The sequence below is a fragment of the Salmo salar genome, chromosome ssa09, assembly GCF_905237065.1.
Source record: "Salmo salar chromosome ssa09, Ssal_v3.1, whole genome shotgun sequence".
NCBI classification, from domain to species: Eukaryota; Metazoa; Chordata; class Actinopteri; order Salmoniformes; family Salmonidae; genus Salmo; species Salmo salar.
Genome location: NC_059450.1, coordinates 14,057,151 through 14,201,329, shown reverse-complemented (window position 1 = coordinate 14,201,329; position 144,179 = coordinate 14,057,151). Strand labels below are relative to the sequence as shown.

At 42.5% G+C, this 144,179-nt stretch overlaps 5 protein-coding genes and 2 long non-coding RNA genes across 14 annotated transcripts in view; 4 read left to right on the top strand and 3 right to left on the bottom strand.

Moving 5' to 3' along the window:
* Positions 1 to 2,745, top strand: part of LOC106610765 (peroxidasin) — an 82,957-nt gene extending 80,212 nt beyond the window's left edge. For all 3 annotated transcript variants that reach the window (XM_014210306.2, XM_014210305.2, XM_045723408.1), the window contains one exon: positions 1 to 2,745. This exon is cut by the window's left edge and continues 175 nt beyond it. The gene's annotated coding sequence lies outside the window, so the exon portion shown is untranslated.
* Positions 2,746 to 27,604: 24,859 nt separating this feature from the next.
* On the bottom strand, positions 27,605 to 30,668 carry LOC106610764 (uncharacterized). Of its 2 annotated transcripts, none has more exons than XR_001329968.2 (5): positions 30,517 to 30,668; positions 29,189 to 29,346; positions 28,445 to 28,996; positions 28,177 to 28,345; positions 27,605 to 28,046 (listed from the first exon to the last, which is right to left on the bottom strand). It is a non-coding gene; the product is annotated as an uncharacterized lncRNA (long non-coding RNA). The 2 variants fall into 2 exon arrangements; XR_001329969.2 differs by having other exon boundaries at positions 28,844 to 28,996.
* Positions 30,669 to 44,269: 13,601 nt separating this feature from the next.
* LOC106610741 (C-C chemokine receptor type 6-like) lies at positions 44,270 to 52,002 on the bottom strand. Its single transcript, XM_014210269.2, has 4 exons — positions 51,630 to 52,002; positions 47,663 to 48,019; positions 47,114 to 47,524; positions 44,270 to 46,996 (listed from the first exon to the last, which is right to left on the bottom strand). Exons 2-4 carry the CDS (start codon positions 48,008 to 48,010, stop codon positions 46,622 to 46,624), a joined length of 1,134 nt encoding a protein of 377 aa, XP_014065744.2. The 5' UTR covers positions 48,011 to 48,019; positions 51,630 to 52,002; the 3' UTR covers positions 44,270 to 46,621.
* Positions 52,003 to 55,157: 3,155 nt separating this feature from the next.
* crybg1a (crystallin beta-gamma domain containing 1a) lies at positions 55,158 to 114,667 on the top strand. Of its 5 annotated transcripts, none has more exons than XM_014210299.2 (22): positions 55,158 to 55,692; positions 78,420 to 78,558; positions 81,507 to 82,894; positions 85,120 to 86,270; positions 86,535 to 89,230; positions 92,071 to 92,109; positions 93,237 to 93,355; positions 93,591 to 93,905; positions 99,387 to 99,513; positions 99,627 to 99,662; positions 100,483 to 100,661; positions 100,841 to 100,967; positions 101,170 to 101,315; positions 109,456 to 109,582; positions 109,785 to 109,814; positions 111,393 to 111,505; positions 111,712 to 111,844; positions 112,016 to 112,155; positions 112,580 to 112,703; positions 112,988 to 113,146; positions 113,399 to 113,564; positions 113,985 to 114,667. In XM_014210299.2, exons 1-22 carry the CDS (start codon positions 55,358 to 55,360, stop codon positions 114,071 to 114,073), a joined length of 7,878 nt encoding a protein of 2,625 aa, XP_014065774.2. In that variant the 5' UTR covers positions 55,158 to 55,357; the 3' UTR covers positions 114,074 to 114,667. The 5 variants fall into 5 exon arrangements, with proteins under 5 accessions (XP_014065774.2, XP_014065775.2, XP_045579362.1 ...); XM_014210300.2 differs by lacking the exon at positions 55,158 to 55,692 and adding an exon at positions 77,253 to 77,269; XM_045723406.1 differs by lacking the exon at positions 55,158 to 55,692 and adding an exon at positions 77,455 to 77,486.
* A 281-nt stretch (positions 114,668 to 114,948) lies between these two features.
* On the bottom strand, positions 114,949 to 139,732 carry rtn4ip1 (reticulon 4 interacting protein 1). The gene is made up of 9 exons (XM_014210304.2): positions 139,207 to 139,732; positions 138,285 to 138,442; positions 135,617 to 135,685; positions 133,022 to 133,146; positions 131,911 to 131,959; positions 131,283 to 131,419; positions 130,821 to 131,004; positions 126,757 to 126,849; positions 114,949 to 115,209 (listed from the first exon to the last, which is right to left on the bottom strand). The coding sequence occupies exons 1-9, from the start codon at positions 139,484 to 139,486 to the stop codon at positions 115,081 to 115,083; spliced, it is 1,224 nt and encodes a 407-aa protein (XP_014065779.1). The 5' UTR covers positions 139,487 to 139,732; the 3' UTR covers positions 114,949 to 115,080.
* On the top strand, positions 117,949 to 124,319 carry LOC123744594 (uncharacterized). Its single transcript, XR_006770929.1, has 3 exons — positions 117,949 to 118,099; positions 118,308 to 118,437; positions 124,111 to 124,319. It is a non-coding gene; the product is annotated as an uncharacterized lncRNA (long non-coding RNA).
* Positions 139,733 to 139,775: 43 nt separating the features above from the next.
* On the top strand, positions 139,776 to 143,720 carry qrsl1 (glutaminyl-tRNA amidotransferase subunit QRSL1). The gene is made up of 10 exons (XM_014210303.2): positions 139,776 to 139,910; positions 140,279 to 140,438; positions 140,547 to 140,645; positions 140,738 to 140,834; positions 140,958 to 141,119; positions 141,229 to 141,520; positions 141,631 to 141,823; positions 142,417 to 142,534; positions 142,720 to 142,925; positions 143,205 to 143,720. Exons 1-10 carry the CDS (start codon positions 139,887 to 139,889, stop codon positions 143,420 to 143,422), a joined length of 1,569 nt encoding a protein of 522 aa, XP_014065778.2. The 5' UTR covers positions 139,776 to 139,886; the 3' UTR covers positions 143,423 to 143,720.
* The last annotated feature ends 459 nt before the right edge of the window (positions 143,721 to 144,179 follow it).

Genomic DNA, 144,179 nt, shown 5'->3' with positions numbered 1-144,179 from the left:
TCAGGGGCCACAGTGTATACACACAGAGGGAGAGACCCTGACGGTGTGCTTACTTTACAGCCACCTGCACCCAATTGCCTCGTTTTTATTTTTTTGAATTTTTTTACAAAAATCATTATTATTTTTTTTTCATTGATTTTGATTGTCATGTCTCCATGGCCAACTAACTGCTGGAGGCTTGGTTTCAAATCCACTGGCAACGGGAGAGCAGTCACTATTAATCTGCTTCCTTCTGGAACGATGAATGGCTGGATGAATAAATGGATGGATGGACAGATGGACAACCCCCCTTCCTGGCCCGGGGCCTCCCAAACAGGGCCTCTCTGATCTGAAGTGTTACCCCACCACTGCATTTGAAGGCCCCACAAAACGCCTGAAAAAAATGTGTGGTGTGAAGAGGAGGGAATGGCACTGCAGCCGCGCAGGAAGGGGAAGTAGGTTGGCCATGTTGTCTCACAAAGCTTTCTCAGGTTAGAGATGCCGGAAAAAAACTGGTGCTATTTGTCCCCTTTATCTTAATGATTTAGTCACTAAAAACTTCAAAGTATTGTTTTTTTTTTTTTTTTTTTAACAATATACAAAGCAACATATACACTCATTATGTGCCTTCTCATCTTTAAAAAAAAATCGCATTTGAGATAACCTTTTTTTATTTGCTCGAAATACATTTTATGTACAAAATTACTTCCGCTTTTACAAAATGTTTATGGTGCTCTATAACATATTCTAAATACCGGTATGTATTTCTCCCTTTTGTATCACCTACTCACATATGAAGATAATGTGAAGCCCTACAAAAACTTGTGTAATGCAAAGATGTCTACTGATTATTACCTTGTTATCGCATCTGTCTCCAATGGCAACTGTTGGTGAACTAAATAACATCTGGTATTTAGATATGTTATCTCCTCAAGGCCATGTCAACACTTTTATCAACTTGAGGGATGTTGGTTGGAACTGGGGCTTGGGGTTGGGTTTGAGGCGGGATGTTCTCTTTTGGCCTAACCACTTCTTACTGGAAGGCATAATGCATTTTTATCTCTCAAGATCTAATGCTTTTTTCACGCTACCATGTTGTAAAAGCAGCGAAAAGCCATTTGTTACCACTGTAGAGATGTAGTCGTTTTTGTCCCGACGTTTTCAGTTCGCCTACTCCCTCAGTGCCTACTGCAAACCTACCACAGCAGTATTCTCAGTCTTACCCCTAGTTATCCCCTCTACCCCTCTGTCCAGCATTAACCCATACTCAAACGTAGACATTGTAGAACTGCAGCCATACCACTTTACTTTAACTATCTGGTGCTCTCATAACCGAACCCACAGCTTTTCAGCTCCAGTTTACAGAAGGACGCTCACTTACATGCATTCCTTTCCCATTCCCAAGCACTCAGTCAATATGATGTTGTAACCATTCTCCTCTGTGTGCTGGAGAGTGTGTGTGTGTGTGTGTGTGTGTGTGTGTGTGTGTGTGTGTGTGTGTGTGTGTGTGTGTGTGTGTGTGTGTGTGTGTGTGTGTGTGTGTGTGTGTGTGTGACCAATCATCCGTTTTTTCTGACGGCTCCTCGGAGCGTCTCTTTAGCGTTAACGCACGCTGGTGATAAACCTCGCCTGGCTCTCATCTCTGAGGATCCTGGGAGACGATGGAGATGGAGGTGACGTCATTTGGCCGGGTGTGCGAGGCGCAGACTTTGACCTCTCTGACCCCCACTCCTATCTAATGGAAGCCAGATGGGAGGGGAGGGGGAAGGATGAGGATGCCAATCAAATATCTGGCACTGCTTTATTTCTGGAGGCTGTCTATTGTTAGTAATCAGCCAACAGAGTGTGTCCCGTTGACAGACACACACACACACACACACACACACACACACACACACACACACACACACACACACACACACACACACACACACACACACACACACACAGGCCCAAATACCAGTCACTCAGCCCCTTGTGCTGATCCACTCTGCTCAAACAGTGATTCATAGTTATCTTCTGCATTATCTTTGTGTTGTCATGGTGATGTGCTCAGAATGTTCCAGAAATCAGATACAGTATGTACAGTATGCTGGAGGTGTTTGGGGTTTCTCCAAGAATGTCAAAGCAATCGTGATGGTGGTGGAGCCGCATAGCAATGTTGGCACATTGGTATCAAACCACATGGATATTTCCTGCTTTTGTGTTGTCGACCTATACAGTTTCATCTTCTTCAGTGTTTAACCTTTTCTTTTCTCTTCCCTGTCATCTCCTTTGCGGTACCTTTGTTTTTACTCCTGCTCCAGTGTGTGTGTGTGTGTGTGTGTGTGTGTGTGTGTGTGTGTGTGTGTGTGTGTGTGTGTGTGTGTGTGTGTGTGTCTGTACTGTGTGTGTGTGTGTGTGTGTGTGTGTGTGTGTGTGTGTGTGTGTGTGTGTGTGTGTGTGTGTGTGTGTGTGTGTGTGTGTGTGTGTGAATGTGTATGCATGAACTCACCGGGTTTGGCTCCCCCTTTTTATTTTCATTCTAACTCCTCATCTTAGTGGTCTCTCTTTTGTTCCCCAAACCCACCACTGTCAACGGAATGCACTGCTCTCAAGACTGAACATGCTTTACCTACACTGTCCCAAACGTCAGTGGTCAAAGTGGATACCTATCTGACAATTGTATTGTAAGTTTGCCAAAGAATTGTTTGCACTGTAATGTATGCCTCTCTACAACAATAATAAATAAAAAAAATAGGCCACATTTGAAATACACAACCACAATGTTTGTTTCTGGCCTGTTATTTCCCGAGTGGATGCTGCTTCTCCCTTTAGATATGTTTCCAAACCGTCTCCGTATGGGTAAACATGTACAATACCTCATGTAAAGAAGATTGATAATCGAGTCGTATGTCTTAAAACAGATGTGACCTAACTCAGTTTTTCCACAATGCTAGCAATTCTGTACTGTTCAACTGTATACAGCCATTCCTCATGGTCTGTTGTGATATGGATTTTAGACTTGAATGGAGAACAAAAGTAAGTCATGTTTAATGAATACTTGTTGTCGTGGAAACCCTATCCCCTGTGTGACTAAGGGAAATCTGTCTGTGGGTATCTGTGTTGTGGAGTTAAACAGACCCAGATGTACTGTGGGTTTACTAGTTGGAGAATGGCTGTGCTTCATTTCATTTCTCTCTAGATTTGGTCTGTAGAATGATAGAATTGTTCTGTTTTGGTACCTACCAATGTCTTTGGTTACCTCATCTATAGGGACAGTTATTTTCCCTGACCATCTTTACTCTTGTGTGGGAACGAACAATGCCTTTTGATACCTGATGTAATTATAGATTTAGTCACATCCTCATTGTAAATTGTTCCCCCTCCCTTTGTGTGGTGCACAGATGTGGTGTTTTCAGGATGGGAAATGAGTGTTGTTAACAGACCAACATGCATCAGAAAGCTTTGTTAACCAAACAGGAGACAGCTGGTGTTTACTGAATGATGTCTCTTCCGTTGATCATCAAACATTAGTACTGTTATGCATCATCATCATGCCATGGGTGCTTTTTGAATGTTTTTGTGAGGAAAAGTCTGTCTCAGATGTACCTCGGGTAAAAAAAAGAACGGAATCTTTTCAACCAAAGTGTTCACTTGAAAGGACTTTTATTTTCAAGTAGGATGTCTGATGCAATGATTTATTGTAGCTCTTGCAAAGATATCCCAAACATTGTCTCTGGATTATGTCTTCAGCAGTCTGTCCCTGATTACCTTCAACATTTAACCTAATTTGGTTCTGAAACCCTGGAACAAATAGCCCTACACTACTGTTCAAAAGTTTGGGGTCAGTTAGAAATGTCCTTGTTTTCCATGAAAACATACATGAAATTAGTTGCAAAATGAATAGGAAATATAGTCAAGACGTTGACAAGGTTATAAATAATGATTTTCAATTGAAATAATAATTGTGTCCTTCAAACTTTGCTTTCGTCAAAGAATCCTCCATTTGCAACAATTACAGCCTTGCAGACCTTTGGCATTCTAGTTGTCAATTTGTTGAAGTAATCTGAAGAGATTTCACCCCATGCTTCCTGAAGTATCTCCCACAAGTTGGATTGGCTTGATGGGCACTTCTTACGTACTATACGGTCAAGCTCAATAGGGTTGAGATCCGGTGACTGTGCTGGCCACTCCATTATAGACAGAATACCAGCTTCTTCCCTAAATAGTTCTTGCATAGTTTAGTGTTGTGCTTTGGGTCATTGTCCTGTTGTAGGAGGAAATTGGCACGAATTAAGCGCCGTCCACAGGCTATGGCATGGAGTTGCAAAATGGAGTGATTGCCTTCCTTCTTCAAGATCCTTTTTACCCTGTATAAATCTCCCACTTTACCACCACCAAAGCACCCCCAGACCATCACATTGTCTCCACCATGCTTCACAGATGGCGTCAAGCACTCCTCCAGCATATTTGATTTTTTTTCTGCGTCTCACGAATGTTCTTCTTTGTGATCCGAACACCTCAAACTTAGATTTGTCTGTCCATAACACTTTTTACCAATCTTCCTCTGTCCAGTGTCTGTGTTCTTTTGCCCATCTTAATCTTTTCTTTTTATTGGCCAGTCTGCGATCTGGCTTTTTCTCTGCAACTCTGCCTAGAAGGCCAGCATCCCGGAGTCGCCTCTTCACTGTTGAAGTTGAGACTGGTGTTTAGAGGGTACTATTTAATGAAGCTGCCAGTTGAGGACTTGTTTTTCAAACTAGACACTCTAATGTACTTGTCCTCTTGCTCAGTTGTGCACAGGGGCCTCACAATCCTCTTTCTATTCTGGTTAGAGCCAGTTTGGTCTGTTCTGTGAAGGGAGTAGTACACAGCGTTGTACGAGATCTTCAGTTTCTTGGCAATTTCTCGCATAGAATAGCCTTCATTTCTCAGAACAAGAATAGACTGATGAGTTTCAGAAGAAAGTTATTTGTTTCTGGCCATTTTGAGCCTGTAATCGAACCCAAAAATGCTGATGCTCCAGACTAGTCTAAAGAAGGCCAGATTTATTGCTTCTTTAATCAGAACAGCAGTTTTCAGCTATGCTAACATAATTGCAAAAGGGTTTTCTAATGATCAATTAGCCTTTTAAAATGATAAACTTGGATAAGCTAACACAACGTGCCATTGGAACACAGGAGTGATGGTTGCTGATAATGGGCCTCTGTATGTCTATGTAGATATTCCATAAAAAATCTTCCGTTTCCAGCTACAATAGTAATTTACAACATTAACAATGTCTACACCGTACATTATTTCTGATCAATTTGATGTTATTTTAAAGGACATTTCTAAGTGACCCCAAACTTTTGAACAGTAGTGTACATTGGGATTACAATTTATTCATAATGAGAAAGTAATAAGTGAATGAAAAGTTCTCCATGATGCTGAACCATGACCAAACAAGCTCCTGTCTTGACATGCAGCAGTCTGCTTGGTGTCCACTTCTGGCTTTTAACTGAGGCTTGTCTGAACCGGGTGACCCCTCTTTCTCTCTCTCACTCCCTGTCTTTCTCTCTCTCCTTCTCCAATTGTCCATCTCTTTTTTTTCTCTTTCCCTTCCTCCTTCTTTCTCTCTATTCCTGGCCGCTTGTCAGAGGGTCTCATCCTTGTCCTACCTCTGGTGGAAGCTCCTCTCGCAGCCAGGGAGACTGGAGGGAGGAATGTAAGGAAGGAAATTGGAGGTGGAAATGAGGTTTCAAGTGGCGGGCCGGATAAAAGGCCTCCTCTTCCCAGTCAGGAAAAGCTATTATCACCATAACAACATGGAATCACCACTCCACGGCCGGCCTGGGGTGACGTCCTCAGAAGTAGTCATCAGATAGGGAGAACCCTAGAGGGCATGTTGGAGGGAGGATGGGGGGTGTAGTCTTTCTCTCCCATTTCCCTTCATAGTCTATTCTTTCAGGTATCTCCCCTACTCCTTGCTTGCACTGAAGCCTCTCTCCTGGCCACTCAGCGTTGAGCGAATGCCCAGTGTTGACTTTGGAGGGAAGCAAGAGGGTGGACGGGGTGTGATTATGTAAGTGAGGAAGTGCTGTAGGTGTTCCAGGTCCTGCTCCAGTCCAGACATAGGCAGACGGTGTGAAGCAGACAGACAGACCTACAGACCCTCCCCAGCATGCAGCTGCACAGACCTGGGTCTCCACTGTCTCTACTCTACTTTCTTAGTCAAGACCTGGAATTTAATTTGGAAGACTCTGTTTCTGTTTTGCATTCTCTCTGGCCAAGGTGGGGAGTTTCCCCCCTCCCTCACTCTCCCCTGGAACGTCAATTAAATTTTCTGACAAGATGAAAGGGAGAACTCTGGATCCTGCTGTAAGCTTCAAAGAAGTGGGTTATATGATTGGTTGTCATCCAGTGGAACCCCTTTTCAAAATGGCACGCAACCCTTCTGAAGTATGTACATGTATGTACAGTGTAGGCAGTGGTGGAAAAAGTACCCAATTGTTATACTTGAGAAAAAGTAAAGATACCTTAATAGAAAATGACAACAGTAAAAGTGAAAGTCACCCAGTAAATACTACTTCAGTAAAAGTCTAAAAGTACTTTTGGTTTTAAATATACAGTACATTCGAAAAGTATTCAGGCCCCTTGACTTGTTCCACATTTTGTTACTTTACAGCCTTATTCTAAAATGGATGAAATTGTTTTTCCCCTCATCAATCTACACACAATACCCCATAATGACAAAGCAAAAACAGTTTTTTTGTTTTATTTTTGCAAATGTAGTAAAAATAAAAAACGGAAATATCACATTTAAATAAGTATTCACACCCTTTACTCAGTACTTTGTTGAAGCACCTTTGGCAGCAATTACAGCCTCGAGTCTTCGTGGGTATGATGTCACAAGCTTGGCACATCTGTATTTGGGGAGTTTCTCCCATTCTCTCTGCAGATCCTCTCAAGCTCTGTCAGGTTGGATGGAGAGCGTCGCTGCACAGCTATTATACTTTCCAAATGCACTGTACTTAAATATCAAAGGTACATGTAATTGCTAAAATATACTTTAAAAAAGCTAAAGTATGAATCACATCAAATTCCTTATATTAACCTACCAGACGGCACAATTTTATTTATAGATAGCCAGGGGCACACTCCCAACACTCAGACATCACGAGGCATTTGTGTTTAGTGAGTCGACCAGATAACCAGGCATGTTCTCATGTGTGTTTGAACAATAAACCTTAAGTGTTTGACGGTAGATTTAGGTTGTCTGTTGTTTTTAGTTCTCACTGTTCCTTTTCACTGTTATGATTTGCATGAGATATGTTACGGGTCTCGTTTCCATCCCCCCTAGACTGCAGGGCAAAAGGGATTCGTAACACTGACACACAATAAACCCATAATATCAAAGTGGATTTTTTTTTTAAATGTGTAGAAATGTATAAAAAATGAAAAGCTGAAATGTCTTGAGTCCAGTGACAATTTTAGCATGTAAATCTTGGTGGGGAAAACCCCCAATTTGTTTTTAGATGCATGCCACAAAGCCACTACACACCACTAAACAATACATTAATTGCACTATAACGGTGAAAAATGGTGCCCACAAACTGTTAGGGCCTACATAAAGCTGTCCCAACAGCAGAGCTTTCTTTTCATTACCATGGAGTGAATCCTTACCACCGGTACGCCTGGCTATCAGCGGAGCCTTGTCTGGCAGCGAAACAGTTCATTCAGCCTCATTTACTGCCTTTTTAAAAACATAGCTGATATGGCTGACTTGCTTAAACAAATGTGGTTTCTACTGACAATTGAGATGTACAAACTATGGCATAAGGGAACGATGAGCGGATAAGAGGCAATCCGTAATTTCGAATAAGACATTTATTGAGCTAGCTAAGATGGATGTAGTCAATATAACTATTAGTTCAGCACTTTTGAAAAGTACAGTGACAGAATTCATAATATGGGCCATTCTTACAGTGTTCTCCCTGACACCAAGTCAGAACTGTAGGATAAATAAAGTGGACGTATAAGCAGACAATGAAACTTCTTACAATATTCGATGATGACATTTCTCTAAAACAGGCTATAGGCTACATGTGCACCACCAAGTCAGAACAGTAGGCTAAGTTATGAGGGGAAAGGGACCAAATTATTTGGGTGAGGCACGAGCTACTAATAGCTTACTACACCACATACACGTTGCATTACTTTCTTAGCTACAGTATACATATCTCCTTGGCATATTACATCATTTTTGGACTGTTGTGCTGTGCTCACTTGAACAGGACGGTGTTGCAGTTGTCAGGTTGGTGGGTGCAGCTGGTGTATAAATTCAGGCGCAGGAGAGCAGAGATGAGTGAAACAACGCACTTTACTCGACAGGACAAAGTAAACAATTTACAAAGTGCAAAAAGAACGGTTGCCACAAAGCATGGGTGATAAACAGCACCCGGTACAAACCAGCCGGAACATACTGACCTGAACAACTAACAATCACACACAAAGACATGGGGGAAACAGAGGGTTAAATGCATGACCAGTAATTGGGAAATGAAAACCAGGTGTGTGGGAAAACAAGACAAAACAAATGGAAAATGACAAATGGATCAGCAATGGCTAGAAGACCGGTGACGTCGACCGCCGAACACCACCCGAACAAGGAGGGGCATCAACTTCGGCCGAAGTCGTGACAGCGGTGGCCATTCTTGTGGTCAAATTTTGTCATCAAACTTTGTCATCAAATTCTGGCATTCTATGGATTTATAATGCTAGCTAAGATTTTGAAAGTATGATGTTGACATGATCAAGCCAATCAAAGCTACGGTAGATATAATGTGATTTGACATAATTTTATCTGTGGCCCTTGACCTTGAGCATTTTTGTATGGGCACTTCTAATGTAAGTCTATGGCAGCACCCAAGGGGCTTGAATTTTCGAGCTCTACCTGTAGATTTTGTGGCGACATAGTTTCTCCATAAGTGACAGAACACAGAGCCAATCATGGCGCAACTAGAGAACATTACCAACCCCTACGCTCCATATTTTCTGCTTGCTGCCCCACAACCACAGAAAGTACTGAGCTAGGCTGAAACAACTGCATTTTGGAACTGCCTTACTCAAGAAAGCAAAAAAAGAGACCATGTTTGTATGCAGCTTTATTATTAACTAAATTATATATTTTTTTAATTGTTTGCAAACTGATATGGGATGCATATCACTGCCAAAAAAACATGCAAAACAGGCAACAAAAAAATATATACAGTACCAGTCAAAAGTTTGGACACATCTACTCATTCAATGGCTTTTCTTTATTGTTACTATTTTCTACGTTGTAGAATAATAGTGAAGACATCAAAACTATGAAATCACACATATGGAATCATGTAGTAATCAAAAAAGTTAAATCAAAATATATTTTATATTTGAGATTCTTCAACATAGCCAACCTATGCCTTGATGACAGCTTTGCACACTCTTGGCATTCTCTCAACCAGCTTCACAAGGAATGCTTTTCCAACAGTCTTGAAGGAGTTCCCACATATGCTGAGCACTTGTTGGCTGCTTTTCCTTCACTCTGTGGTCCAACTCATCCCAAACCATCTCAATTGGATTAAGGTCAGGTGATTGTGGAGGCCAGGTCATCTGATGCAGCACTCCATCACTCTCCTTCTTGGTCAAATAGCCCTTACACAGCCTGGAGGTGTGTTGGGTCATTGTCCTGTTGAAAAACAAATGAATGTCCCACTAAGCCCAAACCAGATGGGATGGCATATCACTGCAGAATGCTGTGGTAGCCATGCTGGTGAAGTGTGCCTTGAATTCTAAAGAAATCACTGACAGTGTCAAGGGCAAACCACCCCCACACCATCACAGCTCCTCCTCCATGCTTCACGGTGAGAACCACACATACTGACATCATCCGTTCACCTACTCTGCTTCTAACAAAGACACAGCGGTTGGAACCAAAATCTCAAATTTGGACTCATCAGACCAAAGGACAAATTTCCACTGGTCTAATGTCCAAAGCAAACAAACAAAGCACCATTGGTATGGTGAAGTTATTAATTACACTTTTAATGGTGTATCAATACACTCGGTCACTGCAAAGAAACAGGTGTCCTTCCTTACTCAGTTGACATAGAGGAAGGAAACCACTAAGGGATTTCATCATGAGGCCAATCGTGACTTTAAAACAGTTACAGAGTTTAATGGCTGTGACAGGAGAACACTGAGGATGGATCAACTACATTGTAGTTACTAAACAATACTAACCTAATTGACAGAGTGAAAAGAAGGAAGCCTGTACAGAATAAAAATACTTGAAAACATATACATCCTGTTTGCAACAAGGCACTAAAGTAATACTGCAAGAAATGTGGCAAAGCAATTAACTTTTTGTCCTGAATACAACATGTTATGTTTGGGACAAATCTAATACAACACATTACTGTCGTGGTGGCTGCATCGTGTTAGGGTTATGCTTGTAATCGTTAAAGACTGGGGAGTTTTTCAGGATAAAAAAATTAACGGAATGGAGCTAATCACAGGCAAAATCCTAGAGGAAAACCTGGTTCAGTTTGCTTTCCACTAGACACTGGGAGATTAATTCACCGTTCAGCAGGACAATAACCTAAAACACAAGGCCAAATCTACACTGGAGTTGCTTACCAAGAAGACAGTGAATGTTCCTGGGTTGCCGATTTACAGTTTTGACTTAAATCTACTTGAAAATCTATGGCAAGACCTGAAAATGGTTGTCTAGTAATGACCAACAACCAATTTGACAGAGCTTGAAGAATTGGAAAAACATTTTTGGGCGAATGTAGCACAATCCAGGTGTTGAAAGCTCTTAGATACTTACCCCAAAACATCATAGCTGTAATCGCTGGCAAAGGTGCTTCTACAAAGTATTGATTTAGGGGTGTGAATACTTATGTAAATGAGATATTTCGATAATGCATTATCACAAATTTTGGCCAAATTTCTAATAACATGTTTTCACTTTGTCATTATTGGGTATTGTGTGTAGATAGGTGAGAAAAAACATATATTTAATAATTTTTTTAATTCAGGCTGTAACACAAAATGCAGAGTAAGGGGTATGAATACTTTCTGAAGGCACTGTATTAACCATTTTCCTTTCCTGCTAAGCATTCAAAATGTACTGAGTACTTTTGGGTGTCAGGGAAAATGTATATGTCACAATTGTGTGTAGAAACGGACCAAGGCGCAGCGTGAGTATCGTTCCACATCTTTATTATATTGTGAAACTTAGCCAAACGAACAATAAACTATAAACAAACCACAAACCATGACAACAGCAGTGCAACATGCACTAACTCAAACTAATCTCCCACAAACACAGGTGGGAAAAACAACTACTTAAATATGATACCCAATTAGAGACAACGATGACCAGCTGCCTCTAATTGGGAATCATACAAAAACCCCAACATAGAAAAAAGAAACTAGACCACACATAGAAAAAATAAACTAGACAAAAAAAACAGTCAAGCCCTGACCTACTCTACCATAGAAAATAAGACATTTTACATTTTAGTCATTTAGCAGACGCTCTTATCCAGAGCGACTTACAGTAGTGAATGCATATATTTCAAACATTTCATAAATTTTTTCTCCCTGTGGGATCGAACCCACAACCCTGGCGTTGCAAACACCATGCTCTACCAACTGAGCCACACGGGACCTTTCCTGTGTGCACTCTATGGTCAGGATGTGAGTAAAAAGTACATTATTTTCTTTAGGAATGTAGTGAAGTAAAAGTTTTCAAAAATATAAAAAGTAAAGTACAGATACCCCCAAAAACATATTTTTACACCACTGAGTATAGGTATACAGTAACTATGTCGGTTTATGTCAGTGGGTCTGCTTTTGCACAGAAAGTGGACTAGACGAGACTTGGGGGAGAGGAGCACTTGTTAGCATTATATGGCAATCTACATTACTTTTTTTCCACTTCAGGCCTTGATTACATTTCCAGCTTTGTCACTCCTAATGTTAAAGTTACAGTAATTAGATTTACGTCTGAAACTGGAACCCAGAGAGAGTGCTACATCTGATTCCTTCCCCCTGCCTCCCCCAGGATTTTCAGCCATATGAAAATGCCAACTATCTTTCCCTCGTCTATTAGCCCTAATTGCCCAAACAGAATATATCCTGTAAACCGAACTGCAAAAATGGGTCCGTTTTCAAGGAGGGGGAGTGTTCCGACATTAGATAAGATCATTCACTGAGCGATAGAGGTGATGGAGAGGAGGGAAAGATGTAGCGGTGGTGGGAGGTAGGAGGGGGGAGGGCACATAATCCCCTGAAGTAATTGTCGCCGTTAAAAACGAACCTAAATCTTGTCTGAGGCGTGACTGTGACTGACTTGCCCTGCATTCCTCTGCAGACTCCAACAGGGCTCGGTCTGCACCAGTAATAATCTCCTGCCTTCCAGGTAGAGCTCCTAATAAGCTCTCCTTTCCTAGGCCTGAAATGGCCTAATAGGCTCAGCCAGGGGAAGAAGGAGAGATTCCATAAAACAGACAGAGAACCTCTGCCTTCTGCAGCCCCAAAGGGGACAGGTCCGTCTACAGTACAGTACATACCCTCTCATCTCCAATCTGAAGAAATGTGAGATACTGAATGTATAAAGGAGATGTGGCCCTTTGTGGGAAATCTTTTGAGGTGTGAGAATTGAAGAAAGGATGAGATTGCCAAAATGGCTTGGAAGTGTCTCAGTTATTCAAACTAGTGTGAAGCTTTTATAAAGGGAATTCAGTTGATGTGCAAACACACGTCCCCTGTCCAAGCGTGATCCCCTGCCAGGAGGCTTGTGTTGTCAGATGATCAGTTATCAGACACAGAGTGTATTATTTAGGTTAGAGCGTGCCAGTAGACTAATACTGAAACTGGATTCTGTATCACCAACCCCTGGCTGCCAAACTCTGCAATATCACTAGAGTCAAGAAACATTGGATCCAGTCTTCTCCCACATGTTTTTCTATTGCAGCTCTCCTGTTGCCTTTTCCAGTTTGCTCTGATACTGATAACAGCAGGTGAAGATCAGTTCAGGAGATTAGCATGTGTGTGTGAGGGAGAGGTTTGTGTGTGACTGTGTGTGGGTGTGTGTGTGTGATGGATAGGTGTGTGTGTGTGTGTGTGTGTGTGTGTGTGTGTGTGTGTGTGTGTGTGTGTGTGTGTGTGTGTGTGTGTGTGTGTGTGTGTGTGTGTGTGTGCGTGTGTGTGCCTCGTTTTAAATGGCTCCAAGGGATGGATTCTGCAGACTGGAAAAAACACTCCTTCAGGAGATGACATCACTCCGAGGGTCAGGCAGGCTGATTTATGGTTGGCTGATGGTGCCTGGAATAGGTAGCACACACACACACACAAACACACACCCTCGTCCATTTAAACACTGATCCAGGTTTCTCAGGTCATTGGTCTTCACCCTCATTCCCAATTAAAGAGTTAAGTGCTCAAGCTCACCTCTTGGACCACACTAGTTCAGAGCTAGTGTTAGTGAGCAAGGCTGCATGGCTGCTTTTCCACATTTGCAACACGGATAATTATTTTTATATACCAACTGGATGCATTTGTGTATTATGACAGAAAGCCCCCCCCCCAACACATTCACACACACCTCCCCCAACATCTGGTGGTCCTTACCGTGGTCCTGGAACATCAGTGTGTTAACTGAAGCTGAATGTCTCGTCGACATTCCAGGGGAGCAGAGATTTATTTCATGCCGGAGAGTGAGAAGGCTCAGAAGGACTCTATTTTTGCAAGCCTGGTGGCGTCTGTTTGTACAGCCCATCTTTCTGTGGAAACATCTGCCTGCCTGCCAGTCTGCTAGCCAGACAGACACACACACACACACACACACACCTCTATCTCCCATCTACACGGAAACATAGGAAAAGACAAGCCCTCAGGCGTCCCATAGCTTATGGAGAAATGAAGGAGCACCGTGTCATGTCTGGCGCATTTCACCCATACACCACATCCAAACAAACACACACTACTGCCAAACAAACACCTGGACAGGATGGGAACCCGGGAAGTGTGCATTTCCTCGGCTCTGCACTATCCCCTTTCCACAGAGAAGGCAGGTAGCATAGAGGTTAGAGCATTAAGCCAGTACCCAAAAGGTTGCTGGTTCACATACCAGTGCTGATAAGAAAAAAAAGTATCTGTTGCTGTGCCCTTGAGCAAGGTCCTTAACTTTTCTAGGATAGGGGGTGGTATTTTGACGTCCGGATGAAAGGTGTGCCCAAATTAAACTGCCTGCTTCTCGGGCCCAGAAGGTAGGATATGCATATTATTAGTAGATTTGGATAGAAAACACTCTGACGTTTCTAAAACTGTTTGAATGATGTCTGTGAGTATAACAGAACTCATATGGCAGGCAAAAACCTGAGAAAAAATCCAACCAGGAAGTGACTTGTAGTTTTTCTATCTAATCCCTATCGAAACTACAGTGTCTGTGGGGTCATTTTGCACTTCCTAAAGCTTCCATTGGCTGTCAACAGCCTTTAGAAACTTGTTTCATGCGTCCACTGTTACTGGGCAGAGAATAGGAGCTCAGTCAATCAGTGGACTGCCTGGGACCAGTGAGTTGTTTACTGTGCGGGCATGTTGGCGCCCTGCTCCTTCTTTTTCCTCTGTAATGAATACGCTATTGTCCGGTTGGAATATTATCGAAGTTTTTTGTTAAAAAGACCCTAAGGATTGATTGTAAACATCGTTTGACATGTTTCTATGGATGGTAATGGAACTATTTGACTTTTCGTCTCTGGTTTTACGCTCGCGCATTATGTCTTTGGATTAGTGATCTGAACGCGTGAACAAAACGGAGGTATTTGGACATAAATATGGAGTATTTCATTTGTGGAAGTGGGAGTCCTGGGAGTGCATTCCGACGAAGATCAGCAAAGGTAAGGGAAGATTTATAATACTAATTCTGAGTTTAGTTGACTCCAGAACTTGGCGGGTAACTGTATAGCTTGCTTTGATGGCTGAGCTTTGTACTCAGAATATTGAAAAATGTGCTTTCGCCGTAAAGCTATTTTAAAATCTGACACAGCGGTTGCATTAAGGAGTAGTATATCTATAACTCTTTCAATAACTGTTGTAAAGTTTATCAACGTTTATGATGAGTATTTTTGTAAATTGACGTGCTCATTCACCGGCGGTTTTGGTGGGAATACATTTTCTGAACATCCTGCGCCAATGTAAAATGGGGTTTATGGATATAAATATGAACTTTATCAAGCAAAACATACATGTATTTTGTAACATTGAGTCCTGGGAGTGTCATCTGATGAAGATCATCAAAGGTTAGTGATTCATTTTAGCTGTATTTCTGTTTTTTGTGACGCCTCTCCTTGCTTGGAAAATGGCTGTGGTTTTTCTTGTCTCGGCGCTGTCCTAACATAATCTAATTGTATGCTTTCGCCGTAAAGCCTTTTTGAAATCGGACACTGTGGTTAGATTAAGGAGAATCTTTTCTTTAAAATGGTGTGTAATACTTGTATGTTTGAGAAATTAGAATTATGAGATTTTTGTTGTTTTGAATTTGCCGCCCTGCTATTTCACTGGCTGTTGATAGTGTGTCCCGCGGGTGGGACGCTAGCGTCCCAGATGTCCCAGAGGTTTAACTCTAATTGCACCATGGTGACCCTGCCTGTTACCCCACTCCCTGCAGTTGTCTCAGGAGGTAGTTGGGATATGCAAAAAAACTGCATTTTCATTACACAAGTGAGTGTGACAGGACAAATATAAGCACCTCCCAAATTATTACGATATAAACAAGCGGGCAAAGTGTGCAAATGTCATGTTGGCTTGGAATGAGAACACATTCTCCTCTTCAGCCAAGTCTAACAATTAGGCCATGCAGTTCCTGACCATCTGGTCTGGTGGGCTGGTTGTGTGTCTGAGGAAAACCCCCCTAACCTTCCTCCGTCGGTCAAACACATGCTTCACAAACTCACAAACACACATCCGTATAGCACATACAGTAGATAAACACATACACACTTTGCACATACATGATACACACCCTCTCTCTCTTTCTCACATGCACTGGTTGGCCCCTCCTCATACTTATGCCTTAGCAGTCACACCAAAGGGGGTTTGAGAGCAGCGGTGAACACTGGGGGTTGCTGTAGCAGTAAAAACCCACAGGCCCACCAGTGCAGTCTGTCAGTGAGGCATCCTGGGGAATATAGATGAGTGACTGTACAGGCCTGAATCTGGGGCGCTGGTGCTGTGGAGTCAGAGGAATGGTTATGTCATGAAATGACAGATGTGTGTCTTAATGTAGAGAGTGGTAAAGAGAGGAGTAGCCCCCTCATAAGGCAGTGACTAACTGTATACAGTGTTCTACATGTCCGTTTTCCCCACTTTCCAGCCCACGTTTTGTTATGGCACATCCTAGAAATGTGAGAAAAGTCATACGTCTGCTTTTCTGTTTATCTAGATCGCTGGTCACCTTCAGTCATCCTTTGAACAGCTATTGGCTTGACAGTTTTATAAAAAAAGTCTGGTCTTGTTACAGGATCAGTGTTGAGTACTTTGCTACAGAAGAGGCTGTAGCCACAGTGGCACCTAGCATGGCAGCTAATACTGCACAATTTTAGCCAGCCCATACCATATGAGTGAGAGTCCTGTGAGGAATCTAGCTGGAGGGGAGAGGGTCCCTGAATCATCCAGGAGAATAGCCTCTTACAGTGTGTCATTTAGGTGAATATAAGTGCTGGGTCATATATCACACTTCAGACCTAAAGCCAGGAAGCCAGGTGGAAAGTGACAGCAGGAACACACACACACACACACACACACACACACGCACACACACACACGCACACACACACACACACACACACACACACACACACACACACACACACACATATCTCCTTTGTTTTGTTGACATTGAGTGTGAGGTTATTTTCCTAACGCCACACTCCGAGGGCCCTCACCTCCTCCCTGTAGGCCGTCTCGTCATTGTTGGTAATCAAGCCTACCACTGTAGTGTCGTCTGCAAACTTGATGATTGAGTTGGAGGCATGCATGGCCACGCAGTCGTGGGTGAACAGGGAGTACAGGAGAGGGCTGAGAACGCACCCTTGTGGGGACCCAGTGTTGAGGATCAGCGGGGTGGAGATGTTGTTACCTTCCCTCACCACCTGGGGGGCGGCCCGTCAGGAAGTCCAGGACCCAGTTGCACAGGGCAGTGTCGAGACCCAGGGTCTCGAGCTTAATGACGAGTTTGGAGGGTACTATGGTGTTAAATGCTGAGCTGTAATCGATGAACAGCATTCTTACATAGGTATTCCTCTTGTCCAGATGGGTTAGGGCAGTGTGCAGTGTGATGGCGATTGCATTGTCTGTGGACCTATTGGGGCGGTAAGCAAATTGGAGTGGGTCTAGGGTGTCAGGTAGGGTGGAGGTGATATGGTCCTTGACTAGTCTCTCAAAGCACTTCATGATGACGGAAGTGAGTGCTACAGGGCGGTAGTCATTTAGCTCAGTTACCTTAGCTTTCTTGGGAACAGGAACAATGGTGGCCCTCTTGAAGCATGTGGGAACAGCAGACTGGGATAAGGGTTGATTGAATAGGTCTGTAAACACACCAGCCAGCTGGTCTGCGCATGCTCTGAGGAAGCGGCCGGGGATGCTGTTTGGGCCTGCAGCCTTGCGAGGGTTAACACGTTTAAATGTTTTACTCACGTTGGCTACAGTGAAGGAGAGCCCGCAGGTTTTGGTAGCGGGCCCTGTCAGTGGCACTGTATTGTCCTCAAAGCGAGCAAAAAAGTTATTTAGTCTGTCTGGGAGCAAGGCATCATGGTCCGCGATGGGCTGTTTTTTCTTTTGTAGTCCGTGATTGACTGTAGACTCTCCCACATACCTCTCGTGTCTGTGCCGTTGAATTGCGACTCCACTTTGTCTCTATACTGACGCTTAGCTTGTTTGATTGCCTTGCGGAGGGAATAGCTACACTGTTTGTATTCGGTCATGTTTCCAGTCACCTTGCCCTGATTAAAAGCAGTGGTTCGCGCTTTCAGTTTTGCGCGAATGCTGCCATCAATCCACGGTTTCTGGTTGGGGAATGTTTTAATAGACACTGTGGATACAACATCACCGATGTACTTGCTAATAAAGTCGCTCACCGAATCAGCATATTCGTCAATGTTGTTGTTCGACATTATGCGGAACATATCCCAGTCCACGTGATCGAAGCAATCTTGAAGCATGGAATCCGATTGGTCAGACCAGCGTTGAACAGACCTGAGCGCGGGTGCTTCCTCTTTTAGTTTCTGTCTATAGGCTGGAAGCAACAAAATGGAGTCGTGGTCAGCTTTTCCAAAGGGATGGCAGGTGAGGGCCTTATATGCGTCGCGGAAATTACAATAACAGTGGTCTAGGGTTTTGCCAGCCCTGGTAGCACGATCGATATGCTGATAGAATTTGGGGAGCCTTGTTTTCAGATTAGCCTTGTTAAAATCCCCAGCTACGATAAATGCAGTCTCAGGATATGTGGTTTCCAGTTAAACATAGAGTCAAATGAAGTTCTTTCAGGGCCGTCAATGTGTCTGCTTGGGAGGGAATATACACGACTGTGATTATGATCGAAGAGAATTCTCTTGGTAGATAATGCAGTCGGCATTTAATTGTGAGGAATTCTAAGTCAGGTGAACAAAAGGACTTGAGTTCCCGTATGTTGTTATGATCACACCACGTCTCGTTAATCATAAGGCATACACCCCCGCCCTTCTTCTTACCAGAGAGATGCTTGTTTCTGTCGGCGCGATGCGTGACAGTGAGCCATGTTTCCATGAAACAAAGAATGTTACAGTCTCTGATGTCTTTCTGGAAGGCAACTCTTGCTCGGATTTTGTCTACCTTGTTGTCAAGAGACTGGACATTGGCGAGTTGAGTGCTCGGGAGCGGTGCGCGATGTGCCCGTCTACGGAGCCTGACCAGAAGACCGCTCCGTCTGCCCCTTCTACGGCGTTGTTTTGGGTCGCCGGCTGGGATCCGATCCATTGTTCTGGGTGGTGGACCAAACAGAGGATGCGCTTCGGGAAAGTCGCATTCCTGGTTGTAATGTTGGTGAGTTGACTTTGCTCTTATATCCAATAGTTCCTCCCGACTGTATGCAATAAAACCTAAGATTTTGTAGGGTAACATTGTAAGAAATAACACATAAAAAAACAAAATACTGCATAGTTTCCTAGGAATGCGAAGCGAGGCGGCCATCTCTGTCGGCGCCGGAAGTTTTGTAGAGTTTGTCCACAATGATAAAGGCACGCCTACCATCCTTCCTTTGTTGTCTTTGTACCTGATACAGTCTCTTACGATGTTCGTTGATCTCCCTTGGAAGTTGAGACCGAATTTGGTCCCTTTAAGCTCCCTTCCTCTGCTTTTGATCAGCTCCTTTTGTTGGTAGTGTTCAAATTTTGCGATGATCGGTCGGGGACCCTTGGAATTGTCGCTCCGAGCTCCAAGTCTGTGTACTCGGTGGAAAGCCACCTTGTTTACAGTCTCTATAGGAAGTTTCAAGGCGGATTGCATGAATTCTCTGATTGCGCCCTCTGGATTATTCGATGCGTCCTCAGGAATCCCAGAAAAAAATTCATTTTCACGCATGCTTTGTATATCTAGTAGCGACTCCTTCATCACCCTATTTTCCCTGAGTAGACAATCCATGTTGGAATCGTGGATTTTTACCTTGGCTATGAGTGTCTTGTTTTCTCTTTGGAGCGTGAGAATTTCACTCTGGCTGAACTCCAAACTCCCCCTCAGCCCTGCTACCTCCTCACACAATTTTTCCAGTGTTGCATGGATTCCAGCCAGAGCACTAGCCTCTACCTCAATCTTAAGTAAATCGTCCGTGTCTGTAGATGAATCTGTTTTTCTTTTTTTTTGTCGGGTTAAAGTTATTTTGTGAGGTGGTCGGATCTTTCCATGAAGGAGTATGTTGTTCCTCCATAGCGTAAAGCTATTGTACTCATCGATTTCCCTCAGGATCTCCTTAGTATCCAGATTGGCTCTTTACTGCAACCAGTTGTTTTACGAAAAGATAACAATGAGTTTTTCCCATGACGATGACAGGTGTCTGTAGTACAGCCAGCTAGCACTCGCAAATCCACGCAAAAAAGGAACACAAACTTGCAGTCCCAGCCATAAAGGCTAACCGCGTCCTGGAATCCTTAGCAACAAAACTTTAATTCGGATTAAAATCGATTTAATTAAAATGTTTGAATGAAAACAACAAACCGAGTGTAGACAGTACAATGTCCTGTTGCGCGCTCTGATGACGTCTGTATTGCCTGTTAGTCTGAGTCTTCACGACATGGCTAATTGAGTGACTATCAGTGACAGACATAACAAGAGAAAAACGAATTATGCACACATTTTGAAATTGCACTTGGTGTATTCTTACTCTCAATAGTAAGTTGAGACCCCACTGAGTTCCTATTTTTTTTTATGTTTTGGGTTGGGGCGCCCTAGTGGCCGGGGGCCCTAAGCGACCGTTTATGTCGCTTATGACTGGAACTGGCCCTGTTCACAAGTGCATAGAGGAAAAGAGAATGTGTGGGGTCGATGTGAAATATGGCATATTTATTTATTTCTGTTTTGTTTCTTTGGCATGCGGCCCTGGTATTCGTAGGCACTGGTGATATCATTGGCGTCACAGAAACATTGCCAAGAAGTCGATCAGTTGGTGAGTAACTTTAGCCATGTAAGCATTACAAATGTAACAATGTGAGGATTCCCTGGACATGCGGTGCTAATGTCACGGCTGTTCAAATGATCGGACCAAAGCACAGCGTGTTCATAGTTCCACATCTTTATTAACCATGAAACTAAATGCAAAAATAACAAAACAACAAACCGTGACGCAGAGAGGAAAACACACTACTCAAAATATAACAACCCACAAAACCAAAAGGAAAAACCCCCTACATAAATATGATCTCCAATTAGAGACAACGAGAACCGGCTGCCTCTAATTGGAGATCATCCCAATAACCCCAACATAGAAATAGAAATCTAGAAAACTCACATTGAAACAGAAAACAAGAAAACCACCCAAAACACCCCTGTCACGCTCTGCCCACTCTACTATAGAAAATTACCTCTTACAAGGGTCAGGATGTGACAGTACCCCCCCCCCAAAGGTGCAGACCCCGACTGCACACAAACCAAACCCAACAAAACAACCACAAAACACAAAGGGAGGGTAGGGAGGGTGACAAAAGTCTATGGCGGCTCTAGTGCTACACCCAGAACCTTCCTCTCCCTCCGATCCTCCAGCAACGGAGGTGGCTCTGGCTCAGGGCGTAACCCCTGTTCCGCCTCAGATCCCTCCGCTTCTGTAACACCGGCCTGTGGATCATTATCAGAGGAATCGGACTGTAGATCATTACTGGATGCTCAGTGCTGCAGACCACCGCTGGAGGTTCTGGCCTAGAGGCCGCCGCTGGAGGATCTGGGCTGCAGGCTGCCGCTGAAGGTTCTGGGCTGCAGGCTGCTGCAGAAGGTTCTGGGCTGCAGACTGCCGCCGAGGGCTCTGAGCTGCAGACCGCCGTCGAGGGCTCAGGGCTGCAGACCGCCGCCGAAGGCTCCGGGTTGCAGACCGCCGCCGAAGGCTCTGGACTGGGAGGCGTCGCTGGAGGCTCCGGACTGAGGAGCGTCGCTGGAGGCTCCGGACTAGGGAGCGTCGCTGGAGGCTCCAGACTGGGGGGCGTCGCTGGAGGTTCCGGGCTGAGGTCCGTCTAAATAGGTTCCGGACTGTAGCTCGTCTCAGTAGGTTCCGGACTGTAGGCCGTCTCAGTAGGTTCCGGACTGTAGGCCGTCTCAGTAGGTTCCGGACTGTAGGCCGTCTCAGTAGGTTCTGGACTGTAGGCCGTCTCAGTAGGTTCCGGACTGAAAAACGTCGCCGGAAGCTCTGGACGGGGAACTGCACGGCTCTCTCCGGTAAGCACGGGAAGTTAGATCAGGTCTCCCCCCTGACATCGCCAAACTCCCCCCTGACCTCTTACAAGGGTCAGGACGTGACAGCTAATAATAATAATAAATAATGACCTTGTATTTACAGTGAGGGAAAAAAGTATTTGATGCCCTGCTGATTTTGTACGTTTGCCCACTGACAAAGAAATGATCAGTCTATAATTTTAATGGTAGGTTTATTTGAACAGTGAGAGACAGAATAACAACAAAGAAATCCAGAAAAACGCATTTCAAAAATGTTAGAAAATGATTTGCATTTTAATGAGGGAAATAAGTATTTGACGCCTTCTCAATCAGAAAGATTTCTGGCTCCCAGGTGTCTTTTATAAGGTAACGAGCTGAGATTAGGAGCACACTCTTAAAGGGAGTGCTCCTAATCTCAGCTTGTTACCTGTATAAAAGACACCTGTCCACAGAAGCAATCAATCAACTCTCCACCATGGCCAAGACCAAAGAGCTCTCCAAGGATGTCAGGGACAAGATTGTAGACCTACACAAGGCTGGAATGGGCTACAAGACCATTGCCAAGCAGCTTGGTGAGAAGGTGACAACGGTTGGTGCGATTATTCGCAAATGGAAGAAACACAAAATAACTGTCAATCTCCCTCGGCCTGGGGCTCCATGCAAGATCTCACCTCGTGGAGTTGCAATGATCATGAAAATGGTGAGGAATCAGCCCAGAACTACACGGGAGGATCTTGTCAATGATCTCAAGGCAGCTGGGACCATAGTTACCAAGAAAACAATTGGTAACACACTACGCCGTGAAGGACTGAAATCCTGCAGCGCCCGCAAGGTCACCCTGCTCAAGAAAGCACATATACATGCCCGTCTGAAGTTTGCCAATGAACATCTGAATGATTCAGAGGACAACTGGGTGAAAGTGTTGTGGTCAGATGAGACCAAAATGGAGCTCTTTGGCATCAACTCAACTTGCCGTGTTTGGAGGAGGAATGCTGCCTATGACCCCAAGAACACCATCCCCACCGTCAAACATGGAGGTGGAAACATTATGCTTTGGGGGTGTTTTTCTGCTAAGGGGACAGGACAACTTCACCGCATCAAAGGGACGATGGACGGGGCCATGTACCGTCAAATCTTGGGTGAGAACCTCCTTCCCTCAGCCAGGGCATTGAAAATGGGTCGTGGATGGGTATTCCAGCATGACAATGGCCCAAAACACACGGCCAAGGCAACAAAGGAGTGACTCAAGAAGAAGAACATTAAGGTCCTGGAGTGGCCTAGCCAGTCTCCAGACCTTAATCCCATAGAAAATCTGTGGAGGGAGCTGAATGTTCGAGTTGCCAAATGTCAGCCTCGAAACCTTAATGACTTGGCGAAGATCTGCAAAGAGGAGTGGGACAAAATCCCTCCTGAGATGTGTGCAAACCTGGTGGCCAACTACAAGAAAAGTCTGACCTCTGTGATTGCCAACAAGGGTTCTGCCACCAAGTACTAAGTCATGTTTTCAAATTCAAAAACAACAAAATGTCATAATTCAACTTTCTCAAACATACAACTATTTTACACCATTTTAAAGATACACTTCTCCTTGATGTAACCACATTGTCCGATTTCAAAAAGGCTTTACAGCGAAAGCAAAACATTAGATTATGTTAGGAGAGTACATAGACAAATATAATCACACAGCCATTTTCCAAGCAAGGACATGTGTCAATAAAACCCAAAACACAGCTAAATGAAGCACTAACCTTTGACGATCTTCATCAGATGACACTCCTAGGACATTATGTTACACAATACATGTATGTTTTGTTCGATTAAGTTCATATTTATATCCAAAAACAGCATTTTACATTGGTGCGTGATGTTCAGAAAATGTATTCCCACCAAAACTGCCGGTGAAGGAGCACATCAATTTACAAAAATACCCATCATAAACGTTGACAAAATATATAACAATTATTTAAAGAATTATAGATGGACTACTCCTGGATGCAACCGCTGTGTCAGATTTTAACCTGTTTGGGATAGGGGGCAGTATTTTCACGGCCGGACAAAAAACCTACCCGATTTAATCTGGTTACTTCTCCTGCCCAGAAAGTAGAATATGCATATAATTAGTAGATTTGGATAGAAAACACTCGAAAGTGTCTAAAACTGTTTGAATGGTGTCTGTGAGTATAACAGAACTCATATGGCAGGCCAAAACCTGAGAAGATTCTATACAGGAAGTGCCCTGACTGACGATTTGTTCTCCTTCTAGGGCATCTCTGTCAAAAATACAGCATCTCTACTGTAACGTGAAATTTTCTAAGGCTTTCATTGGCTCTCAGAAGGCGCCAGAAAGTGGAATGAGAGCTCTCCAGTCTCTGGGTGAAAAACAGCAGGAGTTTTTGTGAGTGGTCCTGCTGAGAACAATGACACTGGAGCGTGCGTGCACGAGACAACTTTTTTTTTCTCCATAGTATTAGAATATTTCTAATACTAATTCTGAGGTTAGGTTGCCCCGAACTTGGCGGGTGTCTGAATAGCTCGCCGTGATGGCTGAGCTATGTACTCAGAATATTGAAAAATGTGCTTTCTCCGTAAAGCTATTTTAAATTGTGTACGTTTTTCATCCGGCCATGAAAATACTGCCCCCTAGCCCAGACAGGTTAATTATGTTCCGCCCATGGCTGCACATTGCAAATTAATTTGTTAATTAATGCCAGACTCAGTAAGTCCAAAATAAAACTGGTTTCATATCTCGAAATGTATGAATTTGATGAAAGGTGAATTTGCCATTTGAATCACTTCAAAGTGATACAAATGAAGGTTTTACGAATTATAAGTACAGCAGCTTTGTTTACAAATTTTAGGTCACATTTATCCAGGTAATTATTACGCATAGGCCTACTGATAATTTCTCTCGTCCCTCTCCATCCAGGACCATAGCAACATATTAACAATACATATCTAGCTATATCCCTCTCAACATAAACGAGACTCGTGAAATTAGAATTAAGTGATACAGAATAAACGTGTAATTAAGCTGACAAATGGATGTCGTAATTGTTAATAATATTGGCTCCTCGCTGTTTGTGCGAAAGCTGACGATACGCAGGAGCGCAGATTTGAAACACTGGTGGGTCTGTCGTTACAAAATTGCTTTGATGTTGCTACCTTGAGTTTTTTTATAAAAAATTGAATTTGGGGTGATTTTTATTAAGCACGGGGTTCACTTGCTAATTGGCCCATATTTCAGACTTCTAAGCATGACCAGTGCCAGCAGCATCACTATGGATAATAATCACGAAAGCCAGCTCTGTCTATTGGTAAGTGAGGGAAGCTAGCTAGCAAATTTAGCTTGCTAACAAACAGATATATCCACACACGATTGCTTGCAAATGTGTATATTCTACCAGCGGTTGATTAGTCTACAGCCAAATAAACATTCAGGCACTTGCAAACTTTGCTGGAGTTGCTAGCTGCTAACGTAATTGTTGTCCTCTTGGATGTAGTCGAGTTTACTATTTATTCAACCCAATAGTTGCTGAGGATCGACATTTTCAGGCAAGTGTTTGAGCTGCAAGAGATCAAGCAGATGATGACACTGCTGGTGCACGGCAATAGGCGGCCTATATTATTGTTGAACTTGTCTAGCTATGTACATTTGAATTACATTTTACTGCTGTAACATTCAAAGCAGACTCAACATGTAAATTGTAATTTTCATACAGTAGAGTAACTTACATGCTTGTTGTAGGCTACAAGCAAACTTGAACACCAGCTGTCTGATAGGCTACTGACTGATCTTTGGCTGGGTGGTAGCCCAGCGGCCGCTTGAGAACTCTCAGAGCACGTTATTAAGTCTTGCCTGGGTTTGTTTATATTATGTCTTGCTTGGGTTTGTTTTGTCGCCCGACAGTTTGATATTTCATCATCACAAATATGTAAATGAGACTTACTGGGTCTGGCAGGATACACACTTACACTCTAACCAAACCTCTTGCCGCCTTTGCGCTCATGTTGATGTTGTACCCCCACACCAGACAAGATCAGAGAACACAGGTTGAAATATCAAAACAAACTCTGAACCAATTATTTTAACTTGGGGACAGGTCGAAAAGCATTTAACATTTTTGGCAATTTAGCTAGCTAGCTTGTTGTTACTAGATCATTTGTCCTGGGATATAACAATTGGATTGTTATTTTACCTGAAATGCACAAGGTCCTCTACTCCCACCATTAATCCACAGATAAAACGATAAACTAAATGTGTTTCTCATCATCTCTCCTCCTTCCTTCAAGCTTCTTTTTCTTCTTTTGACTTTATATGGCGGTTGGCAACTAACTAACAACTAAGGTGCATTACTACAACCGACTGCAGTGTGGACGTCAGCTCATCTTTCAATCACCCACAAGGGTATATGTTCCTAAAAACTAATGAGGAGATTTGAGAGGCAGGACTTGCAGCCGGTTGAGCGTCACAAATAGAACCAAGTTCTATTTTAGCGCCTGGCCACGCAGATGCTAGCAGCAGTGTGGGTGCAATGACTGAATAACATGTATGTGTATGTTTATTTTGCAACGTACGTGACGTGTCCGCTCTGCTCAGCATGTTAGGCTACATTACCCTGCCTTGATCACAGTCAACACACGTAGGGCCTATTTAAGAATTCATATCATGGAATATAACAGAATAAAATACACAAGCCCACACAATTTGAGTTTCAAAAGTGTGGAACTGCTGTCATATAGGCCAAGGCCTAACTAAAAAGGATGTATTTCAAAACAGAGCCCATGTCCTCATTTTTTGACCATCCTCTTTATTTTTGCCCGTAAATTCGGAAGTGGGACACTTTCTGCATTTCCATCTTCTGTAACCTCTTTCAGTGTGCAGTCCCCCAGATTAAATGCCAAAGCAAATTAATAAAATGACCACACAGAGTTTTTACGTTAGTTTAGTTTATTTTGTAAATATTTTCTTAACACTATTTTCTTAAAACTGAATTGTTGGTTAAGGGCTTGTAAGTAAGCATTTCACCGTAAGGAGCCTCGGGGACTACACCTGTTGTATTCAGCAATTTTATTGATTTGATTTACTAGGGGGTAACTAGCCCCCCACTAAGAACAATGTCTTATTGCTGACACAAAAAAGCAATGTTTGGGGGGAAAAAAATGGTATGTGGAGGAAGGTCATGCTTAGCCGAATACACTATAAAGAGAAATAAATGGCTGCAGTTTACAGTTTTTTTTAGCTATTTCATGAAATGTTGTTTTTAGAAAAGGGGTGTTTTTCTTTTAAAGTAACGGGGTAAGTACGCGGGGGGCCATTTTCCCCGGTAGAAGATTATGGCATACGGTTTCCCATAAGTGTGTTAAAATTAATTAAATCTGTTTTATTTAGAAATCCTTAAAAGCTAAGTCTAGTTGCTAAGTCTAGTTTAATTATATGGGGGTAATGGTGTTGCACATGTCACTATTAGTATACGCACTATGAGGAGACTTGATGTAAAGTCTCTTTTTTATCTCACCTGCACATACATTTTCTTTGTTCTTCTTTGTTGTTCCTTTTCCATACAATCCCTTATGTACAATTGCACCAAATATTATTGGAATAATGCAAGATTTGAAATCCCAGCAGTCTTTAAAATGACATTTTGGAGCAAAAGATTTTCAATAGTTGTTTTTAATTCATAAAAAAATAAATATTCATTGGAATATAATATTGGAATGGAATATAACTAATAAAATGAAATAGCATTGGAATATAACATTTAAAAACAATAAATCATAACTTAACTAATTCAGTGTAACATTGTTGTTGCAACTATTATGCTCTACTATTGCGCAATTCTAATTTGTACACAGGTCACAAATCAAGCTCCAGTAAAATTGGATCACAACTCATGAGCCCACCTAATCCAGTCCCCACCTGGGACTGAAAACAGCTCCTCACAGAAAAGACACCCCACATCCCCTTCTTTAGTGGCTGATGTGGCTTGTTCTATTGATGTTGATGTTTCTACTTTTTGTTTATGTCAGTACCGCCGCAGACTCTGCCTTCGTCTTCCTCGGCCTAGCCTCCTGGAGCCTCGGGGACAACTCCAATAGGACTGCTGCAGCTGGTGGTTGTTGTTGGTTTAAGCAAAAACAAACAAACAACAAGAACACTGTGTATTGGTACAATAGACACTTCTAATCACTATATGCAAATATATACCCCCCCCCCAACAAAAAATGTATAAATCGTACCAACATTTGGAGCAAGGGTAGGCTGCAGGGTGAAGGTTGTGGCGGAGGTAGATGTGTTGGAGGTAGAGGTAGAGGTAGAGCTAGTGATGGCGGCGGTAGAGCTGGTGGCTGTATCGGCAGAGGTGGCAGCGGCGGCAGTAGAGCACTGTGGTTGAATGGATTCTTTGCACTGAAAATAAACAACAAAAACAATACATTGGTGTTAGTACAATAAACACTTTCTACCAAGTACATGCTGCTTCTGCTATTTTTCGTTAATTGAAATTACTTTTTCTTATGGGCTAATTGCTCCTCTATAACGGCCACGAAGTCCGCCCACTGGCCCGGAAGGCCTCCACTCCTCTCTCCACACTGGAAACCTTGTTATAGGCCTTTGCGAAGAGGCCAACCATTTGGGATATACCGATCCTTTTCCCAGGATGGGTCGTCATCCACTGATCTGCTTCCCTGTTGGAAAAGGCCTTCAGACCCTTGGAGACGGTAGGGTCTAATGGCTGCATCTTGTGGCTGCAGTGGGGTGGCAGAGTGATCCCTGGCCTCTTGCTGTAAGAACAGCCTCCAGGGTCTTATGGGAGTGGTGCCCATCAGGGACGCAACCAACACTGTGGGTGAAGTGGTGGAGCCAGTTGACAAAGATGGTACTGTTGACCCAACCTGAGTCACTCACCCTTCCAACGGACCCAGGAGTTGCTCCAACCAGCAGCTGTTTGTTCATCCTCTTCCGGGGGAAGATGAAGAGGGGCAGTACATACTGTCCCGCTGCACTGATATCACAAATTACTGTGAAGCCCCTCTCTGCGCTGGTCATCTGTGCAACCTGCTGTTCCAAAAGGAATGTTAATCAAATAAAACAATTGACAGATCTTTTACCTAATGGTGGTGCTTTAAACATGCGCAAATTCCTATTGGAACACAGTCATTGTAATAGTGCAGGGCATGTGCAACGTGCCCTACCTTCATGTTTTGTCTTACAGGAATTATACACATATGAGGAGAAAGCTGAAGTCTCTACCTGTCCTCTGTCTGATTCCCAGTTCGTCCACTAGATGGAGGTAGGAGATCACATGTCTTCGCTTGGCCACTTGAAATCAGTTGCATCTGGTTTGGGTAGTGAGTCACCATGCCACAATGGCTGAACGGATTTTCAACCCCCCAAACTCAGGCCCTGTACTGGGCCCAAAACAACCACTCAGAGTTTAACAGATACTTTACACCACTGACTGTATATATATATATTACCTTATGAGTAATGGACTAATGAATGAATTACTGTCTCAAATGTTGTAATATTATTACAGTTACTTTTTCAAGTAACCCGTATATTACTTTCAGGTGCACATCTCTACCGGCTTGTATATATATATTTTAAAGCCTTGTCTCATGCTAATGTTATTCATGCTGTAGGCTAACTTAAAGCTGAAAATCTAAAAAAGATGGCAACTGTGTTCTTACCCTACTTAACCTTTTCCTAGTGGAAATGCTCCCATTATTTTTAGTTAATCGAGGAGAAGAGAAAAACATTTTAGTCAAATGCAAACTCTGCAAAGGCAGCATTGATCTCTTCTTCCAGATACACCACATCAAACCTGAAAAAGCATCTGGTGGTCGTCCACAAACGCACAAAGCTGGTAGCGAAAGTTCCAGAAATGCGTGAAAGAGAACTCTATACACATTATGGAAATGTAAAAAGACGCAAAAATAATATTTCGAGTGTTCAAATGAAATGTACATTTAGACAATCAACATTTCTGATAAATGCAATTCAAAATGGCAAGAATGTGAGGGAGTAGGGAGACTCCCCTTGCAGATTTTGAACCCAGGCCACCAGCATCAATGTCCCAATAAGGTCTATTTCTAAGGCATGTGCTTATTGGGCCAGGGATACAACCAACACTGTGTAGTTAGGCCCTGTCCAGAAGAAACCCTAACCCCTCCTCCCTACGCACTTGTGTAGATTTGAAACAACTTTGATAGGTGTAAGCAATAGTGTGAAAGCATGTGGAAGTAAAACATTTTTATTGATCATAGGGATTCAGGAGTATCATTAAAACAGGTTAATATGCCCCACCAACATTAGACAACTATACAAAAACTATACATTCCTTTGTAGACAAACTGGAATTTGACAACCAAACACAATACAGTAAACTCCCATTTGAACTGTGTTGTTTTTAAATGGTTCAAAGCACAGTGATAACACATGGTCCTGCCGTACATACCTACACGTACGCTACAGTCACAAGACGCAGGCCTCCTAACTGTCCCTAGAATTTCTAAGCAAACAGCTGGAGGCAGGGCTTTCTTCTATAGAGCTCCATTTTTATGGAATGGTCTGCTTACCCATGTGAGAGACGTAGACTCGGTCTCAACCTTTAAGTCTTTATTGAAGACTAATCTCTTCAGTAGTTCCTATGACTGAGTGTAGTCTGGCCCAGGAGTGTGAAGGTGAACGGAAAGGCAATGAACCGCCCTTGCTGTCTCTGCCTGGCCGGTTCCCCTATCTCCACTGGGATTCTCTGCCTCTAACCCTATTACAGGGGTTGAGTCACTCCCTCCAGTGGTGTGGGGGTTGTGCTTTGGCAAAGTGGGTTGGGTTATATCCTGGCTATTTGGCCCTGTCAAATGGGGCCACAGTGTCTCCCAACCCCTCCTGTCTCAGCCTCCAGTATTTATTCTGCAGTAGTTTATGTGTTGGGAGGCTAGGGTCAGTCTGTTATATCTGGAGTATTTCTCCTGTCTTATCCAGTGTCCTGTGTGAATTTAAGTATGCTCTCTCTAATTCTCTCTCTCTCTCTCTCTCTCTTTCTTTCTTTCTTTCTTTCTTTCTTTCTTTCTTTCTTTCTTTCTTTCTTTCTTTCTTTCTTTCTTTCTCTCTCTTGGAGGACCTGAGCCCTAGGACCATGCCTCAGGACTACCTGGCCTGATGACTCCTTGCTGTCCCCAGTCCACCTGGCCGTGCTGCTGCTCCAGTTTCCACTGTTCTGCCTGCGGCTATGGAACCCTGACTTGTTCACCAAACGTGCTACCTGTCCCAGACCTGCTGTTTTCAACTCTCTAGAGACAGCAGGAGCGGTAGAGATACTCTGAATGATCGGCTATGAAAATCCAACTGACATTTACTCCTGAGGTGCTGACCTGTTGCACATTAGACAACCACTGTGATTATTATTAGTTGACCATGCTGGTCATCTATGAAAATTTGAACATCTTGGCCATGTTCTGTTATAATCTCCACCCGACACAGCCAGAAGAGGACTGGCCACCCCTCATAGCCTGGTTCCTCTCTAGGTTTCTTCCTAGGTTCTGGCCTTTCTAGGGAGTTTTTCCTAGCCACCGTGCTTCTACACCTGCATTGCTTGCTGTTTGGGGTTTTAGGCTGGGTTTCTGTACAGCACTTTGAGATATCAGCTGATATAAGAAGGGCTTTATAAATACATTTGATTTGATTTAGATGATAACAACCAGAAATCGGACATTGTTTTTCCATTGGAATTTGGTTGTGCTTTAATACTGACCAAAAATATACTGAGAAAAAATATAAACGCAACATGCAGCAATTTCAACGATTTTACTGAGTTGTTATTATTGTCCCCAGCACAAGGTGCACCTGTGTAATGATCATGCTGTTTAATCAGCTTCTTGATATGCCACACCTGTCAGGTGGATAGATTATCTTGGCAAAGGAGAAATGTTCACTAACAGGGTTGTAAACAAATTTGTGCACAACATTTGTTAGAAATAAGCTTTTTGTGCCTATGGAACATTTCCGGGATATTTTATTTCAGCTCATGAAACCTGGGACCAACACTTCACATGTTGTTTATATTTTTGTTCAGTATAGATGGTTGAAAGAATAGTGATAACACATTGGGAATTCAACAAACTTCTGGCTGTCTTTTTTGAGCGGGTGAATAAAGGTTGAAATCTCAATGTCTCAACCAACTATTACCCAAATTTCCACGTGGAAATTACCTGGCGTGCCCAGTGGGTACAGTGTACTGTATTCCAAGGTTGTACTGACTTGTGGGTCAGGAGTCAATTTGAGATTCAGCAATATTCACTATATCACCCAATATGATCACACCCTGCTTCGTAGAAAGCACCTGTTTGGTCTTTCTGTTGGAAAGCTCCCCTTTGGCACCAAATAATTTTTACTGAAAAACCTGGTTAGTGCAAATCATCCAATGGAACAAGTGAATGCTGGCGGAACCCCGTTCCGCCAGCGGGACCCCTCGCCAACAGCCAATGGAATAGCAGGGCGCGAAATACAAAACAACAAAAATCTCATAATTCAAATTTGTCAAACAATCAACTATTTTACACCATTTTAAAGATAAACTTCTCGTTAGTCCAACCACATTGTCCGATTTCAAAAAGGCTTTACGACGAAAGCGTAACATTAGATTATGTTGGGACATCACCTTGACAAGAAAAACCACACAGCCATTTTCCAAGCAAGGAGAGGCATCACAAAAACCAGAAATACAGCTAAAATGAATCACTAACCTTTGACGATCTTCATCAGATGACACTCCCAGGACTCAATGTTACACAATACATGTATGTTTTGTTCGATAAAGTTCATATTTATATCCAAAACCCCCATTTTACATTGGCGCGTGATGTTCAGAAAATGTATTGCCTCCAAAAACTTCCGGTGAATGAGCACATCAATTTACAGAAATACTCATCATAAAAGTTGATATAATTTACAACAGTTATTGAAAGAATTATAGATACACTTCTCCTTAATGCAACCGCTGTGTCAGATTTCAAAATAGCTTTACGGCGAAAGCACATTGTTCAATATTCTGAGTACAGAGCTCAGCCATCAAAGCAAGCTATACAGTTACCCGCCAAGTTCTGGAGTCAACAAAACTCAGAAATAGTATTATAAATCTTCACTTACCTTTGCTGATCTTCATCGGAATGCACTCCCAGGACACTTCCACAAGAAATGATTGTTTTGATCGATAAACTCCATATTTATGTCCAAATACCTCCGTTTTGTTCACGCATTCAGATCGCATAATGCGCGAGCGCAAAACCAGAGACGAAAAGTAAAATAGTTCCATTACCATTCGTAGAAACATGTCAAACGATGTTTACAATCAATCCTTAGAATATTTATGATAAAAAGACTCTATAATATTCCAACTGGACAATAGCGTATTCATTACAGAGGAAAAAGAAGGAACGGCGCACCTGCGTGACTGCGCAGTAAACAACTCATTGGTCTCAGGCAGTCCACTTGTTGAGACAGCACTTATTCTCTCCCCAGTAACAGTAGAAGCATGAAACAAGGTTCTAAAGACTGTTGACATCTAGTGGAAGCCTTACGAAGTGCAAAATGACCCCACGGACACTGTAGTTTGGATAGGCAATCACTTGAAAAACTACAAACCTCAGATTTCCCACTTCCTGGTTGGATTTTTCTGAGGTTGTTGCCTGCCATATGAGTTCTGTTATACTCACAGACACCATTCAAACTGTTTTAGAAACTTCCGAGTGTTTTCTATCCAAATCTACAAATAATATGCAAATATCTGACTCTGGGCCTGAGTAGCAGGCAGTTTACTCTGGGCACGCTTTTCATCCGAACGTGAAAATACTGCCCCCTATCCCAAACAGGTTTTAAGAAGCGCAGTTTGGCGGGTCATGTTTTGGAGGACGCATGACTCGACCTTCGCCTCTCCTGAGCCCGTTGGGGAGTTGCAGCGATGAGACAAGATCGCAATTGGATATCATGATATTGGGGAGAAAAAGGAGGTAAAAACAAATTGCCAATGATAAGCACAGAGGAATAATATGAAAATAACATGTCCATAGACTTGTAAAAACACATTGGAATTCAGAGCAATCTCGAAAAAAATATTTTCAATACTGAATATAACAGTCACTACTGGACTCCCTGACTAGCCATGTTATCATCACCCATAGTAGTTTGAGGCAATCTCTACCTACTCCCATCTTCACATGGTGAACAAGGAGCCATTCTCATTGTTGGATCCATCATTGGAGCGACCAAAGGGTAGATGTACTTCCTGCCCAGGCATCACAGGTCCAAGAGGATCTTCCTGAAGAGGTTCCTGATCTTGACCCCAATGAAGGCGTCGAGAATGGGGTTGAGGCAGCAGTGGAGGTAAGCGGTCGTAAAATACCTTACAGGAATTTTCTCTCCCTTGCCATGCAGCATTGATGGGAAAGAACCCTTTGTTACAACGAGATACTTCCCGCTAAAACTCCAACATCCAAAAGTGGATAATGAAACAATATTTCTAACACAAAGAATGTGGAAAATGTTTGGGAGGGACTTAAAAAACAACAATGTCAAATAATTTATTGTTTTGTGACATCATTAAAGACGTTATAACAGAAACATTGTAACTTTAAGAGCTTTCCCAATATATATATTTCTAAATGTTGTAAAACTTATATGATTAAATATGAAACTATTTGTTAGACGATGACATGTGATTTTAGCCTTCTAAATTAGATAATTGTTTTTCATATAAAGTTTTACCCAGCCAGTAACCACGCCCACATGAGCACAGACATTATGCCAGAAGGATGGAACGCCCCTTTTGCCAGAGTGGTTATAAAGGACTCCTAAAGAATTATCATATTAGACCAAAACATGCCAGTTGCTGCCGGTGTGTAAAGTGGTTGTAGCTGTACCCTAAACAATCAACCATTGAGGCCAGACAGCATGGAGTAGTGGCTACACGGCTGACAAATGGTTTAAAAATACAAGACCAGAAAGCATGGAGCGGTGGTTACACGTTGAAATGGTTGCAATTTAAATACAGACCAGCGTGACCGACTGCCTGAGCTGAACGTTATGAAATGGTAAGACCCTCTGAAACTCAACAGAGAAGAAGAAGACTAGACTAAGACATGGACCACCTGCAGCTCTGTATGTAATGTAGTCTAGGAAACTCGACCAAAGACGAGAAAAGAAGAACATTTCCCTCTCAACACCGTGCGTCTGATGTATCCTGTCTAAAAAACACTCATGAACAAAGAAAGCCTACTACTACAACTGAGGACATTGTGACTTCTGGTGGACAACCAGAGACTTACACAACCAGAGACTTCTGTTGAACTGACTCCCCATAGATGGACCGGGCGATTTCAACAGAGAGACAACAAAGACATACATGCGTAAATATGTGTTGCATTTCTAAATCTGAATGAGCGGTGGTTAGGGTGCTAAATATCCATATTTATGCTAAGCGTATTTTCCACATGTATGTACAATGGGTCCCCTCTCTGTCTCTCCCACTCTTTCTTTCCCCACCCCTTTCATTGTGTAACAAGCCGTCATATCGGGTTAGTCCACTAGGGGCATTTCATTAAATTATGTTAATAATCAACGTATAACCTATCCTGTGTGTGTGTGTTTCTGTAATTCTGTGTGATTATTTAGTTCATTAGTAAATAAATGATTAAGCCAATTTGTGTATCGCTGAATCATCATTTAGACTAGAGTTCATGCAGATTTGAAGTCAACGACGTTCAGAATGAGACTGATATGAGGTAATAATAATTAATGGATGACTAATATGATAACGATATATTCTGATATATTCTTGAGTTAATTCGGGAAACGGTATTAAACAAACTTTTTCCGTGGTGCCCTAAGATTGCTAATGAGTTAATTGTTACATGATTAATGATTAAGAGGCAAGTAGAAGGGGAAAAAAGTAAGGAACTTGTATGGTTAAAGAAAAGTGTGATAAATAAAAACATATACCAATTTCATTTAAGGACCAAAAAACTGATAGCTGTGCCATATAAATTGCAAAATACTTGGGAAGAGATTTTCGATGTGCCCAATCCATGGCACATGGTTTATGAATTGATACGCAAAACAACGCCAGATTCAAAACTTAGAATTTTTCAAATGAAATTACTATACAAAATTCTTGCAACTAATAGAATGTTACATATATGGGGGATACAATCTTCCCAGCTCTGCAGATTCTGCTGTGAGGAGGCAGAGTCATTAGATCATTTATTTTGGTACTGTCCTTAACCTCTATGGGCTAGGTGGGACGCTTGCGTCCCACCTACTCAACAGCCAGTGTAATCCCGTGGCGCGTTATTCAAATTCCTCAAAAATGCAAAAACTTCAATTTTTCAAACATATGACTATTTTACACCATTTTAAAGATAAGACTCTCGTTAATCTAACCACACTGTCCGATTTCAAAAAGGCTTTACAACGAAAGCAAAACATTAGATTATGTCAACAGAGTACCCAGCCAGAAATAATCAGACACTCATTTTTCAAGCTAGCATATAATGTCACATAAACCCAAACCACAGCTAAATGTAGCACTAACCTTTGATGATCTTCATCAGATGACAACCCTAGGACATTATGTTATACAATACATGCATGTTTTGTTCAATCAAGTTCATATTTATATCAAAAAACAGCTTTTTACATTAGCATGTGACTAGCATGTGACTAGCATTCCCACCGAACACTGCCGGTGAATTTACTAAATTACTCATGATAAACGTTCACAAAAAGCATAACAATTATTTTAAGAATTATAGATACAGAACTCCTCTATGCACTCGATATGTCCGATTTTAAAATAGCTTTTCGGTGAAAGCACATTTTGCAATATTCTCAGTAGATAGCCCGGCATCACAGGGCTAGCTATTTAGACACCCAGCAAGTTTAGCACTCATCAAATTCAGATTTACTATAAGAAAAATGTTATTACCTTTGCTGTCTTCATCAGAATGCACTCCCAGGACTTCTACTTCAATAACAAATGTTGGTTTGGTTCAAAATAATCCATAGTTATATCCAAACAGCGGCGTTTTGTTCGTGCGTTCAAGACACTATCCGAAAGGGTAAATAAGGGTGACGAGCATGGCGCAATTCGTGACAAAAAAATTCTAAATATTCCATTACCGTACTTCGAAGCATGTCAACCGCTGTTTAAAATCAATTTTTATGCCATTTTTCTCATAAAAAAGCGATAATATTCCGACCGGGAATTTGCGTTTAGGTAAACAGACAAAAGAAAATAAAGCATTCGGTCGACTCGGGCACGCGCCTAAGCCCATAGTACTCTGATCGGCCAATTGCCAAAAGCGATAAAGTGTTTCAGCCAGAGGCTGCCTCGATATCGTTCATCTTTTTCCCGGGCTCTGAGAGCCTATGGGAGCCGTAGGAAGTGTCACGTTATTGCAAAGATCCTCAGTCTTCAATAAAAAGAGCCAAGATTAAACACAATTTGTCAGACAGGCCACTTCCTGCATGGAATCTTCTCAGGTTTTGGCCTGCCATATGAGTTCTGTTATACTCACAGACACCATTCAAACATTTTTAGAAACTTTAGGGTGTTTTCTATCCAAAGCCAATAATTATATGCATATTCTAGTTACTGGGCAGGAGTAGTAACCAGATTAAATCGGGTACGTTTTTTATCCGGCTGTGTCAATACTGCCCCCTAGCCCTAACAGGATATGTAGCTCGTTTTTGGTCACAGGTCCAGGAATGGCTGAAGAATTGCAAAATTTGCCTAGAACTAACGCTGCAGATAGCAATACTGGGTGATTTGAAAAGCCATAGTCAATCAATCAATAATATAATAATTATTTTAGCAAAAATGTTTATTTTTAATTTACAATCCGTAGAAGCTATGAGAATAGAAAGGTTCAATTGTTTTGTGAAGCATCACAGCACAGTTGAAAAATATATGGCAAATAGAAATCCGAAATGGATGATGTTGATGGATAGATGGGAGGGGTTGAATGGAGCTGAAGGGTGGGACTTATAACAAGATAAACAATGTGAAACATACGGGGTCTGTAAAATGTATATAGGTTCAGAACTTTTGTGATATAGCACAGTTACAAATAGAAATCAAACTGGATGGACATCAGAAATAGAGGAAGGACTAAAAACAAACAAAAAATAACTATTGTAAAATAGACTGTGTCTGTAAAATGTGTATAAGATGAATAAATTGAAGGTAAAAGCCGAAGTGTTTATTAGTTTACTCCAATTGGGCGATCGGTGGTAGGGTTTGCGGGGAATAATAATAAAGGTATATTCTTTAAAAAAGTATGTATGTCTATATAGGTATGTATATGTATATATGTGTATATGTATGCATGCGTGTATGGATATATATATTTACCAAAAAAATAAATGGGGGATTGGAAATGATGCAGACAATTACATTGATGGAAGCAATATTCTTTCCGCAATATTAAGCCCCTAAAATCATTTTTTTTTTTAAGTAAAAAAAAATACATAAATACATTTTTTTTTAAAGAAATTGTTACATGATTAATTTAATCACGTAATATTTAAACATAGTTAATTGATTTGATAAAATAATCGTCATCACATTAATGATAGTCACGTCACAACACGTCACAACAAATCTGCCTCTGACTTTACTGTGACATGAACAACATTGAAACATCAGGAGCTTTATTAGGAACTGCATCAGGTCTGGACGTAGGTCTGTATGACTATCTCCATATCATGGTTGAGATTAAGGTTACAGATATATTCTGTTTCGCTTTCATCAGGATAACCTTTAGTGTAGTCTTTTGGGTAATAATAATCATATTCATCTGTTTGCATCTCATTATGCACCTCCATGTTTATCACCTGTGGAGAAAAATATATATTTCTGCAGAAAATAGTAGGCCTTCTATCATGATTTAGTTATCGAATGTCATGATGTACAATCAAGTCCATGACAAAAAGAGAAGATATAAACATCACAGTAATTGTGAACTATTGTCTGTAGCTTCAATGTGACATGTTCTATTTTACACATACAGCAGTGAAAGTGTTCAACTGCAGAGTGCAAACCCTATTTACTGAGAAACCAACATGTCTGAGAGCTTGAGAACATCTGTTAGTTGTGAATGACCCCATTTTCTGTTTTGACCGAGAGTACATCAAGGCGCGTGTAGGTGTATTTGTATTTGTCAGATCTAAAGCACTGATCAGATCCTTATCAGACCCAAGGCTAGAGAAACTGAGACACATTGTACACAGCATCTCAGATATGTTCTCACATCAACACTGAGAATACAGAGGAAGGTCTTAATGTGTCTTGTGGTGATGATAATGGACATGGGGTAGTAAACGGAGTACTATGTTCGCTTTAGTTATTATAGTGAATGGAGTACTATGTTTGCTTTAGTAAATATAGTGTACTGTTAGCCAAGGCTGTACTGACTTGTAGCTCAGGGGATTCAGTAATATTCCCTCCTATCACCAATAAGATCACACCATGTTATTGTTATTTTATTGTGTTACTTTTTATTATTCTTTACTTTAGTTTATTTAGTTAATATTTTCTTAACTCTTCTTGAACTGCACTGTTGGTTAAGGGCTTGTAAGTAAGCATTTCACGGTCTACACTTGTTGCATTTGGCGCATGTGACAAATAAAGTTTGATTTGATTTGACCATGCTTCATAGTAAGCACCTGTCAGGCCTTTCTGTTCGAAAGATTTGGCATCATATCATTTCTAAGGTCTGAAACCACACGTCTTCAAAGAGTATCTTAAATAATACATCCCAGTCTTATCCCCCCCCCCCACCAGCAATAGTAGAGGTTTGGGAGGTATCCTCCCCACCAGCAATAGTAGAGGTTTGGGAGGTATCCTCCCCACCAGCAATAGTAGAGGTTTGGGAGGTAAATCTAGTGGATTCTATGCCATGTTACTGTGTCTTGCTGCTGCTTGCTTCACTCCTTAGCACAATCAGAATACAGAACCTATTTGGTTGGTTTATGCAAGAAGCTGTATGCAATGTTGTATGTAGCAGCTTTTATGTATTATGCTTTATACTTTAAACATTATTTTGTGTTTTTCTCAACGTTTTTTATTGCTATAATACTTTGAACATTACACAGTGCTTTATGCAATAAACTTGTCAAGAATACAACCTCAATTCTGAGTACATTATCAGTACTGAATCCAAAGGCTTTAGTATTGATATGCATAGTAACAGTTCCCCACTATTGGTGGATGTGAACCTTCCTCATGGTGCAGGAAACTTCAGTCTGGGGGAAGACCCTCAAGTCTCTCTTATACTAAGGCCCTATTCCCCCTACGATACGACAGATAAAGGACAGTCTGAGGAGTGGATTGGCGAAAGAGATTTTTACTTTACATCCTTGCCTTGTCTTACCTTTCATTGTGGCTGTCAAGACAACATTCTTGGTCCTCAGCTCAAATTGACCGTAAATATCACAATAGCCAATAGACAGTAAGCACAAACTATTTAACAATCCAAGCAACTTTTCTTCTAAAACGTATTACACTATTGAATAATTCAACTTAACCATATTACACTCTTGAAAAATGCAACAATTCACAAGCATGTCCTAGCACATTAAATTAGTCGACAATAAACAGCTAACTCCCGCAAGCTAGCGAGATAGATAGCTAACTAACAACATGCTTCATGATCAAGTAATGTTAGTGTGGCAATAATTAACGTTAACCCCTCCCGTAGCTACGAATATAAAAGTACAGAAACATTATCATACAGTGTTATCCCTATTATAATATAGGCTCTTCAGCTAGGTAACATTAGCTAGCTAAGCAAAAATATTTCTGCATCCTCCTCACATCACCGTGCTGGCTGTTAGCTGAATGCTGATGTTTAGCTGAGCCATAGCTAGATAGGACCGCTTACACTAGTTAGCGTATTACATTTATTGTAGAACAAACCATGCTTCATTTTATGTAAAAGCAAATTGCTAATGAAAATGTTAATTCCTCTACCCCCATAGAGACTGCCACAATTCCTGACATTTAATCCTAGTAAAAATTCCCTGTCTTAGGTCAGTTAGTATCACCACATTATTTTAAGAATGTGAAATGTCAGAATAATAGTAGAGAGAATGATTTATTTCAGCTTTTATTTCTTTCATCACATTCCCAGTGGGTCAGAAGTTTACATACACTCAATTAGTCTTTGGTAGCATTGCCTTTAAATTGTTTAACTTCGGTCAAACATTTTGGGTAGCCTTCCACAAGCTTCCCACAATAAGTTGGGTGAATTTTGGCCCATTCCTCCTGACAGAGCTGGTGTAACTGAGTCAGGTTTGCAGGCCTCCTTGCTCGCACACGTGTTTTCAGTTCTGCCCACAAATTTTCAATGGGTTTGAGGTCAGGGCTTTGTGATGGCCACTCCAATACCTTGACTTTGTTGTCCTTAAGCCATTTTGCAACAACGTTGGAAGTATGCTTGGGGTCATTGTCCATCTATTTTGTGAAGTGCACCAGTCCCTCCTGCAGCAAAGCACCCCCCAACATGATGCTGCCACCCCCGTGCTTCACAGTTGGGATAGTGTTCATCGGCTTGCAAGCATTCCCCTTTTTCCTCCAAACATAACGATGGTCATTATGGCCAAACAGTTCTATTTTTGTTTAATCAGACCAGAGGACATTTCTCCAATAAGTATGATCTTTGTCCCCATGTGTCATGGGCGTCGTAAGGATAGGACCAAGGCGCAGCGGGTAAAGTGCTCATCTTCTTAATTTATTTAAAGAAAACACTTAAACAAAATAAACAAATGACGAAAAACAGTTCCGTAAGGCTCCCAGGCTATACAGAAAACAACCACCCACAAAACACAAGTGAAACAAACATAACTAATATGGCCTCCAATTAGAGACAACGACAACCAGCTGCCTCTAATTGGAGGTCATTGCCAAAAACCCAAAATAGAAATACAAAACTAGAAATAAACATAGAAATAGATAACATAGAACCTAAACCCAAAAACACCGAAACGCACAAAACAAACACCCTCTGCCACGCCCTGACCAAACTACAATGACAAATAACCCCTTTTACTGGTCAGGACGTGACACCATGTGCAGTTGCAAACCGTAGTCTGGCTTTTTTAATTGCAGTTTTGGAGCAGTGGCTTCTTCCTTGCTGAGCGGTCTTTCAGTTTATGTCGATATAGGACTCGTTTTACTGTGGATATAGATACTTTTGTACCTGTTTCTTCCAGCATCTTCACAAGGTCCTTTGCTGTTGTTCTGGGAATTATTTGCACTTTTCGCACAAAAGTACGTTCATCTCCAAGAGACAGAGCGCGTCTCCTTCCTGAGCGGTATGACGGCTGCGTGGTCCCATTGTGTTTATACTTGCGTACTATTGTTTGTATGATGAACATGGTACCTTCAGGTGTTTGAAAATTGCTCCCAAGGATGAACCAGATTTGTGGAGGTCTACAATTTTTTTTCTGAGGTCTTGGCTGATTTCTTTAGATTTTCCCATGATGTCAAGCAAAGAGGCACTGAGTTTGAAGGTAGGCCTTGAAATACATCCACAGGTACAACTCCAATTGACTCAAATTATGTCAATTAGCCTATCAGAAACTTCTAAAGCCATGACATCATTTTCTGGAATTTTCCAAGCTGTTTAAAGGCACAGTTAACTTAGTGTTTGTAAACTTCTGACCCACTGTAATTGTGATACAATGAGTTGTATCTGTATGTAAACAATTGTTGGAAAAATGACTTGTGTCATGCACAAAGTAGATGTCCTAACCGACTTGCCAAAACTATTGTTTGTTAACAAGAAATTTGTGGAGTGGTTGAAAAACAAGTTTTAATGACTAAGTGTATGTAAACTTCCGACTCTAACTGTACATACCGCAATTACATGGTACCCCTGCACATAGAATTGGCACTAGTACCTCGTGTATATAGTTAGGCTATCGTTACTCATTGTGTATTTATTCCTTGTGTTATTGTTTTTCTATATGTCTCTCTGCATAAGTAATCATTTCACTGTTAGTCTACACCTGTTCTTTACGAAGCATGTGAGTTGCTTCTTTCCTGGACATCGGTGGCTCAGTGCAGTTACGCAAAAACTACACCGTTGAGATTTAAAGATATGGTGACAATTTCAGAATGTAACAGGCTTTTACTTCAATTTCATCAGGTTAAAACTCAATAAAGCAAGTCTCAAAAAGAAGGAAAATATCTGGACATTTCAGCTGTTTCAAAAACATTGCTCAGCTATTACATGTTTTCATGTAAGACTGCTGGCTCAACGAGACATCTGTTTTCACTGCCCTGCTTAGAGGGGGGCAACTGTCAGGTTAGTCTCCTGTGCTCCCTCTGGATGTAGCGGTTGAGTTGTGACACATTCAAAAGTTTACATTGCAGTAAAATGTGTAGTCAAGATTATTTTTGCGAAAAGTCCAGTTAGTGTGAAGAGCCTTTACTAATTATTGTAAATCATCATAGGGAGTTTTGTGAAAAATGTACCTTTGTGTTCAAGGTTGCCCTAACAACACATGTTGCATACAATGGTTTCAGCAGTGTCTTTTACACTCGATCAAGATTCTTGCACTCTGTGGTGTTGTGATTTTGATCTTTGTGAACTCAAATCCAGTCTTATGTAGGTCAGAAAAGGGGGCCAACTGTAACAGTGTCCCTTTCCTGCAGTCACTGACCAAAACCGCCCTTTTTGGCCCCAAAGGGGATTATTAATAATTTTCATAATTAATCAAATAAAAATATAACCCATGGAAATCTGGTGTTTCAGTCTTCTGTGATGTACTGTATATAACGTGTAATATTGGGATGCAAACTCAAAATTCAATACATTTCAACTCTATATCTGTCATGTTGGTATGACGAGTCGAGAGACAGGCGCAGGAATGCATAATAGGGGTTTTTATTACCCCAAATTACAGCGTGCCATGTAAAGGCACGGGGACGAAGACCAGGGATCCGTAACAGTACCCCCGCCTGTGCAGCGCAATGACACCGGCCTCGAGGACAATCACAGGAACGCAGTGCGGGTCGATCAGGACCCGATGCAGATGCCGAAGTTGCGTCGTCATTGGACGGGCCAGTTGCCTCTGCCGAAGTTGCGGTGCGTCAGACGGACCAGTAGCAGTGGCGTCGGACGAACTGGTTGTGGCGGTGTCGGACCGGCCAGTTGTAGCTGCTGAAGTTGCGTCGTCGGACGGGCCATTCCCGCTGTTTCCCTTATTGGTCGATTATTCTGACACGTAAGTATGAATGATTCGGGAGACAGGCGCAGGAATGCGTAATGCAGATTTTTTTATTTCACCCAAATTACGGTGTGCCGTGTAAAGGCACGGGGATGAAGACCAAACAAACACTATACAAAACACAGGGTTGAAACCCAAACAAAAGAGCGAGGACTACCTCAAATAAATACACAATCGCACAATGATTATCACAGGGGACGAAAACCGTAATCATCTGCACAATACAAGTGGCACAAAAGCCAAAACAACACTGCACAGGTACTCACGCGCACCAAAGGACATTGTAACAATAATCTACAGCCCAATGGAACCAAAGGGCACACTTATACAAGTACTAATCAGTGGGAATAGGGGACAGGTGTGCGTAATGAAAGTTTCCGGAGGGACCCGTGACAATATCTGACATGGTACAGGTGTCTTCTTTTTTTAAGCCCATAACCATGTGTGTGAGGTGTATAAGTTTGTTTCAAAGTAGATTTGTTTAAGACTACCAAGAATCACTCTGTGTGACCCTGATTTAGCCTACTGCAGTAATTAACCAACAGCTACATAGCCACCGAAACAATGCTGCTCACAGCTCAGCTCGAAGACAGTTTCATGTCTACAGATATTGTTCTCTTAGGAAGATAAGAGGTGAACTGCTCAAAGCATTTTCTATCCTCTTGGAGTCTGTTGTACTGCTATATAGCACATTTTCGATTCTTCTGCCATATTTATAGCTATAGTTTATAGTGCATATAATACACTGTGATAGAATCTATACCTCATATAATACACCATATGATATCACTGATTGTCATGAGAACCTGAAATCAGTCAAAAATACACTATTCACAATGAGTACGTATCTCAAGCAGCCTAAGGATGCTTTGACTGTCTATATGATTAGATTTTGTTGAAGTGTGTCATCATTAGGTGGCGTCTGTGACACAAATACTGTAGACCTTCTCCTATTATGAAATCATTCCAATTATACCGCAGTTGTACAGCTGTGTTGTCGTCTCCACTTTTAGCTACCCTTCCTCCACTCTATCTATGCCTATTGACTCTGCTCATCTTTGAACGCTTTCATGTGGAAACTTAGCATGAAGTTGTTTTATTTTCTCTTACCCTCCTCTAATTTTGCTCAAACCAAAACTCTATTTGTTGTTCAAAGGTGTCTTACCTGAAAAGCTTATAAATATAATAAAAAACAGGATGTTAAGAAAATAAAGTGGAAGGTCTTAATGGGTCTTGTAGGGATTATGGGCACAGAGAAGGGAGAGTACTATGCTTGCTTTTGTAAATACAGTATACTGTATTCAAAGGCTTCAGGGGAGAGTGGGGTAAGTTGAAGCATTTTTTAAATTCAGCACACTCCGTCAAGGGAAATATAGTATTATTTCTAACAAAGATATCTACATATATTTCAGGATGTTGTGTATCCCTGGAAATAGGTCATGTAACCATTACAGTTGTGAAAACATAGCTTATCCCCAAAAATGTGTTCTCTTGAGACAACTTATAGGGTAAATTGAGCCACGGGACAGAGTGTGCAACGCTTTCATCAAGGCAAAAGGTGGCTACTTTGAAGAATCTCAAATATAAAATATATGTTGGTTTAACACTTTTTTGGTTACTACATGATTCCGTATGTGCTATTTCATAATTGTGATGTCTTCACTTGTATTCTACAACGTAGAATATAGTACAAATATAGAAAAACCCTTGAATGAGTAGGTGTGTCCAAACATTTGACTGGTACTGTATATATATATTTTTTAACAATACAAACTTACACATACAAACGACAACATCACACAAGCATCAACTACATCACACCTGCTCAGACCCACATGCTCACACCCCCATCTCCAGCTCCTGAATCACTCTCCACCATATGTCCTCAAACTGCAGCATTTTGTATCTCTCCGTAGCCCACACACTTTAATTTGGAAAGCTCCCCTTTGGGACCACATTACTTTTACTGAAAGACTGGTTTATGCAAAACATCCCATGGAACTAGTGAATGCTTATTTGTACTTTAGAGAGATGAGATCTGTTCTAGACAAATACATTTACTTTAAAGACACATAGCGTCATTGTATTCTATTAGATTGCATCCAGTACATTTTTATTTGATTGTTTTTATGTTTTAGTAATTCTTGGCTATATTTTGACAAAAAGCAGTATCATGCTGTGAAACAAATTGGCAATGATAAGCAAAGAGGAATATTGGACATTAGAGCAATTTCAATACATAATGATCAGCATCCATATGACAAATACCATGTACTGTAGCTACAGCATCAAACAAATGCTCATATTGAACATAACAGTCACTACTGGACTTCCTGACTAACCATGTTATCATCACCCGTAGTAGTTGGAGGCAATCTCAACCTACACCCATCTTCACATGGTGAACGAGGAGCCATTCTCGTTGTTGGATCCGTCAGTGGACTTGCGAGTTGGGATATAGAGGTCAGAGGTCATGCGTGAGGAGCGACCCGAGGGGTAGATGTACTTCCTGCCCAGGCACCACAGATCCGCCAGGATCTTCCTAAAGTGGTTCCTGAACTTGACCCCGATGAAGGCGTACAGGATGGGGTTGAGGCAGCAGTGGAGGTAGGCCACGCTCTTGGTGGCGGTGAGGGCGGTGAGGATGACCTTCTCCCCCTCACACTCTCTCTGCTGGAACAGAGCCACTGTGTGGTAGAGCAGGGTCATGTTGTAGGGCAAGTGGCACACGATGAAGACCACGACCACGGCTAGGACCACACGCACTGCCTTAAGTGAGAGAAGAAACAACAAGATAAACTTAATTGCCCCTATAAGAAACATTGACTATATTCTTAAAATTAAACATTCTAATTCTATGACTGGAACTTTGGTGGATACTGGAACCTTGTGCCTCTGGGTGCTGTGGGCCCTCAGGAGGGTCCAGATGATGCTGGCATAACAGAGGACCATGACCAGGATGGGCAGGAAGAACCCCATGGTCACCTGCAGACTGGGTACCAGCACTTTTATCAGCCGGGCGGTCTTGTTACTTTCGAACTGCACCTGGCACACGACTATAGTCTTTCCCAACCTGTTGTTCTCCTCAACCCGCTCGTTGTAGATGACTGTGGGGATAGACAGGGCTATGGCCAGTGTCCAGATGGCTGTGCAGATGAGGCGGCTGTAGATCAGGGTCCGGGAGCGGAGGCCGAAGGAGCGCCTGGCCTGGACGACGGAGATGTAGCGGTCTCCACTGATGCAAGCCAACAGGAACATGCCACTGTACAGGTTGATACTGTAGGCTCCTCGTAGGGCCTTAGAGAATGAAGAACATATTCTTATAATTCCATGCAATGTGGACATCTGCCTCTGACTTCACTGTATAACATGAACGACATTGAAACATCAGGAGCTTTATTAGGAACTGCATCAGGAACCGCACCAAACCCGTACCTTGCAGACCACTGAGCCCATGCTCCAGTCATGCTGCTCATTGTAGATGATGAGTGGCAGGGCCACGATGAACAGCAGATCTGCCACAGCCACGTTCAGAAGGTACACGTCCGTCATGGTCTTGGCTTTCTTGTAGAAGGCATATGTGACAATCACCAACGCATTGCCACAGAGACCGAATGCACAGATGAAGGAATGGACGTAGGTCTGTATGACTATCTCCATATCACGGTTGAGATTAAGGTTACAGATATATTCTGTTTCGCTATCATCAGGATAACCTTCAGTGTAGTCTTTTGGGTCATAATAATCATATTCATCTGTTTGCGTCTCATTATGCACCTCCATGTTTATCACCTGTGGAGAAAAAATATATTTCTGCAGAAAATAGTAGGCCTTCTATCATGATTTAGTTATCGAATGTCATGATGTACAATCAAGTCCATGACAAAAAGAGAAGATATAAACATCACAGTAACTGTGAACTATTGTCTGTAGCTTCAATGTGGCACGTCCTATTTTACACATACAGCAGTGAAAGTGTTCAACTGCGGAGTGCAAACCCTATTTACTGAGAAACCAACATGTCTGAGAGCTTGAGAACATCCGTTAGTTGTGAATGACCCCATTTTCTGTTTTGACCGAGAGTACATCAAGGCGCGTGTAGGTGTATTTGTATATGTCAGATCTAAAGCACTGTTCAGATCCTTATCAGACCCAAGGCTAGAGAAACTGAGACACATTGTACACAGCATCTCAGATATGTTCTCACATCAACACTGATGTGACTAAAACAGGTCAACATGATGCCAGTGAAGCCTGCTTGTCACATACAGATGAGACAAGCACATTGAGAGTCAGCTCCCACACGGAATTATCACGACTGTCATGACTTCTGTTTGATAAGAATGATAAACATGACCGAAAAGACAAATTGTGTAAAGCATTGTAAACTACACTATATTACGCATGTACTGTAGCTACATATAAGGGATAATAGTCAAATAGCTGTAGAGATGTACAGTGACATACTGTATGAGGAACAATCTGACTACGGTGTGATATTGTCATGCTACCACTCATATGTTACACACGTGCTATGTTAAAAGACTCTTCCCTGTCTTTCACTCAATAAATATTCCTGTTTCACATTTAGCTTCCCAACCACACTCTGTATCTCACTGACAGCCATTTAAATGCAATTAATTGCAAGATTCTCTGTGCTCAGTGTCACAATAGTGCTGGTCCACAGTGTGAAGACATTCATCTCTCAATCATCTAAGAACGGTTACGAATGAATGTGCTCATAGTGCTCAAGGATTTGCTCGTGCCTTGGAATGTAATGTGATTCATTGCAGATCCTCTTCAAATAGTAAAAATAATACATGGGACTTATACAGTATAGAGCTTTTCAAGGACCCAAAATTGCTTTACAACCATAGAAACAAAATATTAATCTGAGCTCTAAACCAGAGGTGGGACCAAGTCACTATTATTCGAGTCACAAGCAAGTCACAAGGTCCAAGTCTCAAGTCAAGTCCGAAGTAGAACAGGTCAAGTCCAAGTCGTGCAAGTTTTTTCAAGTCCAGTCTACATTTTAAAAAAATCCATATTTGTGCAATTATTTGTTCAACTACAAATCTTTGTCTACTTATTGAGGCTACCAGACAGCCATTTTTATTAGCTGAATTAGCCTATGTAATTGTAAAATATAGACCTTGTAGCAGTGGTAAGGGCCTGTAATCAGCAGAAGGCAGGGCAGGTTGATGTGCTCAGAGTGTAGATATATTTCCAGGCCTTGGTGATCCAATGATCCAATGATCCAGTGAAAGTGTCATATTATACAAAATATACAAGTAGATTTACCAAATATTCACGGATATACACGGGCAATAGCCCAAAATAAATACCCTCTGTGTCAGGCTTAACCTGTCCTATCTGAACCAACACAGGTCGAGGGCAAGACCGCACAGCCTCCCTTGAGAAACCACATTGAATCTGTCTAACAGAAGCTCAAACAGGTAGCCTACACACACTGAGTGTACAAAACATTAGGAACACCGTCCTAATATTTAGTTGCACCCCCTTTTCCTCTTAGAACAGCCTCAATTTGTCAGGGCATGGACTCTACAGTACAAGGTGTCAAAAGCATTGATTCCAATGCATCCCACAGTTGTGTCAGGTTGGCTGGATGTCCAATGGGTGGTGGACCATTCTTGATACACACGGGAAACTGTTGAGCATGAAAAACCCAACAGCGTTGCAGTTCTTGACACACTCAAACCAGTGCGCCTGGCACCTACTACCATACCCAGTTCAAAGGCACTTGAATATTTTGTCTTTTTATTGATTATATATTTTTTCAGGGGGTGGCTCAGCATTAATATATGCTGATATATTAACATATTCATATCAATGTAATTGTCTGCATCATTTCCAATCCCCAATATATTTGGGGGGTAATGGTATCTATATACATACATACATACATACACATACCCATATATATATATATATATATATATACTTATGATATAATTTACAAAAATTATACTTAAAAAAATATATATATAAAACAATTTTTTTTCATCAATTACTATATTTGAGTTTAACCACAATATTTGTTGTTTTATTTATTATGTCTTTTCAGGTGTATTAAACTGAAATTGCAACCAACATTCTAAGGCTTGTTTAAAAAATAACGATATTTTGGAGATTATTTCTTTTTCAAATAATGGAAAGTGAGCAGTCTTCCCTGTAGCTCAGTTGGTAGAGCATGGTGTTTGCAATGCCAGGGTTGTGGGTTCGATTTCCACGGGGGGGCAGCACAGAAAAACAAATTATGAAATGTATGCATTCACTACTGTAAGTCGCTCTGGATAAGAGTGTCTGCTAAATGACTAAAATGTAATCTGAATAAAGGGAAAAAGGACATTCTTGAACATGGGGTGAGACATTTTTGCTAGAGAGCCATTTCGGATTCAAGTATAACTTTTGTATGACTGATGCCTTTACTGAGAGGTCTAATGCTTTAACATTTAACATTTTCTGCCATCTGAATTCATATTCGTTATATAAATAGGCCCTTTTAATTTTGTCTGGCTTGCCATTCCAAATAAAGTTGAATATTTTTTGTTCATATAATTTAAAAAGCAGGTCACTAGGTGTAGGCAAAACCATAAGCAAATAGATTAACTGTGATATGACTAAAAATGTAATCAGGGTGATTTTTCCACAGACAGGTATTTTCCTTTCCATGGTAGCAAGATCTTATCTATTTTTGCTAACTTTCTATTAAAATGTATTGGAGTGAGATCATTTCTTTCTTCCGGGATATGTATGTAAATCTTTTGTCTTGATGGTTCACCACCCTCTGGCACACATATACAATCCATGTCTCAATTGTCTGCCTCAAAGCTTAAAAATCCTTCTTTAACCTGTCTACTCCCCTTCATCTACACAGACTTTAGTGAATCATACAGTAGCTTTCACCTGGATTCCCCTGGTCAGTCTATGTCATGGAAAGTCAGCTAACGTTAGCCACCAAGCTAGAATTCACAACATATCATACATTTTGCAAATTTGTAACATATTGCACGTTTTGCAAATTTGGGAACATATAATACGAATTGTAATTTGTAACATATCATACAAAATGGGTAATGTAAGTCCACAAATTAATACATAGCATACAAAACGCAACATATAATGCTAAATGGGGTGTCCCGGATTTATGTACAGAATAATATGAAATGCTCTGAGACCAGGTTGCAGGCTCAAGGAAGGGAAAGCCTGTGGTGTGTCAGTGAATGAGTGAGCGAGCAGGTGTTGTGCATGTGTGTGTGAGAAATAACACTATTTTGGTTCGTCAAAGGTTTTACAAGCCTCATTCATTACTAGACATTATTTCAGATGTAACTAAGAACCAGTTTATATCAAATACACTTCATAAGTTATCAGTACATACCTGTAGACAAGCCCTTGAGAGGACAGGTTGCTAGGATACAAAACAGTTGATGAAAAATGTTCTGGTCAGGTTAAGCCCAAAATAAAGCCTTCTAAATCAAATCAGGCAAAGCCTGGTCAATCTTGTAAGCTAGGATGCCCAGATATATTAACTTGATTTGAGAGTACTCCTGTTAGGCTATAGTCTGGGATATCCCAGACATTGGAGCAATGTAAGCTAGCATTGGTATATTGCCTGATGCAACGGTCTGTCTACAGAGACTAGTTTGGCTACTTTACGATCTCTGCAGACAGAAGTTACTGTGTGTGGGGATCAGGATAGAGAGGTTCAGTCTGGTTGGTTGTGTCTCTCCTGGGAGGTGGAAACCTCACCGTGTCACAGCTACTAGCTTCTGCACAGATAATCTTATCTCTGTTTATCTGATCTCTCTTTTTTTATCTCATCTCCTGCACATCTACCTCCCGCCTGTGTTCAAAGATACCTAGGCTTTTATGTAATGCCTACACACACCCAGTGACATCTTGATATGCAAATCAAACTTTCAATTGGTAGTTTGAGCATTTTCAGTTCCACATGAAAATGAATTGACATTTGAATTTACATACATGAACCCTTAGGCCCAACATTCTAGGCATAAGGTCTTAAAGGATATGATGGGCTCAATAGAGTTTTTACCACATTGCTTATACTTATAGTATTAACCTCTTAGATGTTAAGTCGTCTATTTGGGAGACTTTGAGTGGTTCTGGACCGGTTCTGACTGATATTTCGGTGTACAATGCACTCTGTGAACTTCACAGGGTCCAGTGCCTTATAGCAGTGGTTCTCAAACCTCTTCTCAGGGAACCCTAGATGTTTCACAATGTTGTTGTAGCCCTGAAGTAGCTCACCTGATTCACATAGTCAAGGGCTTGACAAATTGAATTGTGTGCTATCTGTGGAATAAATCAAATACATTAAACATCTGGGGGTCGTTGAGGAAAGGTTTGAGAACCACTGCCTTATAGTGCCAGAAGGACTCATCTGTCTGCACTCCGCTACCACGAAGTGTCAGGTTTCACAGCCATAGGGAGTGATGTGTCCAGTGGCGACCCGTATTTCAGGGCAAGTGGGGCAGAGGCCCACTTGTTTTGAGCCCCACATTTTTAGCAATAAATAAATATATAAATATATTTATTTTTTGGGCCTTCCCTGTTTTGCATGTTATTTTGGCATTAATACGGGGGGGCAGCAAAAAATAGGAGCATTGCGCCGTGATTGGCTCAATGTTCTGTCACTCATGGGAACACTACATCGTCACCAAGTTTACATCCTTAGTAAAGGTAGACATCTAAAATTTCCGCCCTTTGGGTCCTGCCATAGAGTAATATTACAAGTGCCCTTCCAAGAAGGCTCAAAGTCATTGACCACAGATAAAATGACGTAAAATCATGTTATATGTACAGTAGCTTTGATTGGACTGATCATGTCAACATCTTACTTTCAAAGTCTTTGCTAGCAGTCATCATCATGAATCAAGTAGACAATCTCCTGGCAAATCCTTTTTAATCCTTGTCATATGAAGAGAAATAATGAAGAGGAATTATAGATAAAACGTATCGGTGCTCATCGGCCATTGGACATAAAGATTACACAACTAGTTGGAAATCGCAAATTCAACAATGAGTCGTTTGGAAGGATTCAGTGGCTAACTGCAAGCATTGCAAAGCAACCAGTAGCCTGCTATTCAATGGAGTGGCTGTGTGTTTTTTGCTTCGGAGTTCCCACCATAAATCCAGGGAATGACAGACTTTGATGATAAAGTTTGATGACAAAATTTGCCCACAATGGACCGCAGCGCCACCTTCATGTTTAAGCGAGCACATCACAAGCCAAGGTGAGTCCAAAAATGTATGTATGCTTCTGCATCAATTATGTAATATGCAAGGGAGATATGTATACTGTAGCTAAGAAAGTAATACTAAGTGTATGTTGTGTAGTAAGCTGTTTGTAGCACATGTGCCTCACCCTAATAATTTGGTCTATTTTCACCTCCTAATTTCACCTAACGTTACTGTTCTGACTCGGTGGTGCTGCACATGTACTGTAGTCTATAACCTGTTTTTGAGAAATGTCATCAGCTAATATTGTAAGAGGTTTTATTGTCTGCTTATATGCCCCCTTTATTTATCCTACGGTTCTGACTTGGTGTACAGGGAAAAAACTGTAAGAGCAGCCCATGTTCTGCATTCTGTCGCTGTACATTTCAAAAGTGCTGAACACAGTTTTATTGACTACGTCCATCTTACTGTCGATCGCTCATTAATGTCTTAATCTAAATTACGGAATGCCTCTTATCCGCTCATCGTTCTCTTATGCCATAGTTTGTATACCTCAATTGTCAGTAGAAACCACATTTGTTTATGCAAGTCAGCCATGTCAGCTTTGTTTTTTAAAAAGGCAGTAAACAAGACTGAATTAATTGTTTCGCTGCCAGACAAGGCTCCGCTGATAGCCAGGTGTAGCATTGGTAAGGATTCACTCCATTGTGCTGGAAGGAAAGCTCTGCTGTTGGGGACAGTTTTATGTACGCCCTAACAGTTTGTGGGCACTGCTTGTCGCTGTTATAGTGCAATTAATGTATTGTTTAGTGTTGTGTTGTGTCTTTTCTGGTATGCATCTAAAACAAATGTGGGGACTTTTCCCCACCAAGATTTACATGCCAAAATTGCCACTGGATGTGTCACATTTTCTGGCCTATCCAGACAAATCATTGATTTCCTCTGCCTCTGAGTGACAGAGCCGAGGCCAGGAGATGGCATTTTAAATCCTCCCCTAAAGTGAATAGGGTTGGGGACTAGAGGTCCATTTGGATTGTTTCATGCCATTGTAGTCCGTGTGGATGAGAAACTGGTCCTCTGGTTCTTCCAGATCTCAATTGTATTCTGCCATGTGAATAAATATATCAATTTGATATTGAACATTCCAAATATGGCCAGCAGGGAGGGCCAACATGCATAAAATGCAATTATTGAGACAGTAATTTGGCTATTATGCCACAAAATGCCCACTTAATACAGTTTGGATGGATATAGCATAGCCTACATTTTTATGTGAGACACAAAGTATAAAAAACATTTCTTGTCCAAATAAAACACCCTTTATAACTGAAATATTTTGATATTGTATTGGCATAGGCCTACAAGTAAAGGACAAAAGGCTTTGGACAAAAAAACTTTTGCGTACTATTTGCAATATTGAGTGCCAGCGCCAGTCAGATAAGTGGATACAGCTCTGCTTGAGCAATGTGTGATTCATGTATGTAATTATGAATCAACATAATTATTTTTGGTTTTGTATACAATGACGTATATATACATCATTGGTTATCACTGTGACAAATATGAGCACCCTTTACCTGTAGCTGCGGGTGGCTCTGAAAGTGAACAAAGGAAATTCTACCTGTGTGCTGGAACTCTTTTAGAAACCGGAAGACGACACTCCGCAGTAAAGGAGTTATGAGATTTAGGAGTTCCACTGAGACAGACTTTTATCACCTGCGCTCCCTGCGCATTTGCAAATGCGCTCTTGGCTACTTGGCATGCGTTTTTTTCTCTCTTGCTATAGCTTGCAAATAGTCTGCGTGGATCGGTTCAATCAACTTTTTCTGTTTCTTATTTCGATTTCTGTATAATATTTTCAATTCAATGTATTATCGACTTCATTGAAAAGCATAATTTCGTGCAACCATGAGTAAATCTGGAACATTTAAAATAAATAATTTGTTTCATAGAACAAAGTCACTGGATAAAGTAAACAAGGACGGTGGAAAGCATACATGTAAAGATGCAACTTCATATGTAGATGGAGAGCCTGCAAGCCCTTTACCGTCGAGTCGCGGACTTGTCAGCCCACAAGATGGGACGTTTCCCGGTGATATTCTACCTCCGAGCGAGGAGAAAAAGAAGAAGAAACGGTTCCTGTCCTTTAAGCTCAAGAAGAAACGCTCCAAGGACTCAGGGAGCATCGACGATCCATTGTTCTGTACCGGTACCGACGAGCTCGACATCTTCAGCAGTAACATGTAAATTATAACCTTTATGAAAATTTGTGGGGACTGGGGTAGACCTATTATCGCCTTGATTTGTTGAACAGGCTACACTATTTATGTAGGTAGCCTAGCTAGGTAAGACATAAAATAGATAGGCCCACCTATCCTAATTTGCCCCAATGTTTCATGCCATTATGACAGAATGGATGGCATATCTTACCCTGCAGTGCTACCTGCATGGATACCTGTCAGTGCCAGCTTGGTGCTCAAATGTAGGCCACAATTTAAGGTATTATACAGGTAGGCCTACCTCAGGCAGAGTTATACTTCTGACAACAAATCAAATTGACTGATTTTAACAGTATGATTATTTGCCTTAAAGCTCACCTCCATATTCAATAATAGGGAATGTTATTGAGAAACAGGCTATTGCAATAAGAGATGTGATTAAGAATATGTTTAACCAATATGGCCCGAGATGGTGTAGTATATGGTGTAGGCTAAGGGCTGTTCTTAAGCACGACGCAACGCAGAGTGCCTGGATACAGCCCTTAGCCGTGGTATAATGGCCTTATTCCACAAACCCCTGAGGTGCCGTATTGCTATTATAAACTGTTTAACAACGTAATTAAAAATAAATGTTTTGTCATGCCTTTGGTATACGGTCTGATATACCACAGCTGTCAGTCAATCAGCATTCAGGGCTCGAACCACCCAGTTTATATTATGTTTTAAATCCCTGTATAGTTATCACAGATCTTCTATTGACTGATTGCCTAATCACACTGTCTTTGTCTTGTATGGGGAGCAATTATTATAAGAACTGGCTACTTTAATGTATAAATGCATCATAATCTGCACAGTGTAACAACAGCTAGTGTGTGTGTGTGTGTGTGTGTGTGTGTGTGTGTGTGTGTGTGTGTGTGTGTGTGTGTGTGTGTGTTGATTGGTTGGTTAGCAATGTTGTTGGGATTGGCTACTGGATTTCAACAGATATGGGCCTATCTGATATGATGGGCTGGATAAAACGTAAAATTTGGCCAACTGCTTAATTTTCCCACCAAACAATGAGTCATAAGGAGTTGGCAAGATAGCACAAGCATATATGGGATCAGGCCAGGTAATATGCAGTTAGGGTGTAATTCTCCACCTGCACTCTCCCATTTGTACTCTCATAAAGATAAAGTGAGCTCCTCAAATAATTACTGTATGTGCATATTATAGTATAATAGATTACAGTCCCAGTTAATCCTATATTTCAGTCGGGCCTACAATACATAACAACTCTATGGTATTCCAGGTAACACTATAGCTAATACTGTAACAAACCACCACTAGACCAGACATATGTTTCTCAAGTTAAACTCATTCCTCCAATTATGGTCCCACATGTATTACTGTACTGGAGGTGTTTGGCGACTAAATGCGTTTTGATGTATTCATGTCGTTCTAAACGCAGAGCGGAGTGTATCTTTTCCCTTGTGGCAGTTTGCATAGGTAAACCAGTGAGGTGTCGAGTTCCTGCTCGTCTAGTCTGGTCTTGCTCAGGTTTTGGTCACTGTTGAAGGGAGACAAGTTTGATCTGAAGTTTGGGTCGTGACCGTCATCCTTCCATCTGTGAGACATAATGGGGAATTTACCAGCAAGCAGCAGCAGTATAACAATGGGAAAGACAATAACAAGGTGTGAGAAGGGTAACGGGGTAAATTAGGTGAACATTTAAATGGGAAGTTTATGTTAATCCAGGGTTATCCAACCATCTTCCTGGAGAGCTACCCTCCTGTAGATTTCTGCTCCAACACTGGTTGTAGATAACCTGATTCAGTTTATCCTCCAGCAAATTAGAATCAGTTAGATTCGCTCCATCCCACTAGATTAGGGTCGGAGTGGAAAACCTAGAAGACAGTAGCTCTCAAGGAACAGGGTTGGAAAAGCCCTGTGTTTAAACTGTGTTTTATTGTTTGTTCTTAAATGGTTTAGGTGAATTTAAGTGTCCAGTCTGTCATTTTAACAGCCTGGATGGGGTTGAGGAAATGTGTCTCAACGTATTTTGAAGCTATACATGCTTTATCACATGACATAAACAGCCATGACATCTGCTAATTGTTCATGACGGTTATTTCATGATTATGTCATCCTTACGGCGGCGGTAATGTCTTCAGGTAAAGTGGAACCGACACAATGTGGAGTGCCTGGACACAGCCTTTAGCCGTGGTATATCGGCCATATATCACAAACCCCAGAGGAGCCTTATTGCTATTATTAACTGGTTACCAACGTAATTACAGCAGTACAAATAAAGGTTTTGTCACACCCGTGATATACGGTCTGATATACCAGAGCTTTCAGGGAATCAGCAGTCAGGGCTCGAACCACCCAGTTTATAATATTCAAAAAGCAATGGGTACCGTATATCATTGAAATGGCCATTGAACACTAACAGCAGATAGTCACTGTCACACTTGTATCTATGCAACCTGGATGTCTGTGTTACTATGTGGTGTAAATACTATTACTTTCAAAAAGCTGTAGACTCTCCTTATGGCTATGCAAGTGTACTGCACATGTTTTCCATTATAAACCAAATTGCATAACACACCCCCAACAACTCTCCCTACTCGATGATGACAGTCAACCATAACCTAACCATAACCAAATGTATCTGTCTGTTCCACTGTCAGACAGATACATTATAAATCCTTATGGTGGGACTCTCACGAACATGGTGCTATCCAGTGTAATTGGCCTTGCAAGTATGCATGCAGTTAATTCAGAGAAAGGGTTGTGTCCTTCTACACATTTTATGTTTTAGCATTGAACTTTGACTACTGACTAATCCGGTGTGATGATGATGATGATGATGATGTAGTGTGGATCATATACTTGGCTGAGGAGGTGGACTGGCCAGCCTTCCATCATATTTGAATAGTGGATCAGAAACCTGCTGCACCGGTGGGTCCATGCAGTGCAATCATATCAACCTGAGCTCAGTGATGTGTGATCCCTGCAGGCCAGACAAGGAGGAATATGACTCACACGCACGCACTCGTTCAGCAAATTATACTTGAGACAGAAGAGGTTTTCAGAGTCCATGTAAATGTTCGCAAACAGATCCTATCTGTTCTTGAGGTTAGAGGAGAGCTGCTGTAACTTTTTATTGCAATACCACAGTGACATCACCAGTTAGTGACTGTCATCACAGATTGTCAGGTGGACTTACTTTCTGTCCTGTGTTTGTTTGTTCATCGTAGGTCAAAGAAACACAGACCATTCAGTTTACGTACAGTAACATAGCTTTGTACAGATATGTTTTCAGAGATATGCTTTAAATTCCTAAACCTTCTACCGTACTCTGTCAACAACACCCCTATACAAACAAACGTATTTATAGCACCCTAGTACTGTTCTGTATTCTCAATCGTCAGGTATAAGTGTCACACTCGTTTTTCTCCACTTTGAATGGCACAGGTCTTGGGCTCAAAACAGCTGTCACTGCAAGGTTTCAAATGGTCCTCAGCTGAAATTCTATACAAAGCAGTTATAGCAACGGGATATGTAATGATTTTGGATTGTAGCACAATTGCCAGACCGAAAGCCAGAAAGGTGTAGCTCGTGGCTCCAGCATGCTTGAATGTATGGTTTTGGATTACCAAAGACATGTCATCCATCCAAATGTTATCGTCATTAACTTGATAATCCATGTCCTTCAGCGGTCCCACTATCATTTCTTCAACAAAACAAGCACCCTTTCATTTTTCTGCCCACCCATACTGGAATTATAAGACCGACGACCAATCCAAAACAGAGCGCCACACACTCATAATGTTGAATAGTGGGAAGGGATGTATCTCTTTTAGATATGACCCATATAGTCAGTTTGCACAGTTTGACCAAACATTAACAGCCTTACAGCGTGGATACATTATCTGCTTATCATACTATAGAACTGATGGATTGCTTTCAGTAATGTATTGTAAATGGTGTTTTGTGACAGAAATGGGACACTCTGAGTGTGGTGCAGTTGCTCTCTTTCTGTGCTTTGTGAGTTTTTTGAGTTACGGCATCTTGTTTATGTTCCTGTCTTTTATATTTCCAAGCCTGCGGCTAATTGGAATTGGACCAGTACTGCACTGTGTATCCAGTTAAAATTCTGTGCAACTTCCAGCGTGCGTTTACTGTGAACACTGAGGCTGTACTAGCTTTAAGTTACAGTTTCAGACATTGGTCAAGTAGGCTACTGTGGATGATTATAATGTAGGCCTACCAGAGTGGCCTACAGTACCATCAAAAACAATGGAGAAAATGCATCCCATAACATTTTAACATGGAAATAGCTGTTCTATCATTCAGCCTACAGTAGCAGCCAATGTGTGTGATTTGATTTGATTTGTGGTGTTCTATGTAGGCCTACATTCCATGAGACTTTTTAAAAAAAACATGCAGGGCTTGACATTAACCTGTTTATCCACTTGTCCTTCAGACGAGGAGGTGACTGAACATGTTGTGTTTGATGCAAGAAACCACTTTGCAAAATAGAACGGATTATTATTCCCATACCATTATGACAGAGAATCAGACAAATGATGCTACCCTCTGGCTATTGGCTACTTAGCTTATTCAAGCCTGTCTCGAAATACAACACTGCCCCTTTAAGACACAGAAAAAATGCTCTTTACCTGACTTGTTTTTCAAAGATGTCTAGAAATACGCATGTTTTGTGCTCTTGTAGGAAGCAATCCCTCCCCCATTGCTGACTACAAATGATCTATAACTGGGCTAAAAACTCTCAAACTAGCAAAGGATATGAACAAATGTGCACACATGGCTACATGCAGCTCTGGCTTTGGTCTCAAAACAAGCGCATCTACTCACGACCGCTCATGCTGTAAACGCAGCCCATTTCAAAGTGAATGGCACAGATGCATTATGGCAATGGTCTATTTGCATAAGCCTACTGCTGTTATGGCGCAACGGTCTGTGTAGAGAACAGGACTGAGTCCTGCCTGTCAATGCGATAGAATCCTACTCCGATGTGTTTTGCCTGCAACTACATCTCTTGCAGCGTTAGTTTTGTTTCGGTATGTTGCTTTGAAAGTGGCTAATACTGCGTTTATTCGATCACAATTCCCACAGTAAAGGGAAACGTTGATAGTGTTAACTAATGGGGAAAACTCTAGAAAGTTAAAACCTGTCTGGGCTAGGGGGCAGTATTTTCACGGCCGGATGAAAAACATACCCAATTTAAACAGGTTACTACTCTGACCCAGAAACTAGATTATGCATATTATTAGTAGATTTGGATAGAAAACACACTGAAGTTTCTAAAACTCTTTGAATGGTGTCTGTGTGTATAATAGAACTCTATTGGCAGGCAGAAACCTGAGAAAAATTCAAGCAGGAAGTGGAAAGTCTGAGAATTGTAGTTCTTCTTTTGATTCTCTATCGAAGCTACAGTGTCTGTGGGGTGACGTTGCACTTCCTAAGGCTTCCATTGGCTGTCTAAAGCCTTCAGAAAGTGGTTTGAGCATTTTCCTGTCACTGGGCAGAGTATAGGAGCTCAGTTTCTGAGTGGTCTGCCTGGCAACAAAGGGATTGGATAAGCGCGGTCACGCGAGCACGCCGTTCCTTCTTTTTCTTCTTGAATGAATATGCTATTGTCCGGTTGGAATATTATCGCAATTTTACGTAACAAATACCATAAAGATTGATTTTAAACAGCGTTTGACATGCTTCTAAGTACGGTAATGGAACATTTTGACTTTTCGTCTCTCGTTCAGCGCTCGCGCGTTATTGCCTTTGGATAAGTGACCTGTACGTACGAACCAAACGGAGGTATTCTTGTGGAAGTAGCAGTCCTGGGAGTGCATTCTGACGAAGATCAGCAAAGGTAAGAGAATATTTCTAATACTAAATCTGAGTTTAGGTTGCCCCGAACTTGGCGGGTGTCTGAATAGCTCACCGTGATGGCTGAGCTATGTACTCAGAATATTGAAAAATGTGCTTTCTCCGTAAAGCTATTTTAAAATCTGACACAGCGGTTGCATCCAGGGGTAGTCTATCTATAATTCTTTAAATAATTGTTATATATTTTGTCAACGTTTATGATGAGTATTTTTGTAAATTGATGTGCACATTCACCAGGCGTTTTGGTGGGACTACATTTTCTGAACATCACGCGCCAATGTAAAATGCTGTTTTTGGATATAAATATGAACTTTATCGAACAAAACATACATGTATTGTGTAACATAATGTCCTAGGAGTGTCATCTGATGAAGATCGTCAAAGGTTAGTGCTTCATTTAGCTGTGTTTTGGGTTTTATTGACACATGTCCTTGCTTGGAAAATGGCTGTGTGATTATTTTTGTCTATGTACTCTCCTAACATAATCTAATGTTTTGCTTTCGCTGTAAAGCCTTTTTGAAATCGGACAATGTGGTTACATCAAGGAGAAGTGTATTTTTAAAATGGTGTAAAATAGTTGTATGTTTGAGAAAGTTGAATTATGACATTTTGTTGTTTTTGAATTTGCCGCCCTGATATTTCACTGCCTGTGTCCCGCAGGTGGGACGCCAGCGACCCACCTAGCCCATAGAAGTTAAATCTCGTGCTTATCTGCAGAGGCTGATATTTCATCTGCACAACAGACCCTGGGGAGCTGCGCTCCCACACATCTGCTCAGCTTAGAGGGAACATTGGCTATGAGCCTTACAGACAAGTCTCTATCAGTATCGTTGAGCGTTCTACTGCTCTATATTCCTACTAGGCTTTGTACTGACAGGATCTCCAGTATGATGTATAACAGCCAGGTTGTGGTGAGTGCCTGGGGGAGGGTGTAGACAGGGCCAAGCAGGTTGTATGATAAATGAGAAGTGGATTCTAACACAACACCTGTGGTTTCCCTTCACACCGTTGGATTGCTCCTACACTCCTACGCTGTAGTTTATAGGCCTACCTGTGCTCCTGATTAACACACGCAAGGTTATGGTATGGTTATGACTCATTTACAATGGGTTTGTACAGTAACAACTGGAAGGATGGTCCTCTTTGTGACACTAATATTGTTGTTTCCTACTGATGGTTAAAGTAGTCTGCTCTCAAATCCCCAAATGATCTTCTATGGGTGTGTGTATACCGCTTGTCTTTGTCTTCATTATCTACTACTGAAAGGGGAGTTGTTTTAAGCAAAGAGTAGGCTGTGCCCCTAGACAACTAGCTATACATGGCCATTGGCCAAAGTACAATTTACCTTCTGGGATGAATAAATATGGATATTCCTCTCTGTGCTTGTTTATGTTTACCAAGGTTTCAACTACCTTCGTTTTGCTTGTTTGCTGAAGATTTCCTAGGAGATACATTCCAGTTTAGTTCCCTGAAGTTAATGTTATGTGTTATTCTACCTGTAGGAGATTTCCATTGTTAAGACTGTGATGATATGATTCATATATTAATTCATTATGAGTTTGGATGTTTTGATGTTATTGTTTATTGGTTTTGTGGGAATGTGGCAGTTCAGGTACAGATTGTATGAAATCAGTTGTCTCCTGTAGATGCAGACACATACAGTATGTGTAGTAAAGGGTTATTTGCATTTCTGTTGATGGAGTTTGCCATGGGAACTCTGAACAATAAACAGAAGTAGCCTTACTGCCAAATGCTGCAGATCAGAGCAGAGTCAGTCTATTAGTGGTCTGTAACCGGCTCCCTGCTTTCCCTTTGATCCCAGCTCGCCCGGGGAGAGTGTTTGTATGAAACTTCTTGTAAAGCGAAAGGAAAGATGCCATCATGATTGACTGGTAATATTGTGGTGAGACGCACCACGTAGACACAGTCACGAAGCTCATCAGCTGACACGTTTCAATCATAGAAATAGAATATGTAGATGAACCATTATCATCCTCTCTGTATAGACAAACTCGATTGCTCTAGTTCCAATCCATTTTTCTCTTATTTAAACATTCCTTGCTCGATGAGTCATATTACTTTTCTTTACCAGATACTAAATCTGTATAAATCTTCTCCGATGTGACATAATTGATTTCACTACCTTTTCCGTATTCCCTAGATCATCAGAGTCACTCCAGTGGAATGCACTTAGCAAGCAAAGCTTTGACAAATAGTTCCCTACTTTAGGACCATTAGATAAGACATTGATTCACCATTCTGTCCATATCAGCCCTTTTGACATCATCCCCTACTGACAGACAGTATTTCTGTCAGGATTCCTAAACCGGTGTTGGCCCTACTTCACTCCCAGGGGGAGGTTCTGTAAAACTCTTACATATGGCACAAGGCCTGTCAGTGGAGAGCATGAAGGACTGTTGTCAAAAGCATAAAAAAGTACAATTAAAAACTCTAATCGGTCATGGCAAAGGTTGAGGGGAGGCTTGTCTGTGCTATCCTAGGTATTGAGCATTGTCATATTGAGAGCTTGTGTGAGTTTAAGTGGATTAAGAGAGAGTAACAGAGGGCCCTGCAGGTAGAGACAGAGTAGAGGGTGAGGTCGGAGAGAGGGAGCAAAAAGAGGAAGGGGATGGGGTGAGGTTGGAGTGAGGGATGGGTGGGAGGAGTGAGTGAGTGAGTGAGTGAGTGAGTGAGTGAGTGAGTGAGTGAGTGAGTGAGTGAGTGAGTGAGTGAGTGAGTGAGTGAGTGGAGTTGCGAGGAGTGGGAATGAGGAAGTGGGACAGTGGACAGTGGGACAGTCTCCATGAGCTCAAGATGTGTAAAGCATACCGCCCAGTGCTTTCCAAAGGGTTGGGAGATGTGTTTGGAATTGAACTGTCATGGCTGACTGGTTCTGGAGTCTAGAGAACTAGAAACCTTAAAAACTTGTCTGCAGTGAGCACTTGTCTGCAATGAAATAGAATGTGCATGATATGAACCGGAACCAAGGTTGCGAGATCCTATTGAATTTGTTCTCCTGAATGAAATGTGTTGTTTGCCTAGTTCCTTTATGCTTTATTTAAAAATACATACAGAAAAGAGTTAACAACCATTTAAACCCAATGACTGAGGCGTCATGGCAAGGTCACAGTTACCATATCACAACTATCCCTCTGAGTGACAGTATGTTGGTCCCTGCTTTACTGGTCTTCATTGTTTCCCCTCCCTACACTTCTCTATGTTGACAGATGTCTCTCCACACCTCCAGGTAAAATGGATGCTTTAGGCATCACTCCATCCCCAACACATATTCACTGACACAATCACAGTGCCGACAAGGCCGGACGTAGCCTACAGTTTGTTACTGACACTGATGGGTATTTTGTAGGTTATGTTGTTGTATCTCGTCAAGGCCAACTCTTGATTTTGAGACAATGAATCAAGGCTTTCCTTTTCAATGGTCAATTAAATTCAGCTTAGTACACCTGTCTTACCCTACCAATCGTCATCCAAAATAAAAGGTTGTATTACTTTATATTTTTCACGTGCGGAAGCGAATTAGGGCCAAGTGAAGAGACATTTGATTTATGTAATCAGTAGCGTAACTTTGGATTACCAGAACTCAGTAACGTAATCTGATTACATTCTGTTACTTTTAGATTACTTTCCCCTTAAGTGGCATTAGAAGAAGACAAAAAATGTATGTTACCAATTGAACGACATCTATTGCAGGATAAATCAATGTTAAAGTTTACATAGCTGGCCATATATGGATGTTACATTTTCCTTTATGGGTTGGTTATGTAGGCTTCTTCTAACACATCGCTTTCTACTACATATAATAATAAGATTAAAGTATATCTTTACATTAAAAACCAAGGTCTATCAGAATTCCAGTCATTCCAATAAATGTTATACCCCTTGATCTTCAAGAATAGGATTTAGAAATATGGAAGTATAGATTAGCCAAATTGATTTACCTGAGCATGACCCCAAAACTAAGGACGTATTAGCCAGCCATGCTCTGTTGTTTATGATTTTGTTGTCATGGAGGACTGATTCGAGTTGAAAAATAAATCCTGCGCTCATGGAATGACATGCTTTGAGCACTACTGAAAAGTGCTATTTACATGTGAAAAATGAATGCCATATGCTGCATCTGCTATAAGCCTGTTGTTTACCTTTTTGTTGGTGACACTTTGATATCTTGATAATATGCAGCTGTTTTAAAGGGCAAATCCTCAGATAAAACAATAAAAAAAACGGTCGTTTTGGTAAAAGGCTGAGGAATGGGCCTGTAAAAATAGACCCATTCTCAGATTAATAGACAGAGCTATGGATGCAAGGACTGACCATCCATGATATAACAATGATTGTTTTAACCATGTTATGAGGCTACACAGTGTTTGTTACATTTACAATGTTTGCAAACATTGGAGTAAAACAAGCCTATATTTTAGGTTCTCATGAAGTGCGACAGTTGAACTAAACTCATGAGGCATTTATACGTTTTATTCTTCAAGAATCAATGCATATACATGATATAATTTATAAGTCCAAAAATGGATGTAGCAGCTACAGATTGCCCCTTTAAGTCTATCAAAAGTGTGCAAGTTTGAGCATGTGTCCATTACGCCTTTGGATTTTTTTCTTGTATAAGCATGAATTAGATTGAGCAATTAAAGCCCCACTTTTATTCCATAGGCTTGGATCCGCACCATGCAGCTGTTGCACAAGCACATTTTTTCACTCACTGGCTTTCTACTAGTTTCAAAAGCAATGATTGATAGGCATCTTAAACTTCTTGAATTCACCCGTTATTGGGTTGAAATACACATTCAGGTTTGTGAACAGCCATCCACAACAACCACAATCTGTAAAGCTTAAATAGCTAAATGAGAGATCAGCAGTCTGATTCACATCAATGCGCTATGATATAAATAGTAAGTGTTATCCATATCGCCGTAGACTACACTGCTGTCATCCTTACCTCCAAGCATTTGTTCAAGTTGGATAATCTTTGGATGCCGACAGCAGTCGCACCATTGGAAGGCATAGCTTGGACTGTAGCCTACAAAAGCCTATTCGTGCTCTTTTCCCGCGGTCCATCAAACACATTTGGTGTGTCGTCATAGTGGTCTCTGACTTGTGGTCAGACTTGCTCAGGTGGAACAAACTTAAGTGTCAAAGATTTTTTAACATAACGGATTACAGTTACCGTTTTTTTGGAACCATTACTCCCCAACCCTGGTCTTTTCAGAAGGGGGAACCACACGGACTTGGATGAGGTATTTTGAGTATGTGTAGTTACATAGGTAGAGGTGGGTGGGTTGTGTGTGTATGCAGCTGTGTGTGTATGGGGGGGGGGGGTAAAACGTAGGGGCAAAACAAACAAATGGTCATCAATCTAATGATCTGATACACTTGTTTAAACAGGCGTCGCTGCACACGCACTCATGCACACACACACGCACTCATGCACACACACACACACACACACACACACACACACACACACCACACACACACCAAGTTTCCCCCTGGCAACTTCAAACTGGATGGATTCTCCCTTTCTTGAAATAATCACTGATCTAAATATTGATCTATTAGATCAATGATCAATAAAGAAATAATCACTTATCTGACATGACTTGGTTGGTAGCCTAGCGTAAAATCTCCTTTCACGTATCCATCTATCGGTGATGTTTTCAAGGATGTTCAAGGATGTTATCCCAAAACAGGGGCATATTGTCCATTTGTAAGGGTTGTGGAACTGGTGGCAGTGAAGTCAGACGCAGCAGAGCAGAAGTAGGTAATAGCCAGAGCAGTTTAATACAAAAACCCACGACAAAACAAAATAACCTACATGGGTACAAAATCCGACGCGCACCAGTAACATAGAGTACAAGCACTTACAAACAAACAATTCCACACAAGGACATGGGGGGGAGCAGAGGGTTAAATACACAACAATTAATGAGGGAAATGGAAACCAGGTGTGTAAGAAAACAAGCCAAAACAATTGGAAAATGAAAAGTGGATCGACGATGGCTAGAAGACCGGTGACGCCGAGCGCCGAACACCGCCCGGACAAGGAGAGGAAACAACTTTGGTGGAAGTCGTGACAGTACCCCCCCCTTGACGCGCGGCTCCAGCAGCGCGCCGACACCGGTCTCGGGGACGACCAGGAGGGCGAGGTGCAGGGCGATCCGGACAGAGACGGTGGAACTCCCGCAGCATTGAAGGGTCCAACACGTCCTCCACCGGAACCCAGCATCTCTCCTCCGGACCATACCCCTCCCAGTCCACGAGGTACTGAAGGCCCCTCGCCCGACGTCTCGAATCCAGTATGGATCGAATGGAACCGGAACCTCCCGCACCTCAGACTCCTGGAGTGGGCCAGCCACCACCGGCCTGAGGAGAGACACATGGAACGAGGGGTTAATACGGTAATCTGGGGGAAGTTGTAACCTGTAACTCACCTCGTTCAGTCTCCTCAGGACTTTAAATGGCCCCACAAACCACGGACCCAGCTTCCGGCAGGGCAGGCGGAGGGGCAGGTTTCGGGTCGAGAGCCAGACCCGGTCCCCCGGTGCAAACACCGGGGCCTCACTGCAGTGACGGTTTGCGCCGGCTTTCTGGCGCAGCACGGCGCGCTGAAGGTGAACATGGGCGGCGTCACATGTTTCCTCCGCGCGCCGGAACCAGTCGTCCACTGCAGGAGCCTCGGTCTGACTCTGATGCCAAAGAGCCAGAACCGGCTGATACCCCAGTATGCACTGGAAGGGAGAGAGGTTAGTGGAGGAGTGGCGGAGCGAGTTCTGGGCCATCTCTTCCCAGGGCACGAACGCTGCCCACTCCCCCGGCCGGTCCTGGCAATAAGACCTAAGAAACCTAACCACACCCTGGTTTACTCTCTCCACCTGCCCATTACTCTCGGGGTGAAAACCCAAGGTAAGGCTGATCGAGACCCCCAGACGTTCCATGAACACCCTCCAGACCCTAGAAGTGAACTGGGGACCCCGATCAGACACTATGTCCTCAGGCACCCCGTAGCAGGAGGCCGGGAGTATGGGGGTGGGATCCATGGGCCACTCCTCTGTGTCATACAGCCGGGACAGTGCGTCTGCCTTACAGTTCTGGGAACCTGGTCTGTTTAAGAAAGTGTGAAAACAAAACGGGTGAAAACCATGGCCCACCTTGCCTGGCGAGGGTTCAGTCTCCTCGCCGCCCAGATGTACTCCAGATTGCGGTGGTCAGTCCAGATGAGAAAAGGGTGTTTAGCCCCCTCAAGCCAATGTCTCCACGCCTTCAAAGCCTTGACGGCAGCCAACAGCTCCCGGTCCTTCACGTCATAGTTTCGCTCCGCCGGGCTGAGCTTCCTCAAGAAGAAGGCACAGGGGCGGAGCTTCGGGGGCATACCCGAGCGCTGCGAGAGCACTGCTCCTATCCCAGCCTCAGATGCGTCCACCTCCACTATGAATGCCAAAGAGGGATCTGGATGGGCCAGCACGGGAGCCAAGGTAAACAGAGCCCTCAGGTGACCAAAGGCCCTGTCTGCCTCAGCTGACCACTGCAAACATACCGGTCCCCCTTTCAGCAGTGAGGTAATGGGAGCCGTTACCTGACCAAAACCCCGATAAACCTCCGGTAGTAATTGGCAAACCCTAGAAACCGCTGCACCTCCTTTACCGTGGTGGGAGTCGGCCAATTACGCACGACTGAGATGCGGTCACTCTCCATCTCCAGACATTTCTCAGCCTTGGCGTATAGGTCATGCTCCAACAGTCGACCAAGCACCTTGCGCACCAGGGACACATGCTCGGCATGTGTAGCGGAGTATATCAGAATGACATCAATATACACCACTACATGCTGCCCGTGCAGGTCCCTGAAAATCTCATCTACAAAGGCTTGGAAGACTGATGGAGCATTCATCAATCCGTACGGCATGACGAGGTACTCATAATGCCCTGAGGTTGTACTGAACGCCATCTTCCACTCGTTTCCCTCCCTGATACGCACCAGGTTGTAAGCACTCCTGAGATCAAGTTTGGTGAAGAAGCGCGCCCAGTGAATTGACTCAATCGCCGTGGCGATAAGAGGTAGCGGGGTAACTGTAATTAAGACCTCGATAATCAATACACGGGCGCAGACCTCCCTCCTTCTTCTTCACAAAAAAAGAAACTCAAGGAGGCGGGGGAAGTGGAGGACCGAATGTACCCCTGACGCAGGGATTCGGAGACATATGTTTCCATAGCCACCGTCTCCGCCTGTGACAGAGGATACACGTGACTCCTGGGAAGTGCAGCATCTACCAGGAGATTTATTGCACAATCCCCCCGTCGATAGGGTGGTAATTGAGTCGCCTTCTTTTTGGAGAAGGCGAGAGCCAAATCAGCATATTCGGGGGGAATGCGCATGGTGGAGACCTGGTCTGGACTTTCCACCGTAGTAGCACCTACGGAAACCCCTAAACACCTCCCAGAACACTCTTGCGACCACCCCGTGAGAGCCCTCCGTAGCCATGAAATAGTGGGGTCATGACAGGCTAACCAGGGTAGGCCTAGCACCACGGGAAACGCAGGAGAGTCAATGAGAAAGAGACTGATTCTCTCCGTGTGACCCCCCTGCGTCACCATGCCCAGAGGAGCGGTGGCCTCCCTAATCAACCCTGACCCTAATGTTTGACTATCTAAGGTGTGAACTGGGAAGGGTGAATCCACAGGAACGATGGGGATCCCTAAACACCTGAATCGACGAGCACCTTATGCTGGGAATGCGGGGAAAACTCAAGAAAAGTGACGAACAAAAACATGTGTGTAACAGAGGGCTCTGGGTGAGAATGGTGCTTTCTCACCTGAGGTGATGCCAGAGCGCCCTGCCTGCTGCCTCGACCCCCAGAGGAACCAACCCGGCACCGACAGGCAGTGTGACCTCTGCGGCCACAGATGGTGCACGAGATGGAACCTCCTCCAGTCTCCCTGAGCGCAGCACCTCCCAACTCCATGGGCATCGGAGCGGTGGTGCTGGGGGATGGAACCAACAGACCCCGATCTGGACGTCCGTGGGTAGCCAGCAGGTTATCCAGCCGAATGGACAGGTCCACCAGCTGGTCGAAGGTAAGGATGGTGTCCCTGCAGCCCAACTCTCGACGGACATCCTTACGCAAACTGCAGCGATAGTGGTTGATTAGGGCCCTGTCGTTCCATCCCGCTCCGGAGGCCAGGGTTCAAAAGTCCAAAGCGAACTCCTGTGCGCTCCTCGTCCCCTGCCGTAGGTGGAAAATGCTCCAACACCGCATCTCCGGGCCACTCCAGGGCTTTCCCCGAGAGGCATGAGACGAGGGAGGACACCCTCTCACGGCCCGAAGGAGCCGGGTGGACGGTTGCCAGGTATAAATCCAACTGCAGTAGGAACCCCTGGCAGCGGGCAGCCGTCCCATCGTTCTCCCCGGGTAGGGTGAGGTGAATCCCACTGGAACCGGGTGCAGGGGGAGTGAGTAGTGGAGGCCCCTGTTGTGCTGGGGGAGGCGCTGGAGGAACTCCCTGTCTCTCCCAGCGGTCCATGATTTGGACAACGCGGTTCATGGCGGCGCCGAGATGGTGGATCATCGCCTCTTGCTCCAGGACGGCAAGACAGGGACGCGCAATCCTTCTCCGTGCAGTCCGTGACATATATTCACAAGATTATAAGTATAGGCCTATGAGACTACTTCAATGGAAGTGTACAACACCATGCCATTACACACACATTTGTAATTTAAACTTTCGTTTTGACACATAGGCAGCTGACCTAGCTGTCACTCTCTAAAATACTATGCAAGCTGTTGGCATACGCAGGGGATTGGGAACATCACGGGCAAATTTTTATGTGTGATTTTGGTTTTACTATCCTTGTGATGTTCAGAAGTCCTTTACAAGGATAGTAAAACATGGACAAATCTGAGAAGTGGGGACATTTCGCAAAATACTATTTTAGGTTATGGGTTACAATTAGGGTTAGGGTTACAATTAGGGTTAGGGTAAGGAGTTAGGGTTCTGGTTAGGGTTAAGGTTTAGGGGTTAGGGAAAATAGGATTTTGAATCAATTGTTTGGTCCCCACAAGGATAGTAAAACGTGTGTGTGTGTGTGTGTGTGTGTGTGTGTGTGTGTGTGTGTGTGTGTGTGTGTGTGTGTGTGTGTGTGTGTGTGTGTGTGTGTGTGTGTGTGTGTGTGTGTGTGTGTTCATTCAGAGTGGTTACATTTCAGAGTGGTTACATTTCCCCAGCCCAACCCTCAAAAGTGTCGCTGCTCCTGATGCCTAGACAAGGGATTGTAAAACATGGAAGGTATCCAGCTTTGCTGTGACTCTCGTGTGTGCGTGGGCTTATGTGAATACTTGACTGGGTGTTATTGACAGGTAGTGTTTTCTCCACTTTGAGACAGGCCTTTCTGTCAAGTTCGGAGGACTTTGATTGGTATGATAATTAAAGAAGGCCTTCTGAGGCTGAAGACCCTCCATCCCACCTGGCTTCATTGTTTCCATTCTAGAGTAACATCAGGAGCCCCATTTATACCTGATTCTAACATGTGTCCTTTGCCCTGATCTTGTCCACATACTGATTGTCCCCGCATTTTTAGACAGCTGTAGACGTTTAAAAGACGCATTGTGATCTGATTGTGATCAGATCTTCCTGGCCTCCCCAGGAAGTAGTCGAGCACACATTGTGACTGGATATTTTACAGGTGTAGACAGATTTGGGCAGTGAAACCATTTAACCATTCATCATTATCCCATCATCTAAAATCATTGACAGGTGGCGGCGCACTACTGACTTATGACATCAAGTCTTAAAATAAAGAAATATAATTTAGAAAAAATATCCGTCAAATATTTTGCATTTAGGGAGACTACGAAATCTGGTCACAACGCGATACAGTGGACAGATAAGAGACACATCTTCATGCCATGTGTAGACACTTTTCTGAAAACGTGGGCACAATCAGAATGTGAACAATATTAAGACAGAGAACGCATGTTTGTGCCTGTTATGAACAAGGCGAGGGGGTGTGAATGCAGTCTGTCTCTACGGTATGTATGCAGCAATTTGGTGCTCCAGGTTCAACTAGACGTGAATAAGTGACTGTCACCTGCAAAGTTTAAGTTTAGATAACCTGTGACAGTCTATTGGTCTGTGGCTGGTACAGTCTGAGACTAGACATACAAACTGTTACAACTGACCCAGATTCAGCTTTAGCTAGTTAAAATGCCAGATTAGCAGGGGGCATGTGACAATGATCTGACTTTGGTATATAGCACTTAACATTAAAGGTGTAACTCTTGTTATTTTTACATCCAAAGCCAATACAATGCAATCTGGGCCCGCGTATTATAGGTGTGTGTGCGTGTGCTGCACATCCTGTTATTTGTGCGTGTCTGTGTGTGTGTGCGCACATGCGCGCATGACCTTCGAAAGACTATTGACCCTGTCAATACAGTTCCTATCATTCTGCAAACCATGCACAGTAGCAGGATATTAATGTAATGTGTGATGGAGTGTGTGGAGGGAGGGAGTGTTTCTGTTGTTTGAGGGGACTGGTTAGAAGTCAATAAGTACTCTAGCTTCTTTTGGGCAAACACAGTCTTTCTAGAGGACTAAAATGCAAACATAACCCTGCTTTGAACCTCACCCCCCCTGAACACACGCACTGTATATACAAAGACAAGATCCCATACCGTACGTACTGTATACACACAGACCCACAGAGTGTTATTCAATAAAGACCTGAGGATCACGCTGAAACCAGTCATCTTCTGGGGAAATAAAGCTATCTTTGTTGTGCTGCAGTGAATACAGGACTTATTGCAACATACCGACCTGCCTGTTTGAACGAGACGTGTTTCCTAGCCCTTCTCCCTTGGTTTTACTAAGAACCAGTCTAATTTCTCTGCCGCCAACAGTTATCCCAAGAACTGTTGTATTGCTTCAATTTTGTCCGAAATCACTCAACCGTGACTGTGACAATTAAGTCCTAACTGCGCGAGTAACATTTTTTATTAGTCGCATCGAACTGAGCTGCACATTCTACATGCTCACCTCACTCCAAACGTCCTATATTTTAGGCTAGAGTGTGGTTATCCTAGAGTTATTTTGCAGGATAGTTGCTTGGCTTTGGAACATTCTCAGCACATTGAAGGAACTTGAGAAAATAATATCATTTTCTTGTTATTTCATTACTTTAACAGAACGTTTCCTAAAAGTTCAAACATGGTTACATTTGATAAAATGTTGGTAATGTTCTAAGAATGTTCTCCAACTTCTTTGACATTGGGGTCAGAGAACGTAAAGAAACAATGTTCTTCTGTGAGAATTTCAATATTTCAGCATAACGTTTCCTACAGGTTTCGTCATGGTTCTATCTAAAGTGATGTTCTCATTGTTCTAAGAAAGTTAAGAAACAACGTTCTTCTGTGGGTACGTTTCCTACAGGTTTCTTCATGGTTGTATTTAAAGTACTGTTCTCAAATTGTTCTGAGAACATTAAGAAAACTTTCCATAAAAAACAACAAGAAAACAAGAGAGTTCTAAAAATGTTATTTAAAAACATATACTGTACACTGTTCTCAGAGTCAACAAAACTCTCTCTATCCTCTGTGTTGTTAAGTGTGTTCAGCTGTGTTTGCCGCGCCCACACATTGGCCACACCTGGTCTTAATGATCGCTTGTTTCCTTTGAAATAGGGTCTGTTTGAATAGACTCAAATAAACAGCTTTGTATGAGTTATAAAAACATGGCATGCTAGCCCCATCCTGGTGGAGCAGTGGACTTATTCCATGGATAGAGAACAGAAGAAGATCATAGGTTTGAATCTCACATGCCACAGTAAAAAAATAAATGTGTTTGCATGATTAATGCCCAAGCAAATACATTTCTATCTGTGCTTTGAGTTCAAAACAGTTAACCCAAACTAAGCTAGCAGTGTTGTTAAAATTCTTATTGAAACATGTTCTCAGAACATTATTTAATTACCTTCAAATAACCTGTTATTTCCATTCTCAGAACGTTATTAAAACCTCCCCGGAAAATTCCCTGGATTTTAGGTTGCACCTCAAAATATCTTGAATCATGACATTGAATGCCACTTCAGAAGTCTATTAAACCTCTTAATAAAGCATAGCAAAAAAATAATTGGTGTCATCAAATCATGGGCTGGTGCAACCAACTGAAGAAGTTAGTCTGGAGCCCTGAAACTCATATAGTACATTGCTATTCTGGACAAAAGCTCTGTCTTTCAGCTTTCTGCTAAACTATGCATCGTTGCGCAATGTACAGTATGTGCACAGAGTGCTATATAATGTTTAATGTTCATATTCTCTGTCTATTAAACGGAAACACATGCATCATTCAGCTACCATTGTAAGCTGCTGTCCAAACCAGAGCCGTTTAAGTGTGTTTTGGAGTTTGCATTAGATTGGGCCTGGCAAAAACAAACGTATCTTTCATCAATAGCCACTGGTGAGTCACCCAGCCAGCCCCACTCATAACTTGTAGAATAGTGTTTGAGTCAGGCCTTGACTTTCCTCCATCCCTTGTTTGACTTTATGAAGTCCCACAGCGTCCACATGTTTTTTTCCATGTGTATGTTTATTAAAACATGTTTGTGTGTTTGTTTCTGTGTGATGAGTGATGCGATTCATGTGACTGTTTTGAAAACCTAGGCAAGTTGGCATTGTCATGGCATCGCACTGTGCCAAGTTGCAAGCTGTGCCAAGCTGCAAGCTGTGCCAAGCTGTCCTGTGTGTGTGTGTGTGTGTGTGTGTGTGTGTGTGTGTGTGTGTGTGTGTGTGTGTGTGTGCGTGCCTGATACACTGCCTTTTTGACAAAACAGCCATGCTTGTGTTGCCATTGTAAGTGTATCATGTGAACATGCCCAGGAAACTAGTGGGAGTGACCAACGGTATTGCACAACAGTTCATTGAACTTCCAATATGTCTAAAACATTGTACAACAGTTACATTAATGCTGGTGTTACAGGAAAACTTATTGAAACTGTTAATGTTACACTCTTAGAAAACAATGTTCCAAATAGCTTCTTCTGCTGTCCCCATAGGATAACCCTTTTTGGTTCCAGGTAGAACCATTTTGGGTTCCATGTAGAACCCTCTGTGGAAAGGGTTCTACATGGAAGCTAAAACGGTTCTACTTGGAGCCAAAAGGGTTCTACCTGGAACCAACAAGGGTTTGTCAAAGGGTTCTCCTATGGGACAGCCGGTTTTAGAAAGCACCTTTTTTTTCTACGCGTCTACCCGGTTCCTCTTGTTATACAAAATTGTGCCTGATCTGAAGACGCTCTATCTCCACAGCTCTGTACTATGTGGGTTACATCAGTTGGCATGGCGTAACAAGAGGAACTGCCCCTCCCTACCTTCAGGCTATGCTCAAACCCAACACTCCTAACCGAGCACTCCGTTCTGCCACCTCAGGTCTCTTGGCCCTCCCACCCCTACAGAAGGTCCGCTCCTGCTCAGCCCAGTCCAAGCTCTTCTCTGTCCTGGCACCTCAATGGTGGAACCAGCTTCCCCCTGAAGCTAGGACAGCAGAGTCCCTGCCCATCTTCCCGAAAACATCTGAAAAACCTCCTCAAGCATTACCCTAAATAATCTTCTTCCTCACCTCGACCCCCCCCCCCATTTTTTTACAAAAATAAATCAAAAAAGAACACTTAACCAGCACTTGCACTTGACCCCCCTCCCCACCCCCCTTTCTAGCTCTGATTCTACTGATAGCTACATGATTGAGGAAAAATGTACTTTCTATGCATGTGATATGTGGTTGTCCCACCTAGCTATTTTAAGATGAATGCACTAACTGTAAGTTGCTCTGGATAAGAGCGTCTGCTAAATGACTCAAATGTAAATGTAACAGAGAAAGACTCCAGACAGGTTGGAGCTGGTTGGTTTGGGCCTTGGCTTTGTGTCAAGAGTCTGCAAACTGCAAAATTGTTAATGGTTTCTGTGGTCTTTAAATGAACTTATAGTGCATAGTTGTTGCATTGGATAGGCCTATGTAATAGTGAATATCCATTATTTAACTAATGAAAGCAATTAGCATTCATATGTATTGTCATCCTTTCAGATCTTTTCATATCAAGCTGCGTATGTGAGATATCATGCTCTGCCAGACATCTTCACGTAGACACGAAGAGAATGCATCTGCGCTGGATGCTTTCTCTGTGGAAGTCTTGCAAACTCAGCATCATTTTGCAGAAAACAAATTAATAATCAACACCATTCATGCATGATGTCCCATGAATTAAAATCATCCCTGGTTCATTCCCAATTCATGGCTCATAGACTGAATGTTGTAGCACACCTTTCTGCACAGTTTACCCAACGTCACCGTACCAGTAAATCATTAACAAAAGAGACTGGCTTCAAAGTGTTGGCAAAGTTGGCATGACCAGGGTAACTAAACATATGCCGTGGGGAAACAATAGATTCTGTAGAATGGCAGTATGTTTTATTATTATTCCGTATGATTCCTCAGTCAACTTTGAAGACAGGAAAATGTAATCTGATACACCCTCTTGTGGGCTAAGATGGTATAATAAAGCCAGAAGATGCTGGTCAGCTATCTTGGAACAAACACAGCGTCCTCTTGTGGTGAAAAATTCCCATGACCAGCCATTTTCACTTGGCAAGGGCTTAGGTGGTTGAAAGTTCCCGAACATAGAAGATAAAAATGTAAGTGAATAGTGTAGACGACTATTGTATTGATTGATGTGAAAAGTGTTTCTCTAGGTACTGGATTAATCTTCAACATTGCTGAATTACTTTCTGAACATTTCGCTCCTCTTAAAACACCCCTGATGTTGCACACGTATCTACAATGGAATGCTGTCCACCATTCTGCATTCGGGGAGTGATTACCATAGCTCACTATTATGGGATGCCACAGTGGGTGAGCTAGCCTAATTATTTCTGAACATTTCACCCCTCTTAAAACACCCCTGGTGTTGCACATGTATCTACAGTATCTACAGAGGAATGCTGTTGACCATTCTGCATTCGGGGAGTGATGACCATAGCTCACTATTATGGGATGCCACAGTGGGTGACCTAGCCTAACTGCTTCTGTTGACAACACAGAGTCTACTTAAAAGCCTTTGGGTATAGTGATGACAGGCAAAACCTCCTGAAAACAGACCAGTGCCTCTTCACACGCATGTCCCAGAATCCACGGTGTGTATTCTAACTGCTGCACACACACACACTGGTGTGACTAAGTGTGGAGTGAATGTCATCTGACCAGTGTCCCATTTCTCTGCTATTATTGTTGTTGTTGTCTGCCGAGCATGATGAAGGTGTCAACACTTACAATGAATGCTCTAATGGACTCACCCCATTTGGAGGCAGGAAATGTTTTTGGTTGTGTTTGTTCCTGTACTGCAGTACATGTATGTACACAGTGTGTGAAGAGAACAACAGATGCCATAGTTGAAACAGGAAACACAAGTGTTGTCGTTTTGTTCTTGGACAAGTTGATGTTTAATAACACCTGTGAAACAGAAAAGTATGGTTATGTTATTTTCAGAGGGTCAAGCAGTCATGGGAGGTGACTGGACTTTTGTACCTTTCATTTTGACAAGGTCATATAACATTCATGTGATACCAACAACAACAACATATGGGTGGGTGGGACAATCAGCCATGCCATGGGTCTGTGAATGTGTGACAGAATGTGGGTCAAAGGATAAGAATATGAAAGAAAAGAATGAGAGGCTGAGCGAGTAGGCACCGGATAGAAACAAAGTTACATGTTATCAGTGGTAATGGGTGAGAAGATCTGCCTGCTCTAAGCCTAACAGTACCTATCTTTCTCTCTCTGTGACAGGAGTTTTGATCAGCTGAGTGTGTCGACAGAGTACAGCGTCAACAGCACCAGGACGGAGAGAGACAGGGACGCTACCTCCATGTTCAGCTTCGACATGTCAGCCTTCAACAGCCTCAGCCCCACCAAGTCCAGAAATAAGGTACGGCACAATATAGTAGAGTACAATAGGAGTCCTCTTTTGTGTTGTGGAGAACTAATCAGGAAATACCCATGATATACTGTATCTGAATTATTGTACTTTCAAACCACCCCCTCTTTACCTTCTGTAGGATTTTTTTTATTTAATTTATTAGGATCCCCTTTAGCCAATGCCAATTGCTCCAGCTAGCCTTAGGACAGACTCATCTAAGAGTGATGTTGAGATGAATGATGAAATGTGTCTATATAATACATAGTGGCTAATCATACTGTACCATACATGTTTACCATAGTTCTACAATTGTCCAAAGTATGTGTCAAACATAGAGGACTTTCAGAGTGGTTAGAATAGTATCCAACCCACTTGATAACACTTGATAAAAAAAAAAAAAAAAAAAAATTCAAATCATTTGAGGGTGACAGAATCTGTCTCTTAGCTTAGAGACGTTTACCCCATACTACTGATTGTTACTGCTTGCACTGAGCCTGGCTGATAAGTCATATAAAAAGGGTGCATAGGAGGGCAGTATTGACTCACTTTGCAGGGCATCAGCTGCAGAAGAGGCAGTGTGGTTACAGGATGCCTTCCAGATACACAAATCCTCTGCAGAATGTCTTTACAATGTCCAAGGAAATCCATATTGATTGTGTCATTTGCACAGGCCTGTGCGGAATTTGTGTATCTGGAAGGCATCCTATAACCACACTGGCCGTAAACATTTTCTACAGCAACTGAGATTCTTCAGACAGACCCCTCAATATAAGTTTATGACTCGTTGCATTACGCACTATTTGGGTTTGGAATAACGATCTATATGAGCATTTCTTCAGTGCCTGGAGGTATTAAGATGAACGTAAGACTGATGTTCTTGATCAGCATCCTGTCAAATTGTATACAAATCATTAAAGGGGCGAAAGGTCCAATTAAAAGATGTCTTAGATGTCCTAGGTGAAATGGCATGCTAGAAATGATTCTTTCGGATTACATTTCTCACTGTGTAATTCTCCATTGACACAGACTTGTCCAACCTGTTCTCCAACCTGGAGTAATTAATGGGGTAGGATTCACTCTGTGTTCTATTAATATTCATCCAACTTTTACAAGTACATAATTGAGCACGTTCAGCCATTCAAGAAGAATTATGTTTTTCCTGGAAACCTGGTTACTGGGGTAGACTTTTATTTCTATGCTAGGCATACAATTTGGAACATAAACTGGAGTACAGTACTGTAACCCAAAGTCTGTGGTTTCTCCTTTCATGTGTTTCCTGACCTGTCTGAGGCCATTTGGAAACAAAGGAACAATGAGCTCTGTTTCAACAGGATTTTGTATTAGGTAAAAGTCCTGTTGAGATCCAGACTCTTCTGTAAAACCATTTCTACTACTGAATGAAGGATGTGCACAGGTCCATATGAAACAATGCCAGCAAATCATTCAACTTGTGTCAATTTAGAGGGAAAGGGTCAAAATGTGTGTCCTTGCATGTGTCGGAGTTGGTCAAAACATTTATACTGTACACAACTGAAACATGCTGCGATTTGCAAGTATGCAAATGTCCATACTGTGTTACGTACAACCACAAGAGGTGTATTATTTCCTTGTCTCAGTCCAACTGAAAGTAGCTCTCCTGTCCATGGTATTATTATATTGATAAAGTGGTTTCCAGACGACTTACTTGCTCCAGTTTGATTGAGAAAGGAAGGGTGGGGTTGTTAGGCAGACATCCGTGTCCATATATTCTCATTGGATCATTCATTCCTGTGAGTTGTTTGCTATGTGAAAGCTCTTTCACAATAGCCTATATGCTGCACTGTACTTGGCAGTACAAATGGATTTATGCCCTGAAGCGATGTACTGTAGTTTGTTTGATAGTCTACTCAAGGCTAGACATATACAGATACACACATACATCACACACAGACTGTCTGTCTCTCTGTGAAGCTCATTTTTTTCCCTCCCACATTGTTGGATTTGGCGGCGTTATGACTCTTATCCCAGCTTAGCAGGAAGTTAAAAAGCGGATAAACATTAACTTTTTGCAGCTGATATGCGAGTGGTCAACTGGGCTGGAGTGGTGCAGTATATGGTCAGTATGTTGGGATTCTAAAGAAAGGAAATCTACCGGTTAAATTCCAGCAAGTGTCACTAAAATGGTATGCAGCGATCTCATTCTTTTTGTGTTAGTGTGTATTATCTTTTGTTATGATCTGTATCCTGTTCCAGCCTGTACTAGGAAACAGACAGAGTGTGCTGTGCTTTTGTATGTATGCTACTGTGTCACCTGTGTTTTTATCTAGTCAACTTTTATGTGACGTTTATGTTTTATTGATTCAATGGAACCCAGGTCTCCCTGGAGAACAGTGGCAAGTGTTACTGAATAGACTATCCTGGCTAACTGAAACAAGCAGACCATGTCGTTATTGACTTACCTGGCTAAGTATAGGTTGAATAAGACAGAAATAGATAGGATATTAATCCAATGATACTGTATAGATCTTATTACAAACTAGTATTATTTGATGACCCTCCCATTCCTAGTTTGCCTCGTTGGTTCTCATTCCACCTATCCCGCAGTGGGTTTTAATACCTGTGGTTACTGACTTGTGGGCATGGCAGAAATGTTCCTGTAATGTTCTATCTGTCCAATGTTGTCATTACCCAGGTGCTGTAGCAGCCTGGTCATGTTCAACCTGGCTGTTAGTAGAAAGACATCTTCACTATTCAGCTTGGCTGGTGTTTTGATTTTGACAAGAATCTTTACCTAATCTTCGAGGTTATCGTTAAGGATATTAAGGTAAAATGTACTAAATTATATCAAAGGACTGAACGAAGTGAGATGAGAACCAACCTCTGGCTATTTGTATAGCTGTGCCAAAAACAACAGGTGTGTCTGTTCTCCATCTGGGTATTTATTTGTCTTTTTATTTTGTCTCTCTGTCTCCTCCCAGAGCTCGGACGGAATGTTTAACCGCATCAGCAGTTTATTTTCCACCAAGAAAAAGAAGAGCCGGAGTGGCTCACTCTCAGTAAGCTCAGAGGATGGATCCTGGCTGGGTCCTGGCTCTCCCATCTCTCCCCAGTCCCCTGGTTCTCCTCTCTCCCCCCACCAGAAGGACGGGCTGAGGACCACCACTACCCAGAAAGAGGGGGGGGTAGTGGAAGTGGGAGCTGGGCCAGTGCTGGAGAGTCTGTCGGAGCTCCAAGCGAAGGGGTCGGTGTTCAGTAGCAGCTCCAGCCCTAATACATCCAGCCTAGCCTCTCTGGTGATGGCAGACACAGGGGACCTGCCGTTTGCAGACAGTGACAGCAGCGGCCGGGGCAGCGTGAGGGAGGTGCAGGTGTGCAGGGTCAGCCGGGCGGAAGCAGAGTCAGACGGAGAGGCAGACAGGAATTCTGGGAATCTGACTCCCACGAACTTGTCCCCCTCCGGAGCAGAGCAAGCCCCAGAGCTCGGCCTCACTAAGGACGTGGTGGAGGAGGTGAGCAGGAGGCTGCAGGTATATCTGAAGGAACAAACCACTGTGAAAGACGGAGAGGGGTCGGAGTGGGGCAGCCCAGTGGTCCAAACCACCCTCAGGTCGTTTGAGCTCTCTCAATCTCACCTTAAGACTGACGTCACCTCTCTCGGCATCGAGTCTAAAAAGACCTCTCTGAAAACATCTGTTGGAGGGAAGGGGAGTTACCAGCTGGGAGTGACTCTAGGCTCTCAGTCTCACACCCCGTCCTCCTCAGACCCACAGCCAGAGGGTGAGGAGGGAGAGAACAGCCCAGCCATGGGGAAGAAGAACAGGAGAAGGGCTCTGAAGCCCACCAGCATCAGCTCGGCTGAAACAGCTCCCCCCAGCCAGATGACGTTACCTGGGGGAGAGGGGACGAGGCGGCACTCACCTGCGAAGCTACACAAACCTGTGTGGGTGGAAACACTCCTGGGAGAAGAGCCCGTACCTGTGACTGTGGCCCCTGTGGAGTACACTGATACTGCCGGTGTCCTGGCCACTGTAACCCTTTCAGCGGTATCCGGTGGCAGAGAGCCAGAGCTGGCTGTGTCCACAGCACCAGTCTCCAAGGACTCCGAAACAAACACAGACCGGCCAGAGGCGACCAGTCCAGCAACAGACTCCGAGTGCAGCCCCCCTCTAGAGGATCAGACGGCCCTGAGCAAAGAGGAAAAACGCAGGAGTGTGAAACTGTCCCCCTGTGAGAAGCTTTTCACTAAGAAGGTGTATGTGAGCCCTGAGCCCAGTTTTGATGGGGACGAGCAGACAGAGAGAGAGCTGGAAAAGAATGACATCGTAGACTTGGCTTCAAAGATTCCTCAGAAGTCTGAGGTGAAACTGTAAGTGTCTTTATTTCACTTTTTTGGGAGTCTTTTTAATGAGCACTTTGATCTTTGAGAGGGAGAGCGAGACAGAGAGAGAGAGGTGTGCAACCTAACCTGTGTATTCCCATGTCCTTTTGTGCCAAAGGAGAACAATAAGAACAGTTTGTTACACAGCTGAAAAACTCCTGCGTCATTAAAATGTTCACCTACAGTACTAATACTTTACTTTGACTGAATGATGCTGACAAGACTACTGTATGTACGGTAGGCGATTGACTATACAGTACAACAATATCTTATGTATTGGTCACAAAATACTGTGCACAGTCAGTCAGTCTTTACAACCGAGTCAATAGGCTACCCTAAATTGTTAAGAGTCTGCTGTTGAGCAAGAACAAAAAATACAGGGGAAACATTTCAATATTGTAGTATACTGTAATTCAGTGCAAATAAATCATGATGCAGCAGTTATTTGAATAATGCAACAAGTAAACTCATGAGCAACTGTTCCTTTTACCAAGCTAATAAGAATTTTGTTAAATTATGCTAGCAACGACCATGACAGCTTCAGATGTAGGATCTTAATTTGAGCCAGTTTGCTACAGCAGGAAAATAATCCTGCAGCAACAGGAGATATTCATTATTATGTGGATTATAATGAATTTACATTTTTGGTAGGGCAAATCAAGTCTGACATTTTGAAGTGGAAATTCCAAACTTTAGAAGCCTTTTTATACCTCAAATACACTACAGGTTTGCATTTGCTGCCGTGCAGGAACATTCTCAGCAACAAAAGAGTGATCAAATTAAGATCCAACATCTGTACTACTGATGCAAAGCCTATTATCTTAACAATATGGTTAGGACTGTTAACTGTGTCCTCTGGCACAGGGGATTCTGAAGAGAAAATATCATAAATGTTCAGCCCAACCAAGATTGTCTTAAAACAACTGTTTTTCAAATTTACTGTAACATTTCACACTAGTTATTTTGGAGGCCACTTTACTGGAGTAAGCAGAAGTTGGTAAACAGAACATTCATAGTAGATAAAGGTAGGACGTGTAAAATATAATATATATTGCATGAGATGTAACCTGCTAATTAAAATCACTGAAAGAAAATAAAAAAGAGTTTGTTCATATGAGCTGTTGTTATATTTCAATCAAAATGGAGGGCATCTCACACTGGGCACTCATTGGTTCATTCAACATTGTTTCCACGTCATTTCAATGAAATTACTTTAAACCAATGTGGAATACACATCTGTGACCGCTGGGCTGTGTTTACTTCAGGCGTTATTTCCATCCTGAATGATGACTCATGACGAAAGTTACTCTGAAGTCACTCACTTTGTTTGACTAAAAGGTTTACTAAAAACAATACAATGCTGATAAAAGTAAGGCATGCCATTCTGATATCCATCTTTCAGATGTAGTATTGTCACAAGGAATATGTATTTAGTTGGATCATATTCAGGTGGAATAGCCTGTTTTTAGATTAAAACTATTGTTATACTGTACCTCAATGGAATCAGATTTCTACTGTTCTACTGATACCTGAGGGGATGTTCTGCATTGCTGAAAGTTTTAATTAAGAGCAGTTTAGAAAAATATGTTTTGTCAAGTTACACAGAGCAGAAAGATTTATTTCAGTTTCACTTTGCACTTATGGGTATTGCTAAAGGCTGTTTTTCTTTATCTGAAGAATGTGTTTATATATTTAAAAGTTGAATGTATAACTCAGGTAGTATCAATGTCATGTTACCTGAGTTTAACAAGCACACCTGTTTGTGGTGACAAGTTTATTCTGCACACTAAATTGTTTTCCCCTCCTCCCCTCAAAGTCAACCTTTTACTGCAGTGGGCTAAATCAGGATCATGCAGAGTGATTCTTGGTAGTCTTAAACAAATCTACCTTAAAACAAAAGTATAGACCAAACACACATGGTTATGGGCTTAAAAAAAGAAGACACCTGTACCATGTCAGATATAGAAGTGAAATGTGTTAAATTTTGACTTTGTATCCCAATATTTCACTTTTATATACATCACAGAAGACTGAAATATAACAAAACTGTTTGACATAGAAACACCAGATTTTTATTTTATTTTACATTTTTATAATCTTTATTAATTAAAGAAAAATATAAATAACATTTTACCCATGAGGCGAAAGAGGGAGCTTTTGGTCACTGACTGCAGGAAAGGGCTACTCACTATTTTTCTATCTTTTCTCTCCAGGCTGCCAAGCCTCAAAAAGGTGAATGTAAATCTCAAGGAACCAAACAATGACTGTATCATCTCTGTGGGAGAGATAACTGAGGGTACAGACTTTGACCTAAGCCACCATGAGCCGAAAGCTGTAGACAGTTCCCCAACCCCAGATCTGGATGAGGCCTCTCCAACCACAACCATGCCAGGACGCAAAACAGAGCCTAACGCTGGGGGTTCAGGGATTAGAGGTCAGGGGATGCCCCAGGTCATCCCGTCTAAACCAGGGGATAAAGTAGGACATGTTGCCAGTCGGTTAAAGAGCCCACCTCCTTCTGTTGGACCCAAGTCCAAAGCTAGCCTGGGCATGGCTAAGGGAAAGGGTCTCACAGATGGTGGAAAGTCGGGGGTTTCTAGTGGGGCTCCATCGCAAAGGACAATTAAAGATGGCGGCGAGAAAACAGGGGATATGCCGTCTACATCAAAGGGTCAACTCACTTCAGGAAAAACAGAGGTCACCGACAGCCCCAAGTCGAGAATCCCCAAAAAGTCATTATCAGAATCTGCATCGAAACCCCCAGTATCACCAGACACAACCTCAGTGGTTGATGTTTCAGTGGTTGTGCCTGTGGCTGGTTCCAAACAACAGAAAACTCCTGAACCTAAACATTTAATGATGAAAACAGACACAAAGCCTATCGTTGAGGAGGTGAAGGGAGTGGGTTCAGGAGAAAAACAAATGTTTGGGCCTGTTAAGTCAGAAGAGGTCTCACCTACTAAAGTACCACTCATGTCACCTGTCAAGTTCAGCAAAGACAAGAGCAAAGAGAGTTCAGATAAGGTTAACCTGGTAAATGGACTGGAGAAAGACCCAGAGGACAACACTACTGCAAGTGAACCCAAAGATGTGAAAAAACAGACTCCCACACGCCCAGACAGCAACAACAGCAGCATGATACCAAAGAGTCGGTTACCCAAAGCCCCTGACAACTCTTCGGTCAGAAAGGTGAAAAATGGCAAACCCCAAACCATCGACACAGGCAGTAAAAAGACCAAAACCACTGAGAGAGCATCAGGTGTCAATAGTAGGCCTTCCACACCAACCAGTCCAAAGCAGCAGGAGCTTCCCAGCCCAGAGGAAAGGCCCACAGATGAGACCCTGATCCCTGAACCTGAGAAGGGTAAGACAAATGTGTCATGCATTTTAAACATGCAGTATTGATAAGATTCTCTGCTTGCTTATGGCATCTGTCTAGCTAACACACTTTAGCTGTGTGTTTAGTAGTGGTAATGTTTCAGAATTGTTTAATTGCTTTGATGGACTTGAGGTGTTGTACATTTCACATATTTTATAGAGGGATAGCTCTCACTTTGCATTGTATGATTAAAAACGAACCAACACACCGTTATACGAATTGTCTGACTAACTAATGTATCACCAACAGGAAGCAAGCTGCCTTGCCCTTTGCCAACAAACTTGCCCCAACGGCCCTCCAATAAGAGCACTCCACATGACGATGGTGACACACCCACCTCTCCCGCACTGGTACTAACCAAGTCAGAGAAACCTGCCTTCCTTAGACTGAAGAAGCAGAGTAACATCACATCTCCCACCATGAACAAGACTGCTGAGGATGCTGGGAGTTTGAAAAGTCCAGTGAAAGATCCAAGTGATTCTGTAACCGTGGCTAGCAAGCTTCCGATGTTGCGTCAGAAACCCCCCCCTAAAGGAAAACCCAGCAAACGCCTTAAGAAATTTGAGCAAACTGTGAACTCTGAAACACTATCTGAAACACAATCTACATCTGTACAAGATCATGTGTCGCTGATCACAGATAACTCTCAGATAGAAGATCAACAAACCAAACCAGCAACAGGCTCCTCACTAGCAGCAGACTGTAGCACTGAGCTTGTAAAATATCAAACCGATAAACCAGCAATCACTGGAACGAAGGAATCACTGAAGGACAGCAGTAGTAGTACACCTGAAACAAAACTGGATGCAAAATCGGAAATTGCCCAGGAAAAATCCCTGTCAGTCAGAACTACCTGTTTTACACAGAAACAACAAACCAAACCACCCCCAGATCTCTCATCAGCGATTGGCAGTGACTATGTGGAAGCCTTAACAGATACACCACAGCTGCTGACAGGTAATGAGGAGCCAGGTGTCGTTGTGGAGAAACGCCCATCTGAACCAAGCCCCATTGTGTCTGCCTCAGGCACACCTACCCATGAGGAAGTAATAGATACATCTACCAAGCCTGCATTGACTGACCGCATTCATACTGACACTGACACCCGAACCAATCAGAAGAGTAATGAGAGCAATGACAATACCTCTACAGCATCAGAGAAGCTCATATCTGGTGCTGGAGAGGAAATAGGTAGTACGAATCAGCCTGTGGAAAATGGCCTGGATGAAGCTAAGGAAAGCTCACCCCAAAATGCCTCCACTGTGGTTGAAAGTGGAGATAGTCACAATATGGCAACACAGCCAAATCTGATTGGCTTGGAGGAAAAATCACAGGCACTAGCTAATGTTCAAACCCCAGATATAGTACCTATTGGTAATGCCATAGTTTCTGATATATCCGTAGTTTCTAGGGAAGAGAGTGAATTACAGAAGGAGGGAGAGCCAGTGAAGGTCTCAGACATTCTAACAAAGGGTGGGATTGTTCAGAAAACAGTTGAAAATGGAGAGGTCCAACTGAACAAAGAGGTTCCTTCACTGACACATAATTTGGCAAATGCACATAGGCAGCCACACAAAGGAAAGAAACAAGAGGACAAACCCCATGAGGCAGCCAATAAGAGTACCGTAACTAAGATGGACGCAAAACAGGAATCAAAGTCCATAACCACAAAGGCTAAGGAGAAGAAGGAGAAGGTGACAAAACAAGAAGATAGACCGAGTGAAGGAGTGACTAAAAACACAGTCTTTAAGATATTAGACACAAAACAGGAATCAAAAACCATAAGCACAAAATCTCAGGATGAGAAGGTATTGGTCCTCAAAGAACCCCCTAAAACTAAAAAAGCAACCGCCAATACTAAACTGCCTCTTCAGCCGCCAACTTCTCTGAAGCACCCCTCTGCCCTTAAACCTCTCCCTTTGAAACAGGCCTCTCCCTCCAGCTGGTTAGATGTGGAGCACAGATCCAAGCAGGAGCAGAAGAAGGAGACCAGGAGGAGGCTGGACTGTTCTGCCAGCGAGGATGAGAGTCTTGCTGAGTCTGACGATGTGGAGGACTTCATCAGGAGCATAAAGGAACTGGGCACCCCCTTTTCCCTGCCCTCCAAGAGGCACCACAGTCATCCCAAGACCCCCTCACCACCCTTTGCTTTGCCCGCCATCAAGGAGGACCGCTTCGAGAACCCATTTGATGCTGAGGGCTTTCAGTTTGGCCTGAAGAAGAGGACGAAGGATAAAGTAACCCCGGCCATGTTGATAAAGAAACAGCCTCACAGGGAGGAGAAGACAGGGACAAGACAGAATAGAGCAGAGGGTAGCCTTCTCTACAAAGCTCTCCAGTCTCCATCTAGAGCCCTGAGAAAACCAGGGTATCAAACAGACAGGAAAGATGGAGAGGTGGAAGTGAAGGTAGAAGTGAAGAGGGAGGTGGAGAAGGAAGAGGAGCAAGGGAAAGGAGAAGAAACCGGGCAGCTCTCGTTGCGGCTTGGAAGGATGTCCATACTGTCCAAATTGTTGAGTTCCCCCAAGACTTCCAGAAAAGGCAACGTGGATCCTTCCTCCTCAGTCTCTAATGGTGCTCCTCCTTCTCTTACAACCCAGGGCACAGTGCCAGGAAGGGCGGGCGGGAGCGGTATGGATCCAGGCCTGCTTGTGGGTGTGGGGGCAGCTTGTGAGTCAATAATCAGTCCCTCTTCCCCTCCTTTGCCCTCATTCACTGAGCTAAAGCTACCAGATCACCTGGAGAAATATCTCAAGAAAGACAAAGGAGCTTCACAGAGTAATGTTACACAGAGTGCTTTGGTTAGTACTGTAATGGACCTAGGTCAGGGTGCTGGACTTCCTCCTCTAAATATGGGCGTAAAGGGACTTACGTTAGGAAATCTTTCAGCTGATAACCACCTCCCAAAGGCCCCTCTGAATGGTCTTCTTACAGCCAACATAAAGGTAAGAGTCTCAGATGACTGCATGAAACCAACTGACAGTTTGGGGTTTTGCATTGTTGCTGTGTCTACCTTATTTTATTTATCTGTGTAAAATCTCTTTAGCCAGGTAGGGCAGACCGGGGTTGGTTGTCTCACAGGTTGGTCAATTTATGTCAGGATGACAAAACATTGAAGTGAGGGGAATTTATGTGTTCTTCTTCATAGGTAAAAAAACATATTTCAAAAATATACATGTATCCTCTATCCAACAGTTATGTTTGTTGAAAAGTTCTTATTTCGGAGTTCCTAGGTCAAGCCATGTGGTAACTAGCATCTTAATTAGGGGGTGGTTGGGGATGGTTGTCACATGGAATGTGGGTTGGTTGTCACTATCAACTCCGTTATAACAAATCCCAGTGAAGGTCTCAGACATTCTAACAAAGGGTGGGATTGTTCAGCTCTTTTGTGCTTGTGATATAAAAAGCTCCCTTCGTTGCCTCTCTCTCACACATTTTTTCTGTCACTGGTGCTGAGAAATACGCACAAGAGTAAAAAGTGTGACACCAACCCCGTTCTCCCCTACTTTGACTAGATTTAGAAGTTATTTTACATAGAGACATTTTACATTTACATTTTAGTCATTTAGCAGACGCTCTTATCCAGAGCGACTTACAGTAGTGAATGCATACATTTCATACATTTTTTTTTTTGCTGGCCCCCCGTGGGAATCGAACCCACAACCCTGGCGTTGCAAACACCATGCTCTACCAACTGAGCTACAGGGAGACAATACAGAAGTGTATGATTAAGACACACACTACCAGTCAAAAGTTTTAGAACACCTACTCATTTAAGGGTTTTTCTTTATTTTTACTATTTTCTACATTGTAGAAATATAGTGAAGACATCAAAACTATGAAATAGCACATATGGAATCATGTAGTAACCAAAAAAGTGTTAAACAAATCAAAATATTTTTATATTTGAGTTTCTTCAAATAGCCACCCTTTGCCTTGATGACAGCTTTGCACACTCTTGGCATTCTCTCAACCAGCTTCACCTGGAATGCTTTTCCAACAGTCTTGAAGGAGTTCCCACATATGCTGAGCACTTGTTGGCTGCTTTTCCTTCACTCTGCGGTCCGACTCATCCCAAACCATCTCAATTGGGTTGAGGTCAGGGCATTGTGGAGGCCAGGTCATCTGATGCAGCACTCCATCACTCTCCTTCTTGGTATAATAGCCCTTACACAGTCTGGAGGTGTGTTGGGTCATTGTCCCGTTGAAAAACAAATGATAGTCCCACTAAGCCCAAACCAGATGCAATGGCGTATCGCTGCAGAATTCTGTAGTAGCCATGCTGGTTAAGTGTGCCTTGAATTCTAAATAAATCACTGACCGTGTCACCAGCAAAGCACCCCACACCATAACACTGCCTTCTCCATGCTTTACGGTGGGAAATACACATGCAGAGATCATCCGTTCACCCACACCTCGTCTCCCAAAGACATGGTGGTTGGAACCAAAAAGGCTGGTAACTAATGAACTTGTCCTCTGCAGCAGAGGTAACTCTGGGTCTTCCATTCCTGTGGCGGTCCTCATGAGAGCCATTTTCATCATAACGCTTGATGGTTTTTGCGACTGCACTTGAAGAAACTTTCAAAGTTCTTGAAATTTTCTGAATTGACTGACCGTCTTTCTCTTTGCTTATTTGAGCTGTTCTTACCATAATATGTACTTGGTCTTTTACCAAATAGGGCTATCTTCTGTATACCACCCCTACCTTGTCACAGCACAAATGATTGGCTCAAATGATTAAGAAGGGAAGAATTTCCACAAATTAACTTTTAAGAAGGCACACCTGTTAATTGAAATGCATTCCAGGTGACTACCTCATGAAGCTTGTTGAGAGAATGCCATGAGTGTACAAAGCTGTCATCAAGGCAAGGGGTGGCTATTTGAAGAATCTCAAATATAAAATATATTTTGATTTGTTTAAAACTTTTTTTGGTTACTACATGATTCCATATGTGTTGTTTTATAGTTTTGATGTTTTCACTATTATTCTACAATGTAGAAAATAGTAAAAATAAAGAAAAATGATTAGGTGTTCTAAAACTTTTGACCGATTAGTATAGCTATGGTTGTCTCTACCTTCTTCTATTATATTCGCTCAGTACCGTCACTGCTTCACTGCTTCAAACCGATAATTCACTTTAACAACTGAATGAGTTTTGACCTGCAAGGCATTATTTTATGGGCTGGGCAGGTCTTTCAGAAACGGTTCACCTTGTACAAAGTTCTGGCAGTGACAGTATTATCTATCCCCAGGGCAACACATCATTAAATCACCTCAGGTCCAGCTTTTTCTTTTGGAATGTTGAAATCCATTCACAAGTTTTAGATCTTTACAAGTTGTCTCTTAGAAACAAGCCATACATTGTTTACAAGGAAAGACTAGAAGAAAAGGCATTCTTCACAATAAATGTTTCATATACGTCCAGAACGACCTCATTTTGTGCACCAGTTTTTTATCAACATGCGAATAGCCCTACTTCTCTCATGCTGTTCTGTTTATATGAGCCAGATGCCATGATTGCCATCTTACTTCCTTCCCAGCAAGGAAGCAGTGGGTGTAGACCAACAATGTTTTTTTCTTACACACCAAATACCGTGTAGATGACTAACTATTGATGTTCTTAAGCTGGCAAATTTTTAACTGCTACTCTTTTGAGTTATTTTTATCAGGAGGCGGTCCATAGTTTTGTCGGGAGTACAGGAAATACACAGGACACTTCTGCTTTTCCACCCCCCAGTCCCTCAGAAGAAAATGAAAGACAGCATGCTCTCTTTTCCTTTGCAGATTCCAGAAGCGAGAGGGTTTCATAAACGGCCTGGGAAGGTACAGTTGACTTTACATTAAACTAACTAATCAATATCCAGTGTTTTACAGTAACACACTGATATTATAATATGATGCAAGGTATACACCTAGTGGTGTTTTGGAGTTCTAAATTATTTACTCTCATATAATTATTCATATTGCATGGTGATAATCTGGATAGATATTTAATAAAACAACATCTGCAGTATTCAATTCTATTTTACACACTAAAAATAAATGGTTCTATATAGTGCCAAATAAGGGCTATTTGGCTCGTAACGATAGTGGATCCCATTTTGGTGTTATATAGAACCGTTTTTTGAAGGTTCTATAAGGAACCATGCTCATAATGTTCTAAATGGAACCTTTATTGTGATTTAAAGAACCATATCCTAAGGTTCTATAAAGAACCAATAAATAAAGGTTCTATATAGCACCAAAAAGGCTTCCGCTATCATTATAACCCTTTTTGGTGCTATATAGAACTGTTTTGAATGGTTCTTTACAGAACCTTTATGGAGAATGATTTTATAAAGAAACTTTCTCAATCTACAAAACCTTTTGAAGAACCATCAGGATTTTTTATTCTGGTTAGCCATGTTATATTGTAAAAAAAAACAACCTAGGTGTCCTTATTGTGTTAATAACATGTTGAATCAGGTGTGCGTGTGCTAGCTCTGGAACGGCTGGGTGTCCCTAGGAGGGAATTCAGAACCACTCATTTAGACAACGGTTCTCAATTGACGCAAGGCCATACGTGAGTTTTTCACAAGGCACCATCACTGGCCATAGTCATATTTAATATCTAACAGATTAGATCAACTGGAATGACACTCACTCACGGTTGCACAAAAAGATATGGGTGCAAACCTCACCCCAAAATATTCTAATGAGCCACCGCCCCTACACTTTAATTATCACTAAAACAGGAAATAACCCTTTTCTGAAGAACCATTGAAGCGCTCAAAGGGTTCTTTGAGTCATTATGGTTCCACATAGAACAATCACCCTTCCCAAAGAACCCTTGAGGAACCCTCTTTTCTAAGTGTGTTTAAGAAATTGCAAGTGGCCATGACACAATCACCAAGTGTCACATGTAATGACCATGAGATATACTTAGTGTCAATCTCTACTTCCTGTTGTAGATAGTGCTCCATGAGCAGGCTCAGTTTGAAGGAGAGGCCTACGAGGTGTTTGGCGACGTGGAGGATGCCTCCATGATGAAGCTGTCTCCTGTCATCTCAGTCAGGGTCATCAGGGGATGGTAAGACTGTTTGTGGGGGACAACATTCTTTCCCTCGTTCCCTCACTCTTTATTCCATCAATAAATGCTTAGATTAATATAAATCTCACACACATAAAAATGTTATTAACTTGACACAATCCTTTATGAATTGATGAATGTCTCATATTAACAAAGCATGACAGCAACTCTAAACATATTGTCACTGTTATGAACATGCCTGTGTGTCATCTGTCATCACTTCCTGTCTGTGTAGCTGGCTGCTATATGAGAAGCCAGGGTTCCAGGGGCGGACCATCGCCTTGGAGGAGGGCCCCATGGAACTTGTCAACGTGTGGGCAGAGGAGGTGACATCAGGGGCACTGGACCAGATGGGTCAGCCTGTCCCAACTTCACCCATGATCATTGGATCCATCCGCCTGGCAGTGAGGGACTACAGTTTACCTCAGATTGACCTGTACACTGAGGTGAATGGTCTGGGGAGGATGTCATCATTCTGTGACGACACCATTGAGATCTGTTCCTATGGGAACATACAGAACACCGGCTCCATCAAGGTCCACTCTGGAGTGTAAGTTCTACCCTCATACCAACAAGGTTGAAGGTCCAAATCATAGTCCAGATATTGCTATAATATTAAATTGATTCCAGTATACTGTACTACATCGCCCCAGCAGGCTTGCTATTGCTCAAAAGCGTGTTGAAATGGAAGAAACAGTGTGCAAACTATCATTTTTCATGTTCACTCACTATTGTGTGTATGCGTTATTGTTGGCAACTCTTCTCATAGACGGAGCTTACGTCACTTTAGATATACCGTGTCATATGAAATACACAATAAGACCTGAGAGTGTAATAGTCTGGCATCTTCTCTTTCCTCAGTGGAATACAGGCTGGCCTGTTTGTTTATTGGAGTGACTTAAACCTGCAGTTAGATGTTTTCACTCAGTCACACAAACTGTTGTTGTTTTCTATATATAGTAGTTACCTTGGTGATTTTATATATGTGACCGACCGGCTCGATTCGGTCTTATGTAGCAAAATTTGAAATGGTGCTTTTTACATTGGATAAAAGTAGAGACTCAGAGCTAGAAAATGGTATTTCATACACTACAGTTAAGGAACAATGGGAAAGTAATTCTGCTTTGAAAGTTGATAAACTTGTAACCTCACTTTTGAGAAAATGGCCTTTGAATGTTTTGGTACACCTACTGGAGACCTCTTTGTCTACACCCATTCAGCATCATTCACACCCTCTTAAGCTTTAGCCCAACCCATCTCTTTAAGGGTTGATCCAAGCGTTCTGTCTTAACAACAGCAGTCAAGCACCCGAGCTAACTGGCTAACGTTGGTTAGCTTGCTAGCTACTACCAGATACAAATGCGAGAACAGCTTACTCTGACCATTTTACTCGCCCTAGCAGAGCTGGTTAGGCTGTTTTTATGTTATCCAGAGCATAGTGTTGAGCGTTTGTAAATTTGTCAGTTATTCTGCGCTCTGGCACACTCAGATGAGAGTGCTCTAAAATCGGGGCTAGATAGCCAGAGCGAATTTACCAGCTACATCTATCAACAGTTGTTGTAATGACATCATTACCATTCTATTGAAATTGTTACTTGCATAGTAGAGTATTTTGTTAAGACATGTAGCTAGCTAGCTAGCTAAACAATGAACCATAATCCAAACTTATTACAAGGTTCCAACCTGCATGAATTTGCAGGTAGCTAACCAAACAGTTTCAATGTTAGCTAGCATTAGGCTATAACTAGCAAAGCAAATGGCTCTGAGAAACAAATAATATTAATACACAGATCATACACGTAACGTTAGCTGACCTAACAACAGCAGTCAAGCACCCAAGGTAACTGGCTGACGTTGGCTAGCTTGCTAGCTACTTCCAGACACAAATGAGAGAACAGCTCACTCTGACCATTTTACTCACCCTATTGAAATGGATACTTGCATAGTGGAGTCTCTTGTTAACTTCTTTTAGCTTGGGGGCGCTATTTTCACATCCGGATGAAAAGTGTGCCCAAAGTAAACTGCCTGCTACTCAGGCCCAGAAGCTAGAATATGCATATAATTGGTAGATTTGGATAGAAAACACTCTAGTTTCTAAAACTGTTTGAATAATGTCTGTGAGTAAAACGGAACTGATTTGGCAGGCGAAACCCCGAGCACAATCCATCCAGGGAAATTTTGTTTGGAGGTCAATCTGTTTTCCATTGGTTTTCTATGGTAAGCCGTTTTAATATAAATATGCTTGCAGTTCCTATAGCTTCCACTAGATGTCAACAGTCTTTAGAAATTGGTTGATGTTTTTCTTTAGAGAAATTAAGAAGTACGGCTTTTCAGAACGAGGGTCCAGCCTAGGGCTCTCTAATGTTTTGATGCGCGTGACCAGGAACGCGCTTTCTTTGTTTTCCTCTGGAATTGAACACAGTTTATCCCGTCTTAAATTTTATCAATTATTTACATTAAAAAAATACCTAAAGTTGTATTAGGAAAGTTGTTTGAAATGTTTGGATCAAGATTACAGGTAACTTATAAGATATTTTGTAGTCATGTTGCGCGAGTTGGAACCGGTGTTTTTTTTAAATCAAATGCGCCAAATAAATTGACATTTTGGAGATATAACGACGGAATTAATCGAACAAAAGGACCATTTGTGATGTTTATGGGACATATTGGAGTGCCAACAGAAGAAGTTCTTCAAAGGTAAGATATGAATTAAATCGTTATTTCTGACTTTTGTGTTGCGCCTGGCGGGTTGAAATCTGATTTTCATGTGTTGGTATGCTGGGCACTGTCCTCAGATTATCGCATGGTTTTGCTTTCGCCATAAAGCCTTTTTGAAATCTGACACGGTGGCTAGATTAACAAGAAGTTCAGCTTTAATTTGGTGTATTGCACTTGTGAATGTATGAAAGTTCAATATATTTTTTTAAATTGTTTTTTATTTGGTGCTCTGCCATTTCACCGGATGTTGTCAAATCGATCCTGTTAACGGGATTTGAGCCATAAGGAGTTATTAAGACATGTAGCTAACTAACTAAACAATGAACCATAATCCCAACTCATGAACGTTAATACCCTGCATGATTCTGCAGGTAGCTAACTAACCAGGTTCAATGTTAGCTTGCTAACATTAAGCTATAACTAGCAAAACAAATGGCTCTGAGATACAAATAATATTACTAGCGAGCCAGCCAGCTAATGTTAGCTAGCTAGCTAACAGTACACTAACTTGAAATGAAAATGACTTTCTGACAAAAATTTGAAATGTGTAATATCTGAAAATGTAGCTAGCTAGACTATCTTACCCGTATGGATGGACACTTCTCCCTCTCTCACGGATGCCATGGTTGCACTTAGTTTGAAGATGTAATCCTGAGACAGGTGTTTTCTCCTTAGCTATCAGACTCTAATTCCACTGATTTCAAAACTCGGTCCTCCAGAAAGTGGAGAGCAACACATGCATTTCTACTATGAAATATATATTTTTTAAAGCCACATTAGACAGGATTACCTACACATAACGTTACTGACCAGCTCAAATAGACAGAAGTGTGCTACATGGCAGACCAATCCGAATTCATTTCTGTCAGTGGAATTTTCTATCCCAATGATAATAATTAACAATCAATAAGCCTTGACTAATCCCCAAGGTTTGTAAGACACTCGGTTAAGAATAATTAGGCAAGGACTCAGCTTTCTGCAAAAGGTTTGTACAGATTATTCAGAGAACGTTCTGAAGTCCATTATACAAAGACATTCATTTTATGCTAACTCTCCACTTACGCACATACCTCCACACAAACAGTGGGTGAGTTGTATCCCTCCCTGGAGTTCTCATCACTGTTAACCTCTCTGGGACATCTGGGACGCTAGCCTCCCACCCGCGGGACACACTATCAACAGCCAGTGAAATAGCAGGGCGGCAAATTCAAAACAACAAAAATCTCGTAATTCAAATTTCTCAAACATACAAGTATTATACACCATTTTAAAGATACGATTCTCCTTAACCTAACCACAGTGTCCGATTTCAAAAAGGCTTTACGGCGAAAGCATAAAATTAGATTATGTTAGGACAGCGCCGAGACAAGAAAAACCACACAGCCATTTTCCAAGCAAGGAGAGGCGTCACAAAAACCAGAAATACAGCTAAAATGAATCACTAACCTTTGATGATCTTCATCAGATGACACTCCCAGGACTCAATGTTAAAAAATACATGTATGTTTTGCTTGATAAAGATCATATTTATATCCTTAAACCCCATTTTACATTGGCGCGTGATGTTCAGAAAATGTATGCCCACCAAAACGTCCGGTGAATGAGCACATCAATTTACAAAAATACTCATCATAAAGGTTGATAAACTTTACAACAGTTATTGAAAGAATTATAGATATACTACTCCTTAATGCAACCGCTGTGTCAGATTTTAAAATAGCTTTACGGCGAAAGCACATTTTTCAATATTCTCAGTACAGAGCTCAGCCATCAAAGCAAGCTATACAGTTACCCGCCAAGTTCTGGAGACAACTAAACTCAGAATTAGTATTATATATCTTCCCTTACCTTTGCTGATCTTCGTCGGAATGCACTCCCAGGACTCCCACAAGAAATGTTCTTTTTGTTTGAAATACTACATATATTTATGTCCAAATACCTCCGTTTTGTTTGCGCGTTCAGATCACTAATCCAAAGGCATAACGCGAGAGCGCAAAACCAGAGACGAAAAGTCAAATAGTTCCATTACCGTTCATAGAAACATGTCAAACGATGTTTACAATCAATCCTTAGGGTCTTTTTAACATATTCCAACCGGACAATAGCGTATTCATTACAGAGGAAAAAGAAGGAGCGGCGCGCCAACGTGTCCTTGCAGTAAACAACTCACTTGTCCCAGGCAGTCCACTGATTGACTGAGCTCCTATTCTCTGCCCAGTAACAGTGGACGCATGAAACAAGTTTCTAAAGGCTGTTGACAGCCAATGGAAGCCTTAGGAAGTGCAAAATGACCCCACAGACACTGTAGTTTCGATAGGGATTACTTCCTGGTTGGATTTCTTCTCAGGTTTTTGCCTTCCATATGAGTTCTGTTATACTCACAGACATCATTCAAACAGTTTTAGAAACGTCAGAGTGTTTTCTATCCAAATCTACTAATAATATGCATATCCTACCTTCTGGGCCCGAGAAGCAGGCAGTTTAATTTGGGCACGCCTTTCATCCGGATGTCGAAATACTGCCCCCTATCCTAGAGAAGCTAATCACTTCCCAGTGCTGTCTGTTCCTTTCCCCCGAGATTAGAGAGACCTTGAGGGTCACTCCCTTTCTTTTCTAAGTTACTCAAAGTTCCTCAGCTGTCAATCACAGTCTACTTGTTGTTTTCTTAGGCCCACTAACACACACACACATTTCGTTTTTGTCCCGGGCCTCTACGAGACCTTATGGTCCTTTCGATTAGTACTTTAATTATTCATTATACATGCTACATAACTACTAATTACTAATTGGTTACGTGACAGGGTTGGATTCTTTAATCATTTACCTTTAAGCATATTATTCCCTTATCAATCTCTTGGCATGTCTAGCCCACTCATTATCTCAGCAAATCATGGCTAGCGGGAAGGTTGCTTCATTTTTCTGTGGCTAAACCAACTAGGCTCGTAATTTAACATTATTTTTCGTATTTACAGGTGACATACATGTTTGTTATTAAGACACATGAAGTTCACATTTTCCAGAAGGCATTTCTGCCAAAAAATGCATTTTGATAAAAATAAAAAAAGTTTACGTTCAAATGGCTCTCCTGTGAAGTAGTGACGTGCAACATACGTCTAGTTTCCTGAAACGAGTCACATATATCGTCATTTTAGATATAGTTTAGGATATCTACTCATGTCTGTCTTCTCAGGTATGAAGCAGAATCACAGGGCTAACACCCTGAACTTGTATTGGGATTTTTTTTGAATGACTAGCAAGTGTCTAATCTTTGTATGCGGTGTGTGTGTGTGTGGGCATTTTCCCCGTCCCGTAGCTGGCTGGTGTATGGTGACCCAGGGTTTGGGGGTCTGCTAGCGGTGTTGGAGGTGGGAGAGTATCCCTGTCCAGAGACCTGGGGATTCCCTCAGCCCTTCATCGGATCTCTGAAACCCCTCAAAATGGTATCATTATGGCATCCTTACTTATTTTCTGAAAATCACTTTCCCCATATAGCTTCTACTGTTTTATCTTTATGATGTTAAAAGCCTACTGTGTGGTTTTCCGTGTCTTACAGGGTGGGATAAAGGTGGAGCATTCTAATGAAGTAAAGGTAGGTTTCCCCTCTGTGAATTCTTCTGTTTTATAGCTATTTCCATGGCCATTCATATTTACATCAATGTTTAAGGATGAAAAAAATAAACATAGTCAGTGAATGACACTGGGAAGTTTCAACAACTGCAAGAGCCTCTTATCACAAAACTCATAATATACAATTGCTTGTAAAATGTTATTCTTGTGACACGGCCGAAGACGAGCTTTGATATGATGACATGGCATATTATTATAGCACCACTGCCATCCTAAATCCTCTGCCTTATCAAATCTGTCCGTTGTGAATCAGACAGACAGGCCTGTTGTTGCAGGTGAATTGGCCAGTGACTAGTGAGAGAACTATGTGTGCACTGGCAGCTCTATGGACACATGGCACCAGTGTGCTGTCTCTGCATGCTCTCACTCTCTCTGTCTAACCCAGAAGACAGGCCTGTGGTTACCAGTAGAGCTGTTTGTTTAGGTCAAGTTCAATAGTCAATCTAAAATGTACAAATATGCAAGCGCCGTTTATGCGTTTCAAGGGGCTGATAATGTAGTTGTCCGGCAAAGTATGTGCTGAACATTTGTGTATCCATTCAAGCATATGATTCATTTATAGGTTAGGAAAAAGTACCACGTAGCCATCTGGGCTTAAATTACACTGACAGACAGGCAGTGGTGAAATACAGTATGTTTTGGCCAGATGGCACAGGGCCTAGGGAGTTGGAATCTGTGGTATGAGGAGCATGCAGCTCTGGCATGGGGATGGGGACGGGCATGGAGAACACTGCCCACCTCAGCACATAAGCCTAAACTTGAACCCCTTCTCTCCCCCTCAGGCTCTGGTGTTCGAGAGGCCGTGCTTCGAGGGCAAGTGTGTGGAGATTGACGATGATGTGTACGACTTCAGACAGGGAGGAGATGAGGAAGATGGGGGGGAGGAGGAGGAGGAAGAAGGGAATCCAGTCAAAAGGAAGACATTGTGTTCTGTGGGATCCCTCAAGATCCTTAGAGGACTGTAAGTACTTGGTGGTTGATCTCAGCTGACATACTGTACAGTAAGGAATAATATTGTAGAATTGTGTATCTTATCTAACTATGTTATTAACCTATCATAACACAGATTAACGGTTTATTAATTCTGTACTGTATTGGGTTGTATGTACTCGAAAATCACCCTCCTGATTGTCCCTGTAGCTGGGTGGGCTATGATGAGCCAGACTTTGAGGGTCACCAGTATCTCCTGGAGGAGGGGGAGTACCCTGACTGGAGAGAGTGGGGAGGCTACGGAGATCAGCTCCTGTCACTACGCCCTGTATGCACTGTAAGTATTGCAACTCTATTCAGAGCTATGTGAACATGACCATGGTTTAACTCTGTTTAATCTATTTCCGACCTGTCTTTGATTGGTTTTGATGATTCAAAGTATGAATGGTCAGGTAGTTGAAAAGATGGGTCTACTTTGATCTTGTTAATCCAGAGGGGCCATTTGAATGGTGTTTGTGTGTACATTCCCTGTGTTGTAGGACTTCCTGTCTCCCCATGTGAAGCTGTTCAGTGAGAGGGACTTTGGGGAGAGAGGGGTCAACATGGACCTGCTGGGGCCTGTCACTAACATGGAGGACACCTGCTGCGGCCCCAAGACGCAGTCCATCAATGTCCAGGGTGGAGTGTAAGTCAAATTCTCTGACAGTCCTATGTAGCAGGCCTTGCATCTACTGAAACACGGTGTGTCACAACTGCACCAAGGCTTGGGCTTGCTGTGCTAGAGATATATAGGTGGGTCACTCCTATCCTCTTTCCTCTTATTGCACGCTTTTAATTTGCATACTTATCCAAGATGGCATAGCGGTCAGACGTCCTTTGTCCTCATCTTGTCGTGTCCCATGTATATTTATATTTACATCTTTTGTTCGCATATCTTTTTATATATTTTTTTCTAAAAACTCAACTTCAAAACACTCTCCTGCAACCCACCTCACCAATTAAAAAAAGAAAGTATTATTTACCTCAAATCTGAAATCCACAACAGAAGCTAGCCAGAAGTTAGCCAGTTCACTAGCTAACGTTAGAATTCAGCTAACCACAGTTGGAGGTCATCAGCTATCCCTTAGCTCGAAAAGCTATCGCCAGTTTTGTACAACGCGACTCAGACCAGAGCATACCGGACCTATTTTCTCTCCATATCCCCGGATTTCTACCGCAAGCTCTGGACATTTACACCTTCATCTTGCAGCTAGCTAGCTGCTATCTGAGTGACTATTGGCTAACGTCGGTCCTGGAGCTAACATCAACTATTCCGGAGCTAGCCAGCTGAAGAGTTCCATCAGCCACTCCTGGGCTACAATCACCTATCCAGACCCGTTTTACTGCCGATGCGGAGCCCCATCGGGCCTTCACGACTGGACTACCGACGTTATCTGCCCGAGGGAGTTATCCAACTGGCCCCTCCGTCGCGACGTAACCTGAACGCCCATCTGCGGCCAGCTAATCGTTAGCTGTCTTATCGGCTGCTATCTGAATAGGTCTATCGGCCAATTTTCTTGGGCCACTATAACTATAACTATTTTGCCAATTGGATTGGTCCCCTCTACCACACGGAACCCCACTAATCTACCGACGGAAACGCACGAGGTGGCTAAAAACAGACCATCTTCTGCCAACTTGCTACCCATGGCCCGGCTAGCTGTCTGAATCGCCGTGACCGCAACCGACCTCACTACTCACTGGACCCTTTTGATCACTTGGCTAAGCATGCCTCTCCTTAATGTCAATATGCCTTGTCCATTGCTGTTCGGGTTAGTGTTCATTGGCTTATTTCACTGTAGAGCCTCTAGCCCTGCTCATTATACCTTATCCAACCTCTCAGTTCCACCACCCACACATGCGATGACATCACCTGGTTTCTAGAGACAATATCTCTCTTATCATCACTCAATGCCTAGGTTTACCTCCACTGTATTCACATCCTACCATACCTTTGTATGTACATTATACCTTGAAGCTATTTTATCGCCCCCAGAAACCTGCTCCTTTTACTCTGTTCCAGATGTCCTAGACGACCAATTCTCATAGCTTTTAGCCGTACCCTTACCCTACTCCTCCTCTGTTCCTCTGGTGATGTAGAGGTGAATCCAGGCCCTGCAGTGCCTAGCTCCACTCCTATTCCCCAGGCTCTCTCTTTTGATGACTTCTGTAACCGTAATAGCCTTGGTTTCATGCATGTTAACATTAGAAGCCTCCTCCCTAAGTTTGTTTTATTCACTGCTTTAGCACACTCTGCCAACCCGGATGTTCTAGCCATGTCTGAATCCTGGCTTAGGAAGACCACCAAAAACTCTGAAATCTCCATCCCTAACTACAACATTTTCAGACAAGATAGAACGGCCAAAGGGGGCGGTGTTGCAATCTACTGCAGAGATAGCCTGCAGAGTTCTGTCCTACTATCCAGGTCTGTACCCAAACAATTTGAACTTCTACCTTTAAAAATCCACCTCTCTAAAAACAAGTCTCTCACAGTTGCCGCCTGCTGTAGAACACCCTCTCCCCCCAGCCGTGCTCTGGACACCATATGTGAACTGATTGCCCCCCATCTATCTTCAGAGCTCGTGCTGCTAGGTGACCTAAACTGGGACATGCTTAACACCCCAGCCATCCTACAATCTAAGCTTGATGCCCTCAATCTCACACAAATTATCAATGAACCTACCAGGTACCACCCCAAAGCCGTAAACACGGGCACCCTCATAGATATCATCCCAACCAACTTGCCCTCTAAATACACCTCTGCTGTTTTCAACCAAGATCTCAGCGATCACTGCCTCATTGCCTGCATCCGTAATGGGTCAGCGGTCAAACGACCTCCACTCATCACTGTCAAACGCTCCCTGAAACACTTCAGCGAGCAGGCCTTTCTAATCAACCTGGCACGGGTATCCTGGAAGGATATTGACCTCATCCCTTCAATAGAGGATGCCTGGTTATTTGAAAAAAATGCCTTCCTCACCATCTTAAATAAGCATTCCCCATTCAAGAAATTTAGAACCAGGAACAGATATAGCCCTTGGTTCTCTCCAGACCTGACTGCCCTTAACCAACACAAAAACATCCTGTGGCGTTCTGCAATAGCATCGAACAGCCCCCGTGATATGCAACTTTTCAGGGAAGTTAGAAACCAATATACACAGGCAGTTAGAAAAGCCAAGGCTAGCTTTTTCAAGCAGAAATTTGCTTCCTGCAACACAAACTCAAAAAAGTTATGGGACACTGTAAAGTCCTTAGAGAATAAGAGCACCTCCTCCCAGCTGCCCACTGCACTGAGGATAGGAAACTCTGTCACCACCGATAAATCCACTATAATTGAGAATTTCAATAAGCATTTTTCTACGGCTGGCCATGCTTTCCACTTGGCTACCCCTACCCCAGTCAACAGCACTGCACCCCCCACAGCAACTCGCCCAAGCCTTCCCCATATCTCCTTCTCCCAAATCCAGTCAGCTGATGTTCTGAAAGAGCTGCAAAATCTGGACCCCTACAAATCAGCCTTGGCTTTTCTAACTGCCTGGCTTTTCTAACTGACAATCTGGACCCTTTCTTTCTAAAATGATCTCCCGAAATTGTTGCAACCCCTATTACTAGCCTGTTCAACCTCTCTTTCGTGTCGTCTGAGATTCCCAAAGATTTGAAAGTAGCTGCGGTCATCCCCCTCTTCAAAGGGGTGTACACTCTTGACCCAAACTGCTACAGACCTATATCTATCCTACCCTGCCTTTCTAAAGTCTTCGAAAGCCAAGTCAACAAACAGATTACTGACCATTTCGAATCCCGCCGCACCTTCTCCGCTATGCAATCTGGTTTCAGAGCTGGTCATGGGTGCACCTCAGCCACGCTCAAGGTCCTAAACGATATCTTAACCGCCATCGATAAGAAACAATACTGTGCAGCCGTATTCATTGACCTGGCCAAGGCTTTCGACTGTCAATCACCACATCCTCATCGGCAGACTCAATAGCCTTGGTTTCTCAAATGATTGCCTCGCCTGGTTCACCAACTACTTCTCTGATAGAGTTCAGTGTGTCAAATCGGAGGGCCTGTTGTCCGGGCCTCTGGCAGTCTCTATGGGGGTGCCACGGGGTTCAATTCTTGGGCCGACTCTTTTCTCTGTATACATCAATGATGTCACACTTGCTGCTGGTGAGTCTCTGATCCACCGCTACGCAGACGACACCATTCTGTATACTTCTGGCCCTTCTTTGGACACTGTGTTAATAACTACCCTCCAGACGAGCTTCAATGCCATACAACTCTCCTTCCGTGGCCTCCAACTGCTCTTAAATACAAGTAAAACTAAATGCATGCTCTTCAACCGATCGCTGCCTGCATCTGCTCGCCCATCCAGCATCACTACTCTGGACGGTTCTGACTTAGAATATGTGGACAACTACAAATACCTAGGTGTCTGGTTAGACTGTAAACTCTCCTTCCAGACTCACATGAAACAGCTCCAATCCAAAGTTAAATCTAGAATTGGCTTCCTATTTCGCAACAAAGCATCTTTCACTCATGCTGCCAAACATACCCTCGTAAAACTGACCATCCTACCAATCCTCGACTTCGGCGATGTCATTTACAAAATAGCCTCCAATACCCTAATCAATAAATTGGATGCAGTCTTTCACAGTGCCATCCGTTTTGTCACCAAAGCCCCATACTACCCACCACTGCGACCTGTATGCTCTCGTTGGCTGGCCCTCGCTTCATACTCGTCGCCAAACCCACTGGCTCCAGGTCATCTACAAGACCCTGCTAGGTAAAGTTCCCCCTTATCTCAGCTCGCTGGTCACCATAGCAGCACCCACCTGTAGCACGCGCTCCAGCAGGTATATCTCTCTGGTCACCCCCAAAGCCAATTCCTCCTTCGGCCGCCTCTACTTCCAGTTCTCTGCTGCCAATGACTGGAATGAACTACAAAAATCTCTGAAACTGGAAACACTTATCTCCCTCACTAGCTTTAAGCACCAGCTATCAGAGCAGCTCACAGATTACTGCACCTGTACATAGCCCATCTATAATTTAGCCCAAACCACTACCTCCTCCCCTACTGTATTTATTTATTTATTTTGCTCCTTTGCACCCCATTATTTCTATTTCTACATTGCACTTTCTTCCACTGCAAATCAACTATTCCAGTGTTTTACTTGCTATATTGTATTTACTTCGCCACCATGGCCTTTTTTGCCTTTACCTCCCTTACCTTACCTCACCTCACTTGCTCACTTTGTATATAGACTTATTTTTCTACTATATTATTTGTTTGTTTTACTCCATGTGTAACTCTGTGTTGTTGTATGTGTCAAACTGCTTGCTTTATCTTGGCCAGGTCGCAATTGTAAATGAGAACTTGTTCTCAACGTGCCTACCTGGTTAAATAAAGGTGAAATAAAATAAATAAATAATGAACACACACACACACACACACACACACACACACACACACACACACACACACACACACCACTGGAGGGCACAAACATGAAAGAGGTGTGTGAATGTCACGCTTAGTAAAGTAATACTGAAGGTTAGACATTGGGCGGAGGAATGAGAGCGCTCTCTAGGGCTATATATTCTAAAAGATGAGATTAGTGTGTAAAGGCACAGTGCTGGAGTCAATATTAAAACTCTATGAGCTTTGTACGTTTTTCGAAAGGGAGTGGCCATGTTCCAGACATGAATTGAATCACCTTCAGCTTCATTAGCTATTAGCAGGATGGATGCCGGTGCTCTTTTGTATACAGTATATTCAGTTGTCACAGTGGTTCATAAGCTATCACAAAAGTCTCTGTGTTAGAATGAAATTAGAACTTTCACTTTCATTTTAATGTATCAAACTATTTAGTTATGTAGGGCCAGATTGTGACCCCAGTTAAGTGCATGTAAATGGAACAGAATTCCTTTTTTATGCACTTCTCTTTCTTTGCGTAATCTGACCTTGAATTTAAGCATGAGAATAGCATGCTATTCTCACATAGTTAGATCCTACAAATCAAGGTGTGGCAGAGGTGTATTCTGACCTTTACTTAATTCTCTAATAATTCTACCACATTTACACCACCATTCTCCATGCACTGTAATTTAGAACTTCATAAGAGCTATTGATAAGAGCCAGGTAAATGAAATGAGTAATCCGTTTGGATCAGGGAATTGTAAATATAGGCCTAAATAAATATTTTTTGGGATCTATTTTACCTTATAATCGCTGGAGACTAATGTGAAACCAGTCATATGGCAGCAAACTGAAGTATATCAAGCATATCCCACAGTAAAGTTTATGAAATGCTGTGCCATTATGCAGAATGTACGGCCTTTTAACATGCAGGGATGGGCACTCTCGAATGTCTTAATTATAGGTTACCTCGACTTTCTCTGTCTCCTATTTCTATCATGTTAATATTAGCCCCTTTCATTATCAAACCGTCAGTAGGACTAATAGCCACACATATTTAGCTGCTAATTTACTGTTAGTTCCCTTCAGTTGGTATAGCCTACATTATCATCCATTTAATTACATTGTTTTGTTTACCTTAGTTTGCTTCCTCTGTAAACGCCGTTACGGTTGTGTGGTTGTTGCTGAGGATCCTTAGTAACAGTTGATAATAACAAACGATATGTAGGCTAATTAAAATGTTATTGAGTGGAGCGCAGACCAAGCCGTAACCGTTTGAACCCGACACATAGCACAATACTTGGCCGTGTCATCACACTGTTCCATGGTTAGTGCAGGCAAAACATAAGTGTACAGTACTATTGTACACTATTCTCCCTATTATAATTATATGTTCACTAACCTTCCAACATTACCATGGGTTAAAGAACTGAAAGTGGCAATTTTCAGAATGAGTCAAACCACAGTTTTCTTTATTTCATGTATAAAGGTTCCCCAAACCAGTTTCTATGATTCATAAATACTTTCCTAAACCTAAATAATCTACAAGATCAGAGTATTTATAAATCTACCAATTGGTGCTGAAACGGAGGCGAGTATGCATATATTTAAATGTCTTTCTTTAATTGATTCCTACTATTCTGAACCTGTTCTCTCGAGTCTGTCGCCAAAATTCCTACTATAAGATACACCGTATTTAAAGGGATGGCTTAAGATACATGTACTGAAAACCCTATTGAATGAAAACTCCCAGAGAAAAACTGTTGGCAAGTGGGAGGGTTTTAATTGGTTGAATTAAATGTATTCAGAGCGTGCAAAGTAGCCACACCTGCAGAGCGCATTACCCGACTGAATAAGTTAAGTCTGAATACCAAATGCTGAGGAGTGCGTAGGAAAGGCGTACATTCTTAAATTGGAATCGGCCTCGTAGAGCATAATCCTAAATCTTATGTAGTTCAGAATGAACAACTGAATGGGGATAACCCTTACATAATCTCTTTATACCCTTTTACTGTTTACTCACTAATTGTTTTATAGTCTTTCAAAATGCCAGGGTGGTTTGTTTGGTTAGTAGGGAGCTACAGCTAGTGATTTAAGTTATGAATATCTAATGCTAGGGCTGGTGGTTTGGTACTAATATAATGGAGTTACAGCTAGTGATTTAAGTTATAAATAAAATAAAACTTTATTTGTCACATGCGCCGAATACACCTTACTGTGAAATGCTTACTTACAAGCCCTTAACCAACAGTGCAGTTCAAGAAGAGTTAAGAAAATATTTACCAAATAAACTAAAGTAAAAAATAATAAAAAAGTAACACAATAAAATAACAATAACGATGCTATATACAGGGGGTACCGGTACCATGTCAGTGTGTGGGGGTACAGGTTAGTCGAGGTAATTTGTACATGTAGGTGGGGGTGAAGTGACTATGCATAGATAATAAACTGTACAAAACAAATGGAGGGGGGGTGGGGTCAATGTAAATAGTCCGGTGGCCATTTGATTAATTGTTCAGCACTCTTATGGCTTGGGGGTAGAAGCTGTTGAGGAGCCTTTTGGTCCTAGACTTGGCACTCCGGTACCGCTTGCCGTGCGTTAGCAGAGAAAACAGTCTATGACTTGGGTGACTGGAGTCTCTGACAATTTTATGGGCTTTCCTCTGACACTGCCTATTATATAGGTCCCCTATGGCAGGAATCTTGGCCCCAGTGATGTACTGGGCCGTTCGCACTACCCTCTGTAGCGCCTTACGGTCAGATGCCGAGCAGTTGCCATGCCAGGCGGAGATGCAACCGGTCAGGATGCTCTTGATGGTGCAGCTGTAGAACTTTTTTAGAATCTGGGGACCCATGCCAAATCTTTTCAGTCTCCTGAGGGGAAAAAGGCGTTGTCGCGCCCTCTTCACGACTGTCTTGGTGTGTTTGGACCATGATAGTTCGTTGGTGATGTGGACACCAAGGAACTTGAAACTCTTGACCCGCTCCGCTACAGCCCCGTCAATGTTATTGGGGGCCTGTTCGGCACGCCCTTTCCTGTAGTCCACGATCAGCTACAGGGCGGTAATCATTTAGGCAGGTTACCTTCGCTTCCTTGGGCACAGGGACAATGGTGGTCTGCTTGAAACATGTAGGTATTACAGACTCGGTCAGGGAGAGGTTGAAAATGTCAGTGAAGTTAGAGGACTAGAGACTACAGTCAAATGAGGCCTGTAATGATCATATTCAGACCACCTGTTTAAAGTTTATGTAATATGGGAGGGAATGATGCTATTTACAACATGTTATATTGTAAAATTGTACCGTATTATGGGGTGTCCTACTGTAAGTGTTAATTTACCAGATCCAACCTGTTGTGTGCTCTAAACAGGTGGGTTGCCTTTGAGAACCCAATGTTCTCTGGAGAGCTCTACGTTCTAGAGAAAGGCCTCTACGGAAGCCCAGAGGACTGGGGAGGACAGAACCTCAGGATCTCCTCACTGCAGCCAGTTTTCCAGGTAAACATGTCCAAGAACTTTTAATGGGTGGACTAGGGAAAGCCGTTGTAAAATAATAATCACAGTAGTATCATACTTTATCATACTAAGTTTTTACTTGCATGACACTGATAAGTTATGAGGTTGGTGAGGACACTTTGAAATTGTTTATCCAGTGACGATAAAGAATGTAATTAATCATTTCCTTCTTTATTACTTTCAGGATAACCTGGGTGGATCAAGCAAGTTCAAGGTAAAGTCAGATAGTTAATATTATTTGTTTAACACTATCTTAACATAGTCAATAGTGTATGGGAGTGATTTAACCATCAATTTGCATGAAGAGTAGCCTACGTGCAGTGCTGTAGTGGAGGTTATAAGCAGGTTTACGCCATATACCCACTTCTTTTTCAGTGGGCATTGCGTATACTCACTTCTTAATCCCCATGATGCGTATGAAAGTAGTGGAGTGGAGATATACCCCGAATCAATTAACAAGGCTGGTGGACCAGATCAGAATGTTTAGCTTAAAATGTTGCTAAACTAATATTTCTTCACATTTTCAGCACAGCAATGTGCACACGGCGGTAGACCTAGAACGGTGCAAATGTTCCAGAATGCAATTTGCGGGAAAACACTGTTCTAAAATCCATACCACACGTGTGAGCGGTTTCATGGACAGAGTTGGAAATATCTGTTAGAAATGTAGAGAGGGGAGATCTAAAGATGCAACAACTATCATGGGTTGCTAAAATGACTAGGATAATGCCTTTAGCTGCTAAACAATGAAAGTTAAAAGAAAACTAATAGAACAGGAGAAAGCATATGAGGAAGTCTTTATAAAATAATTGCCTCCGAGTTTCTATGGTGGGATTTTAGCTATAGGCTACTTTGAAGCATGCCTCATAATATGAAGTAAAATGTCCAGGTTTTAAACAATTAAGGAACAGGAAAAATATAGCGATGCTAATGATAGGCCTAACCATCTTCTGGTAGGTCAGGTGTCAAACTCATTCCACAGGGGCCGAGTGTCTGCGGGTTTTTGCTCCACCCTTGTACTTGATTGATGAATTAAGGTCACTAATTAGTTAGGAACTTCCCTAACCTGGTTGTCTAGGTCTTAATTGAAAGGAAAAACCAAAAACCCGCAGACACTTGGCCCCCCATGGAATGAGTTTGACACCCTGTGGTAGATGGGAAAGTCTTTCCCAAAAATCTTCTCAATTAAATGTTAACTAGCTACAAAGTAGCCTATGCCTACCTGGCAGAATTATATTATTTGCGTCAATCCTGTGGACATTTGTTTTGCAAACTCCATCTCATATGCTACAAAAACACTACTAACCAAACAACAGTGCTAGGTGCCCGAGCACTTGAATTAAAGGGTAACTACACAATTAAAAAAAAAATGTATTCTGTTTTTCCCAGACCTCAAAAGTGGTGTGCTGATGTGGTTTAAGCATTGTTGTGGTCTGAGAACATCCAATTTTGTAGTTTTACTATTAAACCTGTGAATTTCAGACTTAGTTGACAGCATCATTTATCTGTTTCAATAGTAGGCCTACTTTTAGACTACTGCACAGTACAGCTTGGGTTGGCCTAACTGTGAAAGACCAATATGGATTTATCATTTTAGGTCATTCATACTGTATGTCACTGTTTCTCATAGAATTCTTCACACAGGGCACCTTTGCTTAGCCGGGTGGGCCGCTGAGGATTTTTTTTGCAAAATTAGAGTATACCTACTTCTCCAGGCCCCACTACCTACCTGTAATCCACTGTACATTATGGCGACCCTGTCTCATGTCAGTCTCTGGTGTATGTACTATAGGTCCAGCTGTTCTCAGAGCCTGGGTTCCAGGGCAGAGTGGTGGTACTGGAGGACAGTGTGGAATCCCTGGAGGAAGACTTCTCCCCTGGCTCCTGTAGAGTACTGGCTGGGAGGTGAGAAAAATAATCTGCTTTAAATGCAGCATGTAAACATCAATACTGTACCTTTTACTGTGCCTTTTGATAGGAAAAAAAATACTGAAAGTGTAGGCTTTCCTTTTCTGTTGACGAAGACGTTGTCAAGAGCCAACTGAACACTCAAAGGGGACTTAGTACTGGAGAGAGCTATGTTGACTGTGTGCCTCTATGCTATGTTCCAGCTGGGTGGCATATGAGGGATCCAAGTTCACAGAGCACATGTTTGTCCTGGAGGAGGGAGATTACCCCAACACTGAGTCAATGGGCTGTCTGGGTCCTGACTCTACCATCCGCTCCATACAGACCATCAGCCATGTGAGTAGAGTGGATTATGTGCGTTGGCATGGTATGCACGCGTATTTGTGAACCTAAGTCATGTCTGTGTAAAGTGACTGCATATCTTAGAGATGTCCTGTACCTACAATACCATAATGATGTATAAGCTCACGTTTTTACCCACCCTCCCCTTCCCCCTTGTCTCTCCAGGAGTTCTCCCTCCCGTCCATAACGTTGTTCAGTAAGGTTGGCTGTAGAGGCCGTAGGGTGGTGCTGACGGGAGAGACGGTGAACCTGCAGCTGGCTGTGGCGGACAGACGCATACGCTCCCTGGTGATCCACGGAGGAATGTAAGTCATACCTGGTTAGATTTGGCCGTTTTTATTAGGCGATCAAAAACAAACAATTCATCTTGGTTGGTTGAAGCACTGTCTAAGCACCTAATAAACCATCAACCAGGCCTCTATTTAATCTGTATCCCTGAAGCGAAGCAGATTGCGCAATATAAATGTAAAGGTCATTTCCGATTGAGCCGACATATGCAGCGTTTACAGTGAACGCAGTCTCCGCTAACGCGGGAGCATTGCCTTTACATTTCAATCGCGCCGTAAAACTGAACTCCCGCGATATGGATTGAATAGAGCCCATAGTTTTGCTGGGCTATTGTAAACTGAAACGGTGTAGGAAGGTTGATTGTTTACATTTGAGGTGTGTCAGAGATTTTGTATAAGAAGACCAACTGACTGTGTTGGATTGATTTCTCCTGCCCTACAGTTGGGTGTTGTATGAGGGTAGTAACCACCGCGGCCGTCAGATCCTGCTACCGCCAAGCGAACTGAATGATTGGTGTAAGTTCAGCAGCTGGCCACGAATCGGATCCCTGCGACCACTATTGCAGGTATGGATGCGGGGCATGGTTCCATTTTAGATTCACATATTGCTGTCTATCCAATACAGTTTTCCCTATAACTAAACAACAGTCAATGGACTGCATCCTGTACGCAACTCAACTTTTGCACTAATCTCATTTTGTCATCACTGCATGAATTACCGCATAATGCAAATGATATGCAGCCCCCTCAAGTTAGGATTTGGATAATGACCACTGTCGGGTGAGAAGAACTCTTATCTAGCCTAGTCAAGCTAATGTTAAGTGTGTTGTTTGCCTATTGCCCTCTACAGAAGCAGGTGTACTTCCGTTTGCGGAGCAGGGAGACGGGTTATGTGATGTCCCTGTCAGGGCCTCTGGATGAAATCAAGCTTTTGCGGGTCCAGGCCCTGGAGGAGACAGGGGGAGCGGACCAGGTCTGGATCTACCATGACGGAGTTCTACGCTGCAAGGTACTTCATGGGCTCAAGCTTTTGCACTGAATCATCATTTCCACTCATTCCATCGCCACCAACTTCAAGTGTTGCAGAACTGGCTTCCTTGTTCTTTCAACATAGTTTCATGTCACGTGTTGAGCATATCCCAGTGCAATTGTCAATTATCTCTCATATAAAATCAAATTAAACTTTATCTGTACCATGCTTGTCAGTTTGTATTCATACAGAATCCACTCACATCTGAACCCATATTCTCTGTCTCTACAGCTGGTGGAGGACTGTTGCCTGCAGACATCGGGGAGCATTATCATGGCGGGCAGCAGGCTGAGTGTGTCTCCTCCGGAGCCAGGGACAGACAACCAGCTGTGGAGCATTACCCCAGACGGCCTGGTCCGATGCCACCTCAAACCTGACCTGGTGCTGGAGATTAAAGGTCAGATCACTTCTTCTGCTCTCTCTCTCAGCTAGCCTTACTATCATTAGCTAAGAGCTACAAAGATAGGAGCTCTGATGTTCAGCTCAGTACCCATAGTTATAGTCTGGCTCCATCTGGTGGTAGGTTTAGGAAGTGTAGTTCTTTGTATTATCCATCTGTTGCCACATCCTCAAGCTATTGAAAAGGTAGCCTACACCAAACCTAAAGATACACTCTCAAACTTTTGTTTAATTTCAGCCAGTAGTTTTGAAAGTGGTGCTCACGAGACAAAAGTGGTTCCCGTTTTGTGTACTACGTCATTTCATATGATATTTTACGTCCTGCCCACTTTTTTTTGCAATTCATATAATATTATACGAATTTGTTGTGCTTAAGATCCTGGAGTGCACCTTTAACTGTATTGTCTTCTTTTCACAGGTGGACAAAGTTATGACAAAACTCAAGTGATTCTCAACACATTTGATGAGAGAAAACACACCCAAAGATGGTCTTTGGAAATCCTGTAATGGAATGTCAATCTGGCCCTTGCCCTTCCACAGCAGCTCTGCCTTGGCACTCAGAGCTCTGTGATGCAGCTCCACCGTGGGGCCCATACTCTTGCTTCTTGATTAAGTTTCTCCATGGGCCTTAGTGCTCTTTGATGCTGGTCTGCAGTGGGCCTCCCTACATTCTGCAACATTTGTTGAGCTTGAGAGCAGAAATTCCAAACCGTCTTTATGAAATACAACGATAAACCAGTGATCTACACTCTGAAGGCAAAACTACACATGGCTATCGAGCAAGGAGCACAGCATTTTACTTTGAGGACTTGACTGATGCTGTACAAATACCACAATTCATTTGTTCACTTACCTCTCATTGAGCATACCAAAGAATAACTGTATGGGAATGCACTAGTGTCTCTCCTGTATTCATATCATTTACAATGACTTAAGCCCTGTATTAATGCTGAGTTTATCCACAAATCTCTTTATGGTACTTTACCAGTCAATTACTGAGATGTCTGTTTTCTTACAACAATGTTGTAAATGTATATCTTTTTTAGCACACTTATTGTTCTATGGTCACATATTCGAACACTCCTTAAATTCTCCAAATAATGTTTTGTGTAAATGTTTTTTCATATCTTTTGAAGTCAACTTCATATTTTTCTACTTTACTACAGACATCCCTGCACAGTACATTAGCTGCTGCAGGTGTATAGATTTTGTTGAATGACTAAATAGCAATTTCAACACTGTGCTACAGTATCATGCTAACCACGGTCTTGCTTGTAAATATGTCAACAAAATGCTGTTACATCTACAAAAAAAAATAGTTTCCTTGATTGGTGTTACTATGGCGAAGAATCTCAATTACACTTTCAATGAAGATCACAAGGTCAAGGACTTGAATACATTTACTTATCACATAACTACAACAGGCAGCCTAATCTCAGACACACAGTCATAGCCTTAGCACAGACGATCATAAAGGATCATTTCTCATAATGGATGCCTAAGGATTTCGCTGGTTACTCGGATGAGTCCTCTCCGCTGCTGATCTTGACCACAGTCTTCCCCCGAGCGTGACCCTTCTCTACCTTCAGCATGGCCTGGGGCACCTGGGAGAAGGTAAACTCCTCCTCCACCACCGCACGGATCTGCAGGAACAGGAAGTGCGGTCACAGGAAGTAAAAAAAATCTAAAACAAACCTGACTTTAGACGTGTGAAGGGGCAAAGGTCAGGATTCACTCAAAGGCTTGTTGTCGACAAGTTACCTTCAAAATAAAATTTAAACTTGAGCCAAAATCTATGCAGCACTTAGCATGAATTGATCTCCACAAACATCTGAGAAATTGCCTTTAAAAGGCGCATTGTTGGTAGTGCAGTGCACAATTCTGCAACGGGCCTTTGAATGAATCCTGGCCAAATTGATCTTCCGAAAATGAATAAAAGAAAAAGTTGAGTCAGATATGGTGTATCTGTTGGCAGAGTAGCCTACATTGAAAAACGGAGAGAATGGCTGTGATGGTGATTAGGCCACCGAGCCAGTTCCTCTTCTACACAGAATGACCTGATCCTTACCTCTGAGTGGATTGAATGAAGATAACCTGTAATTGAATTGGTGAGGATGTACTGACATCTTTCACAAACTACGACGTACACCAACACTGTACACAACAGCACCCTGTTCAGCCTAAGATGCTCTCATCATGTAGTGTATTGTATATTTGAAAATGAGTTTTAAAAAAAAATACATGAACAAAACAGCTCACTGAAGAGAAAATTACATCATTGACACAGTATACCGCATATTCTGTTGCTAACCTAACACTGTAATGAGTCAACACACACATTTGCATCCTGTTGTGTTTGTTGCCATGACAAACATACCAACAGCATGGTAGGACAACCAACTGTAGAGGAACTGGTGACCAGGCCAGGCTGAAGCTAGCCGTCGCCGTTTCATCAGAACAGAATGGAACCATGATGTCATGGTGGAACGCTTCCATAACACCCAGGCAGGCCATGAAGAGACAGGAATCTGTCCCGCTTCCAGGCTGGGGAGTGGACCCGGGGGCTGACAAAGGGCCCGGATTAAGGGCCTAGAACCAGGATTACACTGGCATTCCATCTTGGCCGGTCAGGACAGCCCCGACATAGCAGGTGATTATCTGGTCTGACCATACCAAACCCAGCCTGCCTCACTGTCTGTCTGACAGAGGAGAAGGGGAGGTGTGTGTCGTGTACGTGTGTTTGTGTGGCTTCAGCCATTTGATGGCTGAAGCGTACCGATTAGTTCCTCCACTTGGCCAAGGGGGTCATAAAACCCACACTATTGACCAATATAACGTGGCACTCAGATGTAATGGTGCCACTATTGACCAATATAATTTCACCCTTTCATCAATAGGCGCTATATGACATTTGCCAACCATATCAAAGGGATATTTCAGGATTATCTACTTCCCCAGAGTCAGATGAAATCGTGGAAACCATTTTCATGTCTCTGTGTCCAGTATTAAGGAAGGTAGAGGTATTTCGTGAGCCAACGCTAACTAGCATTAGTGCAATGACAAAGTCTATGGGTATCTGCTAGGATGCTAGAAATAATTTCATGGCTGTCTTCAGCTTTACAAAAACTCTGTATAGAGTAATGAAGTGGGTTCCCACTGACCCGCTGGCATGGGAGACACACATACACTCACAGTGAAGTGTGTCACATCCCCCCTTTGGGCAAAGACCCATCCAGGTCTTTTGTACATCTCACTCACCCTTTTATGTCAAAACGGGCAGAGATGATCAAGTCACAACCATCTGCTCCACTATAGGTGCTATGGCCTAGTTACCTACTGTCTGTCTCTGAGTGAGTGAGTGAGTGAGTGAGTGTTCACCTGTGTCTAATTCTATGTGGTCACAAGAGTAATAGGTTGAGGTTTCTAAGGCAGCCTGTGTTAAAAAAAATATGTTTAAAGTACACTTATACAAAAGCCATATAAACGTAAAGAAATGTCAGACTCACGAATTGACGCATTATTATTATTATTAATTGAGTCTCTCACTATTATGGCATGTTGTTGACCATCTATTCCCTTCTGTTACTATACCATTTTAATGGCACAACCAGAAACCCATGAGGGAATGTCTATTAAAAGACTTACCCCTCATGGAAGACAATTAAAGGCCTAGTGCCTTTAAAATGATTTGTTGTGTTTTTATATAAAAAAAAATCTGAATTACAACTATATATATATATATATACACACACACTTGTAATTCAGATTTGTTTTTAGGGCGCCCCTGCTTCCAGCAGCTACATGTACGGTTCAGAATATTAGGGAATAAAAGAAAGCCATCTAAATATATGCATATTTGTCACCCTGAAAATGTCCACATTCAGTTCTTCAACCCATGGTAATGTTGGAAGGTTAGTGAGCATAGAATTATAATAGGCAGAATAGTGTAGAATAACCTTGTCTATTGCCTGCACTAACCATGGGGTTCAAACTGTTATGACTTGGTGTGGGCTCTGCTCCATAAAGATTTAAATTAGCCTACATGCATTTTATTCTTTTTATATTATAAACTGTTACTAAGGATCCTCAGCTACAACCACACAGCAGTGAGGTGTTAACAGAGGAAGCAAATGAAAGTAAATTAAACAACGGAAATAAATTGAATTATAATGTAGGCTATACCAACTGAAGGAAACAAACAGTAAATTGAGAGTTGAATATGTGGTTATTAGGCCTACTTACGGTCGATACTGACAGTGGCTAATATTTAACATGAAAGAAATGTTAAATATTACAACCACTGTTTATTGACTGATCAGATAAGACTCTTTCATTCAATTGGACCACAATCATCTCCACCCCTAAATAGGGATGGCACTAAAATTAGGTCATAAAAGGACAACACAGAGATTGGAAAATACATTTGCAATTCAGCTTCGTTGCGTTCTTCTAAACGGAGAGTCATATTCATCAAATCAAAGACCATGAACTGCCTGATGATCTTCATGCTAGTGGCTCTTTTAGTCATTGCTTGTAAGTCAAATCAAATTCATTCTTAAAAGGCAGTACACATGAGCAACAGCTCCTATAACACAGCTTCGATTTTACAGTTGAACAGCAAAAAAAAAAAAAAAAGTTTTTTAACTGTTTTTGTAAACTGTAAAAACTAGAAACTGTAAAAACTATTTATGTGCTATAATGTTAGGAAATAATGAGATTTACATTTTTCTGGTAATTCCAGGTGGAATACAAGAGGCATCTGCATCTCTACACTTATGTTTCATTAGTGGGGGCGGGTGCAGAAACCTTCGTTTGTGCCTTGCTTCTGGTGGTACTAACATTGGAAAAATGGGATGTACATGGCCGAATGTGTAAGTTTATCAATGACCGAAACTGACTTGATAAATCAGAAATGCAGTGTCCCATTATGAATTTCAAATACATTCCAATTACTGTATGCATAGCAGTAATATCAGACTGGACTCACGTTTGCGATTTTACGTAAATATTTGCTCCTCAAATAAGTATATGGAACGTTTTGTATCGTTACTAAAAACTAAAAACAGAAGATTACTAGTGGAGGTTGGTTGGGGAGGATGACTGGTGGGTGGGTGTGGGGGGCGACTAGTGGGGGTGGGGTGACTAGTGGGGGTGGGGTGACTGGTGGGGGGGCGTATACTGCGGCCGAGTAGCAACCCAAAGGTTGCGTGTTCGAGGTGCGTCCGGGACAAGTGTAGCATTTTAGCTAACCCTTCCCCTAACCTTGACTCAATTCACCTTTTATTAAATTCTTCTAACCTTTATCGTTTTACGTACATTTTCTCCTAACCGCTAACGTAAATTCTCACCGTAATTCTTTGTTGTTAGACGCAACCAGCAATTTGGTCTCAGAGAAAGATCTATATTACTATAGGTCCTCCCAAGACATATGATAAGATACACCATCCAATTCGTATGCTATGTATGTACGGACGGGTACGACCTATGATACTATACCTCCTATAATTCGTATGATATTGTATAATGCATTGACCCCTATTCCATTCATAATGCAATGTAACGTAGGTACCCTTGCACGAGCCTTGGCTTGTGCAAGCCGGAACATCTCACAGGGGCACGTTTTATTTGTCACATGCTCAAGTACAGTGAAATGCTTAACTTGCAAGCAGTACCCAACAGTGCAGTATTTCATATTTTTTTTAAGTATAACTAATGAGGAAAAAATAAGAAAAACACCAGTGGTGTGAAGTACATAAGTAAAACATACTTTAAAGTACTACTTATGTAGTTTTTTGGGGGTATCTGTACTTTACTATTTATACTTTACTACATTCCTAGATTTTTTTTTTCTTTTTACTCCATACATTTTCCCTGACAACCAAAAGTACTCATTACATTTTGAATGCTTAGCAGGACAGGAAAATTGTCAAATTCAAGCATTTATCAAGAGAACACGTGGTCATGCCCATTGCCTCTGGCCTGGCAGACTCACTAAACACAAATTCATATTTTGTAAATAGTGTCTGAGTTGGAGTGTGACCCTGGCTAAAAACAAGAAAATTGTGTTGTCTGCTAATATAAGGAATTTTAAATGATTTATACCTGTACTTTTGATACTTAAGTACACTTAAAACCAAATACTTTTAGACTGTTACTCAAGTAGTATTTTACTGGCTGACTTTTACTTGAGTAATTTTCTATTAAGGTATCTATACTTTTACTCAAGTATGACAATTGGGTACTTTTTCATCCACTGACAAATACACAAGAAATAAGAGAGGAAGCTATATACAGGGTAAATCTGGCGCGGCAGGTGGTTAGAGCATTGGTTAGAGCATTGGGCCAGTTACCAAAAGTTTGCTGGATTGAATCCCCGAGCTGACAAGGTAAAAATTTGTCGTTCTGCCCCTGAACAAGGCAGTTAACCCACTGTTCCCCAGTAGGCCGTCATTGTAAATAGGAATTTGCTCTTAACTGACTTGCCTAGTTAAATAAAGGTTAAATAAAAAGGGATTGGTGTATTTGAGGTACAGTACATGAACAAAAGTATGTGGACACCTGCTCATTGAACATCCCATTCCAAAATCAGGGCATTAATATGGAGTTTGTCCCCCCTTTGCTGCTATAACAGCCTCTACTCTTCTGGGAAGGCTTTCCCCTAGATGTTGGAACAGGGACTTGCTTCCATTCAGCCACAAGAACATTGGTGAGGTCGGTCACTGATGTTGAGTTTTAGGCCTGCCTCGCAGTCGGCGTTCCAATTCATTCCAAAAGTGTCAGATGGAGTTGAGGTCAGGGATCTGTTCAGGCCAGTCAAGTTCTTCCACACTGATCTCGACAAACCATTTATTTTTTGTTGTATTTTATCCCCTTTTTCTCCCCTATTTCGATCTTGTCTCATCGTTGCAAACCCCAACACGCTCGGGAGGCAAAGGTCGAGTCAGGCGTCCTCCAAAACATGACACGCCAAACCGCGCTTCTTAACACGGAAGCCAGCAGCGCCAATGGGTCGGAGGAAACCCGGTCACCTGACGACCAAGGTCAGCCTGCAGGCACCAGGCCCGCCACAAGGAGACGCTAGAGCGCGATGAGACAAGTAAAGTAATTATTGTGGCGTTAAGATTTCCCTTCACTGGAACTAAGGGGCCTAGCCCGAACCATGAAAAACAGCCCGAGACCATTACTCCTCCTCCACCAAACTTTACAGTTGGCACTATGCATTTGGGCAGGTAGCGTATCCGCCAAACCCAGATTCTTCCGTTGGACTGCCAGATGATGAAGCGTGATTCATCACTCCAGAGAATGCGTTTCCACTGCTTCAGAGTCTAACGGCGGCGAGCTTTACACCACTCCAGCCGACACTTGGCATTGAGCATGGTGATCTTAGGCTTGTGTGCGGCTGGTAATATATACATTGGCAATAAACAGTATGTGAACCCTTTCAATGACCTGGATTTCTGCATAAATTGGTCATAAAATAGACAAACACTTAAACTAATAACACACAGATTATTGTATTTTTCTTGTCTATATTCAATACATCATTTAAACATTCACAGTGTAGGTTGGAAAAAGTATGTGAACCCCTGGGCTAATCACTTCTCCAAAAGCTAACCTGGAGTCCAATCAATGAGACGAGATTTGAGATGTTGGTTAGAGCTGCCTAGCCCTATAAAAAACACTCACAAAATGTGAGTTTGCTATTCATAAGAAGCATTGCCTGATATGAACCATGCCTCGAACAAAAGAGATCTCAGAAGACCTAAGATTAAGAATTGTTGACTTGCATAAAGCTGGAAAGGGTTAGAAAAGTATCTCTAAAAGCCTTGATGTTCATCAGTCCACGGTAAGAAATTGTCTATAAATGGAGAAAGTTCAGCACTGTTGCTACTCTCCCTAGGAGTGGCCATCCTGCAAAGATGATTGCAAGAGCCCAACGCAGAATGCTCAATGAGGTTAAGAAGAATCCTAGTGTCAGCTAAAGACTTACAGAAATCTCTGTAACATGCTAACATCTCTGTTGACGAGTCTACGATACGTAAACACTAAACAAGAAGGGTGTAAATGGGAGGACACCACGGGAGAAGCCACTGCTGTCCAAAAAAACATTGCTGCACGTCTGAAGCTCGCAGAAGAGCACCTGGATGTTCCACAGAGCTACTGGAAAAATATTATGTGGACAGATTAAACTAAATTTGAGTTGTTTGGAAGGAACACGCAACACTATGCGTGGAGAAAAAAAAAGGCTCAGCACACCAACATCAAAACCTCATCCCAACTGTAAAGTATGGTGGAGGGAGCATCATGGTTTGGGGCTGCTTTGCTGCCTTAGGGCCTGGACAGCTTGCTATCATCGACAGAAAAATGAATTCCCAAGTTTATCAAGACATTTTGCAGGAGAATGTAAAGCTATCTGGGGCGGCAGGTAGCCTGGCGGATAGGAGCATTGGGCCAGTAACTGAAAGGTTGCTGGATTGAATCCCCGAGCTGGCAAGGTAAAGAAAATTGGTCGTTCTACCCCTGATCAAGGCATTTAACCCACTGTTCCCCGGGCCCCGAAGACGTGGATGTCGATTAAGGCAGCCCTCCGCACCTCTCTGACTCAGAGGGGTTGGGTTAAATGCGGAAGAAACACATTTCAGTTGAATGCATTCAGTTGTACAACTGACTAGGTATCCCCCTTTCCCTATCTGTCTACCAGTTGAAGCTCAACAGGACAACGACCCAAAACACAGAAGTAAATCAACAACAGAATGACTTCAACAGAAGAAAATACGCCTTCTGGAGTCCTGACCTCAACCCGATTGAGATGCTGTGGCATGACCTCGAGAGCGGTTCACACCAGACATCCCAAGAATATTGCTGAGCTGAAACAATTTTGTAAAGAGGAACAGTCCGAAATTCCCCCTGACCGTTGTGCAGTTCTGATCTGCAAATACAGAAAATGTTTGGTTGAGGTTATTGCTGCCAAAGGAGGGTCAACCAGTTATTAAAACCAAGGATTCACATACTTTTTACAGCCTGCACTGAATGTTTACACGGTGTGTTCAATAAAGACATGAACACGTATAATTGTTTGAGTGTTAGTTTAAGCAGACTGTGTTTGTCTATTGTTGTGACTTAGATGAAGATCAAATGACATTTTATGACTAATTTATGTAGAAATCTAGGTAATTCCAAAGGGTTCACATACTTTTGTAAACTGGAGTAAACAGTAATGTAAAAAGGAGTAGTGACCAGTAGCAGGCTAAATATACTGAACAAAAATATAAATGAAACATGCAACAATTTCAAAGATTTTACTGAGTTACAGTTCAAATGAGGAAATAAATCAATTAAAAGAAATTTGTTTGGCCCTAATCTATGGATTTCAAATGACTGGGAATACAGATATGCATTGGTTGGTCAAAGATACCTTTAAAAAAAAATGGGCCTGAGGATCTCGTCATGGTATTTCTGTGCATTCAAATTTCTATCGATAAAAATGCAATTCTGTTCGTTGTCTGTAGCTTATGCCTGCCCATACTGTAACCCTACCGCCACCATGGGGCACTCTGTTCACAACGTTGACATCAGCAAACCGCTCGCCCACACAATGCCATACACGTGGTCTTGTGAGGCCGGTTGGACGTACTGCCAAATCCTCTAAAAACAACATTGGAGGCGGCTTATGGTAGAAAAATGAACATGAAATTATCTGGCAACAGCTCTGGTGGACATTCCTGCAGTCAGCATGCCAATTGCACGCTCCCTCAAAACTTGAGACATCTGTGGCATTGCGTTGTGTGACAAAAATGCACATTTTAGAGTAGCCTTTAATTGTCCCCAGCACAAGCTGCACCTGTGTAATGATCATGCCGTTTAATCAGCTTCTTGATATGCCACACCTGTCAGGTGGATGGATTATCTTGGCAAAGGAGAAATGCTCACTAACAGGGATGTAAAAAAATTTGTGCATACAATTTGAAAGCATTTCTTGGATCTTTTATTTCAGCTCATGAAACATGGGACCAACACTTTACATGTTACGTTTATATTTTTGTTCAATGTCGATAGATACTAATGTTAATGGCAATCAATAATCAATGAACAGCAGCATAGTGGTAGTAATAAATCTAATCAATAATCGATTTAGCAGCAGCGTAGGAGAAGCCCATCTTCTAATTCTGTAGCGTGAGGCAGCTTGAAGTACAAGTACACCCCCTACAGGATGCGAGTCTATCATAGGGCCTTTCCCCCAATCTATATCCTTAACGCTGAGTGCCAAGCAAAGACGGATTGGTTCACATTTTTACTGTCTTTGGTATGACTTGGCCGGGCATCGAACTCCCAACCTTCCAATCTCAGGGCAGACACTAACCACAAGGCCACTGAGTTGGTTGTAAAGTAATGTATCATACTAAATAGAGGGGAACAGATTTATGTACCAAATCTTACGAATTTCCTGAGGCCAGGTTGGTAATATTCAATGTTTTATATACAGCTATAAATGTTGGTGTTGCGTATTTTTCCCAACCAAATCTATTGGATGCTTTCTCTTTCAGATGCTGTAAATGATACCGGCCAGAGTCTTGACAATGGCCACTGAGGATCCCATGGAACAGTCACCAAGAGTAGGGACTAGGGGGTGTTAACTCCTGTGTCTTGGCCAGATGCCCAACTGGCAACTCCTACTGAATTGACTATTCCTGTTTGACCCTTTTGTCATGATTTGTACTTCCCTTTTGCAGAATAAAATTGCAATGAGAAAATACTATTTGTTTCCTTTTCAATTACACAACACTATAATCACAACAACATTTGAAAGGTATTCACACATGCTTTCTTGCGGCACATGAAATAGACCACCAACATGATGCTATGCCTTGACCTGGAGTACTGGTCCCACTTTCATTGTATAGCTGATATACTTTAAAGCCTAAAAGTACAGTACTGATGCTACGAGGGCTCCCAAATAGCGCAGCAGTTTAAGGCACTGCATCTCAGTGCTAGAGTCGTCACTACAGACCCTGGCTCGATGCCTGGTTCGATCCTGGGCAGTATCACAACTGGCCGTGATTGGGAGTCCCATAGGGAGGCGCACAATTGGCCCAGCGTTCTCTGGGTTTGGCCGGTGTAGGCCGTCATTGTAAATAAGAATTTGTTCTTAACTGACTTGCCTAGTTAAATAAAGGTTACATTTAAAAAAAATAAAACATTTAAAATACAATAGTATAGAGCCAGTTTATGATATGGCACTGTGCGATAACACAAATAAGTGTTCTGAAGCGGGTCAAGTTTTACAGATGAATTTCCTTCCCTCTTTAAGAGAAAACTACTACATTCGGAGTTGCACATAGCTGCACTCCTCACCAAGTCAACAGCCTTCACCTATCCGTCATTCAGAATGCCTTTGTATGGGAATAGCGATCCCGGTAACAGCAGCATGGCGGCCAGCGCAGGCCCCAGGCTCTTAATCAGTCTGGGTGGTTCTGAGACCCACTGTTGATGCTGAAGCCCAAACCAGAAGAATCCAAATAGCAGCACATGTCCAAGGAGGGACTAAGGCTTGTGACTGGGGGACCAGGGTGGAGGAAGGTGCGCTCCAGCCTGTTGCTGCTCTTCTGGCTAGGTTGACTGGCCATGCTGGGCGCCACTATAGTCATCAAAGGAGCACTCGGCCAGTTCCGCCACATCTTCTTTGGTGGCAGAGGACACTGTTCTTCCGCCCTGCAGCCAGCCTCCTTCATGGACATAGTGAGCGCCAGACCAGGGGGCTCCCGAGTGGCGCAGCGGTCTAAGGCACTGCATCTCAGTGCAAGAGGCGTCACTACAGTCCCTGGTTCGAATCCAGGCTGCATCACATCCGGCCGTGATTGGGAGTCCCGTAAGGTGGCACACAATTGGCCCAGCGTCGTCCAGGTTTGGCCGGGGTAGGCCGTCATTGTAAATAAGAATTTGTTCTTAACTGACTTGCCTAGTTAAAATAAAAACAAATCTGTATGCCCTACCTGAAGTCCCTTGGGGTGGGAGCTCAGATTCTGGAGAGTTGTGGTCTAGGAGTTCAGTTCAGAGGACGATGACAGGAAAGTGATGAGTCTCTACCTGCCCGGAGGGGCTCCCAACATCTCATTGGTGGATTTAGATGTGAGGTCACTGCAGCCACGCACAAATCACTTCCTGTCCGGACAGGAAGTGGCCGTTGCCATGGAGAGACACCTGCAAAATCTCCAGGGAGACATTTTGCAGAGTCTGATGGTGGGCAGTGGTGAAGCATCACAGGGGCTGCAGAGGCTACTCATGTTTCTGGTGATGACACTACCTGGAACACCTGTTGTCAAATACGGCAAAGAACTCAGCCATTCACAGAGCATGTCTGTAGAGGGCAGGGCACATGATCAGACCAAATGGGCAGGGGGATCCTCAGGGGGAAAAGGGGAAACTCAAAAGCTTCAGCTTGGATCTCTTCCGCTCCCTCAGTCACTCCCGGTCAAGAGAGGAAACCCTCCTTTTTGGCAGCTTCCAACACTGCCTCCATCCCCTTCTCCTCCTCCACCTTCTACCCAGCCATGCCATCGCCCCCCATCCTGGCCTTCCTACGCTCCTGGGGCTGTGTTCACTTCCTGGTTTGTGACCAGCTCGAGGTTGGACTGCCTGGGCCCCAACTCCCTGGAAACACTGAGGCTTCAGCCACAGAAGAGCGTCGTCATCAAACTATATGTTTCTGGCAGCTAAGTCAGCCTACTGGACTTTGATTTCATGTACATTCTACAGTAAAATGTAATAATTTGACTTCAAATTATGTTTAGTCATTAGCATTCTTACAAATCAACTTCCTTGTTGTTGTGAGAGACCGTATTTGGCAGTTAAGTGTTTTGCCAAGGCCAAAACTGCCATATAAAGAACGTGGTTCAATTCTGTTAATTCCTTCAACATTTCAATTTGTCTTAGTTTGATTCAGATTACAAAAGTCAGGTTACAAGTCAAGTGGAAGAGGTTTTCATCAAATCCAAAGACCATGAACGGTCACATTCACTGTTAGTCTTTGTAAGTATTCAACATTTCTTGGATGGTTGCATAGTTTATTATTATACCAATAACCATTCAGTCAGGATGCTTTCAGCACCTGTTATTCAGCTTGATTACTCTTATAAAAAGGGAAAACAGCTGGTGGCTCAACTGAGAAAGTGAACGCTAAGACTGAACAGTACCTTTCCCGCATCCACCATCTCGCTGATGTCATCCAGGGCAAGTCCGTTGGGTGCAAACATCCCCCAGCGATAGTGCACTCCCTTGGATAAATGCTAGGAGCGACAAAGGAGAAAAAGGGAGATGAACAAGGTTTTGTACACTCAAATAAAACAAAGACATTGATGTTGGTGTTGTCCACCCACACACAGACTACTGGTGTTGTTGTCCACCCATACAGACTTAAATGCAGATGGTTAAGTAAAAATATGTGTCTCAGATGTACTATATATAAATTAAACAAACTACAAACTTCACATACAAATTTATCAGTCGATAATTAGGTTGAGATTATTACCAGTTTATAAATCACTCCTAACCAGTGGCCTGTAAAATAGAAACATGCATATGTAGATGAGCACCTTTGTCTGAATCTCTGGTTATATTTGCCTTCGTTGCATGTGGTATATCCGTGGTTTATAATGCTCTTCATTACAAATGCATTGGTTTTATTATTCTGCTGTCGATCACTCACTATACCATTGTGAGGCAGTGTTGGCACACACAAGGCAAGACACCAACCCACACAGACAACGGCATCCCTGGCTGTATCAACTGCCTTCTAATCCCAGACACCATACACACAAAGCACTTTTTTTTTTTTTTTAATGAGTTTACATTTTAACCAAAAGAGGACTGTCTAAGTGTCAAAGTATGTCAGGCGACAGGGTGTGGAGCACCCCTCTTTCACGAAGGCATTCCCTATCCATTATTTTTCCCAGCATCAAGATGGCATTCCCGGCTCCATTCCAAACAGAAAAAGGAGATGGCTGAGTGCTAGGGTTTGTGGGTGGTGTCTCAGCGGGGGCGTGGTCCAGGGGAAGGTTCCTCAACATAAAGCACCTAGGGAGATTATAGGGTTTTTAAACGAGGACAACTTCGACTGGCAAACCGGTTGTCTGCACTTTAGTTCTGATTACACTGTGCGTGCACTATGAGCACTAATAGTTTGAGGAGAAAGAAAGGTTGGAACTGAGAGGTTGGGTTATTTCCTGTCTTAACCCACAGACTACATCCGTCATTCATTATTTTCCACTTTTGAGTTTTTGCAATTCAGTGCTTTATTCTACCGGTGCCCAATCTTCTGCAATTGCAGAGTTGCAATTGATCGATGGAGAAAGAGATGTTTAGGAGAGCCACTGTGTGTGTGTGTGTGTGTGTGTGTGTGAGAATAAGATTTCCAAAGGAACTGAGGTTCTCATTTTGACACCTAACAAACCAGGTGAGCATACACTGTCTGTATTAGTAATATTCAAACAAAATACGCCTCCAAAGTATCTAACCACCAAACCAAAGGTAAACATTTAAACATGAACCAAATCTGTTACGTATGCCTCTTTCAGTCCTGTCTGAGGGCTGTTTCCATGGAGACTCCAGGCCAGTAGTTTGATGAGCGAATTGTACCCCGTTGTGACATGCTCCCTCTCTGGGGACAGAGGCCTTCTCTCTACCCAAACTACCCAAGGCCCACTAATACTGGGGTGGCCGCGAGATCAGCTCAACACTCCCACATCATTGCATCCAGCTCTGTTTCCCGAAAGCCTAGGGGCCATGTTTTCCCATCGTTGGCCCCAGACCTTAGAGGCCATGCTCCATTAAGCACTTTGTAGGCTGTCTTGGAAATGAGAGATCATATGATGTAGAGAGCGGAGAGAGACATTAAGGTATAGAGGGGAGAAAGAGGGAGAGATCAGTGGGTGTTCAAAAAGTGATAGACAGTATGGGGTGTTGATAAGGTGTGTTGATTTAAGTTCCCCCATATCTTCTATATTCTAGCCAAGGTCTGACACTTTCTACTGTCAACACTGTCCCGAGACAAACCCCATGGTACAAATCCACCGTGCCAATCTACCTATAGTGGGGGAGAAAAATGGTGCATGTTTCCATGGGGTTCCCCCAAACCATGTCTTCACACACACCCACCTTGTCTTCAGTTTCTATTTCCCAGAGTCAATGTTTTTCCATTTCTGTTACTAGATACTATTACAGTACTGATAAAGTGAGAACCTTATGGCACTGGAGTACAATGTGTTCCAAGTCCTACTTCAGCCTAGAAGTGCTACAGTATTCCAGCAGTGCTGTATTCAATGAATGCAATCCGCACATCACAGTTCTGGTTCTCCCTGATAAGACTCACTTAAGCATACAGTTATCTGTAGTTCTGTGTGTATTGTGTGGTGAGTGGGAGTAAGAAGAACAAACTTGGCACGCACAAAGCCTCAAAATGCACTACACATATTGCGGTTTGTACACCACAAAATGCCAACAGGATCTCAGTGTCACTCTGTAAGGGTGAGATGACAAGCAAGGGGAGTGAGATGGGGTTTTGCTTTATAAGGGGACACTGCAGATGTCTTGTAAAGTGCTTTACTGCACATGTTCAAGGCAGAGGTCGTATACAGTACCAGTCAAAGGTTTGGACACACCTACTCATTTAAGGGTTTTTCTTTATTTTTACTATTTTCTACATTGTAGAATAACAGTGAAGACATCAAAACTATGAAATAACACATATGGAATCATGTAGTAACCAAATAAGTGATAATAAACTAATCAAAATATATTTTATATTTGAGATTCTTCAAAGTAGCCACCCTTTTCCTTGATGACAGCTTTGTACACTCTTGGCATTCTCTCCACCAGCTTCATGAGGTAGTCACCTGGAATGCATTTCAATTAACAGATGTGCCTTGTTAAAAGTTAATTTGTGGAATTTCTTTCCTTCTTAATGTTTTTGAGCTAATCAGTTGTGTTGAGCTAATCAGTTGTGACAAGGTAATGGTGGTATAGAGAAGATAGCCCTGTTTGGTAAAAGACCAAGTCCATATTATAGCAAGAACAGCTCAAATAAGCAAAGACAAACAACAGTCCATCATTACTTTATGACATGAAGGTCAGTCAATATGGAAAATTTCAAGAACTTTGAAAGTTTCTTCAAGTGCAGTCGCAAAAACCATCAAGCGCTATGATGAAACTGGCCCTCATGAGGACCACAAAAGGAAAGGAAAACCCAGAGTTACCTCTGCTGCAGAGGATAAGTTCATTAGTTACCAGCCTCAGAAATTGCAGCCCAAATAAATGCTTCACAGAGTTCAAGTAACAGACATCTCAACATCAACTGTTCAGAGGAGACAGCGTGAATCAGGCCTTCATGGTCAAATTTTTGCAAAGAAACCACGACTAAAGGACACCAATAATCAGAAGAGAGACTTGCTTGGGCCAAGAAGCACAAGCAATGGAAATCTGTCCTTTGGTCTGATGAGTCCAAATGTGTGATTTTGGGTTCCAACCGCCGTGTCTTTGTGAGATGCAGAGTAGGTGAACGGATGATCTCCGCATGTGTGGTTCCCATCGTGAAGCACGGAAGAGGAGGTGTGATGGTCCTTTGCTGATGACACTGTCAGTGATTTATTTATCAGACAAGGCACACTTAACCAGCATGGCTACCACAGCATTCTGCAGCGATATGCCATCCCATCTGCTTGCACTTAGTGGGACTATCATTTGTTTTTCAACAGGACAATGACCCAAAACACACCTCCAGGCTGTGTAAGGACTATTTGACCAAGATGGAGAGTGATGGAGTGCTGCATCAGATGACCTGGCCTCCACAATCACCCGACCTCAACCCAATTGAGATGGTTTGGGATGAGTTGGACTGCAGAGTGAAGGAAAAGCAGCCAACAAGTGCTCAGCATTTGTGGGAACTCCTTCAAGACTGTTGGAAAAGACAATGCCAAGAGTGTGCAAAGCTGTCATCAGGGCAGAGGGTGGCTACTTTGAAGAATCTATAATAAAAAAGATTTTGATTTGTTTTGACTTTTTTGGTTACTACATGATTCCATATGTGTAATTTCATAGTTTATGTCTTCACTGTTATTCTACAATGTAGAAAATAGCACAAATAAAGAAAAACCCTTAAATGAGTAGGTGTGTCCAAACTTTTGACAGGTACTGTATGGTTCTGTGATCACCTGTATAAATAAAGGACACAGAAAATGAAATACAGAAACGCTGCCACAGTTACCTTGAGGGCCTTGGATGCCACGGTGACCCCAGTCTGGAGCATTCCATCAGCGATACCCAGCCGGTCAGTGTTACAGAGGAAGGGCGTTACCAGTGTTACGTACTTGGCGCCACACCACGGCTTCAGCAGGCCCAGAGCCCAGCTCTCTGTGTCCCCGCCCACATTATCCAGAACCAGATCAAACCTAGGACGGGGGAGGAGAGGTAGAGAGAGATGGAGAGAGACAGAGAGGGAGTTAATTTTGTTACATGGAGAGTCATTTTCCCACACACCAATGAGAGTTGACTGTGGCTATGAGAGAGATGTGCCCAAGCCTTGATTACAGCAACCTGACCAATGGGGAACACTCCTCATCCTATTCAGATAAATGCCACCATGGAGGTTTTAAAGTATGTCTGCATGTGCTTCTGTATGCTTCTGTGTGACAAGGGAAAAGGTGTGTGTGTTTGTGGGCGAGCTCACTTTTCCAGCGCCCTCAGGGGCACCTCAACAGGCCCAGCTGTGTAGTCCACCACGTGATCCACCCCTAGACCCCTCACCAGCCGCTCGGCATTCTGGGAGCAGGTTACTGTCACATGGGCTCCCCAGGCCTTGAGCATCTGAGACGAGAAAACAGGATCTACATCATCATCACACTCTTTACCTGGAATGATGTTGATAATATCAGTAAGACTTGTGTAATAGAAGTGAGCGAGGGTGCAGCCGGCACACATATCATCTCTTATAACAGGAGAGATCAGATGAACCAGCACTGAATCCATGATGTAAGATACATGTGCAGATTGAAGTCACAGCAAAAGGCTGAAGTGGCACACTAGGACACCCGATCCAAGACGAGCGTATAACATCCCTGACATAATTATAAACAGCTGTCCATGGAACAGAATTTACAGGATTTAGATAATATAATTGTTTGTTTATTATTAAGGATCTTTCTTTTCCACCATTGTTTTGTATTATGACCACGCAGCTATCGTCACCGCGATGTGGTTTGAATACCTAAGATTGAAAGCAAACAGAGTCACATTGAAGATTAAGTCATGAATCTACAGAATGAGAGCATCATGGTTATCATCAGCAGCCTGATCACCTGTATAGAAAATGTTCCGACTCCTCCTGAACCTCCCAGGATCAGAATGCTGTATGAGGACGGAAAACACCGGATTAAAACAGAGTCATGATGGAGTAAACACAGAGTCATGATGGAGACAAACATATGTCCTTTACTAATCCAGGTTTTTGTGTTTGACTTTGATGTACATTTAACGTGTGTACAAAACACACACACATTTAACTGAGTATACAAAACATTAGGAACACCATCCTAATATTGAGTTGCATCCCCTTTTGCCCTCAGAACACCTTCAATTCGTTGAGGCATGGACTCTACAAGGTGTCGAAAGCGTTCCACAAGGATGCTGGCCCATGCGTCCCACAGTGTTGTCAAGTTGACTGGATGTCCTTTGGGTGGTGGATCATTATTGATACACACGGGAAATGTGAAAAACATAGCAACGTTGCAGTTCTTGACACACTCAAACCAGTGCGCCAAGCACCCTTACCAAACCCTGTTCAAAGGCATTTTAAACATGTCTTACCCATTCACCCTCTGAATGTCACACATACACAATCCATGTCCCAATTGTCTCAAGGCTTAAAAATTGTTCTTTAATAACCTGTCTCCTCCCCTTCATCTATACTGATTAAAGTGGATTTAACAACTGACATCAATAATGGATCATATCTTTCACCTGGATTCACCTGGTCAGTCTGTCATGGAAAGAGCAGTTGTTCCTAATGTTTTGTACACGAAGTCAAAGTCATACACAAAAATGTGTCCAATTGTTCAATATGTTGCATGTGAACCAGGTGCTTCAGGGTCCAGTGCCATGCCAGCCACTGATGAAGCCCATTTCCAAAGAACCAACTTTGCCCACAGTACAATTCCCTCCACATGCTCATTACCCACAGGCCTCACAGACAGGATTTTTATGAAATAACCAAGTTGAATACTCAACCAGATCAAAGACATGAGAAGTCTTTTAGATGAATATGGACAACAGCATGGGTTAGAAGGGGAAAGAGACAACTTGAACTCAAAGTGGCAGGAAATGTGTGTGTGTGTGTGTGTGTGTGTGTGTGTGTGTGTGTGTGTGTGTGTGTGTGTGTGTGTGTGTGTGTGTGTGTGTGTGTGTACTTGCCGTTTTTTGGCACAGTTGTCCTTGTTGAGGCCTCCTGTGTTGACTAGGGCAGACCAGGCTGTGGCAGCCACGTAAGGAACAGCCGCCGCCTCTATGTGACTCAGACATTTGGGCTTTTTGGACACCTGGCTCGGACACAAAATGGCGCACTCAGAAGTAGGTCACAAATATCTGTCCATATGTCAAAAGGTTGAGGTAAGGATTAGGGGGAAGAGAAATCTGATCCTAGATCAACTTCCACCTTGAGCCTGACAAACCTCCCACCAAACCTGTCACTATCTGAAACGGTTCAGTAATCATCCATTAAAAGTTATGCATTATGATGCCATGTAAAAGCTGACTAATCTGTCTGCAGTCCTAATTTCTCCTCCTCTTCACATAGTAAGGTCAGCTTTTCCCCTAAATGCATTTAGCAGCGGGCGCACTGCCACATTATTTATACATACAGTACCAGTCAAAAGTTTGGACACACCATTCAAGGGTTTTTCTTCATTTTTACTATTTTCTACATTGTAGAATAATAGTGAAGACATCAAAACTATGAAATAAAACATATGGAATCATGTAGTAACCAAAAGTGTTAAACAAATCAAAATATATTTATATTTGAGTTTCTTCAAATAGCCACCCTTTGGCTTGATGAAACCTTTACACGCTCTTGGAATTCTCTCAACCAACTTCAACTGGAATGCTTTTCCAACAGTCTTGAAGGAGTTCCCACATATGCTGATCACTTGTTGGCTGCTTTTCATTCAATTGGGTTGAGGTCGGGTGATTGTAGAGGCCAGGACATCTGAAGCAGCACTCTATCACTCTCCTTCTTGGTCAAATAGCCCTTACAGTCTGGAGGTGTGTTGGGTCATTGTTGAAAAACAAATGACTTGTTGTAGCCATGCTGGTTAAGTGTGCTTTGAAATCTAAATAAATCACAGTGTCACCAGCAAAGCACCCCCACACCATCACACCTCATCCTCCGTGCTTCACAGTGGGAACCACACGTGCGGAGATCATCCCTTCACCTACTCTGCATCTCACAAAGACATGGCGGTTGGAACCAAAAATTACACATTTAGACTCATCAGACCAAAGGACAGATTTCCATTGCTTGTGCTTCTTGGCCCAAGCAAGTCTCTGCTTATTATTGGTGTCCTTTAGTAGTGGTTTCTTTGCAGAAATTTGACCATGAAGGCCTGATTCATGCATTCTCCTCTGAACAGTTGATGTTGAGATGTGTGAAGCATTTATTTGGCCTGATATTTCTGAGGCTGGAATGTCTACTGAACTTATCCTCTGCAGCAGAGGTAACTCTGGGTCTTCCTTTCCTGTGGCGGTCCTCATGAGGGCCAGTTTCATCATAGTGCTTGATGGTTTTTGTGATTGCACTTGAAGAATCTTTCAAAGTTCTTGAAATGTTCCGTATTGACTGTCCTTCATGTCTTAAAGTAATGATGGATTGCCATTTCTCTTTGCTTAGTTGAGCTGTTATTGCCATAAGATGGACTTGGTCTTTTACCAAATAGGGCTGTCTTCTGTATACTACCCCTACCTTGTCCACAACACAACTGATTGGCTCAGACGGATTAAGAAGGAAAGAAATTCCACAAATTAACTTTTAACAAGGCACACCTTTTAATTGAAATGCATTCCAGGTGACTACCTCATTAAGTTGGTGAATGCAAAGAGTGTGCAAAACTGTCATGAAGGCAAAGGGTGGCTACTTTGAAGAATCTGAAATATATTTTGATTTGTTTAACACTTTTTTGGTTACTACATGACTCCATAGTTTTGATGTCGTCACTATTATTCTACAATGTAGAAAATAGTCAAAATAAAGAAAAACCCTGAGTAGGTGTGTCCAAACTTTTGACTGGTACTGTATATCATTTTGGGGATGGTAAAACGTTTTCAGTGTAAACTTAAACAACTAAAACCAGATACAAAGCATGTAGAAAAGATAATGGAGCAATATTTTTTTTTATAAAAGAATCGTTGAGAACTAACAATCACCTAAATCGGGGAGAATATAAAATTCCAAAAAATGTCATGTTTGACTCACTTAGATAGCATAAGAACACGGAATAAGCCATGGGAAAATGTGTTGAACTGTAGGAAATTGCAGGAAATTAGCTTTACAATTTTGAAATGTAAAGAGGGCCTCTAAAACCACTCTATTGGCCACACCCACGCTAATCAAAGGGGAAACACCGAAGCCATTAATGACCATGCCTCACTGAGCAGCAGCCACACTGCCTGCAGCTTTTCTTCTCAAATCTGAGACCAATTGTAGTCTATCCCAAAAGTCCATTCCAGCCTAGCAACATAATTTAGCTCACAAGAGATACCTAGTATTGCCTATACCAAGGTATCCAAACACTACTGTGCATTGTCTTGTGAACATGCTAGAGAAAGCAGAGTATCCCTGGTAGTGGTAAAGAAAGTGAGATTTAAAAAAACATATAGTACTTCAACTGAAATGTTAACTACTCGTACACATATTTGCATGTACAATGTAGAAATAAGCAAACAGTGGTTGTGGTAAAAAAAAAATACAAAAAAATACAACATAAAACAAACGGGTCAGAAACAAAACAGTACCTCATTTGCACTCAACACCACAAACTCAGCCAGGCTGCCTTGTTTCCATGGGGGAATGGCTGCCCACACCTGAGAAGAAAAAAAACAACAATGGCTTAACCAACCATGCACTAGTATGACCCTGCATGGGTGGCACAGATACAAATATTGTGAAATTTTTTATTCTCTGTTTGGATATACACTATATACACAAAAGTACATGGACACCCCTTCAAATTAGTGGTTTCGCCTATTTCAGCCACACCCATTGCTGACAGGTGTTTAAAATCTAGCACATAGCCAAGCAATCTCCATAGACAAACATTTGCAGTAGAATGCCCTTACTTAAGAGCTCAGTGACTTTCAACATGGCACCGTCATAGGATGCCACCTTTCCAACAAGTCAGTTCGTCAAATTTCTGCCCTGTGAGAGCTGCCCCGGTCAACTGTAAGTGCTGTTATTGTGAATTGGAAACATTTAGAAGCAACAACGGCTCAGCCGCGAAGTGGTAGGCCACACAGAAAGGGACCACCGAGTGCTGAAGCACTTAGCACGTAAAAATCATCTGTCCTCGGTTGCAACACACACTACAGATTTCCAAACTGCCTCTGGAAGCAACGTCAGCCCAAGAACTGTTCGTCGGGAGCTTAATCAAAATGGGTTTCCATGGCCGAGCAGCCACACACAAGCCTAAGATCACCATAAGCAATGCCAAGCGTCGGCTGGAGTGGTGTAATGCTCACCACCATTGGACTCTGAAGCAGTGGAAAGCATTCTCTGGAGTGTTGAATCACGCTTCACCATCTGGCAGTCCGACGAACTAATCTGGTTTTGGCGGATGCCAGGAGAACGCTACCTGCCCCAATGCATAGTGCCAACTGTAAAGTTTGGTGGAGGAGGAATAATGGTCTGGAGCTGTTTTTCATGGTTCAGGCTAGGCCACTTAGTTCCAGTGGAAGGAAATATTAACGCTACAGCATACAATGACATTCTAGACGATTCTGTTGGAAAACTTTGTGGCAACAGTTTGGGGAAGGCCCTTTCCTGTTTCATCATGACAATGCCCCTGTGCACAAAGCAAGCTCCATACAGAAATGGTTTGTTGAGATCGGTGTGGAAGAACTTGACTGGCCTGCAGAGCCCCATCGAACACCTTTGAGATTAATTGGAATGCCGACTGCGAGCCAGGTCTAATCGCCCAACATCAGTGCCCAACCGCACTAAAGCTTGCGGCTGAATGGAAGCAACTCCCCGCAGCAATGTTCCAACATCTAGTGGAAAGCCTTCCCAGAAGACTGGAGGCTGTTATAGCAGCAAAGGGAGGACCAACTCCATATCAATGCCTATGATTTTGGAATGAGATGGTCAACGAGCAGGTATCCACATACTCTTGGTCATGTAGTGTATGTTATGTTTACATCCATTTAATGGGATAGTGTTTCACTGCAAGCCACAGGCCCACCCAATCAGATACATTTTAAAAAAATGTAAAAAATGATGCTCTACTTGTCAGTGAGGGGATTAGATTAATCTGGCCCGGGCACCCAGGTAGGTATGTTTTGCACCAGGTGAAAGATGATTGCATTCGTTTTAAAACCGGGTTGCCTCCCGGGCGCGACCCAGGTGCCCTGTTCAAAGCCCACGGCGAAGTTGGCTCAAAACCAAAGTGACGTAATTAAGCACGAGGAGTAAATAGTAGCATTCTGTGTTTTCACATGTAAAAGTGATTGCTTTGGATAAAAACGCTTTATCTGCCTTAACAATGAAAATTAGTTTGAAACGAAGCACCATGCTACCTTGTTGACAACATGACCGAGTGGTGCAGATTACTGTTCCATTTGAGAAGGGCCCTCCTCCCTCACGGCTTTTGCTTGTTCACGTCACGGGCCACAGACCGGTACTCAGCATAATCGAATCCGCCCAGTGTTCCAAACAGGACATTATTTGTCTTTTTACCTAAACATGCAAACACCATCAGATAGAATTCATAGCAAGCAGTGCAGTGCAGTGCACTGGAATGACATTCACTCTCTTGGGATGGGTGGCTGAAAATAACTAACTGTAAGTCACACCCCCATTAAGCCACGAATATGACTCTATTGACAAATACACTGTGATTCTATGGCTATATGCTCCATGCCACTGCCTACTTCATTTATTAATTTAGCAAACAAGACAGCTCATAATCCAGTGCTTTTTATCAGACAACACACCTATATTTTAGCTTTAATTAGCTTTAAAAATGCAACATTTTCACTCAGCCTCATGGCAAAACGTTGTAGAATAGCATGAGATTAGCTATAAAACTGCACGTTTCTCTTTGCTCCGTGGCAAAATGTGTAGAATTGCAGGAAGTTGAATGTATATTCTTTGACCCACCCATCAACCAATTAATGGCTACGCTACTGCCCCAAGGTGGTGCAATTAAATGTAACCTTATATAATGAGGTACTCCACATCTCAACTGCACTTGGATTAAGTAAACAAAGCACTAACAGAAGAGCCAAAAAACAGACAGCCCCTCATTGTCATAACATGCTACAATGACATGACTTCATGAAGAGGCACTGTGGAGCCACATTGTATTTATACTATAAGCCACACACACACACACACACACACACACACACAGAGAGAGAGAAAGTGTCGCCCTATTCTACTCCATCCTGGGGCCCGTGTTTGTGTTACCTCATCCCCCTCTTTAAAGTAGGCTGATGCCACATCCAGACCACACTCCATGATGACTCCGGACATATCTCGGCCCAGAATGAGGGGGAACTCACTGCCCGACTGGTTGATGTTCAGGGGGTCTCTCTTCATGGCCATAGTGGCAGCCCCATACCCACCTGAGAGGGCAGAAACAACACAGAAATGAGGCCTAACCAGATTAGAAATAACCACAACAGTCCATGTGGAGACATGTGGATTCAGTTACGAACAGAGGCCACAAGATGATGAGAACACAGATTAACTGGCAAGATCATCACTGAATATGCAGAGAGGTAACCATGAAGAACTCAATGCACCCTACCTCCTCAAAGAGCACATATAGGCCTAGCTGTGGTTTACCAGTCGTTGAGTGGTGGGAGTTCAACACCCAAACCACAAGTTTCGTCAGTCTACTTTCCCTTTGCGTCAGAAGAGCTTTACTCGTTACCTGGTGTGATCCATTATGCCCACACAGTTCTCTCTCACACAGACCATATTTGAATGGCAAAAAAACAGATGCTCAGTCAACTCTGAATGAGAGCAGTTTAGACTGAGGGATGTTGAATTTCCTTTTCACTAGTGGTGTGTGCACAAATGTGAAAATGTCTTGCATCTGTCTTCATATAGGTACAGGAGCTCCACAATACGTTTGAGCTGATATTCTGTAAGAGGAACAGGAGCTCAAGCAGTAGAACATTTGAGGTGCTGGTACTCAGCTGTGGTGAGCTCCTGCCCAAGTCAAGCACGGGCTATATGTAAAATATCTGATAGTCTATGTTCTCTAAGAACTGAAGGTTATAGGAAAACCACTGACATGAACAATGAAGAGGTAGCCTATAAAAAAGTTACATCACGGGAATCAAACGTGCTAGAAGACCACATATCTTTATCAGGCACCAACCTCTCATGCTGACGTCAATGGGGTTTAGACCTGCGGCATGAACTTGAACGACGACTTCATTCGGATAGTTGATGATTGGGAAGCCGGCGTTTTTAGTGAACCGTAGGACATCATTGCTGCCGTATCTATCGATAACCCAAGCAGGCATTATTGTCATACGGCTGTTTGAGGTGTTGAACAGTCTCCTCTGATCTCCATGCACCAATGTTTTCACACATGGTGCTCTACTGTTAAGGAGACACGACCACCAACTGCAAGCCAACTGTCTCAAAGGAAGCATGATTATCTCCAGATATCAATTGTCACTACACTTCCTCTTCAATCGTGTACTCTGCACATTAGTTATCAAGCCATGCACGCGACTACAATTAGCTCAATGACTGATATCTAATCTTTCCATTCATTAGACAATACAATGGGCAAAGTTGCAGATACTATAGTTTTTACAGTCTGGAAGGACAGTGTTCATTTAGCTCTGCACTTAATCCCGCTGCTTCCTCGTCTACTGCTGGCAGCGTCTGACAGCTTCTACTCAACCAATGGTAGTGCGGTTTACTCATCCCCCATCCAATCACAGAGCACGATGTTGGGATTCCAGAAGCGAAACAAACATGGCAGCCTCCTGTCGCTGAAGGTTGCTGTAGATTTCCCAGGTTGATTTGGCTCATGACATAGAAAGTATGCTGAGCTTGTCTATAAGAGAGGTACGTTTAATCAACTTGTTACCAGTAACATGAGCTAGTTTGTATTTGGTGTACTTTATTGGCAATAACGACTAGTCTGCTAGTTGCAATGTAATGTAGCTAGCTAACGTTAGCTACCTAGCTACACATATCAACTGATGCAAAGCCTTAAACTCTGGGAGTTAGTTGGCTAGCTACAGTATCACATATAAAACATCAATGTATTAGTCCACATCCCCACAGAGACATGGTTAAAGTTGAATGGCACAGATTTCCAACCATTTCAGCAGTGTACTGTATAGTCATGTTGATTCAGCAACCATAATGTTCACAAAATGGAAATCATTGTGATTATTATAGAATCATACACATTTCACATTATTTGACAGGTGTCCTTGGCTCTGCGGGAAGGTAGGATCTCCCCCACGGAACTGTGTCGAAAATGCCTGGACCGCATCAAGAAAACTCACTATCTCAATGCTTACATCACCGTGACAGAGGAACTTGCATTGAAACAGGCACGGGAGGCTGAGAGTAGGCTCCTCAAAGGTGTGTGTTTCCTGTCTGTCTGTATCTGTTTGTTTCTGTGTGCTGTATGTGCATGTTTTGTACAGTGCAGATTATGATCAGGTCTTGCCTTATCTTTCTTTCCTACAGGTGCACCCAAAGGTCCACTGGATGGGATCCCCTTTGCTGTGAAGGACAACTTCTGCACAGAGAACATCAAGACCACTTGTGCCTCCAAAATGCTGAAAGGTATGTCCCCTAATATCTAAAAAAGGGATTCATTGCTCCTCATTTGAGTTGGGTGCATTGATAATCATAATCCCCTGCTGTCTGTTTTGTAGACTACACTCCTCCATACAGTGCTACAGTGGTTCAGAAGCTCCTTGATCAGGGTGCTGTTCTCATGGGGAAAACAAACCTGGATGAGTTTGCAATGGGGTAAGCCTCTTAAACACATTTCAAGAACTATGCATACACTAAGAACTATATTTATTTGCAGACTTACTAGAGTATTATCATCTTCTGGCCTTCATTTACATCCCTCCCTCCATCCTTCTCCAGTGCAGGCAGTACTGACAGTGCTTTTGGACCTGTCCGGAACCCCTGGAGCTATGCTGCCCCTTACAGAGAGCAGACAGGGACTGAAATGGACTCTGACTGGGTCATCACTGGAGGCAGCTCTGGAGGAAGTGCTGCAGCCGTGGCCTCTCTCACCAGCTTCCTGTGAGTCTGCAGACCCAGGGCTGCGTTCAAGAGCTTTGGACTTTTCCAAACTGAAATGACAATTTAAACACAAAAATGATTTATTGTTTTCATGTTCTGGCACTTGCAGCTCTTTAGGGTCGGATACAGGTGGCTCCACCCGTAACCCAGGGGCATTGTGTGGTGTTGTGGCCCTGAAGCCCACCTACGGCCTAGTGTCCAGACATGGCCTCATCCCCCTGGTCAACTCCATGGACGTCCCAGGCATCATAACCAGGAGTGTCCATGACGCAGCTACAGTCCTGGATATTCTCCAAGGCCATGATGTCAAAGACTCTACTACCATAATCCATAACCCCTCCACACTGACACACCTATTTGATGACTTTGATGTCAGGAACATCTGTGTGGGCATTCCCAAGGTGAGCTTTCCCTATTCTCCCAGTAGGATCAGGCTTCTCCGCTCATTCCAGTGGTTTAACGTGGAGATTGTTGTTCTGGTTGTGTTGTGTGTCCTTTCCCTCATCGTCAGGAGTACCACGCCCCAGGTCTGTCCCAGGAAACCCTGGCCCAGTGGAGCCGTGTGGCGGACATGTTTGAGCGGGCGGGGGCACGGGTGGAGCAGGTGTCCCTCCCCCACACCCAGCACTCGATCGTCTGCTACCACGTCCTATGCCACACCGAGGTGGCATCCAACATGGCACGCTTTGACGGCCTGGAATATGGTACAAACCACGTTTCGATATTTAACACCTTGCGCTGAAAATGTTTTTCTAATTGCCACTTATGGATTAAGTTGTATTGAATTGAGTGGTTCGATCTATCTGACTGTCTGGCTATGACATTGTTTGATGATCTATGGTGTGAATTTATTTTGCTCAGTAAATGCAAGACGAAGGTAATTTCATTTGAAAGCCCAACAAAGTGAAGTTTTCCTTGACGTTACATTTATTGTAAATGCCCTATAGCCAGCAAAGCCCATGATGGCTACCTCTGTTTATTTTCATTATTGCTGTATGTGTAGGGAGGCAGGTAGCCTAGCGGTTACAGCGTTTGGGCCAATAGCTTGCTGGATCGAATACCCGAGACGACAAGGTGAAACATCGGTTGATTTGCCCTTTAGCAAGGCACTTGACCCTCTTTTGCTCAGAAAAGATGTACCACTATGTACCACCTGTAAAACAACACATTTCATTGCACCTATCCGGCAAATGTGACAAAACATATACAAAAAACAACAACATAATATTTATTTACAAGGGATTTGTCATTGTAAAGCAAGATTGATATGATATTATTTGTGAATTGTTCTTCACAGGCCACCGTAGTGGGATTGACAGTTCAACAGAGGCCATGTACAGCACCACTCGCCACGAGGGATTCAATGATGTTGTACGAGGAAGAATCCTCTCCGGGAACTACTTCCTGCTCAGACAGTAAGATACATCAGACACATTTTCAGTAAAAAAATAAATAAATAAAAAAACATTTTAATTTCAATAGCTAACTTATAGCAAATAAAAAAAATACTTCACATTTCTACTACTGTAAGATGAGTGATCAAGCGGAAATTAGAGTTTCTGGACAAAAGTTAAGATCTCTCACAGGTTGTCTCCCTCAGGAACTACGAGCACTACTTTGTGAAGGCCCAGCAGGTGCGGCGGCTAATAGCGGAGGACTTCAAGCGAGTGTTCAGCTCTGGTGTTGACGTGCTGCTCACGCCCACCACACTGAGTGACGCTATGCGCTACACGGACTTCATGCAGGAAGACAACCGCACACGCAGTGCCCAGGAGGACATTTTTACACAGCCTGTCAACATGGCAGGTACTGAGGAAACACACACTCCCCCGACACTTCAAGGGAAATAATGTTAATCTTTTAACTCTCCCTTTTCAAAGTAATTGGGTTGGAATTCATAGTTCGGTCAACCCATTGATTTAGAAATCAGATTAAGGTCTATCTCAAACAGTTCATCTCCAAAAGGAAACCGATCACTTTGAAGGCAGTTAAAGTTTCACCCGACTTTTATCCCCGCAGCCACTGATCTTCAGATAACCTTACCCTCCCAACCTTTCTCCCTTCAACTCTCTATTTCTACCCCAGGGCTCCCTGCTGTTTCCGTGCCAACAGCATTATCAAACAGAGGCCTTCCCATTGGCCTGCAGCTGATAGGCCCCGCCCTCCAGGACAGGAAGCTGCTGACGGTAGCCCAGTGGATAGAGCAGAAGGTAGGCTTTCCCCCCATCCGTTACCATGGAGATGCTGGAGAGGGGGAGATGGGTGAGGAGGTCTATGCGAGAGAGCAGACCTCCGTTGTATGAGGAGAAACATGGACACTAAACTGATGATACAGACCTACTCAGATGGATGATGGTCAAGGAAAGGACATACTCAGAAAAAGGCCTTTTCTGGTTACTTTTCCAGGGTACTACCACCGAATGAACCCACTTAAAGTGATGCTCCAGAACTTTTGTATAATTTCAGCCAGTAGTTTTTCAAAAGTGCTCACGAGCCTGAAGGAAAATCTATCCATTGCATCACATACAGTACAGTTCAATGTGTAATGTTAATAAAGGAACACCATGAAATGTTGCTCCCTTGTGTTTGAAGATAAACAAACTGTTTCAGTAGTATTTGATTTGTACAGAGAACCCTTTCACGTGTTGCATTAGGAGCATGTTTACACATCTGTCTGATCATAATGGCCATTATAAATGAGACTTTATCGCATGAAATGTGTACTTAAAAGCTACTGCTGTGTGTCTGCAGAGTTTTCAGGCTTTTATCAATATTTGTACTTGGAACAAAAGAACACAAACCACTTTCAATACACAGTGCAAATAGTAAAACTTTACAAGGCAATTTTAATCTTATATACTAATGTTTACCTTATCAGAATATGTTTTGATAACTTTGAGAATGGTTGCTAATGTGTGCAGTTCCAAGCAATACTCATGAGAGGGTTGTGAGGAGACTAGTTTGCCTTAGGTTAGATTACCATACCCTGAAGCACGGTTAGTCACATGGCACAACAAACACAGAGTAGAAAGTCTGGTATAGCTAATTTCAACCCCTAAA

What these genes read in the sequence shown, in the direction of transcription:
- rtn4ip1 (XM_014210304.2), bottom strand. Translation starts at nt 139,486, where the DNA reads ATGCTTCCTTTGAGACAGTTGGCTTGCAGTTGGTGGTCGTGTCTCCTT. An exon ending in TCGGAACATTTTCTATACAG is followed by an intron (nt 131,420 to 131,910) that starts GTGATCAGGCTG and finishes TTCTCGTCTCAG; the next exon opens with ATGCTCAAGGCCTGGGGAGC. An exon ending in AGATGGTGGATGCGGGAAAG is followed by an intron (nt 115,210 to 126,756) that starts GTACTGTTCAGT and finishes CTGTTCCTGCAG; the next exon opens with ATCCGTGCGGTGGTGGAGGA.
- qrsl1 (XM_014210303.2), top strand. Translation starts at nt 139,887, where the DNA reads ATGCTGAGCTTGTCTATAAGAGAG. An exon ending in CTGGATGAGTTTGCAATGGG is followed by an intron (nt 140,835 to 140,957) that starts GTAAGCCTCTTA and finishes ATCCTTCTCCAG; the next exon opens with TGCAGGCAGTACTGACAGTG. An exon ending in CTTTGACGGCCTGGAATATG is followed by an intron (nt 141,824 to 142,416) that starts GTACAAACCACG and finishes TGTTCTTCACAG; the next exon opens with GCCACCGTAGTGGGATTGAC.
- crybg1a (XM_014210299.2), top strand. Translation starts at nt 55,358, where the DNA reads ATGAGTAAATCTGGAACATTTAAAATAAATAATTTGTTTCATAGAACA. An exon ending in AGCATTCTAATGAAGTAAAG is followed by an intron (nt 99,663 to 100,482) that starts GTAGGTTTCCCC and finishes TCTCCCCCTCAG; the next exon opens with GCTCTGGTGTTCGAGAGGCC. An exon ending in ACGGAGTTCTACGCTGCAAG is followed by an intron (nt 113,147 to 113,398) that starts GTACTTCATGGG and finishes CTGTCTCTACAG; the next exon opens with CTGGTGGAGGACTGTTGCCT.
- LOC106610741 (XM_014210269.2), bottom strand. Translation starts at nt 48,010, where the DNA reads ATGGAGGTGCATAATGAGACGCAAACAGATGAATATGATTATTATGAC. An exon ending in TGGGCTCAGTGGTCTGCAAG is followed by an intron (nt 47,525 to 47,662) that starts GTACGGGTTTGG and finishes TCATTCTCTAAG; the next exon opens with GCCCTACGAGGAGCCTACAG. An exon ending in ACAGCACCCAGAGGCACAAG is followed by an intron (nt 46,997 to 47,113) that starts GTTCCAGTATCC and finishes CTCTCACTTAAG; the next exon opens with GCAGTGCGTGTGGTCCTAGC.